The sequence below is a fragment of the Haliotis rubra genome, unplaced genomic scaffold (assembly GCF_003918875.1).
Source record: "Haliotis rubra isolate DU_JTF1 unplaced genomic scaffold, ASM391887v1 Scf372, whole genome shotgun sequence".
NCBI classification, from domain to species: Eukaryota; Metazoa; Mollusca; class Gastropoda; order Lepetellida; family Haliotidae; genus Haliotis; species Haliotis rubra.
Window position 1 is genome coordinate 354,064 of NW_025767049.1, and position 120,386 is coordinate 474,449.

Here is a 120,386-nt window from a genome sequence, read left to right on the forward strand (position 1 = left end):
ATTTGTTTTGGATCTTTTTTTGTGTGTGTGTGTTTTGTTTTTTGGTTTGTTTCAAGTGTGTGGTTTTGTTTGTTGTTTAACGCCGCTTTCAGCAATATACCTGCCATATGACTGTAAATATCGTGTCCAGACAAGACACTCCATTGGTGGACATAATGACAGAGCATATGTTTATGAATCACTAGATAACATGTGTTCTCGAAAAGCGTATCCTGTCCCACCATATGGACATCCTAGGGAATTGTTCACCTAGGAACGATTACGTCACGTATGGTACAAGTCTAAATAGGAAACTGCACAACGTGTACCATTTGTCACTGATGCAACACATTTTGAGAATGTTGCTATCTTCTGTGTTGCATGTATCTTACCTTCACCGACTGCTTAGTGGTGGCAGATAAAGCAGCTGTCAGTTGGGACAGGAAAGACTGACTGACTGAGTTTGGTTTTACGCCGCTTTTAGCAATATTCCAGCAATATCACGGCAGGGGACAACAGAAATGGGCTTCACACATTGTACCCATGTGGGGATTCGAACCCGGGTCTTCGGCGTGACGAGCCAACGCTTTAACCACTAGACTACCCCACCGCCCCGGGGACAGGAAAGAAGAAAATATGGTTTTAAGAACAAATCAACATCTCGCAGGGGAAATGGGGGTATTTCAGAGACTAGCCACTTTTGATTGACTCTATGTTGGGAATGGAGAGTGAAATGGGCTTCATTTTAACGGATCAATCATCTTTACATGTGGCATTTTGTAACAATACAAACGGATATTTAGGCAGATGCAATACCATTCTATAGATATAAATACAATGCTGGATACATGTGTGAGGTTTAAGGTGCTTTTGGGAGCCCGGGCAAGACCGAACACATATAATATAGCAACTGTTTTGAGGATATAGAAAAGAGGGCATCACTTTACGCAGCGTGTTTGCTTCAATCACTACGCAGGAACTCTAGAAAATTAACATAGCTGTAAGAGCTTTAACCTATATTTAAACATGTCACCTTTACCCGCTGACATTAGCCAATATCCACTTCGCATGAACATAAACGGCCTGTGCTGATTCAGCATGAGGTAATAAAGGTTAATTAGGGAACCTCAATATTTTAATTAAGTAAAGAAATGAAGTCAAAACACTGTCCCTTCCTGCCCAGGGCGTCACACGCTAAGAGAAGTAAGTAACCTTCTCACATAGACATATCAAGGAAAACACATAACAACAAGACGGTGTCTTTTCTACGTGACTCTCAGTATGTAGTCATAGTTTTCTTTTTATTTCATTGTTAAACATACATTTTCAATCAAAGTATACATTTGTGATGGCAGGAAATGTTTCTCCCCAAATGTGTAGGTTTCGTTTTAATATTCTGCAATCCATTTTTAGTAGTACCCGGTGGCCCGGCCCAACTTGTCTTGGCCCGAGCTTTACGAGAAGTTAATCGAAGCAAAGAAAATATAATTGAAGTAACGAGTAAATACTCGAAATTTCAAGTTTTTGACAGAAACTTGAAGCAACGAGAAAATATTCAAAGCAACGAGAAATTAATCGAAGCAACGAGAAAATACTCGAAGTAACGAGAAAATACTCGAAGCAACGAGGAAATACTCGAAATTTCAAGTTTTTTAAAGAAACTTGAAGCAACGAGAAATTAATCGAAGTAACGAAAAAATAAATGAAGTTACGAGAACATACTCGAAGCAACGAGAAAAAACTCGAAGTAACGAGAACATTATTGAAATAACGAGTAAATAATCGAAGCAACAAGAATTGTAGCAGGAAAAAGTATTTGTGCTACAAACGTGGCAGCATTAGGCTTCCGTAGTTATCATCGTGGAACATTATTTCGAATTCCCAAATTTTCTTCATATTGTGTTCGGGCTGTTGGAAGGAGGTTATCATTTAAGTAGCTAAGATACATAGCGTTCACTGACGTTCATGTCAGTCAGTGAACGCTATGTATCTTAGCTAGGTTATAATGCCCCTGGTTGTAGTGCCTCCCTTGATATAATGCCATGTGTTTGGCAGAACGGATTCCCTACCATTATAATACCCTGGTTATAATGCCAATCTGGATATTAAGCTATTTGCTGGCTTTATCCATTCATTTAAGGCTCATCACTGGAGACATCAGCTCAACCACCTTGTTGATTGCAAAGGGCCTCTAACCGTCCTACCTGGTTATAATGCCACCCTGGATATAATGCCATATTTTCTCCTGGACAAACGGTGGCATTATAACCAGGGTACACCGTATGTCATTTCTAAATATTTATCTTTACATAAAATTGGCTATGTAGTGTATTTGTAGATGTAAAATCAGCGTTTAGAAATGTAATGTTCTACAAGCTAAGGACTGGAAGTGTTGAGGGAAGAACGTTTTTCATTATTGCGAAATATGTACAAAAATGTTAAGGCAAATGTCTACAAGCTTGCAATACTGTCTTTTTTTCATTGCAAGTTTGGTGTCGGGCCAGGATGCCAGTTATCGCCATTTTTGTTTTCCTTTTTCATTCATTGAAAAATTATATTGCTTAGCTGCTGATAACCAGCGTTGTATTGCCATTGATTTACTTGATGTATCCATCTTGCTGTTTGCTGACGATATTGTTATGTTTCATAGTGTGGTGAATGGTTTGCAAAAAATAATGAATAAGTTAACATATTATTGTGACAAGTAGTAACTAAAAATTGATATTGATAAAATTAAAGTTAATGTGTTTTGGAAAAGTGTGAGATTAATTAAAGTTGTGTGAACATGTTCTCGAAATTGTCTCTTCATATAAATGCTTAGATGTACATTTTAAGAGTTCTGGATCTTGGTAACAAAACGTTGTATCGCAATAAGCTAAGCAAACAAAGTGTTATGTATGTTTCATAAATTGCTGCTAAATGTTTGATTCCATATTTTTGATGGAATTATTGTCCATGTATTAGTATATATACGTTGGCACTTAAGGTTAAGAGTTTACTGCATCAGTTTCCGCGGTCCCGGAAATTAAATGAATTGTATACTCTGCAAAAAAAGAAACGCACAGGTGAAAACTCAGGAATGTAAACACTTTATTTTGTTTCCAAATAAAACTTTAACTAATGATCGCACGAACGTAAAATTTCACATGGATGTTGTCAAGAGTCAGCTTTACAACATGCAGCTATCATTTGTCTCTGAAACCATTGCACCGGGCGTACAGATGGCGTGGAGGTCAGTACCTGTTGTGACCACCTCGAGCTTGCAACACAGCTTGGCACCTCCTGTCCATGGACATGATCAGTCTTTGAATCCGTGCTTGGGGGATCCTCCTCCATTCCTCCTGCAAGGCTTGAGACAGTTGTTGCAACGTTTGGGGTTGAGGCTGACGACGTCGAACGCGTTTCCCAAGCTGGTCCCACAAATGCTCTATTGGGTTCAAATCGGGGGATTTTGAAGGCCAGGGAAGAACTGTGATGTTCTGATTCGTCAGGTAGTCCATCGTGATGCGAGCCACGTGCGGTCTGGCGTTGTCCTGTTGGAAAACGTGACGTTGAGGGTTGATGACAGGTAAAAGATGACGTTGCAGAATTTCATCCCTGTAACGAATTGCAGTCAGGTTACCACGGACGTGCACCAAGTCACTTCTCCCGTTGTAAGAAATGGCCCCCCCCATACCATCACACTTCCCCCTCCAAATCTGTCCGCTTCAACTACACAATTACGGGCGTAACGTTCGTTTCTCCGTCTATAGACCCTCGTCCTACCATCGTGTCTTTGAAGTTGGAAACGAGATTCGTCGCTGAACCAAATTCGCTGCCAATGTCTCCAATTCCATCTCTGGACGTTCCTGCACCATCGAACACGTGCCAGGCGATGATGAGGTCGTAGTGTGCATCCTACGTGAGGTCGTCGAGGGCGTATCCCGTGCTGTCTGAGGCGATTTCTGATGGTCTGGGCGGAGACGCGGCGAAGACCTGGGACGTTCTCTGCTGTTTGTGTTGCTGGGACGGCCCGGTTACGTAAATGGAACACCCGGATGTAGCGGTCCTGTGCAGCATTGGTTACCCGTGGTCTACCACTCCGAGGTCGGTCGCGGGTCGAGCCCAGTTGATTGTAGCGCCTCCATAAACGGGAAATTGTTGTGTGATGCACGTTGAAGTGTCTTGCAACTGATGACTGAGATTCGCCAGCCTCAAGACGTCCGATGGCGATGTTCCGGTCAGCTTCGCTAAGTCGTGGCATGTTGAATTCGTCAGTAAACTGGCGTTGAAAGTGAATTGAACACGTTAAACTGCCTTCCTCATATACCCTACACACTGGTGCATAGGTGAAGCAACTTTCACGTGCATATCGTTCGAAGTGTCATTTACACGTGAAAATTTCATGATATTTTCAAAAACCATCATCAAACAACAATATTTCATGAAATGGATATGAACAAGTATACATTATGTTTGGTTAAAGTAACCGGGTTTTGTTTGCATAGAAATAAAATAAAGTTAATTTTAAATTTCATTATCACCTGTGCGTTTCTTTTTTTTGCAGAGTATATATCCACAGACTTCAGTATTAGGTTCTGCTGCACCTTGTTTAAGGAGTAACCCGAGCTGGAGTGAGTGAGTGAGTTTAGTTTTACCCCCGCACTCAACAATATTCCAGCTAGCGGTCTGTAACTAATCGAGTATGGACCAGACAATGCAGTGATTAACAGCATGAGCATCGAACTACGCAACTGTGATGACATGTGTCAACCAAGTCAGCGAGCCTGTCCACCTGACCCCGTTAGCCGCTTCCTACGACAAGCATGGGTTACTGATTCAGAAGATCAATTCTAACCCGGGCCTTGACGGGTAGACTATCTGGTGTGACTGTATGTAGACTGTTAACTGTTTATTTGCAAAATTGAATCTTATTTGCAAAATTGGATTAAGATATAAGAACGCGCACGTTGGAAATAGCCGATGAGCCAAACAAAACACAAAGAAACGCTTTTTTATCATTTTCGTCGAATTGACATGACAAGCATGGGCCACTGATGTTCAATTCCAACCCGGATCTTCACGGTCAACGCCAACTTGAGGTAACACAGATCAGGTGTAACACAAATCAGGTGTAACACAGAACACGTGTAACGCAGATATGGTGTAGTGCAGATCAGGTGTAACGCAGATCAGGTGTAACGCAGATCAGGTGTAACACATTTCAGGTCTAATGCAGAACAGGTGTAGCACATATTTGGTGTAACACAGATCAGATGTAACACAGATCAGGTATAAGGCAGATCAGGTGTAACAGATCAAGTGTAACATAGATCAGGTATAACACAGACCAAGTGTAACAGAGATCAAATGTAACACAGATCAGGTATAACGCAGTTCAGGTGTAACGCAGATCAGGTGTAACGTAGACCAAGTATAACACAGACCAGGTGTGACACAGATGAGGTGTAACACAGGACAGGTTAACGTAGATCAGGTGTAATGCAGATCAGGGGTAACGCAGATCAGATGTAACATAGACCAGGTATAACGCAAACCAGGTGTAACGCAAACCAGGTGTAACGCAGACCAGGTGTGACACAGATCAATAGTGAAACACATGAAGAAAAAAATGTAATGTTGATCATTAATAGAGGTAACACGGATAAGGTGTGATGCAGATCAGGTTGGAAACAGATCGTGCAATACGTATCCGTGTCCGTAACATTACGACAAGGCCCAACTGTGCTGTCTTGTGTCAGGGTTCGTTCATCATTGCACAAATTCACCTGCGTGCTCAAAATGGACAATCAGCTGTATGAACGGATGTCTGATTCAAGTGACTGATATGTGTAAAACCACGCTTTGGTGCAACACAGCGCGGTTATTGTACAAATAGTCTCTTGTTTGACAATGACAGGTTTGTGTATGGACGGAGCTCATTCAACTTGGTCCATGTTCATTGTTCGATGCGAAACGTCGGTGATGGTGAGTCAAGCAAGAAGGTAATTTCTGTTTCTTCTTCGGCATTTTCAACTGCATGAATTCTTTGCCTACTAATATTCGGTTTGTGTGTTTCAAAGGATCAGTCTGCAACTGTTGTGTAAGTTTTTAATAATTAGTAATAATTTCTGTTGTTCTGTTGTAGTTTTGTACCTGCTTGCTGAATGGTTTATTTATTCTTTGAATCGGAATTTAGTTTTGAATTGGTAATATAGATCGTGTTATTTGGCCAAAAATCATAACTTTGCTTCAGTTATAGCAGTATTCTGAAGTCTTTGAATATTTTTCAGATAGTAATTTCCCTTCCACTGGCTTACCCACCTGAAAGAGAGACCAGCAAAATCGTTTCATCTGTTTTGTGGTTTGATATATACACATGAGCATTAATCAAGCAACATCTACTCTTTCTATATGTACGAAAACAATACATGCTGTTGTATATGTTTTGAAAACCAGGTATTTATTGGAAACTAGTGTTCCTCGTAATGGCTATCTAGCGTCGGACTCCCACTCTCCAGCGCAGACCCAATTCTTCTGCATAGGTCATGCGTTGCGTTTTTCAGACGAATTATTCATCACAGACTTGGTCATCACAGTCATTGGTGTTCCTCGGTGATACAGTACCATCAAGGACCATCCTTTACTTCACCGGTTTTAGCACCGATGTTGTGACAGGTAGTCCCTGCGTCAAGTATGACAATAACTTGCCATCGTGTATTTTCGGAAAGTCTCCGTCTGGACGACAATGGACAGTAAAATAACTTGACTATTGTCACGCATTTCTCGTGTACCATTTTTCTACCCTTGTTATAGAAATTAGTGGGCTTGTTTTCTGCGCAGCATCGCTACCGGTCAGTCTTGTGTCTTTGCCACAACTTACTAATTGTACAAATTATTCTCGGTTTAATAAGTGTATTTGCATTCACCAGCGTGGTGATAATTTATTGATATTTTCAACATCCCGTAAGTGATTTGCAATTAGACCCTAATTGCACCAACAATGATTGTCCTTGGCCTGATAATTGTCCATCTGTGTGTTTCTGTAGAGCCGACAGTGTTTCTATCTTTCGTTATGGGCGTAACGACAATTTAATTATGTACGATGCAGTTTCCCACTGTTTTTCCATGTGAACAACTGATTAGCCTTCGCATGTTTTTTTAAGGATGCCATTAATGAGGTCGTATACGCTCACCTGGTTGGTTTGTTGTTCAACGCCGCACTCAGCAACAATCTAGCAATATGGCAGCGGTCTGTAAATATCGAGTGTGGACCAGACAATCCAGTGATCATCATCACGAACATCAATCTAGGCAATTGGGATACGTTATCACACATTCTCAAATATTGTTTGCTGTGGTGTATGAACCACCACAACAATCGGCCACCATTCGCAGGGATATCTGCCAGTTACCTCCTCATAATGGCAATCAAAAGTTAAATTCTCATCATCAGAATCGCCTGCCACCAGTGAAGGTCCGGGTTAGAATGAGCCTTCTGTAACTCATGCTTGTCGTAAGAGGCGACTAACGGGATCGGGTGGTCAGGCTCGCTGGATTGGTTGATTCATGTCATCGGTTCCCAATTGCACGGATCGATGTTCATGTTGTTGGTCACTGGATTGTCTGGTCCAGACTCGATTATTTACAGACCGCCGCCATATAGCTGGAATATTGCTGAGTGCGGCGTAAAACTAAACTCACTCACTCACTCACTCACACCTGCCATTACTCCTGCAATGTATGCGTCAATAAATGGAGATATCAAACAGGAGCAGCTCTATTGGCGTCCAAGATATTTTCAAAGATGTTCGATGGGGTTCATATCAGGGCCTCCTTGCGGGCTTTTGGTAATGTTTCGATAACTCTGTTCTGCAAATGGGCGATGGTAGCTCGAGAAGGGTGAGGCCTAGTATTGTTATCCATGAATATCTGACGACTGACAAGGGGATGCATATCATATTGTGGCACGACGGGTACTGTAATGAGAGAACCTGCAGTCATATGAAAAGCAACCTGTCACGACGTAAATTGTAATACTTGCAGCAAATTGCATGTTACTACGTAATTAGTAATCAAAACGTAAATTGTAATACTTGCAGCAAATTGTAATAACCCTTGACGTAAATTGTAACAAAAACGTAAATTGTAATAGAAATTGACGTAAATTGTAATAATTTTAGTTATGTTCATTTTTCGTTGCATTTCATACATAATATAAGCTTGCTAGGGCGATAAATCGAGAAAGAAATGATGGATTTTGTTCAAATTTGGTACCAAGGTGTATTGGCAAAATTCACCGACACCAGTTAAATTTAATGAATTTGCAAGGTCACCTCAAATATCTGTGGGTTTTGGCAATATAAAGATTGTTAGCGCGATGACAGGATTGACAATTTTTCCTTAAAAGTATAACCCAGGTGCGTTGGGAGGATGTGAAGACACCAATTGAATTGGGCGATGTTCAGATTGATAAATACTTATGGAAAATATAACAACCGTAGTATCAAGGATGCTCTTACCTAAATGACGAAACATGATATTCGTCCTGATATATAATGTCCTCTGTATAATGTTTTTTTGCAAATATCTGTTGAGGTTTTGATATGTATACATATACAGAGGGGGGATTTTAACACTTCTATCAACACATGTAAATGCATTTATAAACCTAAGGCAAATGTTGTCTATTGTTCTTGCAGTTGCTTCGCATTATAGAATAACCTCGGTAGAGGTTTTACGATTGCAGGAGGTTTTACAATGATCATTGTTATACCTCGCAAGAGGTTTTACAATGACCATTGTAAAACCTCATACGAGGTACGAAGTTTTACAATGGTCGTTGTAAAACCTCATACCCTGATGAGGTTTTGAAATGACCATTATTTATGACTGATACAACTTTGTCTTGCTATGACTGATCGTAAAATAACGCGCCCTCGGGATTTCCTTCACCTGAGGTTTTACATTCACAACCAAAACCTCGGAGTCGTGTTTTATCCTACACGTAGACCAGGGGGCGGGGCCGGTTCTACCGGGTATATCTTCGAGAGGCGTTCCAAAAATTGTTGTCAGCCTCACCTAGAATATGATACAAATGCAGCTGTTTTTATGTTTTATTTTTCTGCAAATTATTTGTTCGCCTCAAGCAAATCGGTTTTGCTATGTTCCAGCCTCACGATCCCCATTTTGTGTGCCTTTTTATCTTGGTACTCCCCATTAAAGCAAAATCTGCAATAAATGCATCACAATCTCCAGAAAACAAAATATGCAAGAAACATTTTGTATGTTTCAGATTGGTAGAAGTCCGCCAGAATCAAACTTAGATATTAAAGTGCACAAAAAAGCAATTTGAAACTACAATCGCTTGTTCAAATGACCCCCACCTTCAAGAGCTTGTTTTAGAGACACTAACCACCACCCTTTCATATGACGTAATCATAAGGACATAACTCATTCTAATGTTTCTCTTATTCATACATGATGCCGAGGGTTCAAACTAAACACTGAATGGTCACACAAGTGTCAGTTCTCAGTATATTGTATATCTGGACACAATGTTTTTGAAAGATTAATATCGGGGTGTCCCCGTCTAAATATAAATCAAGCAATCCAAATATTTGAATGTTAATTATGACGGGAAGTCATCCAGTACTTCATTTTATATGATATTATCTGAGGGCATACCATTATCCAAGAAATACCAAAGGCAGATCGTTTTCCATTTTCTGCAAATGTGAAAGAAATATTATACCCCAATGTGTTGTGGTGACTACTATCTCGTAAACCACATTACCCACATATGTGAAATTTTGGACATGACTTCTGACCTATTTAAATACAAACAGCAAAGGTATAAAGTAAATAATCTAATTTTGATGACTGTTTACCACCTCAGTCTACTCAATCAGGTGGCATGGTTACTGGATAATCTTTAAGTTTTTGTTGAAAGGTACCTCTTCATAGGGACTCATTCCCGCTCTTGTAACTGATTTTTCTGGGATACCTTCAGTTTTTACAGATTTGGATAAAACTCAAACATTAAATGAATGGCGGCAAGACTTTGCCACCTGTTAGCCATTGCTGTGTTAACAGTATAACAAATGTCATTGTAACCGAAAAGGAGGTATCTGATATGATTAAAACCTTACCAGCAAACAAATCTAGTGGACCTGATGGCATTAACATGAGAGTGTTAAAACGAATTTGTACTTCTATACATGTAGCTGAACATCTTTGTTTGTTGCATAATATATCTATGAGTGACTGTATTTCCTACAATGTTGAAAACGGGTAATGTTACTCCTATTTTGAAAAAAGGAGATACATCCCTCCCAACTAATTACATACCTATTAATGTATCTATATTTGGGAACATTCTTGAAAGAATAATGGTAAAACATGTGCACAACCATTTCCATGAACATAGCATGTTAAGTAAATTCCAATCAGGTTTTACTGCTAGTCATTCTACTACATCTCAACTCATAGACATTTATCATAATATATGCTCAGTCCAGATAATCGCCGCCTTTACTGTATGGTATTTTGTGACATTTAAAAAGCTTTTGACAGGGCTTGGCATTAAGGTTTATTGCACAAATTAGAAAATTATGGTGTTCGTTGAAACGTAGTTAGTTGATTAACTAACTATCTATCTGAAAGACGACAGTGTGTCTCATTTAGTGGCTGATAAAAGGTTCGAAAATGTGGGTAATAAATACATGATAGTTTTTATTGTTGTATGTTAGATATACCCATTAGACCTCCTCCATCTACGTGTATTTGAGATATATACGTTAGAACCACCACCACCCCTCTATGTCTAAGTATGTTAGATATAACCGTTAGAACACACCACCCACCCCACCACCACCATTTGAAGGTAGGTCTAGCATACATTTCATACATGCTTGATAGAATGTTTCTTGGTAGGACGTACTTTTTGAGGAAACTATTTTAGTGGCCTTTTCTAGTACAGCAGTTACATGATGAGACCACTTTGAATTGTCCGATAAGATGACACTAAGATGTTTATGTTTATTCATTACTGAAGATCAAGTCAGACACTTGTGACCAATGTCCATGGTTGAAAAGCATAAACTTAGTCGTCTTAGGGTTAAACTTAACTAACCACGTTTCTGCCCATTTATTAAATTGGGCTAAATCATAGTTGAGAGTTGCTTCTATGGATTTTACACATTTTCCCGCAACACCGATTGATGTGTCATCGGCAAAAATTCTTGTGATATTTTGTAAATTTCCAGGTAAATCATTGATATATACAAGAAACACAAATTACCCAAGGACAGATCCTTGAGGAACCCCAGTAACATTTTGTTCTGTTGAAAATGAGAAAATAATACAAACCCGGTTAAACCGTGACAACGCAATATATGAATGTATCATCGAAACGTAAATCATAATAAATCACATATGTCAAAACATCAAATTAACTTCAAATTTGTCCTTGCGTCAACATTGAAAATAATTCCAAAATGAAGAATAATAAACGTACTTTTCAAAGCGTAAACAAACAATATCCTGTTATTTTTGGATATGCTTAAGAACTTCAAGATGCATTAGAATTAACATTTAATTATTGAAAGCTATTCCTCTTCAAATGTGTCCTTGCGTCAACATTGAAAATAACTCCATAATGAAAAACAATTAACTTTAATATTCAAAAACATACACAAATAATCTGTGGTATTTTCATGACGTATCACGAATAATTTTACAGCTGGTAGAATTAACACCAGTTGTTAACAAAATTTTGAAAATCCGTAATTAAAAGGTGTTTGTCACAAACATAGCTATGCGTGACCAAGAAAATTATCTAAACGTTACCGAAACTGTCATCGGATGCCTTGATACAAAATGCAAACAAATCCCATCCATTAGTTTTGGAGATATCGCAAGAATACTCGCTGTGACCTTGAAAATTCACCAAAAGTCGCTGAATTCGACTCATGTTGGTACTACGTTTAAGCAAAATATTAATTCTTTCTTGTATTCGCACTAAAAAGTTAGACATAACGTTCGCTGTGAGCTTAAAATGAACACAAGTTCCCCAATCAACTAGTGTAGGCGGAATCACCTTGACGTAAATTTGGATCAAAATCTACTCATTCTTTCTTGAGTTCTCGGCTACCAAGCTTGGCATGTGCAAAACCGTGACATCTTCGCTGTGATCTTTAAAATGACCTCAAGGTCACTAATTCAACTGGTGTCGGCAAATCTTGCCAATACCAAATTTGAACAAAATCCATCATTTCTTTCTCAAGTTATCGCCCTGACAAGCTTATATGATGTATGAAATGCAACGAAAAACGAACACAGGAATTATTAAAACTGTTATTACAATTTACCACAACTAACATTATTACAATTTACGTCAAAGTTTATTACAATTTACGTTTTTATTACAATTTACGTCAAGGGTTATTACAATTTGCTGCAAGTATTACAATTTACCTTTTTGTTACAATTTACGTCGTAACACAACCCCACACTATGACTGGGCCACAACCAAAGGGCTCAGCTACAATGATCTTCTCCGGGTCATCTGTCTCGTTACGACGTAACATGCAGGAGAAAGCGACTTTCATCAGTCCAATGAACCCTACGCCATGTCCTCGCGTTGCGATGATTTTTCGTGAGCCAGCATCACTCCAGACGTTCCTGCTTGTGCCTAATTGTGAGGAAGGGACATCTGGTAGGAGTGAGTGAGTGAGCTAATATGTATCGTCACATCGGCAATATTTCAGCCATATCGCGACGAGAACAATTATTGTTATTATACAATTAGAAATTAAAAGTCTGTTGTCGAAAAACAGTAAAACTACTAGTATATCACAGAAATTAAAGTAAACACTAGCATGCTATTATAAAACGATATTATCAATTAGAACAATACAATATAAAAATGGGCTATAGGTTGCCATGCTAGAGTGAGTGAATGAGTTAATATTTAACGTCACATCGGCAATATCTCAGCCATATCGTGACGAAAACAATTTATACAATATAGAGAGAAAACGTTTTGAAGATTAAAACCTGTCGACTATGGACAATAAAAATACCAGAGAATCACAGATGTGAATAAAACTGGCGGGAAAAGCTAAAATAGTTCAATTAAAGAGGACAATACAGTATAAAAAACGGGCTATAGATCGCCAACAACTGAAGGTAGATCACCATACTAGGAACCATGGGGACTTACATTACTTTTGCTACCTGCATGGACCCAAGCTGGATTTACATCGTACCTTCAGGTGGTGGCGATTGTTTAGCAAAATAGCCATACGTGAAACGAAAAAATATGCTACTATTAAAATTCAGAGAAAGAAAAATACTTTGAATGAAAAGGGACCTACGTACCCTCTCAAGGGGAGGTTTAATTTTACGCTCCTTCAACCCCCCTTTGAAGGTACAGCCACTGACAATCATAGTTATTTATTCATTCTACCAAATTAAAATCACCGACTAATTACAACACATTTAAAAAATTATCAGTTAATTCAATTTCTTTTAAAAACTCAATAATTAAATGAGAACGTACATTAAAAAGATCCTTGAGGGATGAAACCGTAAAATATCGATCCCTTGTAATGAAAAATTCAATACAGTCAAGCAGGACATGCTTGACCGTGAACATCTGGTAGGACGGCGTGCTCCCAAGCCAGCAGCCCGAAGTTTCTTTCTAATGGTACTGGTGGAAAGTTCCCTGTTGCGTCTTCCCAAAGAAATTAAGACTGGTCATCCGGGCCATTGTTCTGCCTCTGTCTTCCAGGTCTTGGACTATCCTTTATTGCACTGGTGGCCACGGGTCTCCTCACAATGCGACTAATGAACCGCTGGGCCATGCCAGTAACTTTGTGCATTTTCTGAAGATGTCAATGTCAAGGAAAATTCAGCTTTAGTACTGTCGTCGTTTACAGTCCGTTTGAGTCAGAAATGGACCGATGAATTGCAAATTTTATCATTGTACAAAATTGCCACATAAATATAAATAGTACACATGTTTATCATTTACTAATACCCAACAGCTTTCTGATATTTGAAAATTTTCCGGACTCCACCAAAAAAGTTGTTTAAGAAACTATCATCATTGAAAACGCAAAAGTTGTTATCTGTCTGGGGTGAAACCGCAGAAACGGAACAGCCAGTCATGGCGGGGGACATCTCAAAATCTATTCCGGGAGACCTGTCGGTTCCTCGTCCGTCGTAGTGTCATAGTCACGAATTAAAGGGATGACAAGTGGTGCCACAGTTGCCTGTTGTAAGCCATCCCGAGACCAGTAACCTTGTTCAATGACGTTAGCTACCTTGTTGACACAGTTGTGCCAAGTTTCAGTCGTGATTTTGTTAAGGGATTCCTTAACCAAAACCTCAACGTCACGTAATCTAAAAGTTGTGTTTGATCTGGCAACATCTCCTTTGACAATACCCCATATCATTTCAATGGGGTTAAGGTCACAGTGATAGGGTGGAAGTCGCAGAATATCGTGACCCTTACTTTTTATATAACTGTCAACTTTGTAGAAAGGTTCACCTTTGTGGGTTTTTTATGATCTCATATAGCTGAGGCCTTTGAAGGCCGTGCGATCTGAAATTTGTCGAGCCATGATATCATATCACCTTTTCGACTGTTCGATGTCGGGGCTTTACTGTCGGGGTCCTGCACGCTGTGGTATGGGGCATTGCCCATTACGATAAAAGACTTCTCTGGTAGAGCTGGTACCAACTTGTTTTTAACCTAATAGAGGAAAACCGCTGGCTGCTGGCAGTGTGCGAGGCATTGACCCAGGTCTCGTCCAAGTACACTGGCTCGAACCCTTCCTCGCGCTTCTTCTTCATAACCCTGAGAAACTTATTTCTCAAGCGAACGATATCAGGGCGTTCACCGAGTACTGACCTATTCTCCCCCGAAATTTTCTTATAGCGATACCCGAAAGAGTGTAAGAGTCGCCAGAGTGTGTAGTTTGATACTCTGAGGTTGTGTTCTTGCTTCAAATGCTTTTTAAAAAATTTCAGCGACATGTATTTGTTTTCAGAATAGAGCTTGTTGATAGACTGCCTTACACGGTTCTTGTGAAAGTTGTCCAAATGTTTTAATTTGTGTGATTTTGACACGACCCCTTCCTGCTTCGCATCACCCTCACAATGTTTGTGTTCCAGAACATTTGTCAGTACCCTAGCTGATACTCCTAAAGCTTTTGCTGCCCGCTTACGGAATTTATTCATGGCATATAATGGTTTGCCCCTTTCGGCTTCAGCACGGAAAAAATCGTCCACTTTCATCATCAACCGTTTCACGTCAGCATTCCCGTGCACGACGAGATAGTGGCTGTTCCGTTTCGGCGGTTTCACCCCGCCACGACAGATCACAACTTTTGCGTTTTCAATGATGATAGTTTCTCAAACAACTTTTTTGGTTGACTCCTGAAAATTTTCAAATATAAGAAAGCTGTTGGGTATTAGTAAATGATAAACATGTGTACTATTTATATTTATGTGGCAATTTTGTACAATGATAAAATATGCAATTCATCGGTCCGTTTCTGACTCAAACGGACTGTAAATGAGTGTTGAAAACTGTAGTGCATATACTGCACATATTAGGGTCGTCCTTGGATTCAGGTGGTGCTAAATTAATGCACATGTGTATATACACATTAAGACTTTGATTCTAGAAACGTATATGACAAATGAAATTCGGAAATTAGAACGACGCTTTTACATGTTTATGTTCAGTATGTGATTGTTATATATGTTTTCATATTTTAAAATATAATAATTGTGAGAGCGCAGTTTGCTTAGGGACCGTTCATAATTTATGGCTTGAGGGTGATGATGGTTCTAAGGAGGGTCACCTATTTTGTTCTGTGGGGTTAGCAAGTTTGTACATAAAAGTATAAAAACAATTATGCTTAAACATTACGGGCATTTTGTCATTGATTTTGTACATGACATCATTTACTAGGACATAAAGTTTATGGGGGTCTTCACAATGTACATGCTTCTCCATAAAAATCATCATCATGGATCATTATCAAAACAGTGTTCCTGATAAACTCTATTCAATGGAAGGCACTGCATCTGATCTAAGGCCTCGTACAAAATCTGATAGAACAAGAATGAAAGTCGCTATTGGAAGATGGAGCCATAAGAGGAATAGGGTCGTTGATCAGAGTAGGTTCTTCAGTGAAGGTGATTTGCATGGTCATGGGCAGCAGCAATATATTCAGTGTGATTCGCAAAATTACTCCTCACTATCTTTGCATGACAATATGTCATACTGACCTTCCGGAAGGAATGAACATCCTTCACAGCACATTGCCAGTCAGAATGAGACGAACAATATTAAATCTCCTGGGTATACGTTCCGATAAATCTCCATTAGCACCCAGGATGCATCTGCGGCTCTGTTTGGCTGCCCGATAATTCTATTACCTTCCTTTGGTGGCTTCGCCTTCTAACAGTAGCCAATCAGATAAGCCGTTACAACTGAGCTTGCCAGTGTCAACAAAGAGGCGGAGGTTTGCTCGCTGTGAGACTCAGATTTAGGGGGAAAATCATACAGACAAATTGACAGGTCAAATATATATGCAAGAACCCCTTCTACCGCTTTCGGGATACCTCAGCAACAACTGTGTGGCCAAAGTCAACAGACTCCAAATTGCAAGGCAAGAAATGATAGAAGTGGTGTGATTGGTACGCTTTACTTCCCCGCGTAGACACCTGACTGGATAAATAGCCAGCAATAGGAGGTAATAGAATTATCGGGCCGAGCCGTAGATGCGGTACTAGTGGAGATTTATCGGAACATATACCCTGGAGATTATCGAAAATGTGCTGGGAGCAGAGTCGTTAAGATTACCAAAAACCTATAGATACTCTTCGGGAAGAGTGCGGTTGTAGTTTCCCTGATACTAAGCAGGAAGAATTACTCAACTGATGTTACAGACTTTGGAACCACTCACAGATCTGTGAGAGCCACTGTATAGCCACAAACTGCAGAGAGGAAGTATATTTTGAGTCACCGAAGAAACTGTCAAGGATAACTCAATGGGTGTTTTTCTATACAGCCTCGGCAGATTGTCTCATATGCAAGGAATGGTGGATGAAAGTTGTAGCCCATAAAACAAAACAATTCAATGAGCCAAACTCCCTATGGCAGTCAAGGGCGTACCCAAAACAGGGCATCTAGACCAGAGTCCATCTAGACTTGACAAGAGAGTAAATTCATTTTGTTCAAACCTGAACATTGGATATGGGGCATGGTGGGCGATGTGTCTAAGGCGCCAGGCTAGTTATCCAGCGAGCTTGAGGTGTCTGGATCAAGCCCACCTGTAACGTGTGGAAAAAAACTTGGAGTTAACTTTGTGTGCAGACTGTTTCAGTGTTGTCACAACCCCTAGTGTACAGTACACAACCCAGTGCACTTAAAAGAACCCACGAATCCGTTGGTATATGACCAGATGGTGGCCACATGAATACGTGCAAACACCTAGTTGCAGGTACAGCAACGTGCAGTAAACTTGTACAAAGTACTGTTGACTATGTGTCCCAGTCCACCCAGCTGTGAATGGGTACATTGTAAGGTTGAGAAAACCGCAATAACTCGTTGCGCCTAGTGGCTGCAAGAGTTGTATGGTCCCCAGGGAGTTTAGATTGATAATATGATGTGACGTTGAGATTGACATCCAATGATCGAGGGGGAAAATACCAGCGCCTTGAGCATGTACTAGTTGCCTGGATATGTGCGCTACGTAAAAATCCTATAATCACAGTGTGTGAGTCATTCAGCTGGTAGAGCAGCCCTGCAGCACGCACACCGAAGCACCAAGCCGCCATCTCGGATTTGGGTCAGGATGTGTCGGATGACAATGTTATAATGGATTAGTCAAGTAGTCAGCTGGAAAAGGGGAGTAGAGCAGCAGAGGCGCATTGCAATGTTTCTCTTACAGTTGATTCAGAGTGAGCTGTTGCAATGATGAGTGAGTGAGTGAATATTGCTTAAGGCCGCATCAGCAATGTTGCAGCTATTCGCGGCGATGCAATGATGAGACCTTGTTTTAAAAGAGGTGAAACTTACTTTACAATTTTACTTGACACTGGTAGCCAGGTGCACGTCTTTAATATCTCCTAGATAATACAAGCATCTTCCTCGTTCTATTACGATATCATTGGGAACCGGAATTCCTCGTTCTATTACGATATCATTGGGAACCGGAATTCCTCGTTCTATTACGATATCATTGGGAACCGGAATTCCTCGTTCTATTACGATATCATTGGGAACCGGAATTCCTCGTTCTATTACGATATCATTGGGAACCGGAATTCCTCGTTCTATTACGATATCATTGGGAACCGGAATTCCTCGTTCTATTACGATATCATTGGGAACCGGAATTCCTCGTTCTATTACGATATCATTGGGAACCGGAATATTCAAGGCACTGCTGACTATAATTGAACACATGGAACCTACTTGGGAACAATGTCTTGTAGCGGAGAGACTCATGGGGCTGCAGGTGATCTTGCAGATCACAGGGTCAAGTTACAGAGTGAGTGAGTTAAGATGTATCGTCACATCGGCAATATTTCAGCCATATCGTGACGAGAACAATTACTTTTATACATAGTAAGTAAATTGTACAAACCTGTCAACGAAGGACAGTAAAATAACCAAATTATCACAGATTCGAATATAAAACTAGTAATTAAATCTAAAACAGTTTAACTATAGATGACAATACAAAGTAAAAAAAGGCTATATATTGCCAACAACTGAAGGTAGATCACCATACTAGGGACCATGGGGACTTACAGTACATTTGCTTCCTGCATTAACCCTAGCTGGATTTACACCCTCCCTTCAGCTATTAGCAATGTTAGATAATCTAGCCACAAATTAAACGAACATATGTTCAACGATTAAAATGGTAGTAGGTTTAAGTTGACTTTGAATGTTTTGGGGACTTACGTACCGTCAAGTTACAGAGAGTTTGGTTCCCTTCCTGACAGAACTGCAGTGGTAAATGATAATACCTTGCTTCCACTACAGTCAGTGTCTTATGATAAAACTGTTACCCAATAATCAGCCGAACAATAAGACTGTTTATGTCGAGCCATGTAAGGAGACAAAGTGATCTTCTCATGGAAAATGGCGGTGTCAATATGGCCAATGCATCGTATGTTAATGTCATTAATATGAAAGACACCTTAGCAGATGGTATTCATAAAAATTCATAAAACACTTAAGCTGTGAAAGATATATCTATTCAGAGCATAACAGTTTTTAATTCAAAAATGCATTCTGCTGTTAACTAAATATATTGAATTCTGCGCATGTTATTTCAATCGTTTATCGATGTTAATTGTAATCATATAAGTATTTCATGCGTGTTGGTTTGATTAATTGTGATAACTGAATATATTTATGCAGCACAAAATGCAATCTGAAGTAAGAAACACCCAGAGCTTATTTTTTACGACCTTAAGTGATTTGGGAGGAATAGTCGATGGACAGGACATAGTTGTGCTTAAACGTGAGAAACCATGCAACCATTGGACGTAAACGTCAAACGTATATATACTCATGCCAATAATGGTTGTCACCCCCTTCAATTTTTTTTAAATGGAAAGGGGTTGTGGGGTGGGTTGTGGAGGTGTGGGGTGGGGTTGGGTGGGGGGGTGACAACCATTATTGGCATGAGTATATATTAGCCTTGTTTAAATACGTCTGCCATCGCAGCATTGAGGGGACTTGAGCTAGTCGAGTGGTTACGCCAACTGAAAGACATCTATATGCAAAGGATCGAATCTATATTATTATCAAATAAGTGTTTTTATTATATCCTTTGTCAAGAAGACCACTTAACTAATATTATGAATAATTGAATCAATAACTACTGAAGATATGAAATAATGTAAATCTGTATATACTCTATGAATTGTCTATATTGTATTAATATTGGATTGTACTACAGACCCGTGGCCTTGTGAGTACTGGAACAAAGAGTTGGTCTGATGTTGTGATTATGATCAGCGTTTCATTGAGTATTATTTGTTTATTAGTTTTCGAGTTAGATGGCAAATCATCGGTCGGTTTTTGAGCCAAACGGACTTTAACTGCAGCCGAGATCGGTAGCTCTGGCTTTACCTTCTGTTTATACACGGGTGAATTTTAGGTAGATGTTTTACACAGCAGCATAAGAACCACGAATAGCAACACAGACGTTCCTTTCTTAGTTTATTGTGTGTGACAATTGTCTTGCACGACATATATATCAAGTGGACAATTTCGCGTTGTTCTTGTCACTGTTTGGTTTGTCGCACCAGCTGTTCCAGGTATTCAAATCTGATAATGCAAATCAAATGCATGGGTTACAGTTAATAGACTACATAGAGGAAACACCAGATCCGTCACTCCACGATTGTACCACCCTGAGCTGCAATAGGATTAATGATCTATAACAATAATCAGAAACCTCGTGGTTCTGATGATTACCTCGGTATTTTACCTTTGTATTTTCAATAGGAAATAACTGCAGTCACAGTGAACTCTCACGGCGACACATCGTATCACGTAAGCTGCAATCGCCTGTCCAAGGTATCATGTACTGCAACACGATACGCGCTCTACTTTGATGAGAAAAGCGCTTTCCGTTACTGCAGTCAGTTCACAGTGGAGTAGGAGACACAAGTGCCGACTGTTAGGAAAGAACCCCATCTTCAGTTCAATAGCCAGTGAACGACATAATACTGCTTGTGATTGTGGGCAATCACAACTGAAGGTGAGCGAAATGTCATTTATTTAACCCTATTTAACAACCTAATTCATTAGTGTTTGATTATGTTGAAACCGTATTTGTCTGACACAGGCATGTAGGTTGGAATTTCATTTTTCGGCATTGCTAATTAAGAATTTGATTGTCTAAAAGGTAAATGTTAGTCAAGTAATATAGGTGCGCTACTCCCTTGTGCTATGATTATAATTGTTGCACTATGCTCTGTAGCACTACGTGTACACATGGTAGTATAGCAAACTTTGTTTCGTAGATGTGTTACCAATATTTGTGATATCTGGCAATAAGGCTCCGGTCGTGTGTACAATGAATATTGCTGTGGATTTTCAATGTCATCCCTGTTAGGTTTACAGTGCATCCCGAGTGTAGGGTCTGGACATTATTTCGCTTTGAGGCAGTAGACAGGAAAGGTCTTGTAGTTTGGAGATCGCACTATGAAGTTTGAACTCTGAATAATGTCATCTTGGGCTTCGAAATCTGCATGGCGTTACCTTCTACAGATGATGTCAGACTCTGATGTAACTGATAATGGCCCCAAAGATACTTCACCATCCACCATCGCTGTAGGACTGGTGGAGATGAATGAGGACACTTCCAGCGGTGATGCGAGACACAAGAGAGAACACTGGTCATCTCAGTGGGATTACATCATGTCCATGATAGGCTACTGTGTGGGATTTGGTAATCTGTGGAGATTCCCTTACCTCTGCAACAGGAATGGTGGAGGTAAGACCTCATGTCAGTCGTCCTACAGTGAAACCCACTTGATACAGCTGCAGTGAATGGGTGAGTTCAAGTATATGGTCACATCTGAAATACTTCAGCCATATAGTGACTAAATACAAGTTACAATTTCATAATAAATCAAAGTAAAACATAAAACCCTGCCAACGAAAGACAGTAAAACAATTAGACTATCACAGATTTCAATTTAAAACTAGTAACTAAATCTAAAACATATAACTATAGATGACAATACAATATAAAAACAGGCTATAGATTGCCAACAACCGAAGATAGATCATCATACCAAATACCATGGGGACTTACAGTGCATTTGCCTCCTGAATGGACCCTAGCTGGATTTATGCCATTCCTTCAGATGTTAGCACTTTTTACAATCTAGCCATAAATTAAAACAACATATATACTGCGATTAAAAAGTAGTGGTAAGACTGAATTTACTTTAATTGTTTTGGGACTTACGTACCCTCTCAATAGGGGAATAATTTGACAGTAACCCCCTTGGAGGAGCTATAGCTGCAGGGAACAATGATGTTGTCCTTTGCTTAAAGACATGGCATTAGTTGAATTCGTAACGAGATTCACTAAAACATTAAATTTAGGTTTGCTCGTGATACATGTATTTCAAATAACCTTTTATTATAAATAACATTCTTATTACAAATTAGATCTTCATGCATATTCTTCACCATTAAGCCAACGTGCCAGATTAGACTGAAATAATGTCCATAGTGACCTCCAACCCAGACCATTTACGATACTATGGACCAGTTAAGATTCCAACTGACAGCCTTTTCAAATTCTTCCGAAAGGCATAACAATTAACCAATTACCTTCGGAAATATACACCAATGGGAACAAAACGCTATGCTATTAAAATGAATTATTTTGAAATCACGAAAAACTGTCAATCCCTGAAAATATATTTGCTAAGTTGACACGTCCAAAGTAGTTGATTTTCTAACTTGTGCCATAGGTTCGAGTATTTGTTCAAATGAACATTTGACTTGCCTTTTCATGTCCTTTTGACGTCAGACTTCGCCACCTTCCCTTGTAGTCTCTGTCGGGCTCTATAATGCCTGGCCAGAAACTGAGTGATTTTCTGCAGGGTTTGGCAGGGCTGATTATTGAGCAGAGGGCAAAATTGTCATCCCCTCTAGGAGACCAGAGTACAGCGTAAATTATTAGTAAGTGAGTAATGTTTTATGCCGCTTTTAGCAATATTCTAGGAATCTCACGGCGTGGGACACCAGAAATGGGCTTCACACATTGTACCAATGAGGGGAATGGAACCCAGGTCTTCAGTGTGACGAGCAAACACTTTAACCACTAGGCTACCCAGCTACAATGAACAGTGATTTTCAGTGTCATCACTGTTAGGTTTACAGTGCGTCCCGAGTGTAGGGTCTGGACATTATTTCGCTTTGAGGCAGTAGACATGAACGGTCTTGTAGTTTGGAGATCGCACGATGAAGTTTGAACTCTGAATAATGTCATCTTGGGCTTCGAAATCTGCATGACGTTACCTTCTACAGATGATGTCAGACTCTGATGTAACTGATAATGGCCCCAAAGATACTTCACCATCCACCATCGCTGTAGGACTGGTGGAGATGGCTGATTATTGAGCAGTGGGCAAAATTGTCATCCCCTTTAGGAGACCAGAGTACAGCGTAAATTATTAGTAAGTGAGTAATGTTTTATGCCGCTTTTAGCAATATTCTAGGAATCTCACGGCGTGGGACACCAGAAATGGGCTTCACACATTGTACCAATGAGGGGAATGGAACCCAGGTCTTCAGTGTGACGAGCAAACACTTTAACCACTAGGCTACCCCACCGCCCCCCCTATGACTTAAATGCGTGAATGCAAGGGGTCCAGTTGTCAGTAATATGTATTATTTTTGCGGATAGTGACAGGATCGAACAGGTGGATAGACAGACTATCAGATAGAAACAATCATGACACTGAGGAAGACATTGTTGGTTGAATGTGACGACAGTGTAGGGGAACCACCAAACACGATCACAGCAACAACGGCGACAACGTTAGGTTATGTTGGACGCAGTAACCGACTTATTGTAAGGTTTCTAGTGAGTATTGTATATAGTTGTACATACTGGTAAAGAAAATAATGATTGTATGTATACTATCCCAAAAAAGAAACGCATATGCCTTTTGTATTTTAAAACTCTGTTAATTACCAATTGTGTTCAAACAATCGTCAAAATATGTAGCAAAAGTGTTGATAACATGATTTTACACTATTGCACAAGGGAAAAATCGACTTTACCTGAAAATGTTGATTTTGATGAGATTTCTTACAAGCATTAAAAAGGCATCGCCACAACGCAACAGAAATCACCTTCCAGTTGAAATTGTGCAGCAAAGAGCATGCACTGTCTGGCTCTACAATTCAAGATTACTTTCGGAAATCGGCATTCGTTTTGAAGGAGTTTCAAGGTCAAATCACTATGCCACGTCTTGACGCTGCAACACGGAACATCGCCATTGAAAGAATGCACGCTGTAAATTACCAATTTTCTGTTGCCAGGCGTCTGAATGTTAGTCTGAGCACGATATCACTGCTTGCAACTCGTTGCAACCAAACAGGTATAACAAATGACCGCCCCCCGCACAAGCAAACCTCGAGGCACCACTGCAGCCCAAGATCGCTACATCCGGGTACTACATTTGCGTGATCATACTGCCACGGGGAAGAGCACAGCAGCACTTCGGAGGATATCCGGTCAAACTGTACGGAACAGGTTGAGAGAGATTGGACTGAGAGCCAGGAGACCCGACGTCGGGACCATGCTACGTGGTCACCATCGCGTTCAACGTCTCCGTTATCTAGAATTATCCACTCGGTTGTATAGACATGTCCTTCTTCGAAACTGAAGTAAAATTCATGTATTAAAGTGTTTTTGTGGACGAGTTATACATGTTTGAAAATACAACATTTTCGCAACAGATTTCTGGGTTACGCGTTTCTTTTTTTGGAATAGTATATTATAGTTTGTTTCGGAGAAACTTTTACGTTTCCTATCTGGGTTGGCCAGATGTGCTTTGTCAAGTTAGTGGTGTCACAACATTGAACAACCAAGTCAAAGTAGTTAGTATAGAATTTGTCCCACCATGTCACGGGTTAAAATGACATGGAACAAATGATATGGAGTGTTCATAAATTACTGGATCGCATTCCGACAGGCTGACAGGCATGATAAGCATGTTTTCTAAACTACATGATGAAACAATGGGATTACATTCAACATTTAGCAGGGTCAATTTAAACCTCAAATAATTTAGCCGACTGCACATCAGGCAGAAACAATCATTATTACCGTTTATCGGGAGATAGTAACCGTAGTAACCGATTTATCGTAGTAACCGATGCTGAGTTGAATACGATCAGACAAAATATTAAGAAATTAGCAGACAATCAGATGGGATTAGCTCACATTCTTCAGGAAGTATACGTATGACCGTACAAATACGTACAAATTTCAGCAAAAAGACATGCCATTAATGAAGTCATTAACAGCCTGGGCATAATTAAGGGAACCATTTCTTATGTTACACAAGAAGTGGTTAAGCGCATCTCGATATTAGAATGGGGAACAAAAACATATTTGCAAACTGAATAGGTAACTGTAAAATTACACAAATGTTGTTGATGAGACAAATAAGTATTTCGTGGGATTAAGTGTTGTTGTTATGGTAATCATACTTTGCATCATTATATATAAGAGATTATTTAAACCCTGGTGGCAAACGGAAAAGGGATCCGACCATTTCATGTTGTTTCTCTCAATGCCGAGTGCGAGGCAGGGTGACTTTTTATGACTCGGCCAGGGGATAGAACCATCTAGCCACCCGGGACGGTCTATAATTCATTGTTACTCTAGTAAGTGGCTCACTGTAATATTAATATCTCTGTCCTAAATCACCATTTGAAACTCAACATCCAGTTGCATTTCATTACCAGTCTTTGAATAAAAATTAGTAGTAAAAAACTTAAAGGAGAAGATATATGAAGGTCAGTATTATATCACAAGAAAACCTTTCTCATCACCATTCCCCTGATGATCAACTCCGAACCGCTCTGATAGACAAGCTGACATACATTCGCCCCCTTAGATGCCACATTGACTACAAATTATGAAACAGCGATGCAATTTAGAAAACATTTCACTTCATCACATATTTTGTGAAAATATTTATGGCGGAAACCTCTAGGAATCTACTTTTGGCATTTACATCCTTCATGAGGCTGATGGTGGGAAGAGCATTATTATGAAAACAAGTGGACTTCTCAGTCCTTGAAATCAACAGAATGTTTATTTCTTGAACTTTAAGTGCGACATCTCATCTCATATTGCCATATGGCACACTTCATATGCCACATACTGATTATGACTATGTCATCGAATATATTCCTGTAAACATTCATGATAGTCATTTTTCCTGTTTTCTCAACCTAAGCTTGCGATTATTTTTCTATACAGGTGCATTCGTGATCCCTTTCCTGGTATTCATCATTATCGCCGCCTTGCCTGTGTTTTATCTTGAGGCCTCTCTGGCTCAGTTCTCGGGCAAAGGTGCTGTACAGACGTGGCATTTCTGCCCCCTCCTCAAAGGTATGTCAACTTTATTGAGATCAGTAGAGTCTCTCACAGTATTGTACAACCACGTTCAACACACTGCATTTCATAAATATCCCCATAAGTACGCATGTATTTGCAGCGTTTTAGGGATATCCAAAGTAAATCGGATTAGACTATTATGTCGATCAATGTCATATGGATGTAATGACAAAATACAGGACTGTCGCTCTGTCAACAAACTGCCAACGTCAGTGTTCTAAGTCTGTCTGGCATCCCAAAGATGTCAAGAAGTGGCGAAGGTCAATTGATTTGGAAGATTTGTTCCTTCTCAGCCATGAACCCTCGGGATTGGACAACGTCAGAACAAGAAGGTTGCAAACAAAGGAAAAATTTATCCAAAAATCTTAAACAACGATCTGACACGAAATTACTTTCCCAAAAATATATTAAAAATCACTAACTTCCAACAGATTCAATTTACTACATTATAGAGAGAGTATATTATATAACATTCTCCTACCAACATACTTGTTACAATATTACTTGCCTCTCTACTGTTGAGAATGGCAACATTCGTCAGATATTCAAATATAGTCAAAAGTCTCATGAGTACCCTCCAACGTACTGGGACCGCAATTCTAATTGTTTAAGCTTCACGATGATAGATGACGAACAAGTTGATGAAGTCGGTGCTCAATAAATATATATAAAATGAGAGATGCGTTGCTGAGTCCGGCAAATGTACCCCCGCATCCTATCTCGACAATACATCGCAACCATTATAACACTCAAAGAAAGACTTTCTGCATGTGCTCAGAATATTTGGGACATATGAATTCTGAATAACGTCAATGCCTAAGAACTTTTCTGTCAAAAGTTTTTGCAAGACTACCGCAAAAGACGTCACTGATAAAATCTGGAAACAAACTGTCATTTCCTTGCTGATCTGTTTCTCGGATTGGCAAAAGTAAAGTAATCTGACATATTTCAGAAACGAACAAACAACCAAGTCCGGATCCATCCACTAACCTACCTGTCTGACTAAGTGAGTGAGTGAGTGAATGAGTTAAGATTTATAGTCACATCGGCAATATTTCAGCCATATCGTGACTTCAAAACGTTTTAGTGAGTGAGTGAGTTAATATGTAACGTCACATCGGCAATATCTCAGCCATATCGTGACGAAAACAATTTATACGATAAAAAGTGAAAACATTTTGAAGATTACAATCTGTCGACGATGGACAGTAAAAATACTAGAGAATCAAAGCTATCAATATAAAACTAGCGAGCAAAGCTAAAACATTCCATTTTAAGAAGACGATACAGTATAAAACACGGGCTATAGATCGCCATCAACTCAAAAGGTTTTAGATTGATAATAAAAGAAATACGTTTAGATTATCACACATAGAAACGTAAAACCAGTAAATCTAATCAAACATTTAACTACAGAGGTCAACACAATATAAAACCAGGCTGCAGATCGCCAACAACAGAAGGTTTATCACCACACTAAGGACTGTCTGACTAAGAAATAGAACAGATATTTGCAACCGCCTCCCCTGTTTCATACTTAGATCTATGCATAAAAGATCAGAGAATGACTGTCTACACGACTGAAAAGAACAGAAGGATTACTTCACTTTTCCAAATACTAATACCTTCTGTCATGTCGAGCAACACTCTATCGGCTCCTGCCTTCGGTGTCTCCTTTGTATAAATTTGTTGAGCATCGCACATCTCGAGTAAAAGATGTTTGAACAGGGTAACAATAATCAGTAAACGCTATCAAAAACATGTGTGGTCGACATTCTCAAATATGACATAGCAGTGGCAAAAATTGTGTGCGATGCAATGCCATTTCACTTTCTCTTACATGTACTATTGATGGGTGCCACCGGTGTGGTAAGATACGATTCACAAACACATACTATCAATACCATATTATAGTGATTCATGAGTATATCACAGTGAGAAAGTCGAAATTGTACATTCGAATGTTGTTTTAGAATAGATTGTACATGACTATTGAAGAAAGGATTTTGACGCTATTACTAATATACGTGCGATCTTTCAGAAGTATCTTTTCCACGTATCTCAGACCTAACTCATGGCAATGCAGTCACTAAACTGTTCATCGATCAATACTTGTTTTGCAACATTCTCACATCTAGATTATTCACCTTTGTAGGTATCGGTATCGGAACGGTTATCGTAGTTGCACTTTGTCAACCCTATTTTCAAATCCTTCTGGCCTGGCCAATCTACTACATGGTGAAGTCCTGCTCCAGTGTCCTGCCCTGGACAACATGTGGTAACTGGTGGAACACAGACCTGTGTGTGGAGGACATCTCCACTTTGAAAGGACATTCAATGAACTCTACACATATCCTGAACTATACGGACGCTGCAGGCACCAACATTGCAGAACTGTGGAGGAACAAGACTTTATCACACACCGCTGTGGAGGAGTTCTACCAGTGAATTTGTTTAGAATTTGTGTAATCATCTAGTGTCCATATAGGTATCACTGCCAAAAAGTCTACATTTACAAGCTTGTAAATGTCTACGATTTTGTAAAGATGAAATTTACAAACATTCACAATTTTGTAAATATTGAGAAGGGAGATAATTGGTTTGTATTGTAATTTCTGTGTGAGCTGCAGTGGCATGTAACATAACTGAAATTTGCCCATAATAATAATAACAATAAATGCATATTTATAATGCGCCCCTTCCACACCCTAAGGCATGCTCAAAGCGCTACAGAATATTTACACTGGAGTATTTACAGATGAAGTTATACATAATATACTGAGAAAAGGTGGGTTTTAAGTCTGGACTTAAAAATGTCAATTGTGGCAGAGCTTTTAAGGGCACATGGGAGAGAGTTCCAGAGCACAGGCGTTGAGTAAGAGAATGATCGGTGTCCGAAGGATTTCAGTTTGTAGGATGGGATGACCAGTCGGTTTTGTGTGTTTGAGCGCAAGTTGCGTGCGGGGACATACGGATGTAGGAGTTCAGACAAGTAGGAGGGAGCCAAACCATGGAGGCACTTGTATGTCAGACAGAGGATCTTAAAGTCAATTCTGGCCCTAACTGGTAGCCAATGCAGTTCTTTCAACACTGGTGTTATGTGGGAACGTTTAGAAGTCTTGCTGATGATGCGGGCGGAAGTATTTTGGATCTTCTGAAGCTTATCAAGGAGTTTAGAACTGAGGCCTGAAAGGATGCTGTTACAGTAATCAAGCCTAGATGTAACAAAAGCTCGAACAAGGGTTCGAGTTGCAGCAGTTGTCAGGTATTGCCGAATGTTACCAATGGATCTTAGGTGAAAGTAGCAGGTCCTGCTCAAACGGTTAACATGAGCATCCAGAGTCAAGGAAGAGTCGATGTGGACACCCAAGTCCTTAACCACATCAGAGAATCTGACGTCAGAGTCTGCGACTGTAAGGGTGTCGGTTTTGACCTTGCTGAGTTGTTGCTTTGTACCAATGAGAACTGCTTCTGTTTTTGTGTCATTAAGTTTAAGCATGTTTCCTGTCATCCAGCACTTGATGTCCTGCGTACATTCAGCGATGCACTGAAGAGACGTGGAGAGATCTGACAGATGAAACGCTTTCAGGAGCTGGGTGTCATCAGCGTAGGCATGATGAGAAACTGTGTGGTCTGTAGTAATCCTTCCGACATATCCGGTATACAACACAAATAGGACTGGTCCAAGGACTGATCCCTGTGGCACCCCACATGTGATTACAGTGCCTTTTGATCTCTCAGTGCCAACAACAACAGATTGCTTTCGGTCAGACAGATAAGACGTCACCCATTGAAGGGCATGACCTTCAAGTCCGTACTGTTGTGTGAGCCTGGACAAGAGTCTATAGTGATCGAGTACTACATTGTGTTAGCGGGATGACATACACTCCTTGCAATGTATTGACAGGAGGGATGGGGTGTCTGGTACTTTTCTGGCATATGACTGGTGCGTGAGTAGACATGTATGGCCTGATGCACTTAGCAGATTGCAGAAAGAGTTAAGTTATACTAATTTATAGAACTCGTTAAAAGTTGATCACAGTGGACTGCGAGGGAGAAAAACATTTACATTACATATCATCTCAAATTTACTGAGGGATAATATTCATGTTATGTGTTCACGCGTCAAGTGCAGTTAAATTCATATACTGTATACGTGGCCTGTTCCTTTCTTCTCACGTTTAAATTTCTCATATGCAAGAAGCAATATGTATTTCGACAATATGATATGAACTAGGAATTCGTGTGGTCACTCAGCAAGAACAAGAGACACTCGTTATGAATTTGAATTCGGAGAGATATTCAAACAAGGGATCCATGGGGAAAATAAAACCTGAAAGAGGTACTGGTAAAATCCTTCTGAATATACCAAAACCAAGCTCTGAATATATACTACCAATCAAAGGTTTCGACCCACTAGTGTAAATGGAGCCACTTATTTCAGTCAACCGTTCTAAACTTAATTTTGCGAAATATTCCATACTGTTTAAAGGTACTGTTTACACATGAACTGATGTATTGTAAAACAACTTTATAATGTTGATAAGATTATTGACATGAGTTCAATAAGTGATGAAACTCAGTGAAAATTGGTGAATTCTTAACAAAACTTTACACCAAAACGCAGCTGTTCACATGCACGATATTTGCACATGTTTTTCAGCAATTTGATGCATGATCCTCGTGCAATTCATCTGCATAAGGTTTGCAGTTAGTTCCCCTAAGTTAGTGGAGAAATGTATCTTCGATGTAACCACATATATATACATAACATATAGTGAGTGCTTTAAGTAAGTCTAAACTTTTGATGGGTAGTATATAAACCCTAAAACACTTGAAATCTTGTGTAAATACGAACTTTCCAACATGTAAATTTGGTAAATCTTCGAATTTGTTCTTGTTATGGTGTCAATTAACCTTTGCAGTAAACCAATCTGCATTTAGTCCATTGTTTTGCTATGTGATGAGTATCTGTGTTCTTGCCTGACTGTGGTTATATACTCTACTGTTCTTTTGGTTGAAGCATACATTGTGTCCTCATGTTCAGTGGAATGCCTTTATGTTACGCCGTAGATGCTCTGTGTTTCTAACCCACTTGAGCAGAGTGGCTTATAGTTTTTGTTACAATATTAGCAAAACTGGCAATGTGTGCATTGAATTATGCTCATATTCAAAACTCAGGTTTCATTAATACTAAACACATCTTTCATAATGAAGCAAACACAAAATGGATACATTTATATAACTTAACTGGAACGGTTGAATGACAATAACACTGTATCTTATTTCAAAGCATATAGAACTTGTTCTTTCAGACGTTGCTGTGGTAATTAACGTTGAGTGTTTAACGTATCTCGGATAAGCCCTGAGAGTAAAGAAACAACTCTTTTCTACGAGACATCTTAGATTTTCCTTTAAACCAAGATATGCATGTGTGAAATATAGAAAAGTGGTTGCTCAAAATCGAAACGATGTTAGAGTCGCACATACCATAAAGTATAATTTATCTTAAAACAAACTTACTCTTTTTCAGGTACCACGTCCTTAATATATCAAGCGGAATACATGAAATCGGTTCCATTCAGTGGCATATCGTGGGATGTTTATTTGCGTCGTATGTGTTGATTTTTCTGTGTCTGTTTCGTGGAATCAAAGCTAGTGGGAAGGTAAGACTAAAACACTATTCTTACCTTGTTGTTACCAGTTGTGTTGTTGTTTTTTCTTAACTGTATACAGTTCATAAGAAAACGACATATGGGTGTTGCGAGTAAGCATGTAGGTATCCGGCAACCTGTGCTCATCGCAAAAAGCGACTGCGTGTGAGTGAGTGAGTGAGTATGCTTTTAGCAATATTCAAGCAATATCACGGCGGGGTACACCAGAAATGGGCTTCACACTTTGTGCCCATGCGGGGAATCGACCCCGGGTCTTCTGCGTGACGAGCCAACGCTTTAACCACTAGGGTACCCCACCGCCCCCGACTGCGTGTGAGTGAGTGAGTGAGTTTGGGTTTACGCCGCCTTTTGCAATATTCCGGCAATATCACAGCAAAGAACATCAGGAATGGACTTTACATAATGTACCTATGTGGAGAATCGAAAGCTTTAACCACTAGGAAACCCCACCGTCCCAATAAGTGACTGCATGATCTCATAACAGTAACCTGTTCTCTAAAACATATATTAACCTGAACAATCTCTGAATGGCACCACGTTCTCACAAGCAAGACATTTCAAACAGAATGACATTATTGTGGCAATGTATTCTCTAACACAAGACCTCTCAAACTATAGGATCTCATTATGGCAATGTATTCCCGCACACAAGACACATCAAACTGTATGATCTCAATATATAACAAGTTTTATGGATAACAACTTCTTTATTTTGGTGAGTGCGACGTTTCGATACAGATTCTTGTACCGTTGTCAAGCAAGAGTGATACATGAAGTGTAGGAGCTGCATATATATACTGTATATAACAATGAAACAACATAATAGACAAAGGAAACAACATAATTGCCATGATTGGCTAAGCAGTAAGCTGATGAAGCCAGTAAGTACATAAAGGATAGTGAATGGAAGCCAGAGATGTAGTTACAATGAGGTGTTTATACAATGGATGCGATGTTTATACAATAGACTGGGCTTGGTGGAGGAGTGGATCATAAGCAGATGGAATGAAGTATCCTTGGTCACGGTTGATGGTAGGCTTGTGGCGTTTGATGTGAATGGCTTCTGTGAGCTTGCGTTTAGTGAAGTCCGTTTGGTTGTTGGCGAGAATGGTGATGTCGGACCACTCTATTTGATGATTGGGGTTGGCTTTGATGTGGTCAGAGATAGCTGATTTGGTGTCGGAATTAGCAACAGAGGTGCGATGTTCTTTGACTCGGGTGTTGATGGGTCGGGATGTTTCACCTATGTAGCATTGTCCACAATCACATTGTGGCAATGTTTTCCGCACACAAGACACCTCAAACTGTATGATCTCATTGTGACAATATATTCCCGCACACAAGACAACTTAAAATGTATGATTTCATTGTGGTAATATATTCCCTCACACAAGACACCTCAAACTGTATGATCTCATTGTGGTAATGTATTCCCGCACACAAGACACCTCAAACTGTATGATATCATTGTGACAATGTATTCCCGCACACAAGACACATCAAACTGTATGATATCATTGTGGCAATGTATTCCCGCACACAAGACAACTCAAACTGTATGATCTCATTGTGACAATATATTCCCGCACACAAGACAACTCAAACTGTATGATTTCATTGCGGTAATATATTCCCTCACACAAGACACCTCGAACTGTATGATCTCATTGTAGTAATGTATTCCCGTACACAAGACACCTCAAACTGTATGATATCATTGTGGCAATGTATTCCCGCACACAAGACACCTCAATTGTATGATTTCATTGTGGTAATATATTCCCGCACACAAGACAACTCGAACTGTATGATCTCATTATGGCAATGTATTCCCGCACACAAGACACATCAAACTGTATGATCTCATTTTGGCAATGTATTCCCGCACACAAGACAACTCGAACTGTATGATCTCATTATGGCAATGTATTCCCGCACACAAGACACATCAAACTGTATGATCTCATTTTGGCAATGTTTTCCGCACACAAGACACCTCAAACTGTATGATCTCATTGTGACAATATATTCCCGCACACAAGACAACTTAAAATGTATGATTTCATTGTGGTAATATATTCCCTCACACAAGACACCTCAAACTGTATGATCTCATTGTGACAATATATTCCCGCACACAAGACAACTTAAAATGTATGATTTCATTGTGGTAATATATTCCCTCACACAAGACATCTCAAACTGTATGATCTCATTGTGACAATGTATTCCCGCACACAAGACATCTCAAACTGTATGATCTCATTGTGGCAATGTATTCCCGCACACAAGACACCTCAAACTGTATGATCTCATTGTGACAATGTATTCCCGCACACAAGACACCTCAAACTGTATGATCTCACTGTGACAATGTATTCCCGCACACAAGACATCTCAAACTGTATGATCTCATTGTGGCAATGTATTCCCGCACACAAGACACCTCAAACTGTATGATCTCATTGTGGCAATGTATTCTCGCACACAAGACACCTCAAACTGTATGATCTCACTGTGACAATGTATTCCCGCACACAAGACATCTCAAACTGTATGATCTCATTGTGGCAATGTATTCCCGCACACAAGACACCTCAAACTGAATGACATCATTGAGGTAATGTATTCCCGCACACAAGACCCCTCAAATTCTATGATCTCATTGTGGCAATGTATTCCCTCTAACAGGACATCTGAAACTGTATGATCTCATTGTAGCAATTGTGATCTTCACATGAGAAATGAAAATTAAATGTATCTCAAACACATTCAAACTTGCATGATCTTAATTTCTATTTAAACAGTACCTATCACACTGCATGAGCTTCACATGGTGACATTTCCCTTTCAAATACTTCATATCACCTTGCATGCTCTTCACACGGCGACATTTACATTCATTCATTACATATAACCCTGCATGCTCTTCACACGGCGACATTTACATTCATTCATTACATGTCACCCTGCATGCTCTTCACACGGCGACATTTACATTCATTCATTACATGATATCACCCTGCATGCTCTTCACATGGCGACATTTACATTCATTCATTACATGATATCACCCTGCATGATCTTCACACGGCGACATTTACATTCATACATTACATGATATCACCCTGCGTGCTCTTCACACGGCGACATTTACATTCATTCATTACATGTCACTTCTCTCATTTCCCTGGTCAGACAACACTCATAACGTAGAGATAACACGCAATGTCACCACTTTTCAAGTTACGTCATTGCAACAGTTTCAAGTTTGGAAAGGGTGTTTGGTTAGTTGAATAATTAGTCTTGTTATAATTAACTGGTCATACTTCTCCATATTTGCCTTCCAAGTGTCACTATGTGAAGACATGAACATTTACTCTGTTTTTTTATAGGTTGTATATGTAACGGCATTGCTTCCCTACATACTGCTTGTGGCGATCTTCATTAGAACTTGTTCGCTGCCAGGAGCTGTTGACGGGATTATGTACTACCTTAAACCTGAATTTGGCAAACTCCTCACAGGGCAGGTATGAATTGTTACACCGTCAGTCACGTAATATCATCCATACATGATGAGACATTCAGGGCTTGGCTTCCATGTATTACCTGACATTCTACAATGGGATTAGCTAACATGTGTAGTGTATATACAGTGTATACACTGTTAAATAATCTTTTGTTGTGATAACGGTGCCTCACCGATTGAACCCATTCCGAATATTTGCAAAGTCTGCTGAAAGTCTGAAAATGAACACAAGAAGAAATGGTTCGGGTCAAAATAGAGAAATGAACTTGAATCAGCGTTTACCAATGATGAATCCATTTTTTACATGCACACATTACATCTTACAAATATTTGAGTAATGAATTCTAATGAAACGTTTGATCTCATATCTTTATTTGTCTGTAGGTACTGTCTCGGAACATAGCTTTATGCTTCAAATAAGTCATTTTCGAATGTTCCAAAGCGACTGGTGTATTTACACAGGTGTGGTCGGAGGCGTGTATCCAGGTGTTTTACAGTCTTGGTCCAGGCTGGGGGATTATCATGACAGCATCCAGTTATAACAAGTTTCGTGAGCCCACTTTAAGGTGATCGAGTCTCGAGTCTCGAAAAGGTTTGCTTAAGACATGTATACCTTTGAAGGCATGTAACATCAGATAAAAGTACACGAGTACCCGAGTCGCCCCTGTTCACAGTGTCTTCAAACAAACTCATTCGCTCATCTACCATAGATAAATATGTCATGTTTAGAATCATAATGCCTGACCTTTTATGTTCATGCATTTGCTACCGTATTCATATGAACTTAACAACTGTTCTTGCTATTCAGGGATTCCATTATTCTATGTACTGTATCAGAAGGAACGAGCATATTCGCTGGGTTCGTCACATTTGCCATCCTGGGTGTTATGGCTGAAAGAGTCGGGGTCCCAATATTTGAAGTCGTATCATCAGGTGAGAGTATTAAGAAGTGTTTCATGTGAATCCCAATCTGCATTTCCTTACAATGTTGACAATAGGTAAACGGGCTTTAATGGAGGTAATTACTAATCTCAGTAAAATTGGAATTATAGATCCGAGTGTATTTTTAAAAATATTTGATACGCTGATACAACGAACCAATATTACTTTTCGGGCTGAAATATGGGAATGCACAAATTTGATGAAATAGAAAAGGTCCATTTGATAGCCTGTAAAAGATTTTTAATTGTCACTCCACAAACTCCTACCGCTATTGTCTATGGTGAGTGTGGAAGGTACCCTTTTTTATAAATGCAATGTATAAAACCTTTAAATATTGGTGAAAAATCACTGGTATGAATGAAGACAGAATTCCTTTAAAAGTCTATAAATGCAAATGTACTATGATAACTTGGGATACAATACATATGCTTCCTATATAAGAAATATTCTTTTTTCACATGGGTTTGGTTATGTCTGGATTTCGCAGACGGTTGGTGATAAAATTTCTTTTAGAAATGAATGCAAATCATTTGCAATCAATATGTTTTTTCCAGTCATGGACGTGTATATTAAATAACAGCTCACGATATTGTATGTATAGAGAATTTAAATATCTTTTAGCTCCCGAAAAATATTTATCATGTATTGTCGATAGAAAACTCCGTAAAATATTGATTAAATTTAGATGTGGATTGCTGAGATTTAAGTATAATGAAGGTAGATTGCAAAATATTAATGTAACGGAACGCAACTGTCCATTGTGTAATTTAGGAGTAGAAGATGAGTACCACTTTTTATTTGTTTGTAATGTCTATAATGCTCTTAGATCAAAATATTTACCATCTGTATATTGTCAAAAACCTAATTATCATAATTTGAAATCCCTATTAACTACTAATAAAGAAACTATTTTAAGAAAATTATGCACATATTTATGCCATGCATATGAACTAACAGAATTAAAATACCTGTCAATTCAGTGAGATAATATTATATATTTTTGTATGATTTCTCCATGTACTATGTTATCATATATGTGTTGTTAACTGAACCTTTGTTATTGTTTACATGTGTAAATGTATGTATAATTTGTGTATATGTTGTATACGGGCCTGTGGCCTATAGACAATAAAAAAGACTTTGACTTTGATATGCTTTTAGGGACTGCACAATGAGTATTGCAATGTTCTCATTGTGCTAACTGAGGATACTAAAAGTTTGAATGTGGCAATATGTGTACCCTTGAAATGACGATACTCTCATTGTGCTAACTGATGATAATGAAAGGTTGAATATGGCTATATATACAGTGTACATGAAAATGACGAGTATAACATCCTCTTTTTCCAGGACCAGGATTAGGATTCGTTGCCTACCCAGAAGCCCTGTCACATCTTCCACTTCCACAGCTGTGGTCCTTCCTGTTTTTCCTGATGTTACTGACTGTAGGACTAGACGGTCAGGTGAGACAATATGGTTGTAAAATACACATGGCAACATAACCATGCCATTAATGCCTGTATCCAAAATATAACTCCAAATACAAGAGGCATCAACTGGTTCGCCTGTTCCTGGAGTGAGTGCGTGAGTGAGTTAAAAGTTTACGTCACTCTGTTCCTGGACAGTAGACGAAGGACTAATGAGAATTGCGTCTGTAATGCCTCAACTGAAGACTGAATGAGTAATCTATATATTTGACTTGCAGTTTATGTTTGTTGAGCTCCTGACAACAACGGTCATAGATCAGTTCCCCACAACACTCAGACACAGACGAGGCTGGGTCACAGGGGTGACATGTGTCATCGCCTTTGCTGCTGGTATCATCATATGTACACAGGTAAGTCAGCAAAGCTTAGATGTTCCATTTGTCCGAACCACAACATACGGGGACAGAACATTTAGCAGACGGGGTGCTGTACACTGGAATGGATTACCTGAAAATGTGAGAAAATCATAAACCATCCTGTTCAAACGAGCATTCGACTAAGCGCACATGAGCAGGACTCTGGATATGTAGCGCTATACAAATGTCTAATTTGATTTGATTGACTTGAAGATATGCCCAGCTGATACATTGACCATAGAGTTTGCGGTGTAACACGGTTGATGTTTCATGTGAATCATGTGACTTAATGACCATCAAAGGAAAGACAGGAGGGAAATGTTTCATAGTGAGACGAAAAAAATTGCCAGGACCTACAAGTATATTTCCAGCTACTCAAAGTATATGTTCAAGCCAAAGTGATTCATATGTATTTATATTGAATTTATTTGTTCTAATAAGTTTGTCAGAACATTATCATAGTTAACGCATGCGCATAAACTGAGGTTTTTCCTGAAACATTTTAGCGGATTGCACTTGGTTTCAAAGGGGATAACTGCTGTATGCCACCTGCTTGCAATGTCAGCAGCACTGCCATAGAGAAAATCGTCTACAAACGGTATGAAAAACTTTGACATATTTGGCTGTCAATCTATAGCGAGAAAAAAGTATCGAATTGACTGTCGACTCGAATCTGTGCTGAAAAAAGCAACATGTTTTCCCGAGTCAGTTGCACTAATGTGTCTTCCACATCTATACCATACATCCTTGTCAAGGCTTTGCTAAGGTCTCCAATGCTGTTACCCTGATCAAGCAGCATTTAAGCAACAAATGTATGACGTGATTTTAACATTTCTGTAGAGAAGGGGTGCTCGATTGTTCTTCAAAACATGTGAAATGTAGGCATCAAAGGACACAATTACAGTTCGAAAGCTAAGTCATCATTCTGTTCACTTTGATAAGTTTGAGGAACACTCCTGTACAACTTACTCTTGTTAACATTTTCAGGGTGGCCCATACATCATGCAACTGATCGACTGGTACCTGGTGGCACTGTCGCTGTTCCTCTTCTGTACCCTGGAGTGTGTGGCTGCTGTCTGGTTCTACGGTAACGCTACGTACATCTGCATGCGTGCAGTTATATTTAGCACATCGAAATTGTTACTTGAAGAAGATAGTGTCATATCAGCAATATTTCAGCCATAGTGTGACGAGACCAATTTATACATTAAAAACATGTCTTCAATGGACATAACACACTAACAGATTACCGTAGATTTTAAACTTAAAAGTAGCAGGTTATTATTAAACGACATCACTATAAAGACAAATACAATTTTCAAACGAGCTGTCGAATCAAGCAGCTGGAGGTAGATCACGATACTAGTTGCCATAGGGTCTTTTGCTATCTGCATGGACCCATAGCTGGATACATACCATTCCTTCAGTTGTTGGTGATGTCGGTGCAAATTAGCAATACATTAAATTCACATATTCTATAATTTAAATACCGAATGTAATGGGACCATTATTTTACGCTACTTAAATTCCCGTTACAGGTACTGCGACTAACACAATTATTTATTTATTCTTCCAAATGATGTTTTTACTTGTATGTACAATATATATTCTTTTCAAAATATAGCAATTAAACTACAATTATTAAATAAGAACTTATATATTATGTATAGATGATGATTTGAAATAGTTATGCCTTGTGATTTAGAAATCAATACAGTCAAGCAGGATATGCTTGACTATGATTCTTTCTTCACAAGGGAAACAAAATGGAGGCTTATCTTAGTCACCTTTCAATAAATATTTATGAGTATATCGGCGGTGGCTAATATGGCATCATCTTAAGTAGGTGTAAAAGATAGCTGTTTATATTTCATGTCATTCAATGATACCTACTTGGGTGTCCCACTTCATTTGCTTTAGATCCCGGATGTAACTTCTAATAAAAGATTTGTAGTCACTGAAAGGTATCAGAAAGTTTGTTGAGTGCTGCCGTGGCAGCTATTTATATGAGCAGCTTGGACGCCTTTGAGATAAACAATCTACCATCACCTGACAATTGTATTATCTGGTTACTGTTTACACATCTATAGTCAACCTCAGGTAACCTTCTGGGCGATTTTATGTTTCGGAACATCCATGCCCGATCCATCTATCGGGGATTGGGTCATCTGAATCCACTGGGGAGGAAAGCACACGGTGTTTCACTGTATACCGTTTATTTAAGGTATCGAGCAGCTGAGTGAGGACATTGATATGATGAGTGGACGTCCTCTTCCTGTTCTGATCAAAGTCCTGTGGGGCATCGTCACCCCAGCCATACTGATCGTAAGTAAACATTTTACCCAACTAACATACCACCCAATGTCGGTGTGATGTTCCTACACCACATATTCTTTGTATATACATTATAAAAAAGGGCTATGGATCGCCAGCAACCGATGGTAGATCACCATACTAAGGTGCATGGAGACTTACATTACTTTTGCTACCTGCCTGCATATAGGAAAAGTCTATTGAGCAAGAACACATTGCGTTGATGTGGACTCAGCTTCTCATTTATCGATAGTCTGGACTGAGTGAGTAGGTGAGCTGAGTTTTACGGCACACTCAGCAATATTCCGGCTATATGGCGGTGGTCTGTAAATAATCGAGTCTGGATCAGACAATCCGGTGATCAACAGCATGAGCTTCGATCTACGAATTTGGGATACGATGACATGTGTGAGCGAGCCTGACCACCCAATCCTGTTAGTCGCATCTTACGACAAACATGGGTTACTGAAGATCTATTGTAACCCGGATCTTCACGGATATAGTCTGGACTGGTTAATTACAACTTTATATCACTTAAGATGGACGAAGCTGGGGGGAAATCTTACTACAATATTTGTGTTGCTTGACGATTGTCACTTTGCTCTGAAACAGGTAAACAAAGCCAGGTCTGTTTTGCAGACTGCTTTTGAAATTTAGATGTTGGAGAACGTACATGGTGTGGATACATGTTAGCTCAGTGATTGTGCTGTATCTTCAACACCACTGCTACTACTTGCGGTGGTGACACCGATTAGTGGCTTTTGGGTGACATCAGTAATTGACGTTTTCTAATCTTGAAGATCTACATGAAACTGAGTCATTATACCCCGTATATTCCAAACACATTCATATTATGTATAGAGTTGTTTGAACTTATCTGGATGTCCATGCTGTGTACGAAGACACATAAACATATATCATGAGATTTAGTTTGTAGTCACCTTTGTGGTTGACATAATGAGGGCGTTTCAAATTTATTCTTTTGCTGTAAGGTCCAAGGTTTGTTCGGGCTACAATTGACTTGCCTTTGCATGTATCTCTGAAGGGTGACACTTTTCGTCACTAAGCACTCTTGGCAGTGTTACTATTTATAGTGCTCAATGAACACATACGCGGAATCGTACATTATATACGTAATTACTTTTAAAAAGGCTTTATCAACAGGAAACATAATCGGATTTCACTGGCATGACACAGATTTGTTGTACCTCGAATCGAGTACCGCTTAAAGTGTTTTTAGTTAACACAATTTGTAACAACATTTTGAGCATGGTACCGAAAACAGGATAATATATTCCACTTTTGCTTTTATTCTACAACCCACAGGTTGTGTTCATCGTGACGATTTCGCAGTACGATTCTCCCACCTACGGGAAGTATACCTACCCTGTGGAGGCCACTGTGATTGGATGGATGATTGCCCTACTTTCAATTATTCCAGTGGTCATTGTTATTCTAAAGACTTTGCTGAAACAACGTGGGTCACTACAACAGGTACGATTTCCTGAGTTTACAAGAACGGCAGCCTAAGGGCGACTTGATGGGGTAATTGTTCTTGAATATATTTGGAAAAATGTATTAAAAACCACATGTCCTTCTTGTCTTATACATTTCAAACTGATCATCTCGTACATATTAGGTGATATCATGTTATTCAAGGGTTTTCAAACTATATTCGATAGTCATGTTTCATTCATGTATTATACTGTTCCAGAGACTGATGTTGTCCCTTCGACCAAACTCTCAGTGGCGTCCAGCGGAAGACTCGCTTACAACAAGACACAAGGAATCGCTTCTTCGCAATAGACGAACCTTCTCAGAAAACCTCCGATATATTTTCAAACCTCAAACTCAATCTAAGCGATGGAACATTGGCTTCAGTTAATAATCAGTATACGCGCTCAAATTTTGATATCCTAAGTTCTGTGAAATCACTGTACTGGTTTATCTAAGAAGAAAAATACAATAAAATACGAAAGGTGACGACAGATCTGTTCAGTAGTTTTAATTTTGATAATGAATTTGAATGTCGTTTGAATGTTTATATGCAATATCTAATACAATATTTATACAGTTGACTCCCTCTAAACCGTTATCGCTCGGGACCGGTGAAAAATGTCTGTGAGTGTGTGAGTTACTATTTAACGTCACATCGGCAATATCTCAGCCATATCGTGACGAAAACAATTTATACAATATAAAGAGAAAACGTTTTGAAGATTAAAACCTGTCGACGATGGACAGTAAAAATACTAGAGAATCATAGATATGAATAAAACTAGCGAGCAAAGCTAAAATATTTCAATTAAAGAGGACAATACAGTATAAAACACGGGCTATAGATCGCCAACAACTGAAGGTAGATCACCATACTAGGAACCATGGGAAAAATGTCTGATTGACTCCCTTTGATAGACAGGGCAGGACTTGGATGATGCAGAATGTGGACCGTTAGAGTTGACACATTTATAATCCTTCTGACAGTCGGTGGTATTCTCATGGTTGTCACCACAACGGTGACACACGACAGAGTTTCGACATGACTGAGATCCATGACCGAAATGTTGACATTTGTAACATCGGAGCGGATTGGGGACATACACATCCACTCCGATGTTAAAATAACCTGCTTTAATTGGGGTTTGGAAGGGAAGATCGAGAAAAGGTCACCAGATAGGTGTTCGTTTTAGTGATGATGCCCTCTTTCTTAAAAGTGAAACGTTTTACCGCCGTGACACCTTGATTTTCAAGCTCTGCAGCTATGTCCTCTTCTGACATATCATAGAGACAACGAGCCCTGTCTCGTATGATACCTCGGCAAGAGTTTAACGTTCTGTGCACGGACACAGCAACCTCGATATTGGCAAAATCTTGACTGACAACAAATTGAGAGATTGCTGTCTCCGTGCACACTCCACGAGAAGCGATCCACTACGGAGACGGGTAACATTTTGTACCTCTCCACAAATTCCGGAAATAGCCTTGAAAATGGCAAACGGGTTTAATTTGATCGGCAGAAACTCTGTAGCTTCAATCACAAGAAACCGAGGCCATGAATCAACATTTGAAGTATTTGTTTCATTTGAACGATCTAGTTCGTCTAGTCGTCTCTTTTTTTCATTGCGATTTGAACCAGTTTGTTGGGTTGACATGATGAAAGGAATAAAGATTCAGCACCCCTGTTCCCCACCCACCATGGAGTGTCAACAAGGACGATGTCAAATAGCACCGGATCTCCAAGATGCCGACACCAGGGATACAGGGATGTTATACTCCAGCGAGTATGACACAAATAGCAATATTTGTATACCAATTAAATATCAGGCTGGTTCTTGCACATGACAAGAAATTGGACACATACTGAATTTGGAGGTCAAAATCACCAGATTGGCCCATGAGCCACCGCCTTCTGGCACAGGACTCTAGGCATTGTAATATATTGATAACTTGTAAATTGGAAATTGAAAAAGCCAACACCCTAATATGACTAAAATGTGCAAAAAATATTCACCATGCACAGGGCTTGGCGTGACCAGCCGATTGATAGAACCGGGCCAGTTCTACCACCCGTCTAGGTGAAGTAAGGGCCAAAGTGGTGTGTTGGGCAAAAGGAACACGGTTCCAGGAACCTATTGCCCTCAACCATCAGAATCCCGTCCTCCACCGACACAGGGGCGCAACCCACAGCAAACGGGTTGGTGGACCAAATATCCCCCCGGGTCCACAACGGGGGATTGAAGAGCGCTAAGCGTTACCCAGCACCCACCACGAGGAGGTGGCTCTTCACGGGTGCCTTGTGTCTATAGATATCTTGGATAACTTTCAAACTGGAATGCAAGACATTACACTATAGTTTGGCATGAAATGCATGTGGACCCGGTTTTTTGTAAATATCTCTTCATCCAATGACCCAATCGATCTCAAACTGTGCAAGTGGATGTTTTGTCAGACAACCTAATCACATTGTAAATCACCTATTTTATGCATTTGTATTAAAGAATCTGTCTATGTAACTGTCAACAAAATAAACAGCAGAACGCAGAAGTCTTGCAGAGGGAGGGAGCCAATGACCTGTAACAGCGGTAGTGTTGGGTTTTAAAGGTAAATGCACGTGCAGTTCATGATAGTTACCTGTGCACTGCACAGTGATAGACCGTTTGGATCATTCACATTGACTACTTCTAGCTGTCATCATGAAAGCTTATTCAGATGATGCTAAACGTTTAATTAGCAATGTGTTTAAACAATTGTAAAAGAGAGCAAACGTAGCAAACCGATTTATAAGGTGTCGGATTACATGAAACGTACAACTTTTGCTCTTGGCATGAAAAAGAACATCGTGCTAAAAACTGTGAAAAATAAACCAACAACCAATCAACAAAACCTTGTACAAAAAGGTAGGCATCCAAAGTTAGATTCTTTTGACATCAGGGTCATCAGCATAGCTGACCTACATTGACGAACGTTGACCTTCATGACCCAACACTGCCGCTGTTACAGGTCATTGGCTCCCTCCCTCTGCAAGCCTTCTGCGTTCTGCTGTTTATTTTGTTGACAGTTACATAGACAGATTCTTTAATACAAATGTATAAAATCGGTGATTTACAATGTGATTAGGTTGTCTGATAAAACATCCACTTGCACAGTTTGAGATCGATTGGGTCATTGGATGAAGAGATATTTACAAAAAACCGGGTCCACATGCATTTCATGCCAAACTATAATCATTGGTTGAGTCAGTAAGGTTAGGCAGATCAGAAACGGCTTTTCCACGCAGCCGTTGTGAGACGTATGGGGTTATGATGATATGATTGAGAGAATTAGAATAATAAAAAGCCAAAGAATATGGGTATGGCACACTTATACCCCCAACCGTGACTCCCACCTGTTTCGCTTGAAGTGTTCTTATCATGTGATATTCAAGATTCTTCAGTCTGTTGGATCTTCCTTTCGCAGGCTTTGGCGAGCATTTGCTTCGTGAAAAGTATTTTGTAAATTGTGAAAGACGTCTTTCTCTGAAGATTCCTTTCAGTTATAACGCTCCACATTTCATTAGAAGTTGAAATACAGTTTTTTAGAGTTTTTTTCTTTTCCAAAATTCAAATATTTTCTCCTCATTTCGATTATATTTATATAATTTTGATAATTTGTCCCATCAGTTGAAGATTCTCAGATTTTGAAGATTGTTCACGTTATTCCGAGAAAATAATTGAATTATAGAATTATAGAGAATATACTCTTCGTGCATCTTTAAAATTCTTGAACGAGCATGATAAGTATGAAATAATGTTTCACCATTGACTTTCAAAGACTTGTAAACTTGCCAGGGATGACTTGAAAGAATCCCAGAAGTTGGAAGTACGTAATGACAAAACTGTGAAGAGAGAAATTTTAGTTCCGGCGGTAAAGTGATAGTGGTTGATCAGGAATTAAAAAATAAAACACTATCTGCTTAGTACCATGAGCCATATGTTAATGCAGGTCAGTGATAGTGACTATGGTATGCTAACACCAGTGAATGTGATCAGAAATTATCATGAATGCACTGACAATGCAGTGTGTTTCCACTGTTGTTGTTTGTAGATATTGTAGTACAACCAGAAATTATTGAGAATTTAAAGATTGTAATTTTTTAATTTTTTTCACTCATTACTCACGTATCAAATGTGAATATTAGCAGAACATTACTCCAGATTCAAAGACAGGTGAACAGTTAGTATTTTGTCAAGTCACCATGGGCAGCAATGCAGGCTTCAATGCGGCGGGGCATACTACTGATCACAGAAGTTAGAAAGTCGTGGTCCATGCTGTCCCAATATGGGACCACCTCTTCTTTCATTTTCAGCAATATTTGTCAGATTTTTCTTATTGACACTTTCCTTCATAAGTCCCCAAACGTTTTCTATTGGATTTAGGTCAGGGCTATAGCTTGGCCAATCTAATAATGTCATATTTTGGGTCCGAAACCAGGCCTGTGAATGCTTTGAACGATGTTTTGGGTCATTGTCCTGCTGGAAAATCCAAACATTTCCATAGAACACGTGGGCAGATGGAAGTAAATGTCCCTCGAGAATATCTGTGTACCGCTCACTGTTCATATTCCCTTCATATACACAGAGGGGCGTTGCCCCTAACACAGATATGCCACCCCACACGTTAAATTTCGGACTGTACTTTGGGCGCTGATACAAAGGTTTTTCAGTTTGTTTGGTCCAGAATTTCAGTGTATTAGGAAACAGCCACACAGAACTTTCATCTGAGAAAATCACATTGTCCCAGTGAAAATTTCTATGCCGTAAGCACCAGTTCAACCTTCGCTCCTTTTGTTCAGGTTTCATGATCGGTGATGGAATTCCTCGACTGTTCTGCCAACCCATTGCATGCAGCTCAGTTCTAATTGTCTCCTTACAGACAGCCACAGTTCCTCTATCAATCATATCCAGCCTTCAGTTTGTTTGTTTGTTTGTTTTTAGAAACAAAAATACCAAGCCGCCTCCTGTCACCGACAGACAATTTTCTGGACCTACCTGCGCCGCCCTGGTGCTCAATGCCATATCCATTTGCAATATTTTTCAAAACACGATAAACAGTTGACAAAGGGATGACTGTTCTACTTGAAATCACTTTAGCTGATCTGATGTCCTTGTTTTAATACTCTAAAACCAAATTCCTCTTCTCTTAATCATCCATACTGAGGATCACTGAAAATGTCGTCTGCTAGCAAGTAAACAAAGGGGGATAACTCTTCACAAACTAATGAAAAACGATTAACGGAGTTGTCTCTCTTGAATGAAACCAAGCACTTGATAGCTGGTCAAGGTTGTTTATACTAGAAATCCAATTAAACATAATGCTAAAATTATCAATAATTTCTGGTCATACTATATCATATTGTGAGTGAGTGAGTTATTATTTAACGTCACATCAGCAATATCTCAGCCATATCGTGACGAAAACAATTTATACAATATAAAGAGAAAACATTTTGAAGATTAAAACCTGTCGACGATGGACAGTAAACATACGAGAGAATCACAGACAGAATAAAACTAGCGAGCAAAGCTAAAACATTTCAATTAAAGAGGACAATACAGTATAAAACACGGGCTATAGATCGCCAACAACTGAAGGTAGATCACCATACTAGGAACCATGGGGACTTACATTACTTTTGCTACCTGCATGGACCCTAGCTGGATTTCCACCATCCCTTCAGCCGCTGGCGAATGTAGGAAAATTAGCTGACAGTTAAAATCGTTTAAAATATGGTAAATTTACATTTTACTTTAAAAGTTTTGGGACTGACGTACCCTCTCAGGAGGACAATAATTTTACAGTACTTTAACCCCCTTTGAGGGTACAGCCACTAACAATCTAAGTTACTAATCTAAATTACCAATCTTTAAAATAAATCTATTTACAAAACACATTAATCAGAATTCATCAAACAAATCAATTTCTTTTAAAAAAACAATAATTAAATGATAATTAACATTTGTAAAAAGATCCGTCATTGTTTTTACATTGAAATGTTTATCCCTTATGATGGAGAATTCAACACAGTCAAGCAGGATATGCTTGACTGTGACTCTCTCATCACAAGAGATACAAAACGGAGGATCTTCACCTTTTAACAGGTATTTGTGAGTATAACGCGTATGGCCAATGTGACATTGTCGCATAATGACCTCTTCAAATCTGGACTGACAACCCAAGTAGGTGTAACCAATATAAGGTTTTATTTCATGTAATTTATTTATATATCACATTGTGTTACTGATGAGATGTGCCTTAGTAAAGCTTGATGTATTACAATATATGCTAGCCCTAAGTTTTCCAATTCTGAAATTTTAGCTTTCTTGGATGCTAGACAATTTCCCAACCGAGCGAAAAGGACAAGTGTCAGAGTTAATTGAAGTGTCTACTTGTTTCAAAAATTTATCTGGCTGCGCAGATGTATTGTGTTGTGATGTAAATATAGGTGACGATGTGCCTGTGAAACAACATCCCTACTGGTTGAGTCCAATCAAGCTTGAAGTCTTGAAGAAGAGTGTTGAATACCTGCTTGACAATGCCATCACTGAACCAAGTTCATCTTGTGCTGCAGCCTGCAAGAAGGAATAGATGTTATACCGACATGAAACGTGTGAACTCTTACCCAATACCAGCCATAGATGACTGCATTGACAAAACCGTTCAAGCTAAGTACGTCCGCAAGTTTGACTTAATGATGGGGGTATTGGCAGATTCCACGGACAGAGCGTGCCTCTAGATGGACTTTAGCAAAACAAATATGGATGCAACAACACAAAACTAATAGTTGCATCAACAGGGTTTATTTGTGTTATGGCTTTGGGCATTACAGTTAATAGTATAATGGCTTTTGATGAAGTTGGTGAAGAGTTCATGAGCTGCTGAGCTTAGTTGATGAGGTTCAGATAATTACAACAAACAACATATCAGAAAATGTTCAACATTATGTATTGTACTTAGTACATTCCATATCACATTCAAATAATGGATGAATATATTGAATACATTGGAATTATGCAAAATTAGTAACCACAAGTTTTCAAATATATAACAATTGTTGAGAAATGTTTAAACACTTCACAATCACCAATTGATATTTTGGCATACATACAAGTTATCAGGGTAATTTGGGAATAATTATGCAACAGAGAAATGCAACAAACACACATTTCAATCAACTGTTTGAAAAGAAACGTAAATCAAGACTGTGATCATGTTTTCGTAGTTCAGAGTCTTTTGTTTTTAAGGTCACACTCCTGACATGTCCACTTCCATCAGGCTCAATTCCAGTAGCATCACCCATTGACTAAACACGTCGGGGAAGTGTATCATTTTATTTTTATTTTTATTTATCATCTTTTACAAGAATTAAGTCATAGCTTGCACTTTGGAGTGTTCCATTTTTTGACATGGCATCACGAGATACATTATTTTCGAACGTGACCAGAAGACATTTGCTAAATGTTGAGTGCCTTTCCAGAGATTGACAAACATAAACATCATTTGGATTAAATTCACAAGGTGGGGGAATGAAAACATGATTTCTTCATGAGAAAGTGATTTGGTGTAGGTTGTTCAAGATCGTTGCGATCACTAGAAACTGGAGTAAGGGGTCTTGAAAGAACAGTTCTGTGCTTTCTTCATCTTGTTGCTAACTAGATGTAGTAGATTATTCAAGACAATGCTGACATATCTACTCAGTCTTTCCCACAGAGTGGACTGTAGGCTTCAGCTCAGCATAAATGAATATCTGTTCTCTTGCACGAGTGATCACAATATCAAGCCCAAGCTCTTTCAACTTCAACTGCGTTTCATTCATGGGTGCATGTGCATGGAATAGAGCAGGGCTTCTTCTGCACAAAGATCAGCAAGTTTAGCTTCCTCAAACATATGAGAAGACCAGGTAGAGCCAATGGACTTTTTAAAATTACCTGTACGCTTAGAGAGCTCACCGATTACATATTTTTGGTTACAAGTGGATTCTCAGTTAACTTGATTAGACAATTCACGTTCGACACGTTGGATCCAACTCGCACCCAATTTTCTGAAACCATTAGCTTTTTATTCAACCTATTTTCTTCTCTGGAATGTCAGAAAGAGCAGCAATGCTCTTGTTCCTAAGAAGAGGTAGATGTTTACGTTTGCCTTCTTCTGTCAGAAGTCTTTGTCACACTGGGAACTGTGTGGTCTCATTATGTTCTAATTTGTTAAAGGATTTTTAAAAAGGTTAAACACTATGCATTTTTATTACATAATGCCATTCAAACATGAATATATACCACATCTGCACCATCCATTTACGAATAAATATGCACCAAAACTAAAACCACTTTAGCCCCGCCCACTCGTATGCATATTTTTACTTTTAGCGGTCTGCCGTCTGTGGGTGTGACGTCATACCCGAGAGTCCGCTCAGTGTGTTGACATTTCAGTAGTGTATACGCCATCGAGTTGAAAGTGACACGAAGCGCAATATTTTGAATGAAGCGTTGTTGTGATTATGTATTGGAAACTGACAACTGCACTTCGAGTTTTGATGATCATCCAACTGCGTAAACAACAGGGATGTATCGATACATTTCCTGAGAAATTCGATTTGACAAGAGGAAGGGCATAGATTGTTTACTGTCGTCGTGCGGATTTTGTGAACCCCTCCACGCACGGTCATCTGTGTTCGTTACACTTTTCGAAGAAGTGCTATGAAAGAGACCTATAATCTCTGGCGAAATATGGATACGAATAGGCAAAACGTAAACTTTAATAAGGATGCTATATATCGGGCATTCCTTTCGACATTCCAAACAAACACAGAGGCGGAAATGTCAACTTGGGACTGAGACCGAGAGAGTTGCATTCCAGGAGCGACGTTGGTTGCAGGTGAGTTTTAAGATGTAGTTGTTTGGAGCAGCATAAACACTCCAGTGGTTAGCTATATAAAGCAATAGTTAATGAAAAGTACGTCATAATTTCCGCTCATGTCCTATTTTCGATCAGAGATATATTTTCACAGCCACTGTCACTGTTACTCAGTAGGGCCAAGTCACCTATTTCCCGAGACGGGTGTGTTGCGGTGTGAGTGTGTGTGGAGGGATTAGGATGGGGGTGTGCATGGACAAATGAGAACTTGCAACATATGGGTGCGGTGGTGAGAGAGAGCACATAATTATTAAAACATAATTAAAAATGAGTCATATCAGATAATTATCCACCAGGGACTGGTCCCCTACCATGTTAAAATGGTATGTGAATTTTGTGTGTGTGTGTGTGTGTGTGTGTGCGTGTGTGCGCGCGCGTGCGCATGTGCGTGTGTGTGTTAGGGCATGATTAAAATGTTGACTCTCACTTTTTCTCTCTTTAAGGCAATGTACAATAAATAAAATGAAAATGACTGCTCTGCACTGGCATAAAACTTAGGTTTTTATGGACCCCTTGTAAAAACATCATGGCAGCTGTATTTATAGGTAACTTTTAACCCACTTTCAAAAATGGGAAATCGGGGAAATATGTTCATTCAGATAATGTATTTCTTTGTGAGTTTTGTTTTTGGCAAATGTAAAAATGCTACTTTAATGCTATTTTTTAGAATGTATATGGCAGCATTTCTCATCAATGAAAACAGCCTAAATACCCAAGAAGTGACGAAGACTGGAGAACCCAACTGGGCAATCTGCTACCCCTAAGCCTAAACCAAGAGGCCAAGCCAGTGAACAAGAAACCAACACGTGGTAAATATAAGTCAGACAATCAATAATCTTTTGTTGAACTGGTGCACTGTTCCTATTACTGCATATTTTTCCCTAACTAATGAGTCAACACTAAGTCTTGTTTGCAAAGACACTGGTTTTTAATCCTCATATCTATTTTCCCTCTCAGCATTTGTTAAGACAAAAGTACTTACTTTTTAAGTGCAGATTTCAAAGAAAATTATTATTATGGCTGCCAAAACAAAATATACTGAAATTGTGTTACAAAATGTCTTTAATTCAATGTAAAATTTATTCACAGGGTATGTGGAATTCCTACTCAGGGCCATTCTCTAGAGAAGAAACATGTTTCCTCCCTACAGACTTGCAGGACACAACAGCCTATTTTTCCAGGATATTCTGCCAGACACTTTCATTTATAACTAGTAAACAGGAACTGGTGAATTCACTGACATTAAGATAGAAAATGAAGTCATGTTATGTGTCTAGGGTGTGAACTGAAACCAGTTGTGCCTGATGTCCTAAGGTCTATTGTATTCGTCTGTTTGATATCTGGGACTTGTTCAGATGGTAAATGTTTCCAAATTGCAGTCACCACTGTGTCACATGGTCTTATTGGAGAGCAATCTTGGTTTTTTAGGCCTTTACCAGTCCATCCAGTTCATTAACACGCAAGCCTTTGCCTTCATGATGTTGGTGTACACATTGTATTCATTATTTTGTCATGAACAGTTTGTATGCAAATAAATTATTTGCTTTAATTTTTGTGTGCTGGTTTCTGGATTTGATTGATGATCTTTCTTTGGGACTGATCACACTTTTCACATTACTACTAGAACACAATGAAGAATTTTCTTTTTCACTAGCTGACAGTTAAAGAGAAAGATAAGGATTTGTCAGTTCTATTTTTTGCATCTATATATATTTATTATATCTATTATCAGCTGTTAAGGAGGTTACAGGTCTTTATCATTTTACATTTTATGTATGTTTTGCAGATTTATAGGACTAAGTATCACGACATATAACCTATGCTTTACACGTGTATGGAAATGAAAAATGTAATAAAACTGATGTTTGATGCACCATATCAGAGACGATACCAGGGGCGGCTAAAGCGTTTTGAGAAGTGTGTGTGTGTGTGTGTGTGTGTGTGTGTGTGTGTGTGTGTGTGTGTGTGTGTGTGTGTGTGTGTGTGTGTGTGTGTGTGTGTGTGTGTGTGTTGCACACTATTGAGAAAAGGAGGGGTGCACACTTCATTTCCAACCGAGTTTCAAAGGTCATTTAACCTTCAGCACAAGGGTGTGTGTGTGTGGGTGTGTGTGTGTGGAACACTCCCCCCCCCCCCTCTCTGGATCCGCCTATGGATACACCGACTTCTCCGAAAACATACACTAACGAATTTAGGGTACTTCTCTACAATACAGTAGTGAGATCGAACTTATCGACTTCCGTAACGGTACGTATTTCATAGGACAGATTTTCACCATACTAAAACGTTACGGATAAAATTTAGCAGAAGACGCATTTTTTATGAAATAAAGCTGAAAGTTCCTGAATACCTTCATAAAATCATGAAGTGTTTACATTCCCATACCGATACCGGAAGACAGGTTCAACACATTGATCGAACATTGCCGTTATCACGACTGCAAATTTTACCGTGAAAAATGAATTCAGTATCTAATAAGTTTTCCATGAACATGTGATAGGCAAGTGACTTGCATACCAGTCTGCAGTAGGTCCATTCAAAACATAGTCGGGATCGTCCCAGGGCTGTATGTTGTCAACTGGTGGAATCGTCGTCAATATTCCTGTCTTGCCGCTAGAAATACTTTCAAATTGAAAACGTGGTATGTATGTGATACTATTTGTATCTAGTATGCCATCCAAATCCAGGTTTGACTTCGTGGATTGATTTATTTGCTAAACTAAAAGCAGACCTCAGTAAGCGAACAGGCTCGGTACCACTGTATTTTCCGTGTGTTCATGTAGCGACTCTCGGGTATGACGTCACGCGACGACGTGACCATCTACCTCATTATCTTGCGTAATCGCGAAATACTTTCAAGGGAGGTGCGTTTTAGATTCCTAATACAAGCTGTATATAGAGAATACTACACGAGGTCTCATTACATACGAATTATACGAAACGAGTGTCCTTCCTATGGTATCTGACCGAGCGAAAGCGAGGTCAGATAACATAGGAAGGTCACGAGTTTCGTATAATTCGTATGTAATGAGACCGAGTGTGGTATTTTATTTATTACCCACGTCTTACATGCATTAAACTGACAAAATAGCGTATTTTTGTTAATATTTTGGTTTCAAACCGAAACCGGTTTCATAAAGGGGTTGCGGAAAAGTTTTGTACTGTAGTACAGTATTTGCATGACGTCACACAAAATGACGTCACTGCCTTGGTAACCGACGTCACGATGCATGTCAGTTGTCATCGCCTCGAACAGCCTCCTATAGTAAACTACTCGGTAGCACCCCGTTTCTTGGTTTGCAGTTGCTTCTTTCGGCTAACATCACTGGTGGAAACATTGCGTTTATGTTTTTCGACGGATATAATGTCTCAGTTCGACTCACAATTAAACAGCGACACGGCAACGTTCTCGATTCTTACATTCCCACAATGCATTTAAGTTGTAGAATGAATGAATTCACGTGTTTGTTATGAATGAAAATATAGTTACGTAAGAATGTGACCTAATTGAGAGGTCATCGGTTATCCAATCAAATCGTTGGAATCTCAGGTCAAGGCGTTACGACACAGGTCAACGCGATACGACACACGTGTGACGTACGAGATTAATGCAACTACCCATACGTTGACCACGTGGGTAATAAAATGAAATATTACCGTTTTTAATTGTATTTTGTGGATATTATATATACCCAGGTGTTCATTAAGAGCGAAACTAAACTATGTGAAGTGACCTTTTTAAAGATCCTTTAATTGAACCGAACATGAGAAAATAAAAACGCAACATGATCTTATTTGGGGGTACCCGCGGCAACTTAAACAAAGTAAAGAACGGCAAAATTATGTGCAACCTTCAGAAAACGGTTAATCAGATCAGTTCAAACATGAAAATGACGGATGTTCTGTTAAATAAACAGCAACATAGCAACACTCAAATCTACAAATCAAAGCGCCAAGTTCTAATATACATGTAACCATCTTTACATGGTAAAAGTCCTTCTTCCATGGCTCTTAAACATTCTATCCGGTACACCAGCGCCTGCCGCTTGTGATGCACACCCTGCTCACAACCTGTGTGACCCAAACGATGGCTGTCCAAACTAATATTCATGATCATATCCAAAATGTGTTTTCTCATTCACGTGTAAGCGATGGTTTCAAATTATATAACCCCTGTTATTATCATCAGACTCAAGGGAAACAAATTTTGATTTTGACCAGACACGTATTCGACCCCATTGCTGAAATAACTAATTCTTGGCGATCTCTGTTTGTAAATCATACCTTTTCTATAAAAAAAATCCTGACACGTAAAATCGTAACATTTTAAACTTACAACATAAGAAAAACAGCATCAGAAACACGACGGAATGCAAGATTCCTCAAGTAAAAATATTTGCTTGAATGATGCATACTTAACTGCTCCAGAAACGCATCACTAATAATATGTCAAATGAATCGCGGAGACTATGAGGTACATATGCAATAAAAGTACTGCTAGCAATTGTTATCAAACACGATCAAGTTAAATCTTTGAATCGCGTTTAGGTGTATAATGCATAAGAACAGCAAGATTTATGGATGTCAACTTCTTTATTGTGAGTGACACGACGTTTCGGAGTGTATGCTTGCTCATTCATCGGGTGAATGGTGGGGAGTATATACACACACACACACACACACACACACACACACACACACGAAGCACTACATACATGAAGCACTACAAAGAAGACATGTATAACGATATTTAACAATGTTGAGGAATGAATATGTAATACAAACATGAAGCCAGTGATACACTAAAACAAGTGTCGACCAGACGTCTGCCATATCGGAACATATCCTCAAGAGTGAGTGAGTTATTATTTAACGTCACATCGGCAATAGTGCAGCCATATCGTGACGAGAACATTTGAAATAGAATATTTATAGATATTATAAAAACCTGCCGAGGAAGGACAGTAAAACAACTAAAATATCACAATTTGAAGTAAAACTAGCGTAGAAAGTTAAAACAAATAGCAGTATTTGGACAATACAATATAAAAAAGTGGCTAGAGATCGCCATCAACTGAAGGGAGATCACCATACTAGGGACCATGGGGACTGACATTACTTTTGCTACCTGCATGGACCCTAGCTGGATTTACACCATCCCTTCAGACAATGGCGTTGATGCTGACATTAAGCCATACATTAAAAACACAACAATACTACGATTAAAAACCTGGTACACTTAAATTGACTTCAAATGTTTTGGGACTTACATACCCTCGCAGGAGGACAATAATTTTACGCTACGTCAACCCCCTTTGAGGGTACAGCCACTAACAATCTCAGTTAATATCCTCAAGAACAAGGACCACGCCATCAAACGGGAAGCCACCAAAGTCCTGTCCACCAACAACAACAACTGGCGCCAAAGGATGCTTCAGGAAGCCATAGTCATACGGAGACAACAGCCAGTCATCAACCTTGATCATATGTTGACACTGGTTATGTACACGCTTTAGAGCTGGTAATATGGCATTAGTCTCTGCTGTATAAATGGACCCGTCATCTGGCAATCGTGAAGATATTGTACTGGACCCAATGACAGTAGCACACGTGGAGGCGAATATACTTCTTATACACATTATGCAACATTTTAGTCTCTGCTGTATAAATGGACCCGTCATCTGGCAATCGTGAAGATATTGTACTGGACCCAATGACAGTAGCACAGGTGGAGGCGAATATACTTCGTATACACATATGGAACTTTTCTGCAATCGCCGATTCAACACTATACGAATATGGAGACGTGGTGTTTTTGCATTATATATATTTGGATATAAAGGTAATGTATAATGTGACTGGATTCAATAGTATTCAGAAGTTCTGGGCCCCGATTTTTTGTATATTCTTCCTTTTATAAACGTACCGGGAAATGCTGGAGTCGTACTGTACTTTGCCGAGGCGATCGTGTTTTCTGTCGGTGTCCACAAAAGTGTGACATTGATGAACCCAAAAGATGTTGTTTACTTGGTGAAACGTGACGTGGATTTGGATGCATTATCAGAATCTTTGCCCATTGTATCCGATGCCCTAGCAACATGAACAAAGTCTTTCATTAAAATGGAATCGTTTTCACTATTGCAAGTACCAACTGTATCTGAGCAACCATAAAGAAGTTCTGTAAATCTAATCTTTACCACTGCCGGATGCCCCTTGAAACACTGTCGACAACCGTGAGGATGACACATGTACCGACTCTACTCCACTTCCTGTCTTCGTCTCGGTCGGCTTGACATAATGCCCTCTGGTACTTTGACGACCTGCAGTAACGGTCTACTCTCATTTGTGAGAACTCCCATTTGTGAGACTCACAGTTATGAGACAATGGAGTAGGTAAATAACAACGAAAACACACTATACTCCCCTGTTTGATAGAATTAATTCACCCTAGCTAATTACTGATTTACTATGTAACTGAATCTTGTGGAGGTAACTTAATGAAACTTCATAAGATAAATTGATTAACATTCTCAGGTAAATGTCTTTAATAATGAAACACTTTGTGTAGGTAACTTCGTGATCAAAGAGAAATTAATTTACCTACTCAGATTTACTCCGTCTCCGAAACTATTAGCTATAGTTTAAGAAATAACTCTGAAATAATCGTGATTGATTTATATTCCTACAATAGCTTGTTAGACACACGCAACTGTAAGTCTCTAATTATGACTACACTTAGAGAATAGTTGTATTTGATGTAATCTGTATATATTTATATGTACTTAAAAATATATTTATGCATTTTCATAAAATAATAATAAAAAATGTTTAAACCAAAATGACTTTCAAACTTCATAATAGGCAATAAAAATGTGTTATCATAATTACATATTCTTCTGAATAAATAAAATATTCAATGAACTATTTCTTCTGTGTAAATATAATCTTTGATAATCTATTTCATGAATCAACTCATCAATGAACTATGCCTCCTGTGGGTACTGGGCTGAGCTGATCCCACTTTCATTGTAGGGATGTGGAAACACCACCTATGTGCACTGAACCATTAATTAATGTGTCTCACAACTGGGAGTTCTCATAAAAGGGAGGACACCGCAGTAAATGAACATGACGAAAGCTAGTTTCCTTATCCCCCACAGGCATAAATTCCTGTTGAAAATTGACCGATTTGTCAGCTTATCGAATTCTTTCCCTCTAGAGAATCCAAACAATCGCAGTTGAATTTATACTGGGCAGCATTACCTGTGAACATGTATTCAGGAACTGTATTTTTCCTCATCTTATTTTCACTTCAGGAAGCGACAAGTCCTCAGACTCTCTAACAAAATTCACTATCAGAGAATGAGGATTCACGTCAACATAATCACTAAACAGCTGAAAGGAATGGAATTCATCACCTCCTTTCCGAATCCCAGACCATAAGTCTTCTTATCTTAATTTTCGAGAATGAATTCACGAGAATATATTATTGCCAAATCATGGAATCTTATTTATTTCATTATATGCATTTCAACATCATACTATTTATTCAAATATTGCCGTGTCAGCAACGACCCTAGTAAACAATACAAATCCGAAATAATTACATCTCCACCCCGAGTCAAGCTGTCAGCAGACTGTGAACATAAAGCTTAGTTTACATTCAACCAGTACATAAATATTTTCCACACTCATTTTCCTCTAACATTGCGAGAACTGGAGCCTTTGTAGAGCGACGCACCGTCCCGTGTCGCCACCTACAGAGGTATATATGTAGGTCGCTTTTGACATTACAGAACATAGTATGTTATGTGAATGCCCGTCTCGGTGACAAAGAATTGATATCAGTGAACAGGCACACTTCAGGGAAGGACAAACTACACTTGTTTGGAGGTTTAGGTAAGTTTTCATTCATTATTACATTCGAATTTCAAAAGAGGAGCATTTCAATGTGGGAACCAGCGACATATTTCTTGTGGCTTACTTGTCGGTCCTGTGGCGAAATGTCCTTATTCAAAAGAATGAAGATACTTTTAAAGGCGAGAGTTTATGGACGGACATATCCCGTCTCTATTTTGAGGAACAGGACGTTTCGGAGTATATTCTTAAAATTAGGAAACATATGGCTATATAAATACATGTATAACAGTGATAAGATAACAACAAGGGAAGCCAGTAGGTTATTGCCAACGGCACTGGACAAATAGAAGCTGGGGATTAATACAGGCATCAATGATGAGATAACAGTAGTGGAACTTAACAAGGGACGCCAATGGTTAAGCACAATGCCATGAAAGCCGGCACAGTTAAAACAATTAAATGTCCCAAGCGCTAGGCAGGTGTATTATTACTTGCGCTGGCTTTCATGTCATCGAGGTTATCGACTACAGGACTATTTATGTCTGGATTAATTCCTGGCAAATGTCAAATTAAATTAAATCCCCTAAAAGCTCCATGCCTCACCCACCTCCGTAAACTACTACAGGCACAACAGCTAAACGACATACAACATACACCTCCCATTACAAGCTACATTCACGACATACCCCCACCCACCACAGACACCATCCTAGACAACATTCTCCAGCAGTTACCAAAAACACCAACAAACCCACCATAACAAACATCACAAACAACTATATGAACAATAACTACCCAACACACACCCATATATATACAGACGCTTCAATCAACCCAAACAAGACAACTGGTATAGGCATACATGTCCAACACACACACACACACACACCCACCCCCATTACAACCAACCTGCACTATACAAACCACACCTCAATACATACAGCAGAACTAACAGCTATCCTCACTGCACTCCACCTAATACCTACCCTCCCACAAACTAACTTCCTAATTCTCACCGACTTACTAAACTCCATTAGGCAAATACATACCAAGTACTCCAAATCTAGCCCTGATCTCATTCATAATATCACAATCCAAACTGACTCACTTAAACGAGCAAATAAAAACATAACTTTCACCTGGATACCAGGCCATTCAAACATATTAGGAAACGACACAGCAGATACAGCAGCCAAATTAGCAACAACACACAAATCACCAAATATAAACTTTCACACATCCAAAACAGAAACTAAACAACTCATTAAATCAAATATTCTTCATACTGACTTTCAACACAACATAAACAACAACAAATCAACATGGGTTACTTCCATTATAAAATCACCCTTAAGGAAAATCCCTACATTCTCAAACATTAAAAATATTGACACGGCCATAAACAGACTTATCACAGGCATCACAAACCTCAACCACACACTTTACAAACAAAATAGACATGCAGATGGACTATGCACACACTGTAATACCCAAGAAGACATAAATCACATACTCATACACTGCCAGCTACAAAAGACAAACATTAAGCAACTACAAAACAGCATTCCCTCTAAATTTCACAATAACATCCCACTACTCCTCAACCCACACAACCCAACAAGTATCTTCAACGCCCTAACATTATTTCTACAAAACTCAAACCTTCTAAAAAGAATCTAGAACTCATTAATAAGCTACAGCCACCTCTCTCACCTCCCACTTACTGCAACATTCAGGCCAGCTTTAAACCTCAGTTATCCATTCTGCCCCCTACAACTTTAAACACGGCGCTCAATTTCATTTATCCATACTCTGCACACGCCACGCTCGCTCTCCCCTCCCGCTAATGTAAACAACCCGTCACAAGCCCATACTGCCAAGGTCAAGGTCACTCGCCAGCCAGCTCACTACCACTGCTCGTCTCTCAACCCGGCGTATGCTTCACCGCGCTTCCTTTGCTCCCCTCAGCCCCCCCCTCTCCCCGTCCAACTTAACCCACTTTTTTCATTCTTTATATAGCCCCTTATAAAACTTATGCAGCCTAACCACATTTAAATATCTGCCCCCTATGCTATACATGTTCAGTATTCACACACACCCGTCCCCCCACCCCCTTTTATGTCACCTATCGTTTATTTCAACTCTATCTCTTGCTTACCAACAATCACTATTCCTATTTATCCCTCCGTTCTCCTTTTTGAACTTGGCTTTTTATTATTTTTATCTCTATTTATGTTTATAAACGTTTTTTATTCCAAATTCAACTTAGGTTTAACGCCCCAGCATTTATATTTTTTGGGTAAGGTGGTTTATCCCTTATTAACATTTATTATTTATTATATTAGCTCCCACCTACCACGTCGGCGAAATTGGCTTACGCCAGAAGCCGACGTTAAACTTTTACTTTCGTCGTCGTGGCAAATGTCGGAAACACCCAATGACCACTATCAGCTTACTTACTATCAGTTTTACTGTGCATATACATATACACATATGTCATATCGCCTGTGCGACAATCGGTGAATTTCGGTTACTTTATCTACTTTAACATTTGCTACCCATATAATATTATCAAGTCATTCCCCTTAATCTTTCAATCATGATTTGTATGTGTGCAGACTATCTGTGTGTAACACTAATGTTGTGCACCCTTGTCGGACATATGTCAAAATAGGCAGAGTATGTCCATGAGAACTGCCGACCTATGCAGATTATGTCCGTGAGAACTACACACCGATGCAGATTGTTAGTCGCTCACTTCTAAAAGCAGACAAGACAGGCAAACAGGGAAGAGCCGACAGACATCGAGAAGAAAGCGGGCAAACCAGAAGAAAGACAAGCCAGGGGAGTTGAAGGAGGAACTGACCAGTCTACACAGCTATCTACTGCCAGCATCACTTCGCCTCCTTCCCCTGGTAGCCTCTGCCTGACTTGTGTGCAGGTCGTTCTCCGTGCCCAACAAGCCGTACCTTAAGCAAGAAAGGCTACCATTCTTTGTTGACACTACGTGTCGTGTTGTCCCAAGTGCTAAGGGGGTGTTACACGTGGTAAACGCTTCGATGTTTCAGCATTCCCCCCTGACACCTGGGTGCTTTGAATCAACGATGTTTCTTAAACATACCTGCACAATTTTTATCTCATAAACACCCTTCTAACAGCGTTATGGGACTAACTGGGTCTATTTCTAAGCATTTTCTGAAATATCATATCTAAGCATGTGAGTTTGTGTATTTCCGCACATCAACAAACGCGTTTTCCATAAAATTAAAGGTACTGTTTGTGTCGCCTTTTCTTCTTGTTCCTGAGGATGAACCATAATAAACAGGATCGCAACAATAGTCTCGGTTAGAAGAGTAATCGTATTTTCTAAATGTTCCTGAGCTCGCCAGTCTGTGTCTACTGCCTCTTTCATCATAAAATGGTAATGTACCAGATACAGTGAACAGCCATAGAAAATCATGTAGCGTGACTTTACAGTTGGTCCACTATATGTTCATTGGTTGGTTGAACATGGTTACATTATGATAAGGCAATGAACCATTAACATGGATTGGGTGTCTAATGACTATAATTATAATGAAATTATCTCTAATGCTTATCGGTTAACAAAAGCGACAAATTCTTGTCTATCTCCTAGACTGCACGCTGTTAACCTCTTAGGAATGAATGGCAGCATACAGTTATGACACGAATGCTCGAGGAAAGTCGAGGATACACCGTCCCACCGGGTGGACACTCAACAAACTCACTCAGTGGCAAGCCAATTGTGTACCCGATGAAATATCCAAGTGGCACTTGGTTCAACCCACAAGGGGGCATTGCATGTGGCAACATGTTTGTAACTGGAACGTCAAATCTGGAAATGCCGACTTCACCTCCCAAACATTTTGAAATCCCAATCCTAACCCCTGCCCCCGAATGCTCACAAAGCATAGGCGGATCCAGAGAGGGGTGGGGGTATTGTAGGGGTGTGCACACACACCTTTTGTCCTGAAAGTTTATTAAATGAAGTGTGTGCGCGCACGCACACACGCACACGCACACACACACACACACACACACACACACACACACACACACACCCTTTCTCAAAAGGCTGTATCCGCCCCTGCAACCTGACGATATAATCCCCGAGAGCAGATACAGTGTATGTATCTACAGTATTTAATCGCAAAATGCGTACAGTCGCAAGCAGCTGATCATTAAGGGATTGTAAGTTCCCCACGGTCCCTGTTATGGTGGTCTAACTTGGCCGCTAGTGATCTCTTGCCCCTCTTTGTCTTGTGCTGTTATTTCATATGCTACCATGGCTACGTGAAATGCTCGATTTTGATTGGTCAATCAATACAATTAGACGCTATCAATTTTGGATTAAAAATTCGTCTGATTTCATGACCGCTTCACTGCGCACGTATACAACACTGCCGCATCAGCTTGACCACCAACATGGCTAATATCAACACAACAGACGTGATGGAAATGCTGATAAAACATTTATTTCAACTCGAAAAATACAATTATTATATGATTTTTCCTCCACAATTATTAGGGAACCTCACTATCATATAACCTTCTATAATAAAAATATTCAAACACAATTACAATACACAGCCCCAAACATATACAAACAATATCTAACATGTAAATCAGAAAGCCTTGTAAATTTCATCCCTATCTATACAAAATGTGCAGCAAATCCTTACTAAACATTTACCTACCTGGTAAATGGTATATTTGTTTCCGTTTAGAATCATAAGAATGGGAAATTCGCACGATAACGGTCAGGCAAAACACAAAATTTATGCGACTCACACTCCATCATGTCCCGTTGCATCGTTCAAAAAATACATGTAAAAAATTGAACCACCAGAATTCTGCTCTCTGCCAGCTTCCCCACAAGGCTGTCACTGCTGGTGATCTATGTTCGTACACTTTGAAAAAAGTTTGGCCACAATCCAGTCCCAAATGATGAAAACAATGTTCCAAGGAATCCCAAGTTAGTCGCATGTACACAAATCAGCACTGTCACTCTTTTCGTCGCATGCCAGGGTGGAGGCACCTACAGCCTATGTAAATGAAATCATGATCCACACTCGCTGGTCATACAAATCTTTGAATAGTTACAGGTCGTTGGTCGATCAGAAAAAGGATCTATTCTTCGATTCTGCAGGGTTCAGATTCGACAGTCAGTCAAGTATTTTCCACTGTCACTCAAAATGTAAACACTGGCTGTCCACCATTTCAAACTGTTGCGTAACTGTCAACAACTACAGACTGCGCTTCCAAGAAATATAAGTAGGTCAGACGATTCCATTATAGTGTGGCAAGGGGGTTAGAGTAACGCGGCACGCAAAACAATAGGCTGGTTTCGGTCGTGTGGAGTTGGGTTTATATAAACCAAGCTCTTAGGTATTACATTATTGCATTGAATAAACAGTAGTTAGTTTTCTTTGGACAGAATATTATATATGTTGCAATGTTTAAATAAATACGAACGGCACCTTCCACTCCCTTCACAGACGAGTTCAATTCGCCTCTCGCACCATGCCGGATTTCGCAGTGTCTTCCGCAGAAGGAAGGAGTTCGATTTTAAATCGGTTATGATAGAATTGAGATAAACGCATTGTGTTGGAAAATTAGATGAATGCTAGGCAGAATTGATAGCCTCTAAATTAATCATTTGAAACCTCACCTTACGCGTTCGGTTCCAAATGAAATTTAGAGACTATCAATTCTGCCTAACATTCATCTAATTTCCCAACACAGTACGTTTATCTCCTAATTTATCATTTTAAAATGTTTAATGTTTCAACACATATTTGGTAATCTGATTACTTTACTGTTTGTCTCGCAACTATATGGCTGAGTGAGTGAGTGAGTTAATATTTAACGTCACATCGGCAATGTCTCAGCCATATCGTGACGAGAACAACTTTGACGTTTATATAGAATATGTATTTATTATAAACCCTGTCGTCAAAGGACTGTAAAACAACTAGACTATCACAGTTCGAATCAAAACTAGCATGTGAAGTTAAAACTAATAGCACTATCTGGACAATACATAATATAAAACAGCTTATAGATCGCCAACAATTGAAGGTAACTAAGGACTATGGGAACTTACATAAATGGCTGAAATATTGCCGATGTGACGTTAGATTTGGCCTTTTAGGTCGGATTTTCGTACACTAATATCCGAGTGCAAAACGGTTTTATCCTGTTCGTTACTGGCTTAGTATGAGTGTTGCGCTGGCTGGCTGCACCTCAACTGAGCTCCACACACATTGGTGAATAATAACTTTGTGCAGAAGAAACACGCAAGTATGAATTTTGACATGGAATAGCATAATATGACAGTGAACTTGTTTGTGGATTCAGATTTTGCAAACATTGACATCTTACAGTTTAATGACTGAAAAAGCTATATGTTTTGTTGAAGATTGCTGATAAAGTTGAATCAAGGATCATGAACTCTCAGCCAAGCCAGGCCAAGAACAATAGAGCGTGACAGTGTATGGTGACAGTCCTTTGTTCTGCCGAGTGTTCATGGTTACATCATTGCTGACTCACTGATTGATCTAGTACATTTCACCACAACTGAAGCATGGAGTTTTCAATCAGGCTGTTTATTTTGATTTTTTTTTTTATCTCTTCTGACATATTGTTCGTCATTTCTTAAGAATGAAAACAAAGTTTCCAGAGCTAAAATTCCACTTGAAACACTTTATACCTTGAAAAGTCTGGGTATTTGTAGAGTTAAGAAAACACGCCGTGGTTCCAGAGGAGCACAAAATAAATGGAATTCTTCAATTTCTACGGATATTCTCTCGACATACAAGAATTACAATCTTAACATTGGACTGTTAAATGCCAGATCTATAAAGACATGTGAACCTTTAAATGACAAAGCACGAACAATTCATGATCTTATTGTGGATAGTAAATTAAATGTTTTGGCAATTACAGAAACCTGGTTAAAAAGTGATGAAACTGATGCCTTGCCAATTTACAAACTTGTTCCAGATGGAAACAAACTTACTCACGTACCCCGATCTAACAGGCGAGGTGGCGGCGTGGGTGCTGTATATAATGATAGATTAAAAATGCTTCGTCTGACTGATGTTAGACTCTTTGATTCATTCGAGTTTCTACCGATTCAGTTCGTAACTGAAAATCAGTGTGTAAATGTTTTAGTTCTTTACAGGCCACCGAAACATATTCTTTGATGATTTCTCGGCACTTTTGGATACACTGAACACAGTTAATGGAAAACTGTTAGTGTGTGGGGATTTCAATTTTCACATTGACAATCCAAAAGATGCTAACGCAAAACGTCTGCTCTATATGCTGGATACCCATGGTCTCATACAAGGGGTCATATTCTGGATCTGGGGATCGTCCGTGAGCAGGAACTGGACATAAAACACATGACCTTTGATCACTCAGTCAAGTCGGACCACACATGTATTATCTTTACTGTTAACATCAGAGTCAAGAAAAGATCGAGGAATGTTGTCACGTACCGGAAATGGAAAAACGTTGACATTAAGTCTCTCGGTCAAGATATATCAACAGCATGTGTCAGTTACCAAGGCATGTCTGTTTTTGACGCTGTGGACATGTACGATTCACTGCTCCCACAGCTAGCGGACCAACATGCACCTGTCAAAACTTGTACCATCACAACCCATCCTGAGTCTCCATGGTATAATGATAACATCCGTGCTGCAAAGAGACAGAGGCGGAAGCTGGAACGTCAGTATAGGAGAACTAAATTGACCATCCACAAACAGATGCATAGTGAACAGTGTAATGCATTAGCATCACTGATTGAGGCTGCAAAAATCAGACTTCTATAAACATGCCATTAATACAGCTACTGGACAGAAGGAAGTGTTCAGAATTGCCAACAGCTTGTTGTTTAAACGGAACTCTCTTGTTCTCCCATCTCACACATCTATTGATGAACTGGCTAATCGGTTTTCGGGCTTCTTCACTGACAAGATCAACATCATACGCCAATCCTTCAAATATCACCATGATGCCGCGAAAGTTCCAGTAATCACGAACTCACTTCCTTTGTCCTCGTTTAGATCTGTGACGGAAGATGAAATGTCCAAACTTGTCTCCAAATGTCCAGCGAAATCATGTTTGCTTGACCCATTACCAACGTGGCTCTTGAAACAAACCATTCAATCTCTTCTTCCTATCTGGACATATGTCACCAACAGTTCGCTAAGCCAAGGTGTAATGCCTGATCAACTGAAGACAGCAATTATCACTCCCCTCATAAAGAAGAAGAATCTCGATCACGAATTGTTAAAACACTACAGACCAATATCCAATTTGACATTCATTTCTAAGCTGATTGAGCGCATTGTTGCTTCTCAATTCAGAAACCATATGAGCAGAAACAGCTTCTATGAAGAGTGCCAATCTGCCTACCGATCCTTCCACAGCACGGAAACTGCGTTGCTGAAGGTTCAGAACGACACCCTAAGAGGCATAGACACCGATGGATCTCTCAGCTGCTTTTGACACTGTTGACCATTCTGTGCTACTCTCTACACTTGAAAACTGGTTCAATGTCAAAGATCTTGCATTAAGGTGGTTTGTCTCCTACTTAACAGACCTAGGCCCCCTACTTTTCACATGCTACACATCTTCCCTCTGTGATATTGTAAGGTCCTACAACTTAAGTATGCACCTCTATGCTGATGACACGCAAGTCTACTTATCCTTCAAGCCATCTGACGCATCTTCAACCAAGTTCTCCTTTTCAAGAGTAGAAGAATGTGTTGATTGTATCAAGAGTTGGATGTCATCGAACTATCTTAAATTAAATGATGATAAAACTGAGCTCATTGTGTTCCACCCTCTTCGACTTCAGAAAAAGCTTCTGCTTCCACAGTTTTGCATTGGTGAATCTGCAATAAAAATGAGGCCACATGTTCGCAATCTTGGTGTAATCTTTGACTATGCCCTCAGCATGGAACCCCATGTTCGCAATGTCTGTCGCCAATGTTATTTCCATCTGTGCAACATTGATCCGTCGATGCCTGGATGTGAAATCGACTACAAAATCCTGCTCCTTTTTTTCAAGTTTCTAAACGGTCTAGCTCCAAAATACCTCTCGGATCTCCTTACACCATATCACCCAACTAGATCACTCCGCTCAATGGACCAGTCTCTCCTTGAAATACCACAAACTAGAACTAAGTCATATGGGGACAGGTCTTTCTCTAGAGCAGGACCCTTCCTCTGGAACAATTTACCATCCATCCTTCGTTCCGAAACAGAACTGTCAAATTTTAAAAGTGGACTCAAGACGCACCTATTCACCTCTGCACATGGATAAAGTGGACTCAGATAGCGCTTTTGAGCAATTACATTGATAAAAAGCACTTTACAAATATTTGTATGTATGTATGTATGTATGTGTGTGTGTGTGTGTGTGTGTGTGTGTGTGTGTGTGTGTGTGTGTGTGTGTGTGTGTGTGTGTGTGTGTATGTATGTATGTATGTATGTTACATAAAATGCTTGTACCAATAAAAACACACGCCGAGCATCTTATTATGATTCTTCGTGTCCGTGCAAGTTTTGTAGTACATGTATACCGTTAGGTCGAACCCACATGGCCTGCCGTTTTAAATGTAGTAATTCATATAATAATGAATAATTATTGAATTGATTGTGACAGAGAGTTAGATAGTATTTTAAAATAGCTGTTCTGAATTATAACCCATTCTATTTTTTCGTCCTGTGCTAATGACACATTATCACACATTAAATTGCTTTACCGCCTATAGAAATGGGGTCGATATTAGTGTCCTGCTGTCACTTATGAATAACATATTATATGGTATGAACAACTATTACAGTTTCATGATTATATACATGCTGATGAATGTATTCATCAGTAATAGAAGTCGAGTAAATTGTAAGGGAAGTCGAGTAAATGTTAATCAACAAGAAGACACAGTCATCAAAGTCCCCCGCAATGGCAAAATACTGTTCATAAATATGTGAACTAGTTATGACTATGTCAAATGTTTTGGCGTGTATATAGCAAACTAGAAAGAGAATATTGAAAGGTTTTCAAGTTCTGCTCCAGAAAGGTCAAAGTCAAAGTTGTTGCCAAGGAAATTAAAAAATACTTTATTCAGAAATACAAAGCTACCAAAAGGCTTCAGTACACCAGCATGCCTATCTATGTGAGAAGTTTGGTGACGAAAATTTTATATTGAACGGTCCGGAAAAGACGAATTTACACATACACACACACAGGCACGCACACACGCGCGCGTTGCGGGGGATGATGACCCTTGCACCTGATTAAGGTGACGTACACACAACGTAGGTGTACATGACTAGACTTGGCAGTTGTCATTTCACGGATGTAGTAAACAAGTCACGTTTGTGATAAGGTATTCCATACGCCTACTTGAGCTGTCAGTCCAGATTTAAAGAGGTCACCATGCGACGATGGCGCATTGTCCACAAAGAATACACTTGTGAAAATTAATGAAATGGTGAGGGCCCTCCGTTTTGCCTTCCTGTGATGAGAGAATCACGGTAAAGCAAGTCCTGCTTGACTGTATTGATTTTGCCAACGGAAGTGATAAATATGTCAGTGTAACAACGGTTAGAGATCTTTTTAACAATGTTAATGGTCGTTAAATTGTTGATTTTGTAAAAGACATAGAACTCATTGATATATTCCGATTGATATGTTTTGTAAGTTGAAGTATTTTTGGAATTAGAAACTGAGGTTGTTAGTTGCTGTGTCCTCAAAGGGGGGTTAAAGTAGTGTAAAATTAGTGTCCTCCTGAGAGGGTACGTATGTCATGAAACATTCAAAGTAAATTTAGATCTGCCACTATCTTTAATTGTAGCATATATGTTAATTTATTGTAATGTATGGCTAGACTTGTCTATAATTGGTAACATCTGAAGGGATGGTGTAACTCCAGCTGTGGTCCATGCAGGCAGCAAATGTACTGTAAATCGTTATGGTCCCTAGTATAGTGATCTGCCTTCAGTTGTTGATAGCCTGTTTACATTGTTTTGTCGACCATAGTTAAAATTTTATTGATTTTCATACTAGTTATAAATCTTGCCCTGTGATCATCTGGATATTGTATTGTCCTTTCTTCACAGCTTTCAGTTTGAAATGTATTGTTTAATATTATGGTAGAAATGTACAGCTTGATCAAGTCACAATATAGCTTGTGTACTGCCGACGTGACTTAAATTCCGCTCACTTTCTCATTGATCGAGGTCAGTGGTGAGTAGTGTAATTCTCAAACCTGATCCCTTTCCCATTAATCATTAGGTACGTTATATCACAAAGAACACATGCGTAGAATAATAATGAGTGAGTGAGTTTAGTTTTACGGCACACTCCGCAATATTCGAGCTATATGGCGGCCTTCTGTAAATAATCGAGTCTGGACCAGACAATCCAGTGATCAACACCATGAGCATTTATCTGCTTAATTGGGATACGATGACATGTGTCAACCAAGTCAGCGAGTTTGACCACCCGATCCCGTTTGTCGCCTCTTACGACAAGCATGGGTTACTGAAGAACAATATTCTAACCCGGACCTTCACGGGTGCATAGAATAATAATATAGACCTGGTGGTAACCTTGCTACTGTCACATTGAGGGGTATTCCTGATGGAATCTTATCATTTCTCTTCGCTGTAGAAAACACACCAATATTTGTATGAGTGAATACTCAATAGTGAAAACTATGAGAAAATGAACCACTTATTCATTTGTCATGACGAGAATCATCCCCAGAAACATGTAGTAACGTAAGTCCCTTTGATCCCTAGGAAGGTGGTCTAATTTTGGTCGTTCGTGGTCTATGGCCCCAGTTTTATTTCATACTAAATAAATATTATTCTAATAATATTCTAATAGTGAGTGAGTGAGTGAGTTGAGTTTTACGCCGCACTCAGCAATATGGCGGTGGTCTGTAAATCGAGTCTGAACCAGACAATCCAGTGATAAACAGCATGAGCATCGATCTGCGCAATTGGGAACCGATGTCATGTGCCAACCAAGTCAGCGAGCCTGACCATCCGATCCCGTTAGTCGCCTCTTACGACAAGAATAGTCGCCTTTCGTAGCAAGCATGTGTTGCGGAAGAAGTATTCTACCCCGGATCTTTACGTGTCTAATATTCTAATAAAAATGGGTTTGTTTTATACCTAAACCGATACACGATAAACCAATAAATGACATTGAACATTCTATTTTCCCGTCCTTTATAGACCGACTCATCGCTATAAGGCCGATGCCGATGCAGTGTAACAATTTAACTCACTCACCTACTCCCATCAGGAAACTGGAGCAATACGTGGACTCAGTGGATGATCCCATCTATACTGGAACTAGTATGTACATGTGTGAAGTATATTGGGGTAGGGAAACAGTTTTGAATCATGATCACAAGGCAGCATTGGTTCGTCCTTTACTTTACTGTAGATTTCCATTGTCATCACTGTAAGATTTACAGTTTGAATTCTGTATTATGCCACATTTTTGCAGATGATGTCAGACTCTGATGTAACTGCTAATGGCCCCAAAGATGCTTCACCATCCACCATCGCTGTAGGATTGGTGGAGATGAATGGGGACACTTCCGGCGGTGATGCGGGACACAAGAGAGAGCACTGGTCATCTCAGTGGGATTACATCATGTCTATGATAGGCTACTGTGTGGGATTTGGTAATCTGTGGAGATTCCCTTACCTCTGCAACAGAAATGGTGGAGGTAAGACCTAATGACAGCTGGAGTGAACCATAAAGATGCATTTCGTGACAAACGGATTTCCGATATTAGCCAACATCAAAAGACAGATTTCACAGGCTTCTCTTTTGGCTCGTGTAACAACCACTATTAAAAGATCTCATTTAAAATTACATTTGTATTCAATCCTAAACCTTTACCGATCTTCAGGCATTTTCTCCTGCCATGTTTGAAATACCCATTATGTCGTAAAGCGCACGAAAAATCTATAAATTATCATTACATTGAGCTTATCATTACTTTGAGGTACCAGATGAGACTGAAATACTGACCATAGCGCCCGACATCGAAGGCAATTTACATCACTGTAATACAAAGCGTTAACCCAGAGAACCTCCGAATCACCGTCATCATCACCTTACCACACTAAGCTTAAGTGCCAGATAAGACTGAAACATATTTTAACCCAACTGACAGCAAAGTAACATTCGACTGAAAGGCATAATAATAACAGAACGCATTCTGGTCATAGTGTAATGTCGCTGAACTACAGGCTGATACGTAAATATAAGAACCAGCAAACGAAGAGGAATGGAACTGTAGAAGTTCCTTGATTAACTTTGTGACAAAGGTTGCAGTGTAATTTAAAATCTACAATTCTAAAATTACAATATTTTGATACACATAAGGGAAATGAATTGTGGATGTCAATTCCTTTATCAAAAGGTGCAGCGTTACGGATTTCCGAAATAAGCTATAAAAGTACTTCAAAACGATGTGTTCCTCATAATAGACATTGCCTTCAATGTCACAAATGCCACATTGCCTTCAATGTACCAAACGGCAATGTCCAATTAAATATTCTAGATGCAGTGAGTGAGTGAGTTTGGTTTTACACCGCTTTTGGCATTATTCCAGCAATATCGCAAAACCAGGCAATAGCAACATATTGCAGATATCATCAGAGGCCAGCCAACAGCTACAAATTCCAGATATATATCATCAGAGTCGAGCCAACAGCAACATTTATCAGCAAACACAAAAGCAACAGATAATTCCTTTCTACTTTCTCAATTCTCGCCAAAATCTACATACCAAATCAATTCTAACGAGATGAATAGCACTAATATCGATGGCATATCAGATGGCAATTCTGTCAACATAAGTGATACTCAAAATATAACATTTTTAGCAACCTTAACTTGGGGTTAATGTTCTGTGCAGGTGCTTTCCTGATCCCGTTCCTGGTATTCATCGTTATCGCCGCCTTGCCCGTGTTTTACCTTGAGGCGTCTCTGGCTCAGTTCTCTGGCAAAGGTGCTGTACAGATATGGAATTTCTGTCCCTCTCCTCAAAGGTAGGTCTGTTTGTCCCATTTATTCCTACAACGTTAGTACCCCTGTATTCATAATTTTTCACAGGTGTCCGAAAGAAGCATTAAAACCCTTTGAACAAATCGAGTCTTCGTATTTGACAATTATATAGATCAATGCCATATGGTTTTAATCATAAAATGCGGGGTGCTGACTACATCTCTCTAACTAAAGAAATACCAACGTCAATGTATTCAGTTTGTTTCGGGCATCCCAAAGATGTAAGTAAGAGTAAGATATTTGAAAACTATGGAATGGTGCCAAACTCAATCCCAGAGACAAATCAGTGTACAGACATCATTTCACCTCAGTTCATCTATCATGGGAACAGGTTACAGAAAGTGGACATGGCAGCTCATGTCAACAGACTGGTGGTCATTTACTGTTGGTAATAGCAACACTGAGATATCGTCCAAAATATGAGTCGAGGAATAATCTATCAACTATAGACTTTGGTGTTTACATTGAGGTAGAACCAGCAGGCAATAAAGATGCCAAAGAGCATCACACAACTCTTTGGATATAGTTGTTGTTTTTTTAATCAGGGTTACAATATTCAGTTATGTCAACCTAAATGCTCAAAAATTGTATGGTCTACATGTTGAAACATTCGTTAATTTGACGCAACAGTTACAAATATTATGTTTGCTGCAGTTCAGTATTTTGTCTTACCCACGTGTATTTTCTGGTTCATAGCTGACTTTCTCCTGCGTCCATTTGTGACGGGTGCCACCAGTGGGCTAATATACCCCTCACTGATTCAAGAACAGTTAGCATCATTACCATTCGAGAGTTATTTATAAGCATATACAAATGATAAGCTCTGTTCAATACTTGTTTTGCAACACTTGTTCATCTTGATTATTCACCTTTGTAGGTATAGGTATTGGAACGGTCATCCAAGTTGCACTTTGTCAACCCTATTATCAAATCCTTCTGGCCTGGCCAATCTACTACATGGTGAAGTCCTGCTCCAGTGTCCTGCCCTGGACAACATGTGGTAACTGGTGGAACACAGACCTCTGTGTTGAGGACATCTCCACTTTGAAAGGACATTCTATGAACTCTACACACGTCCTGAACTACACGGACGCTGCAGGGTTCAATGGCACTGGCACCAGCATTGCAGAACTATGGAGAAACAAGACCTTATCACACACAGCTGTGGAGGAGTTCTACCAGTGGGTTATGCAATGTAAAAGTGTTGCATGATAAACCATGTAAAATAAGTACAGTCCCCGTAGGTATCTTGTCAGTCTGCTCAGTAAACTAGTTTGAGAACACCCCATTTCATGAACGTCTGTGTTCTCAACCGACTGTGTAAACCAAGGCGGGTGTCTTTATGTTCTGTGAAATGGCATTCCGTTGAAGCATGCAATATGTCCTCGTTGTCAGGGACCTCATATTTGTCCTCAAGCGGCGTGTTTCTCTATCTAACGTAAATGGGAGTGAGTAGAGTGGAATATAGAGTTCGTTGTAATATTTACAAAACTTGCGATATGTGTGTATTGATTCGACGTAACATGGACACATTTTAGTACTGCTAAATTATGCTCCATATTTAAGTGAATACGAAATGGTAAATTCAGATTACTGGAACTGTTCAGTGCCTATAACATTGTATCATATTCCAAGAGCATATAGACCATTGCTGTGATCAATGAAGTTGGCAATGTACGTTTAATGAAAGAACGCCAACCTATATTCAACTCAACGTCAAGAGATTCATGTGCGAAATGGAGAAATAACTCAATTCCGAATTATTCAAAATCGAAATAATATCACACAGTCTCACATACCACTTAAGTTGAAATCAATATTTTGAAACTGAAATACCCTCTTTCAGGTACAACGTCCTCAATATATCAAGTGGAATACACGAAATCGGATCTATTCAGTGGCACATAGTGGGGTGCTTATTTGCGTCGTATGTGTTGATTTTTCTAAGTCTGTTTCGAGGAATCAAGGCTAGTGGGAAGGTAAGACTAAAGCACCATAATCAGGTTGTTTTTGGTCCGTATGTTCACATGACTACAACACATTGGTATAACGAGTGAGATGTGACTGGCAACCTATGCTTGTTGTGGGAAGCGACTAAATGCATCGGCTGGTTGACAGCATGTCAACGATTCTCTGTTGTGTTGAGTGCTGCACATTATATCCATTGCCATTATATCCATTGCCATTATATTTGCTTTAGGCTCGACTGTATATATACTGCAAGCTGTAATAGAGTGAACAGCATGATATTCAAATGGCAACCTTGTCTCTCAGACAATACATCTCAATCTCCAAAACGTTCTTGCAGTCCAGACATTTGGACCACATAGTAAATGCATCTCACACTTATCTTAAACTGTATGATCCTGGAGCTACATTTCTCAGTATTTAATATGAAATACAGCAAAAATGAAATACAGATGGCTGCACATATGAGATCATTATTACCATGTTGGTGTATTCACATATGTAAAAAGTATAAAGGTCGATTTTTAAAAATAGTTTTCATGCAGTTAACTGCTCATATTTCTGCATAGATATCTTGCTGGTGTAACGACAGAAGACATAAACATTTCATTTGTTTTTTGTAGATTGTATATGTGACGGCATTGCTTCCCTACATACTGCTGGTGGCGATCTTCATTAGAACCTGTTCGCTGCCAGGAGCTGTTGATGGTATCCTGTACTACCTTAAACCTGATTTCAGCAAACTCCTCACAGGGCAGGTATGAATTGTTTGTATCATCAAACTACATAACGTCGTACAGGATGGAAACGTTTGGAACTTCAAGACGTCCTGTACATTTTGTAGGTATCCTGTAACAATTTGATGTCAGGTACATACAATGTCTATACAAATGCAAATAATCATCTTGAATTGTGGTTTGACAAAATGTTATATTTAGCAGTTACAATAGGGAGACGTTTTTACTACATTATTCAACATCTTTAACGAAGACTCATTATATACGCATGTAACCTAATTAAGCACCCCTGATATATTTCATTATAGTGATGTAGGTCACATTTCAGTTTGAAAGCGTTTGGCAGAATGCCGACCATGTGCATGTAAAGCATGCTACCCACTCGTATCATTAAAAGCTGTATCTTTGCATGTCCGTTCAAGGGTATGAAACTTGTGAATGTGCCATCCGTTTCATCCATGCACTTTAACTTGGCAAGGAGAAGACTTGCATTGGGACTGAGGTAGCAGATAGTGGGTATGCATGCAGCTGGCATGACATTCACGGCCATGGGCTGTCAGCTTCGTTACTGCCATTTGTTACTGTCGCCTGTATATTTATCCGTCATAATAATTACGTGCGGTGTGAAACTAAACCATTCACGTTTTGCATCGTTGTCTTTAGAAGCCAAGGTACTTATAAACACACATATGAAAAGTCTCATGAACTCATTCTTACTGGCCTGCCGCTACTGTAGGAAACCATAGTTTCTTGTCATAAAGATAATTCTACATGATTCAAACCATTTGCTGTATTGACACAGGTGTGGGTGGAGGCGTGTATCCAGGTGTTTTACAGTCTTGGTCCAGGCTGGGGGATTATCATGACAGCATCCAGCTACAACAAGTTCCGGGAGCCCACTTTAAGGTGATGAGGCTCGAGTCTCGAAAATTAATCTATCACATGAGCATATGTCAAGGACTGTTCTAACTTGACATCGTACACGAGTACCCAAGTCGTCAATGTTCACAGTGCCATTAAACAAACACCAACACATATACGTCCTACTTCGATAATACACCGAATCATACTGCCTAAACTACCATGTACACGTGTGTTACCGTATTCCTCTGATCTAAACAATTGCTCTTGTTATTCAGGGATTCCATTATTCTATGTACTGTATCAGAAGGAACGAGCATATTCGCTGGATTTGTCACGTTTGCCATCCTGGGTGTTATGGCTGAAAGAGTCGGGGTCCCAATATCTGAAGTCGTATCATCAGGTGAGAGTATTAAAAGTGTTACAGGTGAATCCCAATCTCCGTTTCCTAACAATGTAAATATGGTTTTAGAGACTGCACAAAGAATATAGCAGTATTATCATTTTGCTAACTGAGGATACTAAAACATTGAATATGGGTATACAATGTACCATGAATGACGAGTATAACATGATTTTTTCAAAGGACCAGGATTAGGATTCGTTGCCTACCCAGAAGCCCTCTCACATCTTCCACTTCCACAGCTCTGGTCCTTCCTGTTTTTCCTGATGTTACTGGCTGTAGGATTAGACTCTCTGGTGAGGCAATTTGTTATCTAACAAAATAACCATGATTTTAGAGTCTGTTTCCAGAATATAACCCCAAATACAAGAGAAATGACGTGGCCCATCTCGTCCTGGAGAGTGTTGTTGACGAATGATGCCTCAACCACGCTGACGATTGAAGAAGTAATCCATTTTATTTAATTGCAGTTTCTGTTTGTTGAGATCCTCTCTACGACGATCATAGATCAGTTCCCCACAACACTCAGACATAGACATGGCTGGGTCACAGGGGTGATATGTGTCATCGCCTTTGCTGCTGGTATCATCATATGTACACAGGTAAGATGTACTCAGTGCCAATATGAGTTCGGCATACGGATGCAAGAAAATAGAGTTTGCATTGACACTGTTCATGTTTCATGTGAATAAGTCTTAATGATAATCAAAAGGAGACGAAGGGAAGAAACACTTTTGTAGTGAGAAAAAACAAGTTGCCAGTGGCTGCAATTCTGTTTCTGGTTACTCACAGCCTGTGTTCTTTCACTGCTGAATAAAAGCAACAAAAGATTCCTTCAATTGCTCATATGTGCAGAGTTCCACATCTCTGCAGTAACTCTTTGTCAAGTCTTTGCTCTGGTCTTGAGAGTTGTAACCCTGATCAAACTAGGCGTGAGACGTATGACATGCTTTGAAAATCTTTGTCGAAGGTGCATGTTTGAATGTATTCAACAGAATATTGATCAACACAAATGACAAAATGACAATTGTAAAATTGAAGTCATCAGTCTGTGCATACAATCGTATCGTAGGGGCATTTGAAACTTTGATAAGGTTGAGTGAGTGAGTTAAACTATTACGTCACGTCAGCAATATTTCAAAAAGTTATGTACTAAGAATAAGTATATTTATACTTTTTAAAAAAACTGTCAGTGAAGGACAGTGTAACTACTAGATTATCACAAATTAATTAAAACTAGTTTAAGTTTAGTGTAAAATGCTAAATCATTTCAAAACAACACAATATGAAATCGGGCTATAGATTGCCAGCAAATGAAGGTAGATCACCATGCTAGGGATCACGGGGACTTACATTACTTTTGCTACCTGCATGGACCCAAGCTGGATTTACATCATCCCTTCAGCTGTTGGCGAATGTTGAGCAATTTAGCCATAAATTAAAACTACAAACATTCTACGATTAAAATTCTGGCAATGATCAACATTGATAAGGTTGATGAACTAATAAGCACAATCTACTCCTGTCAACACTTCAGGGCGGTCCGTACATCATGCAGTTGCTGGACTGGTACCTGTCAGCACTGTCGGTGTTCCTCTTCTGTACCCTGGGTGTGTGGCTGCTGTCTGGCTCTACGGTAATATTAAGTACATTGTGCAGTTATGTGTTTTGTGAATCGGCCTTGGTTACTGGAAGAAGGAAATATCTGTGTGTTGCCAATGGGATAATCAGGAGGGATGTCCTCGCATAAGAACATCTAGTTTAGATGTTTAGATATATCTTGTTTTACACCACTCTAAACGCTTAAGCAATATAACAGTAACATTATATCAACTCTATGCCATACAAATCACTGATTGAGGTCATGAACAGCTTCCATTTCATGTAAGTATATTAAAACACAAATAGCCTCGTGTTACCTGCTGATAACGTTTTACTTCAAACACTCATTTTGTTAATACATGTACATGTAGAAGGGTTCAACTTCAGTTCGTATAAAGTTAAAACTTCTGGACGTTCTGTTTGGGAACATCAATGGTTATCAAGAGTGCATTATCTCTGCAATCCGTTGTTGGCGAAAGCATCTGGTGCTCCAATGTTTTGAGATATGACATGGCATTGTCACTGAAGGTATCAAGCAGCTGAATGAGGACATTGATATGATGAGTGGACGTCCTCTTCCTATGCTGGTCAAAGTCCTGTGGGGCATCATCACCCCAGCAATACTGGTTGTAAGTTGCATCATTACCCAACTAACACACCACCCAGTGTTGATGTGATGTTCCTACTGATTATAGATACCGGAGTAAAGGGTTTGTTGGACATCGCCAGTCCGACAATACTCGTTGTAGCAGAATTATTACCAAACTAACACATCCCCAAGTGTCGGTGTGATGTTCCTACCGATTATAGATATCGGGGTCAAGGGTTTGTGGGGCATCGTCAGTCCGGCAATACCCGTTGTAAGCAGAATCATTACCCATTATTGGTTTTACAGCTACCACAAACGAACCCGCAAAAACGCCAACACGTTTCCAAGTAATACAGCCAAAATATTCAAAACCACATTTTCTTTGTTATTGTATGAGTCCACTTCTGACATTTATTAAATGCTTATTAATTCCATACTAAGGTCGCTCGATATCGAATTCGGTGTCGTGCACACATCCAAATTCCTTTTTACATTAATGGGGCCAACAGGGAGCAGTTTATTGAACAAGTGTATATTGCATGAACACACGATGCTGACTCTGCTCGGGTGTCTCAGTTGCATATTTATTGGTTGCCTGGATGTGTTAATGGCAAGTAGCACACTTTATTGGACACCACATTGGACATCTACTTTAAGCCGACAAAAATGTTTCCGATGTATCTGTTGATTTGAGACTTTGTCACATTGTTCTGAAGGAGCTAAACAGCTTCAAAATTTATCATGCATACAACTAGAGTGATGTTGAAAATTTGGGTAAAAGAGAACAATCATTGCTTCACAATATCTGATGTTGACAGGTGGTGTGTTTGACTTAATGTTGGGGTGTATCGTCTTCACCATTGCTACTATTGTAGCCAAATTTAAGGATGATGTCACCAATTATAATTCACGATGGTCTCTCTCGAAGCTATGCTAAAGTCCAGGCACATTCGTATTCAAATATACTGTTAAATCAGAACTAGGCGAGATCCTGTGTGAGTAAGTTTGCCAGTACTATTTTTTGTGTGTGTCGTGAGATTCAGTTAGTAGTTATTAAAGGATTCCAAACTTTTTGTGGTTGGCATGTGGTGGACATGTCCAGTTTTTCATTTGCTGTATGCTCAATTGTTGAATTGCCTTTGCATGGATATGTGGAGGTTGCCATGGTCAGGGCGAAGCACGTTTAACTTTTCTCCTGGTATTGACACTAAGCACTACTGGCATCGTTACTAAGTTATTCAAATATGTTTCAGCAGAAAAATCTTATTACTTTAGAAAAAGTTTAATGGTTAAATCTTCAGAGCAACATAATGGCAACAGGCCCGAATCTAGTCCCTTTAAGTGAAAGTTGAGGTTTCAGTTTAAAACATTGGTAACATCATTAAGAGCCAAGTACAAAAGAGGATATTTTTTTTTTCACTTTTTTTTCATTCCTGCAGGCCGTGTTCATCGCAACGATTTCACAGTACGATTCTCCCACCTACGGGAAGTACACCTACCCTGCCGAGGTTGAAACGATTGGATGGATGATTGCCCTCATTCCAGTTGTTCCAGTGATCATTGTCATGATAAAATCATTGCTAAAACGGCAGGGGTCATTACAACGGGTGAGATTTACACTCTTGATGAACATGTAACTTTAACACGTATGGCAGACCAAAGACTGGGTAATATTTCTTGATTAGATTCCTGTAATGGACTGTTTTGTAGGTCTCAACAAAGCCCAACTTTAGAAACTGCAAAAAGCGCAGAATACAACTGTATGCAATGTTTCAGATCACTCCTCCAACTCCTATTCTCAAATCCCTACTGACTTCCTATTGCATCTCGTATTCTCTGCATTGTCTACCCCACTGATCTCATCAGAAAATACACCCCAACCAGATTTCACCGATCACAGGGCCAACTGTTGTTAACAGCCATTAGCGTCATTCGGCTAATGATCATACAGCTTTGTGTCTGCGAAATTCTGTAACTTTTCAGCATAAACTTCCTGATTCTCTTTCAATCTTCTATTCTCGCTTGGAAACCTGTCTTTTCAAGAGCACTTATTACTAACTCTTCAAACCCATCATGTATATTTTGTGTATTATCCTTTGATTTCATTGTTCCAGAGACTGATGTTGTCCCTTCGACCAAACTCTCAGTGGCGTCCAGCGGACGATTCGCTTACAACAAGACACACGGAAGCCCTTGTTCACAATAGACGAACCTTCTCTGAAAATCTCCGATGTATCTTCAAAACTCACACACAATCTAAGAGATGAAACATTGGATTCAGTGAATAATCAGTTGTGATCAAATCCTGAAATCCTAAGTTATGTGAAATCACTATAATAGTTTAGCTAAGAGGAAAACTACGATGAAATAGTAAAGGTAACAACAAATATATATTCGGGTTTTATTTTTGTTTTTTCTCTTGAAGGTGCTATTTCCAGGGTGAGAATATACTCTGAAACGTGGTGTTCCGCAAAATACAGAAGTTGACATTCCCGATAATTACATGGATCTTTGAGAATAGATCAAAACAAAACCAATTCCATGTACAGAGTGGTTTATTTCACATACCTTCTATTAAGCTGCAGGGGATTATATTTTATACTTTCAGAGTTACTTGTAATCTGTCATCTTATTACTACTATTCTATTCTGCACTGCCATTGCAAGTATTTTGCAAATCTAGATTGTTTCATATCACAGTGGTTAATTATATATTACATTTCTTCCTTAATTGATTTCACGCTGAATTCTTTTGTGCATAGACATTGTGAATTCAACACATGACACTAGTTAGTGGTTAGATCATTAAAGTTAGCCTTTCAAGAAGTCATTTAAAATGGGAGCCGTGTCGCTCTAAGTGATAAAAGAGTATTTGACTACAGAAGATTGTTAACTAATATGTTTGGAACAACCGATTGGTTGGGCAAAATGTGTAAATTCATTTAATTCTGTGGATACCAATGTGTATCTTCATTTTGCATTTTCTGCCTAGGGCATCTTGTTCCTGAAAAGGGTATTGTAAATTTGAGAAGTCTTTCTATTAACACGGAAAAACTAGACAACGTTTTACCAATATTTTATAACGATATGCGTTATTGAAAACTGGAAATATTACAGACTAACTGACTACGTTCCTCAATCTTAACCCTGCCAAGGGTCACATTGATAACCAGCATCGGACTTAATCCGGCACCAGTATCTCTAAAGCTAACAGAACCAAGGTGCATTACGTTTATCTGTCTTTGCGGCTGTTTGTATTCCACGTTGGTCAAATTACGTGCGTGCCACATATACCTTCGTGGCATCCTCGCGACTGGCCATCGATACTTCGGTCCAACTAAATGACATAATCTCACGTTCACAATAACAACGTTAGCATAAGTTTTATCTGTAAACGCGATTATTTGCGATAGCTAGAATAGATATATATTACGGATGACAGTCACAAATGAGGGGGTGGCTATCTAGTAAATTCACTTAAGTATGTAACTTTACTTTCTTCAAGTTCGATAAATCTTTACCATTGCTTTTCTATGTTAACTTTAATCTATTGTAAATACCTTAATTATATGTTACCACCCTTTGCAGTACCTTCAGGTTTATGTGGAACGAGGCATCCCTTAGTATGTGTCTCATAAATTCTATATTACAGTTTAGGACTGTTTATTTAATACTGATTGATACTACACTGTTTTGTGACTATTATAGAATGTATAGAGTGTGTCGGATATTTTAACTATTGTATTACGTTGTGAGTACTGTGCTGTTTGTGACCATTACAGAATGTAGATTGTATGAACGCCCACTGGGGTGATGTGTAGAATATTGAAATATTGTTGTGTACATTGGAATATGTATCGTGATTAATGTGGTATGTGTCGTGTGTAACGAATCTACATGTGATGTTTATGTACTTTGATATCTGATTGCATTGTGAACATGTACTAATAATTAATTGTAAACCATTCTATTATTGACCGATTACACAAGTCATACTGTGACTGCTGTGTAATAAACTCCTTGTTTATTTTACTCAGGTGTTGTGTTGTGTGTGGGTTGGTATAGTCATACCTCTTGCCAAGCGAGCTAATTCCCCAACACTCGCGTTTTAACATTTCTATGAAGATACATTTCGGTTTGAACATTACCATAGGCGGATCTAGAAGGGGGTGCAGGAGTGCGCACCCAACCCCCAACCCCCAAAACACACACACACACACACCTTTTTTTATGTCCTGAAAATTTATTAAATGACCCGTGAAAGCGGTACAACTGAAGAGTTTACACACACCCCTCCTTTTTTAAGAGTGCGCACACACCCACCCCATTTTCTCAAAAAGCTGTATCCGCCCCTGATTACTCAGTATTCAAGTTATTGTCAAAGTACCACGTTCCTTTTCTGAACATACGTGTCCTCTGGGTAAATATTTTGGATATCGATGAGGACTTTCTACCTTTTGACTTGGCCACACATACCCCCAAACGTGGTCATTAACATGTTCCTGAAAACCCAGTTCTCGTACATCACCATCCTATCGTACACTTGTTGTTCATAACTGTGGGAAGGCAATTGTGTTAAATGGAAATTCCAAGACATTTCACAGTAGAAATATATACTTGTATTTTTAGAACTTACCACATACAATTTCTCCAATATTGGTATTTACATACATTTTTAAAAACAAAACTTCTTGTTTTTTTCCATGTTGACATTTTCCATGAAAGACCTTAAATACATTAATTTGAAGCTGCAAACTATTTGTAGTATTAGAAATCATTAAACTGCCATCACCAAAACGAAATTGTTTAATAATATCAGGATGTAGTTGTATATCTATCTTGGCACTTCTATTGTACGTGTAGAGTATCTGGTTTCTACAGTTATACAGTGGGGATGTACCAACTCATTACAGGAGGATATCAGTGACGGGGTACTATCTAACCGTGGAAAACGTGAAGTGAAGACCATGATATATACTATTTCATTCTTAACGCGACAAGTATATGTGTGTGTGTTCCGGAACGGCTGAAATCGAGTGACATATGGGAAACTGTTGTTTGAAATTGAAAAGCACCTCCCACGTCTCGTAGAAAAGTTATGTAACAAGTAGAAAATAAACAAATTGTAAAATGTTCTGGAAAAGTAATCTATTTTAATATATCTTGTCTTATTCACCTTTTTGGGATCAATTCTAAACACCCTAAACAATAATACAATTGTCAGTGAAAAGGTTTTTTATAGTGAAAAAGTCCATGATTTACTTATTGTCACCACTGGGTCATGGGTCGAAAGTAGTTCCTATGCAAAGTAGCCAAATCTTAACGAGGTCAGGTTTGCTGTCTTATCCTTAGTTGTCATTGGCTGAAGGTGTGCAACATTTTGATAGGATATTGAAGGTATATGCATTTGGAAAGTGTAAATCTATGTTCACTTGTTGTCTTTCTCCCAACCTGGCAAGGAGTTAGAAGGTCATGGAAGGAGGATTGTGAATTGGTGAATTACAGGTCTTTGGTTGGCGCACGGTGGTGCCTCACAACATGTGGCCAGTTTGATACAAGTTCCCTTATAGATGATTTGTACACACTCATCAGTGGAAATCAAACTACAGTTAATAAAACCAAACTACAGCCTCAACGGAGTTGTGTTGTGAACCTAGAGCCATCCCCGTTACAGTTACAATATGAACATGTTCTTTTGATTTGTCATATAAGATATAATAATAACAGATTAACCATACAAGTGTCACAGTGGCAGTTTTCTCTCCTTAGTAGAATAAATAGCCCTCGCTGTCATAGTAGTCGAATGGGAGGGATAACATTGTCAGTGTAAAAACGGCACAGGGCCTTTTCCGTCTCATTTTGCTTTTAAAAGAAACAGATCTCATTCATAAATGTTGTACTACTCTATAGTATATGATTAATAACTGTGATCGACGGGGGTTGAAGAAGCGTAAAATCAATGTCGCCCTGAAAGAGTACCAAAGGCCAACTCATTCAAACTATACTTGCGCATGGTATAGATAGCAACCGCCGTTAAACTTTCCAAACATGCCCTTGCAGGTTACGCTGCTTTGACGTGTAAGAGAGTTTTACACCGTAGTTTTACACCGAGAGACCCGTGAAGGTCCAGGTTAGAATGAATCTTCAGTAACCCATGCTTGTTGTAAGAGGCGACTAACGGGATCGGGTGGTCAGGCTCGCTGGCTTGGTTGACACATTTCATCGGTACCCAAATGCGCAGATCGATGCTCATGCTGCTGATCACTGGATTGTCTGGTCCAGACTCGAATATTTACAGATCGCCGCCATATAGCTGGAATATTGCTGAGTGTGGCGTAAAACTAAACTCACTCACTCATTTACGCCGAGATTTTACACCAAACCCGAGCTGTCGGCGTTTAAACGGCTGCTTGGTTGACACCACTGTCAACAGTCCCGTCAATGCGATGATGGCATTGCAACATCGCTTACACACTCTTGACGCTCATGTCCAATGGTTACATTTCCTCCAAACTTACTTCAAGTGGATTTGGGGATTTTTCTAACATGTAACTGAAGTATAATTTTGTGTAGCAACAGATGTCCAATAATCAAAACCCATGCATGAGGTATTTATATGATTGTAATTATTAATTCAATCATTCTAGTAAGTTTTTTTTTCACAAAATGACTTTTTCTAATTATGAATGTTCTGAAAATAGACATACAATTGCAGTTGTCGCTGTTTGATACAACGGAACTAGTCCGTCTCCATCTCGAAGATGTATTTTGGTTTGTACTCTCCCCCTTTTTTATTTCCCTTTGTATTTTCTCTAAGATATGATCAGAGATGCGTGTTGGTGACATCCTTGTAGTGAGTGAGTATGAGCTTTTATCAACATTCCTGCATAATGGCACCAGCAAAATTGGTTTCATTCATCATACCCATCCTGGGAATCGTCACCGTGACGACCGAATGCTTTAATTACAGGGCTCCCCATCACATTGCTTTTCTATCCCACATATAAAATTGAACTATCATTGTTCACCTATTTGCATAGATTCTCCGTAGATACAAATCAACAGAGAATAACCGGTTCATTCGCGTTAAGGCGAGTTATTTACCCTTGTATAAACATTGAGCGAAATTCGTTTTCGCCTTCCCAATTAACATAAACAATGGGCGAGCGAATGATTGTTCAAGTCCCTTTCATGCATGAACAGGCGATGTGGACAACAAAACAACTACATTCAGATATTTTATGTGCCTTTTTCTGGCAAACAATAACAAATTTGTTTACATGTTGTGACGCATCTTCACACATGAAACAGTCATTAAGCAAGTTTCAGAGCGAACGATGCCCTTTCAGCATACTCGATGACAGAGACGTGCCCGGTGTCAAGTCTGGTTTTCAAGTCATCCAGTTTTCGCTGAAGGTCTTGGTACTTCTTTTTAGGAGGGAGGCGTTGCCCAGCGGTGTATTGTACCAAATGCATTTTTTTCTGCTAAAAGCAGAGTCGATTGTACAATTGTGACTTTATCATGAGTATGTTTCAGCAGCATTACAGCTGTACGATGTTGTTTGTAAACAAAACGAATCTGGACCAGACAATCCAGTGATTGCCAGACCATGGGTTTATGAATCATAAACAAAGGGCTGGGTTAATCGTAATGAAACCTAAAAAGTGACTTCAATATTTTCTCGACAGTGACAATCGATCGTTTTGAACTCCCATTATCCCTTCCATCTGCACTAAAACCGGCACCCAATGGCTTCCGAGATATTCAAAACATATTATTTTATATTTTAGTCTATAATGAAGAAAGTCAATTAAATATCTTTAATTATAACGTTCTGATATGTAAAACAAATCTCTTACGGTATATCTTGAGTCATACACAAACGTCAGTAGATGCGCAGTGAATCGTCTTTGTGATGGTTCGATGCTCCTTTCATCTATATTCAAGTGCTTCTTCCTGACATGAGTGAATGAGTCTGGGAGTTTAGTTTTACCCCGCTTTTCTCAATATTCCAGCAATATGACGGCGGAGGACACCAGAAAATGGGCTTCACACATTGTACTCATGTCGGGAATCCAACCCTGGTCCCGAAAGAGCGAACGCTTTAACCACTAGGCTACCCAACCGCCCCTTTCGTGACGTGAGATTCTCATACCAATGAAACACACGTCCAACATGACCCAACCAACCTGATTCTGACTCTTTATGTACAAGTGCAAGTTTGATAGTGCTAGCACACGTGCATGTATATTGACTCTGAGACGATCAGTCCTTGTTTTATTCTCCTAATGCCGACTGCCAAGAAAGGTAACAACAAATACCATCGGGTAACGTCTTTCCTAATGTCGCGTTCGGGGATTGACCCCACAATGCCTACCGTTGTCATGAAGACCACTGAGGCAGTCCCGCTCTGTGCATAGTTTCTCAGGTTTATTTTGTACGTGCTGATGTCTTGGAAATATATCATGACATATCTTGTCATAACCATGGCCTGTTTACACTCATGAAACAATAACCACTTAGCCAGTCTACGCACGTATCACCATATTCTATGGGGCAGCACATATTGATTAGTCTGTTTAATGTTATGCTAATGTCATTTAGAAGCTTACCGTTGATCAGTAATACGAAATATTAAAGGCGGAAATAACAGTGCTGAATATCATTTCGATCATACGTCTTTTTTCTGTGATGAAGAAAATAATGATTGATTGTTACTGACAGTGATGCCAGATATTAGATGAACTATTGTTCTAAGTGACCGCTTCGTACATTATCTCATACTGACTCATAGTGAATATAGTTATGTTTCATGTTGATATACATTCAACAGCAATGGAAGTCGAGTAAATTGTGAGGGAAGTCAAGCAATTGTATATCAATGTCAGTACAAAAATAAAAGCGACAACATTGTTTCGATATTCACTCGGAATCTCTCGATTTATGATTCCGTTTATATCACCAGCGTGTTTTTTTCTATTTTCAGTGATGATACCGGGTGTTAGCGAAAGGAAATATTCTCAGAGGCAAACTTTCGTTTGATTTGAATGTTTCATTTGTAATTTTGTGAATGACTTTTTTGGATTTGAACCGGAGAAAGGGTGTGCTCATCCAAGCAGATGTTAATCGAATTGCACGAAATTTGCAATAATTTGTCGTTTAACACCACACTCTGCAGCAGCACCTGCAAGGGACATAGACTGAAAGGTCAATAGTGGCTCTTCCGAAGCTATGTTTTCTTCGATTGTGAAAGTTCTAGGTGTCTGGATTTATGAAGCAATTTTAATTTCATCTGCGCATGATTGGAAACATCCGAAACTACGTTACTACAGAATGTGATCAGGTGTCTTGCCTCGTCGCGTTTAGATTACTGTAATGGACTGTCTTGTAGGTCAAAACCGCAAGAAGTTCTGAATACAACTGCTCCCATTGTTGCTTTGAAAAGCAAGTCGATAACTCCTTTTCTCAAATCCAAACATTGGTTTCTTATTGCATCTAGTATTGACTTTAAGCTCCTCTGCTTTGTCTACACAATCTTTCGCCAACTTATCTCACTGATCTCATCCCAGAACACTTTGATCAACCCAGAACCAGCTCCTGTTAACAGTCCCTAAGATCCGCTTAGCTTCATTCGGCAAGCGATCATTCCGACATGCAGCTTCATGTCTGTGGAATTATGTACCTTTCAACATTAAACTTTATGATTCCCTCACAAGTTTCAAATCTCGCCTGAAAACCTATCCTATCAACAGCATTTATTACTGATAAGGGCACATTATAAACGTCCATTATTATTTATTATTATTATATCATTCGAACCCTCATTCTCAGTGTTAGGCACCCAATCGCCAGCTATAAAAGTATCTAAGTAGGTATGGAGTGTGGCTTCGAACCCCCGAGGCTATTCAATCCCCCAATACCACTAGAATCTGCACTTTACTAATACAGTCCAATCCAAAGAAATGCATATGTTGTATCCACAAATAATGAGTTAAATGCAACATACTGTTGCAGAGAGTGATGGCGTACCTTCGACCAAACTCTCAGTGGCGTCCACCGTAAGATTCGCTTACAAGAAGACACAAGGGATCCCTTCTTCACAATAGACGAACCCTCTCAGAAAACCTCCGATATATTTTAGTAACTCAAACACAATCTAAGCGATGAAACATTGGTTTCATTTAATATTCAATTGACGTAATCAAATCTTGAAATCCCACGTTTAGGAAAGATAAAAAACAAACTGAAATACGAAAGGTAACAACAGATATATTCAGGTTTGGGGTTTTTTTTCTTTTGAGTGCTGTGGGAATCCCAAACCATCTGCCTGCTCAGAAGTTGTAATCTTGATAATGCAATTCAATATCTGCTTGAAAGGTTTTGATACAAGAATACAAGATGGAAATATATTTCTGTACTGAAATAGTTATGTCTGTTTGAAAGCAGTCTTTGTTTGATATTAACATTCTCGGTACATCTGAGGCAATGTAAACACTTACTCCCTCATGGTGGAGTAAGAATATACTCAGAAACGTCGTGCTGCACAAAGAATTGATACATTAGAAATAAAACCATTGCTTTTCTCCTGAAGGAGGAACTTTTGTTATGGAGAGGCAGGTTGTTGCAGTAGGTGTGAGACTGAACATTGTTTTTTACTTTGTGTTTTTATACGTCCCACCAGCGTATTTTCTGTCTGATCTTTGGGCACTTTATGACCTGCTCCTAAACCGTGTCAGTATTGGAGATTTGAATTGTCAAAACCCACTTTGGGGTAACATTTGGGGTTACAGAAGGAAATTTACTTGAGGATGTTTTCTTAAGTAACGATTTTGGTATGTTTAAAGATGCGCATCCCCCCATCCTGCAACTGGATCTTATTCCTGTCTGGACTTATCAGTTGTAGAATTTAATTTACTAAGTGAATATGAATTGATTCATTTTCCCGAAGTAATAAATCCGTTCCATCCTCTGATGTCCCTCCGTCACCAAGTTGGTAATTTATCAAAGCTGACAGAGCTTGCTATGAAACCTTTGGTTTTAAAAACCTAAAATCTGATGTTTTATTGATGTTCTCAAACTTATGAAACGCTAATAAATAGCTGATGAGTGTATTCCGAAGTCCTCTTCAGATTCTCACACAAGTAAACCATGGGTTGCTTGGAAGGCGCGGAAGAAGGCTGAACAGTATTTTCGTCGCTATGAAATGGTCTATACTTTAAATGAATATAACAACTCTACATGCTAATGCCCACCGTTATTTTAAGCAAAATATACTCCAGACTTGTAAAAATTGTGTTTCAAAGATCAATTCACGTTCGTCGATGTGAAAGATATGGAACATGATCCAGAAACTTAAACGTGAGAGTACCGAAACATGCATCTCAGTACTGGGGATCAATAGATTACTGATAAATCTCATATCGCTAATACACTGGGTGAAACACTTGCAAAACATTCTTCTTTCTTTTAAAAATACCAAAAGACAGCAGGAAAAGGAATATGTTATTTTTCCTTTGGATAATGGGGACGGTTTTCAGTCTAAGTAAATTTAGACTCAGAATTATTCGTTTCACTGCTATTCTGAGTCTATCAAATCCTAGTAAAAGGTCACGTCAGCTAACCTAAGAGCGACCTATGATCGTCCAATCAAACGCGAGACGGCTGAACAGATTTACTATTTAGGGTTCGGCGGGACTTTTTCAAACTTTTCTCTTCCTCGGTCGCTGACACTGATCTCTCAACAAACAAAAATCCACATAAAACACAGATATTTGACCTATATTCGCTTAGTTTCTTTTGATGACATGGTACTATTAGCTTATATTTCTACATGATGACATCATGGAATATTGACAAAAACGCTATTTTCAGCGACTGTTTACCCACTGTTCTCTAATGACGTTCTCCATGTGTATCACTCGGATGCGATCGTGCGGAAAATAGAATTCGGAATCGTTCGAGTACAAACGTTTTCGAGGTAAAAGTTCCAGCGGAATGTGCGAATGGTAACGTTCGCGATTTGGTAAGTTGTGATCTGATTGGTCAATTCAAAAGGTTAGCTGACGCTACCATCTAATTGGGTTTATTAGACTAAGTATAGTGATAGTACACTGTTACAGGAGATAATGGTATGCACTATCAACTCCTGAAACACTTACCTGAATCATGTTTAGAGACATTGTTAAATATTTTATGGCATTGGGACATTCCTAATCCTGGCGTGATACCATAGTTCCCAAACCTGGACGCAATCATAATGATCCCTCTAATTATAGACCGGTTTCACTGAAAAGCTGCGTTTGCAAAATCGTGGAACGCATGGTCAATAACAGATGGTACTTGGAATCAAATATTTTAATCACAAACATTTAATGTGGTTTTCGTAAAAACAGGAGTAACATTGACCAATTAGTTCGATCCGAATGTCATTATAAACAAGCAGCATGCAGTGTCTATCCTTTTGTGAATAAACACCACATGGTGTTTTAAAAGATTAACATGATAACGGGGACGTTTTCTCAATTTATATGCGCGTTTTTAACTGACATGCAGCTTCAAGTCTGCGTTCCACCCTGTCTCATCATTGTAATCAGGATCGGGTATTCCACAGAGTAGTATTTTGCCTGTCACTATATTTGGTACAGTAAAACAGTTAATATATATGCTTTTATTCCTCCATAGGAGAGTACACCGGACATATTTTGGCTTCATGTTCAGTTGATGGAATCACAGAGCTCCGGCAGTCCTTTGGCTATGTAACTGGCATATTCCAAGTGTTTTCTTCCTCATCTAGCTGAGTTGTGGATGTGCATGACAGCAAGCAGCATACGAGGTCACAGTCATCTTTCTCCAGGAGATCCATTGTTGTTTCAATGGGGCCATAACTTTTGATGTCACATCACAGTTTGTATCTCTGCACAGTTGCCAGTGGGCACACACACACGTTGTTGATCAGGTGATCTAGATAGTTCTGCTCACACATAGATTCAAATTACTTGAAAACGACTGGCAGTACTGTAATTATTCTGTGAGAGTCGACTGAAGCTCTAGGTTTATCGCCTCCTTTGTGGATAAGAATAATATCCCCTTCTTTCCATGACTTCGGTATACACCCAGACTGAAAAATGGCATTGAATGGATGTGCAAGACAACTGTAAAGATAAGTCTTCATAACCTGTTCCACCTATTTCAGGAGCCTTGTTCTTCTTAAGAGTTCTGCACAGAGCTGCAATTTCATCTGCAGAAGTAAGGATACAATCAGTCTCGATATCACTGTTGGAGACAAGATCTTTAAGATTGGCAACTTGTGTTTCTATGGAGTGATATTTTTTTTCAGGTGATCCGCCACAGCATTGCACATGCCTTTTGCACCTCTTATGTATTCTCCATCCAAAAGAAGTGGTGTAAGAGTCTTCATCTTATTGGTTCCCCTTATGAGTGACCAGAACTGCTTCTGGTCGACGTCGCGCATGGTATCGAGTTCTTGGAAGAAGTTGTTCTCATATCTGGTGGCTGACTCTCTCATAGCTTATATGAAGGCATCCTTTGCTTATTTATACTTTTTGAAACTATTGCGTTCCATTCCCTTTGGTTTATTTGTTAAGATCCATCCAATGATGACGGGCTTCTTTCATGGTGTCGTGGAATAGCTCGATTTCCTTATTCCAGAAGGGCTTCCAAAAGGGTTTAAAGACCTTCATTAGCAGGCAATCAGCAGAAGCTTGTTTCAGAACATTTGCAATGGCATTGTAGAAGGGTATGTTAAGTTTCTTCTCACAGAGCATATGTGACAATCTGATTAAAAACTGGGTGATGATCAGATATGTTAAGGGGTCTATCGTCTATAACTTCAGCCATCACTAAGTAGGCGCCTAGTTCTTCTGGAAAAAGGATATGGTCTATTGGCGACTGAGGGCCACCATCATACGCCTTGAATCTGCATACGGGTCCTTTACAAAGTGTTTGAATATTAACTGACATCAGGGTGTTATGCTGTACAAAGTCATCGAGTATTCCATCATGATTGTCTGTACAGTTACCGTATCTGGGGCCAACTACTTTGGCATTTACATCGCCTAACACAATAGGGTGTCCTTTGAAAACGAACGCAGAGACCATCTCATCCAATGTCTGTACATAATAGACCCGTAAAGGTCCGGGTTAGAATGAACCTTCAGTAACCCATGTTAGAGGCGACTAACGGTATCGGGTGGTCAGGCTTGCTGACTTGGTTGACACATGTCATCGGTTTCCAATTGCGAAGATCGATGTTCATGCTGTTGATCACTTGGTTGCTCGATTATTTACAGACCGCCGCCATATAGCTGGAATATTGCTGAGTGCGGCGTAAACCTAAACTCACTCACTCACTGTACATAATAGTTATAAAGTTCAACAGATCTGTTTGAAGGGGATAAATAGACTGCAAGGAGGAACAAAGTAAAATTGTCTCCTACTGACAGCTCAATACAGGTCATTCGATCAACATCAACGTTCACTTCACTTGCGTAGGCCCTCCATCTTTTATGAACATTGCAGTTCCGCCTGACCGAATAACTCGGTGCTTAACTTGACACGTTTTTGCTATAGCATAGTAGTCGTGGTTCACAGAGTCAAGAAAGCAGAGGTTATAATCACTAAGTTGGTGATCTGTAAGTGCACAGGAGTCAACTTTGTTCTCAGAGAGACACTTATTTAAGGATGGAACGTTTGGCATCACCCCTCGGAAGTTCACGCACATCAGGTTCATCAGATTTCGTAACATTGTCAACATTGTTTGTCTATGTCGTTAGTTTGAGTCTCACCTTGTCCACCCACTGAGTTCCTTTGTCTGATGTTTTCCCAGAATAGCTTTCTACTCAACCAGGGTTTGACGACGATATTCCGGGGCCAAAAATCAACATTTTCAACATGCATTTTATCTCCAAGCAGTACATTTAGTTGAGCTGACTGGAAGTATTTTTCTTGTCTGTTGAAAGTTCTTCAGTGAGTGACAGTAACCCCTCTCTCACTCATGTAATTCCGTATTTTTGTTTAGAGCACTTCTTGTTTATTCGTCCACTCTAGTATCTTGCTGTCTTATATCTACGAGAGGCTGCTGTGAAGTTCTTTGACATATTTCTGGCTGCTGCACAGTTGTCTTTTCCAAAGAGGACTTTAATGTTTGAGCTTGCTCTGTCGAGTGTTCGCTGATGATTCTCCTGATGCAGTGCTTAATGGAGATATAGGCACTGTGCCATCTGTAGACGGAATGCGAGAATCTATGTCTGGTGTTGGCTGTTCCACTTTAACATCGTCACGATATGGCTGCAATATTGCCGATGTGACGTTAAACAATAACTCACTCACTCACTCCACTTTAACAGGGGAGGTAACTGCTGGATGTTCCATTTGAACAGAGGAGGTAACCGCTAGATGTTCCACTTGCACATGGGATGCAACTGTTGACTGGACCTCAAAATGTGCAGGTGTTTGAATGGGAGGATGTCCGTTTTCAGTTTCCGACTTTTCGATTTGGACTGCTGTTCTGGTTACACCTGCATACGAGGTGGCTTCATGCGATTTACGTTCTTCCCTTTCCAGGCTATTAATTCTTTTCCGCAGGTTCCCAATTGTAGAGGTTGACTTTTGGATTTGACTGTCAAGGGATTTAAAGTCACTTTCACGATTTGAGTCCCAATAAAGGAGGGGCAATTTTGATTTCAGTGACGCCAAGCCTAGAGAACATTTGTCTGAAATCTTGGATATGCCTAGGCAGCCATCGTCAATCTTTTCATTGAAATTAGTCACAGTATTCTTCATATTAAGATGCCGTTTCCTTGACTTTTCTTCTGATTTCTGGTATTGTTCCCTATGTCTATCTATATTCTGATGTACCTCTTGAATACTCTCTTTAATTTCTTTCATACTTGACAAAACAGTTGAAACATCTACACATAGGTTACTTGTTTCTGCCTGAGCGTCTTTTGTCTTGTTTTCGATCATGGTTTCTGTGTTATGTAATATCTCTTTACACTTGTCAAGGCCCTGCTTAAGTATAGCTGTTTTGTCACGTGCAGAACACAATTCAGACTTTAATTCACAGATATTCTTCTCCAATTTAGTTACCTGTCCATACAAGCATCTAATGTCTTGCGTGTATTCACCCTGCATTGTAGCCATGTTTCTATGCAGTGTAGCTATTGAAGGCATGGTCTGCCCAAGCGGACCATCGCTCACAGATTCAAAGTGACCCAAGCGTTTGTTTTCAACACTTAATATATCATAAAGTTCATCATCAAGGTCACCCAAAGTTCCTCTATACAAATAAAAACAATCTTTAGCAAGTTCTCTCTCTAGTTTTTCACCCTGTTTGGAACGTTTTCTTCGTTCTTAAATCACTGTGTTTCGGAATTGTTTGCTTTGTTCACCTATCGACAACAAAGTAAGCCGTATATTTTCAAGTTGTTCAATGAGGCCTCTTGATGTTTCAAATAACTTGTCAATGAACACATCTCGGGGGATACTGTAAAGTTCAGCATTGATATAACACAGAAGATCCGAGCGTATCATTCCTTCAGAGTTTGTTGTGGTTGAATATCTACGGATGTGTTGTGTTGAGTTCACTCCACTTTCTACCCGTGAAGGTCCTGGTTAGAATTGATCTTCAGTAACCCATGCTTGTCGTAAGAGGCGACTAACGGGATCGGGTGGTCAGGCTCGATGAATGGGTTGACACATGTCATCGGTTACCAATTGCGCAGATCGATTCTCATGCTGTTGATCACTGGATTGCCTGGTCCAGACTCGATTATTTACAGACATCCGCCATATAGCTGGACTATTGCTGAGTGTGGCGTAAAAGTAAACTAACTCACTCACTCACTCACTCCACTTGCACAGTCAAACTGTTGATTTCTACTATTCAGTTATAATACACTGCAGTCAAACACATTCAGGGTACAATCCTGATCTTGGGCATAATTTGCAGCATCTTCTTAGGTATATACATAACCACTATCGTTCAGAACTTGATTTTTCTCGGAGAGCAGTGACGGGGACGTCCACTCCCTCCGCCATCTTGAATCAGTTAATAGTGTTAAAGGATACAGTTATTATTTAAAGGCAACTGCAATTATGTTTAGATTGAATTGATGTATGGCGTACATAAAACTGATACACATTTTCAAAATTAAAAACATAATTGTATCCACTTTTGTCGAAAAGAATCAGAACTAATTTTAGATGGCACTTCTATTAGAGTTGTCAAGGAAACCAAGTTCCTAGATATTATTTTCGATCATCATTTGACTTTTCGGTCTCATATACAATATTCAAAAGATAAATGCATGAAGGCAGGGGCTATATTAAAATGGTTTCTAACTCAAAATGGTGATCCGTCCAAAAAGGTAATTTAATAATAATATTCAGTTCAAAGACTAAAGCACCTGTCACACTTTTGCGTATATCAAGTGCTTATGAATTCCTTACAAAAAATGGCAATACGCAGCCCGTACTCTCAAAATTGCGAATTGTTTCGATTACTGTGACTTTGACTTATCTTGCCGCAAATAGCTGCATATGCAGTGCGCTTGCCGAGCGTATTCCGGACGCACCCAACTTACGCCGACCGCATGCCTGACGCACTTTCGACGTATGCCAAACGTTTTCCGAACGTATACCCGATTTATAATATATGTTTTCGTTACCCGGGCCATCATAGTTAGATCTCGAGTGTACCCTGGATGTTCGGCAAGTACGCTATCTGTGCGTTTGTCACAGGAACACTTAGCAGACTCGTACCGCGCTTGACCGATGCGGGACCGATGCACTGCGTATTTATAACTTATGCCCTGCGTAGCAGCGTACGCAGCATAGTTTTGTGCATGCCTAAAACTATAACGCGTACTTGGCCTTACTGCCGGCGTACATAAAACTCACAAAGAACGATTGAGATGCGTATTGTGTGTACGACTACGTATGAAAGAAATTTCAATGCACAACTCATAAGGACTAAGGAGTCGCAAAAGTGTGACAGGGTCCTGAGACTTTGCCTTGGCGCTTTTAGAAGTTGAGGCCGAAACAACGTCGAATTAAATTATCTCTGCGGTATGTTTCTAAATTACATTCGAAAAAATCTCATCCAACAAATGGCTGTATTTTTAATCTCTTTTAATCTCTAGTGTAAAAATACGTCTCTTTTTGACCCACTCGGAATACGAATACAGTCTGACATTTCTGCTGCTAAATTAAATCTTGAAAATATAGCCCCCACCCCACCATGGTGAGTGAGTGAGTATGGTTTTACGCCGCTTTTAGCAATAATTACAGGAATATTACGGCGGGGACACCTGAAATAGTCACGTCAGAAAAATTTCAGCCATATTGTGACTTAAAATATTATTAATTAACAATAACTGCAATTTAATTATAAAACAAACTGTCGACGAAGATAACTAGATTATCACAGATTCGAGTCTCTATACGACGGTGCCGTATTGGCCAATCACATACAACCATGAATATATATTAATGGGTGTAGATCCTCCATTCTGTATCCCTGGTGATGACAGAATTACATTCAAGCATGTCCTGCTTAATTGTGTGGATATTCCTATCACCTATTTCAACGTTTAACCACGAAAGATCATGTTAGTATACATTCTCATATAATTTTTTTATGTTTTTTTAAAAAATGAAATTGCGTTCTTTCACAAATTCTGATCAATATGTTGTGTATATAAGGGCTACTTTTTATGATTGATCGACAATGCAATCTCTCTCTGCATTATAATATCTTCCATGCATTCAATCAATTTGCAAAATCTCATTGAAGTTGTCTGTGGATTGTATTATTCCCCTTTCCGCAGGTCTTTCCAGTATCCATTTCTGGTGTCCCCCGCCGTGATATTGCCGGAATATTGCCAAAAGCGCGTAAACCTAAACTCACTCACTCACTCCTTACATTATTAATTTTCAAGAATACATTATTGGCATATAGTGAAATATTATTAATTTGATTCTCTGCATTTGAGCATCTATATTTATCTAAAGTGTCTTATTGTCTTGTAAGCAACGACCCAAGTAAATTTTACAAATTCGAAGTATATACATCTCCAACCCGAGTTAAGCTGTCAGCAGTTTGAACGTCAAGTTTAGTATACATTCAAACATTATATAGTATGACCAGAAATTATTGAGAATTTTAGGAATATGTTTAATTGGATTTCTAGTGTAAACAACCTTGACCAGCTATCAAGTGCTTGGTTTCATTCAAAAGAGACAATTCCGTTAATCCTTTTTCATTAGTTTGTGAAGAGTTATCCCCCTTTGTTTACTTGCTAGCAGACGACATTTTCAGTGATTCTCAGTATGGATGATTTGGAGAAGAGGAAGTTGATTTTAGAGTATTATAACAAGGACATCAGATCAGCTAAAGTGATTTCAAGTAGAACAGGCATCCCTTTGTCCACTGTTTTATCGTGTTTTGAAAAATATTGCAAATGGATATGGCATTGAGCACCAGGGAGGCGCAGGTAGGCCCAGACAAATGACTGTCGGTGACAGGAGGCGGCTTGGTATTCTTGTTTCTAAAAACAAACGAAGGAGTTTAGAAAACTTAAGGCTGGATATGATTGACAGATGAACTGTGGCTGTCCGTAAGGAGACAATTAGAACTGAGCTGCATGCAATGGGTTGACAGAAAAGTCGAGGAATTCCATCACCGATCATGAAACTTGAACAAAAGGAGCGAAGGTTGAACTGGTGCTTACAGCATAGAAATTTTAACTGGGACAATGTGATTTTCTCAGATGGAAGTTCTGTGTGGCTGTTTCCTAATGCACTGAAATTCTGGACCAAACAAACTGAAAAACCTTTGTATCAGCGCCCAAAGTACAGTCCGAAATGTAACGTGTGGGGTGGCATATCTGTGTTAGGGGCAACGCCCCTCTGTGTATTTGAAGGGAATATGAACAGTGAGCGGTACTGAGAGATTCTCGAGGGACATTTACTTCCATCTGCTCACGTGTTTTATGGAAATGTTTGGATTTTCCAGCAGGACAACGACCTAAAACATCGTTCAAAGCATTCACAGGCCTGGTTTCGGACCCAAAATATGACATTATTAGATTGGCCAAGCTATAGCCCTGAACTAAATCCAATACAAAATGTTTGGGGACTTATGAAGGAAAGCGTCAATAAGAAAAATTGCTGAAATGAAAGAATAGGTGGTCCGATATTTGGACAGGATGGACCACGACTTTCTAACTTCTTTGATCAGTAGTATGCCCCGCCGCATTGAAGCCAGCATTGCTGCCCATGGTGACTTGACAAAATACTGACTGTTCACCTGTCTTTGAATCTGGAGTTATGTTCTGCTAATATTCACATTTAATACGTGAGTAATGAGTGAAAAAAACAAATTACAATCTTTAAATTCTCAATTATTTCTGGTTGTACTGTATCAGTGTTCTCCACATGTATTTTCTCTAACATCGCGAGAACAAGTGGAGCCTTTACAACCACTTGACGACTTCAAGGTATTCATGTGTGTTGAATTACCGACCCGTGACGTCACCTACACAGGTATATATCTGGGCCTCTTTTGACATTACAGAACAGCTTGTTGTGTCATTGTGACAAAGAACGGATATCAGTGAGCAGGGACATTACAGGGAAGGAAAACCTGTACCTGTTTGGAGGTTTTGGTAAGTTGTCAGTTTAATGGAATAAAGAGATTTGATCATACGTCTGTCAATGTTTGAATAAGAGACACATTTGTTGTTATCTGTTGTCCTATGGCACAGTTTCGTTTATTCCCCAAAAATGAATATGCTTTTTATAAGACAGGAATTTATGGATGTCAACTTCTTTATTTTCAACATATTTTTACACCCTCATCCGGTGAATTGATACGTTGAGGATGACGATTTAATGTTTTACCTCGACTTCAGACTGACGCCAGTGTCGCCGACTGGGCAGATGTGGCAACATAATGTAAAGTGATGGGGCTTTAACCTACCATGAATTTGGAAGAGAAAAGATAAGAAAGAGGGAAAAGAAAAAAAAGAAAAATAATGCCCCGAGCAGCGATGTCGGGCTCCTTAGCTTTATTTAAATCAAGCCATTTGTACCTGTGATGTAGATGTTGAAAGTAGTAATGGCTACAGTTAATAGGAATCATATTACTGTCAGTAATGAGAAATGCTTCAGTAGTGAACTTTGAATTCTTATGGCCGAGGGTTAGATACAAAGGATTGTGTGGTATGGTTTGAATAATGGCAGTTATGGCTTTGGAAACAGTTGTTGGCTTGATTAAGAAATAAGAATAATGGTTGCACGTTCAATTGCTTATTATTTATATGTTTTAACTGAATTGATGACATTCCCACCAGTTCTGAGAAGCTTATGGTGCTGGCTGAAAACATTTTAACTGGAAGTACTGGACGTTCTGATAAATTAGATCAGTTTATTGCAAAGCTTGAATTGCATTCCTGGATCTGGATCTATGAATATCATTTGGTGTCTCGGGTAAAACAGGAATCTCAAGGCAGAAAAACCCGTTGATCAAATTGACAAGAAAACAATGATTTGGCAACCTTAACTGAAAAAGGTGCAAAGTTCACTGTGATTCACAATATATGACTTAAGGAGTAATTCTATCTCAAACAACAAAACAAACGTTCCCAGTGATCTAATACAAAACTTACGATGGACCCAGTCGAATTAGATACATGTATAGAACGTTAGTGCACGTAATATTCATTTACTGCATTCACTTTGGTGGTTCAACTGGTGTAAAACCAACGTAAAATACTCATACAAGTTCCAGCTAAAATTCATTACCGTAACACTACAGTCCAAATGTATATTTTTGTTAAAGGTCACATAAACCCTAGGGGGTACAAATACATGTCACTAACTGGCATCGTTATAAATGAAACCCCGTCCTTAAAACTACTCATTTCGACCTTTAATTGACTTAAATCGACCTTTTTGACAACAGTGCACAATTCTCACCCGCGAACGAAATTTCAACCAATCAGAGCGGCGCGCCTCTGTGACGTCATATGAGGAATAGCTTTGAGAGCCGATGCAGAATTCATCTACATTTTAGGGGGTAAATTATCGTGTTTACAGGCTTGTATAAACCTGAAATCGTGACAATTGTTGTGGAAAATGAAAGCTATATGTTCTCACAATCTACTGTCATTTAATTTTGTCTCCTGCTTTGCCTAGTTTCTGAGTTACAACTTGTTTTCATAGACGATTCTGTCAAAATCGATTGGTGTCGTTAGGCCCTATTTGTATAATGACTGATCCAAATTGATCCCATTTCTGTGTTGTTTTACCTCGATATTTAATCATGTCATGTAAAAATCTGTTTGTATTCTCAAAACAGTGTCGGCCCATAAGTTTTCACATGCAATACAGCAATTAATACTCCCTCGTTGTAACCCGTGTTAGGTGGTATAAACCTACACATGTTATTTGTCATCATTCACTTGATGGTCAGTTAATGAATTTATAACAGGTATAATTAGTGGTAACACACTTAGATTACCCGACAAAGGTTCCCATTTGGCATTTCTTGTGTCTGGAGTAAATATTCAACATTATAAACATCGATCAAAGGATTAACCGATAACACGCTGATTGATTAATTACTTTTATCTTACACAGCGGAATTGTCAAAAGGTAGTGTTTATGTATGTAGATTTACTAATCTATACTGAATACACTCTGTCGTGTCGGTGTCTGCGTAAAACAACGTCCTTCTTTCAAAGGATTAACCGGCAATACATTGATTGATTGCCCATTATTGGCTAACTAAATTACTGTTTTTAAAGAAAGGCGGACATTATGCAATTAGTTGCCAGGTGTGCTATCTTGGGTGACCAATGAGACTATACACCAATACCTGAAAAGATTTATCACTTTTTCGTATATTAAACTGTTAAAAGACACATCATTTGGAACAGTTTTGTGGATATTGATGGATACATTCCTCGAACAAGGTAATGGCCTGATATTGTTCCTATAACTTTAATCTGTTTTAATTTTAATATTTGCATTTTGTTTTTATTCATTTGTCGTAGCATTCAACAGAATCATTGTTTTCGCCGTGAAGTGTAATGAGACAGACAACATATGCATGCACTAGGGTGTGTGTGCGAATTATGATTCACATTGGCAAACTATAAAATGTCTAGATATTACAGTTCTGTTATAAATTCACTATAAGTATCGGCAGATCGTCTGCTTTTTATTTAGTTTCAAAATGCATACAAGTGTGATAATAAACTAATTAGGATTATAAGACCAAATATAAAGACGCACATTGACTAGTATCTACATACTGGTGAGTGGACATTAACCATGGGAATGTAGCAAGAAATTTAACGCGCAGTATTGTGACTTCGACCCCCACCTCGCTTCCGTGGAAGAAATCGTTATGTTATAAGTTGTGTCATGCAAAATCCGTTTTGTTATGATTCCAATACATATTTAACTACGAGTAGAAAGTAGTCTTGATTTTCTAACTTGATGAAAACAAACTATAATCTCAATAATTCTAACAGATTTTTTTATTTTTAAAAATGGCGGCGCCCTGTCGGGAACATCCGCCAGTCTGAGGATAAATGGTATTTAGGTTTGTTTTCACTGACTTACAAAATCAAAACTACTTTCTACTGGTAGTAAAATATGTATTTTATTGATGGCCAATAGGATTTTGCATGACATAGCGTATATCATAACAATTTCTCTCGTGGCAGCGAGGTGGGTGTCAATATAATACTACTTACAATATTATTGTTACTTCGACCACAACCTCACTTCCGAGGAAGAAATCGTTACGTTACAAGTTGTGTCATAGAAAATCTTTATGGTCATCAATCATATGCATATTTTACTACAACTAGTAAGTAGTTTTGATTCTTTAACTTCCGTGAAGCGATCTGAACACAAGTAAGATATCGTTTCAGGCTTCCACAACGCTCGGTTCGCACTCACAAACATAACCCATTTAGCACGAACTGCGGGGTCCTGTGGAAATCTGTGCATGGGGACACCATCGCCCGACCCCTAGGAGTAATTGACGACAAAGCAACGATTCGGCATGTCGTCGTTGATGTCGAGAAATCATCAAAATGATGAGCGTGCTACACATTTTCTATACAACTAACTGAAAATCGTTCCTCATATGACGTCACTGCAGTGCTCTGGCGACAGAGTTACGTAACCTGTCTGTGGTTTCGTTGGCGGGCGAGAGTGAAGCAGGCGACTTTTTGGCCACTTTTAATCGCTCGGTATTAATTAACCACAAGTTTTTATAGAATAAATTTGGTGTTCCGCATAAGACTAACCACAAATCTTTCATATGTAATGGTTAAAAGAGTAACAAAAAAACAAAGTTTAGTGGTTCTTTAAAGTGAGTCGGTTTGGAGTGTGATATTATGAATTATGTCTGAACGTGATTTGGAGTGCATATAGTGTATTTGTCTAATAGAACTGAGTTGGATAGTATAAGGAAGTGTGTGTGCTGTAGAGAGGGTATTAAGTGGAGTGCAGTGAGGATTGCTGTTAGTTCTGCAGTGTTGATGGTAGTATGGTTAGTATAGCGTAAGTTTATTGTTATTGAGTTTGTTGTACATGTATGCCTATGCCAGTGTTTTGGTTTGTATTAATGGATGCGTCTGTGTAGATGTGGATGTGGGAAAGGTAGTTAGTGTTTATGTGGTTGTTTATGGTGTTTATTTTGGTGTGAGTGTAGATATCATTTCCATTTAAATATCAACAACAGCCAAGTTGAAATGTGACACGAAGCGCCCGTATTCTGTATTTGTGTAGCATGTACCAATATCCACAACGCTGTTTCTCTCACGCTGAGCTTGGTCGACACATGCCATCGGTTCCCAATTGCGCAGATCAATGTTCATGCTGATAATCACTGGATTGTCTGGTCCAGACTCGATTATTTACAAACCGCCGCCATACAGCTTGAATATTGCTGAGTACGGCGTAAAACTAAACTCACTCACTCACTCTCACGCAAGTGAAGTTGTGATTTCACAGCAGTTAAGGTACTTCAGTAGTTTGTATCAGTATCCATTACACTGTTACACTCGGGCTGTTTCAACTGAATATGTGAATCGAGAGCAGGTATATATACTGGATATACACGTAACACCTGGATACAGGTCACCTATGAAGTTTTAAGATCCATGCAAACTGCAGAAAACCCAAATGTTACCGAAAGCGCATTACTCTTTGGGCATTGCAAAACCGGCGAGTGGGTGTTGTTGAAAGATTTTACTGGCGCTTCCTTCAGCTAGCATAGCGCAACTACCGCAACACTGACAAATACATAATTTTATGTATCTAACCCACAAACGGTAATGCTTTTAACATGCACCTTAGCATAACAATGGTCAGCTTTTGAGATACATATTGCCAGCTTTCATTGTGCTCTAAAGAGAACCAATGAAGACAGCAACTATAGTGAGCAAAATAGATCTTGATGTCCTACCGTTGTCTTTGGTGCTGTAATGCTACAATTCATAGGTATATTGGGGCCTGGCAGCATACGTGCATACACATATTTCAATCGAAATCGGAGTTAAGGGTGCTTGAAGCGTATTTGGGGGCTTGAAATCGTCCAAAAGAGAGAGCCCGAACACGTTTTTGACACGCGAGCGGCTCGCTGAAACGCAGTCTGAGAACAGAGCTACCCCCCTTAGACCACAGTTACTCCCTTAACTATTACCATGACCCGGAACGCTCAATCATTGACAATCTTTAAAAGCTGCCTAAAGACATATCTCTTCCAAAAGATTGAATTACAATGAAGATATAACACCACTACTGCACTGTATTTTAATTTTGCGTAGCGCTATTCCAGATCTCCAATATGCCAAATATAGGGTGCTTAGACAAATTATTGGTTCTTCAGTATCGTCCAGCTTGTGTTTTAACCCGCTGACGTTCCAGCTCAGAATTGACAGCTCCTCGTCATTGTCAAATACATCTGTCGTTGAAATTCACATCGTCTCCCATATCTGCACGTGGACCACGCTTTGCAGTGGAAGGTATCTTGAGAGGAGATATCATGAGGGGGGAATTAAGCAGGCAAACTGGCGCCAAGGCATCCCACACGCACCCGTTGAGATGTAGATACAGCATGCGCTTGGTATAGATCCAACATGCCTTGGGTATTAGTTATGAACATGTGACTGCATACTTACCTATTAGTTTTCCAGTGCTACCCATGCTGTCACGGTGAATAAACGTGTACAACTTGCCTGTGTCTGTGGGGAGTCGATAAGAAACAGCGCGAGTGCGTGTGTGAAGGAGCGGCCATAATCGTCCTCGCGCTTTCCTTCAGACTGTCGCATGTTTTGCACGGGTAATCTGCCGTATAGTAAATGTCGGAGAAACTTTTGACCCTTTTGTTATGTATCCCTGGGCCGTCGGTGTGATATAAAGTAGTGCCCATTTTTTGTTTTGCGGCAAGGAGCCCTAATTACAAAAATCGATATTGATGAGTTTTTCGGGGTTTTGACCCCGGAACTTGATAGTTAGTCAAAAATGCTTTCTAATGGTCAAGGTCACGGGGTCAAGGTCATTTGACCGGTCCGTCACAAGAAAAAACACTTTTTTTGGCGAGCTAAGACGCCGTTGTTATTGCATCTAGGGTGAAAGGAATTAGTGTTTCTGCTTTGCCCAGACCCGATGTATCATATGCGCAGGCCAGATTTGGTGACAAATATGTCCGCCGTCTGTCCGCCAAAGTACGGTCTATCCATTTTCTCCGGAACTATGAAACGTACAGAGTTGAGATTTTGTACACCGCATCCCCTTGAGAGTGTCTTATGATGCCGTAAACATCAAGTCATTTGGATATCCACTTTTGTTGCTATCGCTACCTGGAAAATGAAAAACTTCATTCCAAGATGGCGGCCAAACGGCATCTCATGACCAAGCCACATACTAAATATGGAAGCGATTGGGTTAATAGTAGTGGAGATATATGCTGTTTTATGCCGTTTTGGGTCAATGTTGCATTTGTGCAGTTTTCAATCCAATATGGCCGCTAAACGACGCATTTTTTTATGAGCATCTAAGAACACAAACTGTCAAGCGTATCATGTTGATGCATAGTACCGATTTTCACGTCTTTCTGTGCAGACCCTGAGCAGCTACGTTGTATGTAAAGTAGTGTCATCAGAATCTGCAGAAATCCAATATGGCCGCCAAACGATTCACATTTTGACATGCAGCAAAGACAAAAAATGTTCAGCACAACAAGTTACTGCATGCTGACAGATTCTAGCTGCGTAGTTGATATAGTAATGACGCTGCGATTCTTTAAAGATACATTTTAGTTAAAAAGTAAACAACAAAAGCAACAATCTAGATATCCGTCACTAATTAAGATATCGCATCATAGCTCGAGGATATTCATATTTGAGGTATATAATCTACATGTGCAAAGTTCTAAACATCATACATTCAGAGTTATGGATTGCTGAAAAGCCTACCCGTCAAAAACGTGAAATTTCCTTAAATCCAATATGGCGGCCAAACGGTGCCTCCTAGCCCCATGGGTCTTGCAGTTGAAATTGAAGGTAATCAAATTCCAGAGCTGCTCCAGAAATTTGGTAGTCATTGGACTTGTAGTTTCGGAGATGATTGCTTTGGAAATTGAATTTTTGAATTACATGTAATTTTGAATTATCTCACCTTTCCTTTTGGGCCTAGAGCCTTGAGATGTTTGCAGAAACAACTTCAGCACGATCGGCACCTTGGTGATTTTTTTTCAAGCGTTTCTGTCCAGTGGTGCTTTGTGTACGAGTGGTACAAAATACGGCGGAATAATAAATAAGAAAAACATTAACGATTACAATAGGTCTCCTGATTTGCAGCAAGGAGCCCTAATGAAAAACAACTACAGTTACTAAATTATAAAGGTTAATAACTGAGGGTAGATAATTGAACGATAAACAGAATAGTAAGTGAGTATAAATAAAGTGTTTTGCATTGAATGAGATGGCGGGGTTGGGGGAGAGTAGTTTAGTGTGTAATAGAAGTATAAAGTGAGTAGTATCGTATGATGTGGTCTAATATGTTTAAGGGACAGTTACGCTGTTGCCAATAAGTATAAATGGGCTTAAACAACGAAAACGGGTGTAACCATTTTATTAATATTAAAAACGTTGAGCTGACAGACTTGAGGCGAAGGGAGGTGGGGTATAGCGCCCTGCGTGTCTGTGTATGTTGTGGGCAGTGGGGCGTGGGTTGAGTGGGTGGCCTTGGCGATACTTGTCTGTATGGATAAAAGAGTTTACAGATGGATGTGTGGCTGGTTAGTTCAGTGTTCTTTTTGCGAGTGGACGACGTAGAACAGATCAGAACAGAACGGAACTTTATTGCTTTCCAGGCCGTAAGAAAATGGCATGTGAAGATCACAATGATTAAAATAGTTAGAAAATACATTTTGGTGACAGGGCTTCTTTACACAGAGGACTTACATCTAAATTTTCACATTAATCTTACAGAAAAATTTACTTTATATATCACTTTCCTAGTGACTTGTACTCATAATGGATCGAGTCTTGTAGACTACATACTGGCTTCAACAAACTGTTTTAGTGCTATTCTAGACATGTTTGTGCATTCTCGACCAGACTCGGATCACCTACCATTATCATGCACTATAAACCTTGGTGTTGTTGCAGGAATAGAAGCCGATAGCAACGATAATGAAAGAAGCATAGAGTGTTATCAAATTGACAAATTCAAGGCATGTAAGAGCAAGGACTATCAATTTGATCTCAACATAACGTCTGATGTAGCATCTAATATTGTTGATGACTTTCAACAATTGGTAAACGTAAATATTAATGCTGCAGCGGACAAGCTGGTAGAACTAATGCAGCATGTAGGAAGCCATTTACGTGTAACTGACGTGCCTAAAGTAGCCAAACAAAAGCCTGTACAACCTAAGTGGTTTGACCAAGACTGTGAGCGTGCTAAGAGAAAAAAATTCTTTCACTTAAACACGTTTCGGAGGTATCGGTCCAGAGAAACTCTCAATTGCTATATTGATGCAAAGAGGAATTTCAAAAGTGTATGCCGGGATAAATCTCGAAGATTAAATAACATGGCTGCTGATGAAATATGTGCAGCAGCCGCAGATGGTGATTGTAAGAAGTTTTAGTCTAAGGTACAATCCCTTACAACTGGTTCGGGAGGGAACAACTGTATTCCCATTTGTAAATGGGTTACATATTTCAAGGAATTACTTAATCCTGCAACCAATCTAAATGACGAAGGTTTTGATCAAACCGCTCGTGAATATATATCAAGTCATGACCGTTCAGACTGTACAAATGAAGACTTCTTATCAGACCCAATAACTGAAAATGAAATAGAACAGGCTATCAAATCCCTTAAGACCAGAACATCCCCGGGCACTGACGGAATACCACCTGAGTTTTAAAAAAATGCAAATTTCATTATTCCATACTTAGAATTACTGTTTAAAGCTGTATTAGATACCGGTGTATTTCGAGAAAATTGGAACATCGGTATGATTATACCATTGTATAAGAAAGGTAATAAGCATGACCCGAATAATTATCGTGGCATATCATTGTTGAATGTGATGGGTAAAATTTTCACTTCTATCCTTGACTCCAGAATTCGTATCTGGATGGAATTGCATGTGATTTTACATGAGTGTCAAGCAGGATTTAGAGCTGACTATTCAACAGTCGATAACATATTTGTCCTTCAATCTCTATGCCAAAAATATTTAAGAAAACCCAAATATCGATTTTATGCAGCTTTTATTGACTTTAGAAAAGCCTTTGATTTTGTAAATAGAAATAAGCTTTTATATGTACTCCTCACCAATGTGTCCATGGTAAAATGTTCAAGTTGCTGAAAGATATGTATGACAAGGTATCAGCTTGTGTTAAAGCTGGAAATAAGAGATCTGAAATCTTTAACACGTCATCTGGGGTAAAGCAAGGTTGCATGCTTAGCCCAGCTCTGTTTATAATTTTTATCAACGAGCTTGTGGATGAAATGAAAAACTGTGGATTAAGAGGAATATTTGTCAAAGATGGTTTAAATGATATTCTATTACTGCTTTTTGCAGATGATGTTACCTTACTTGATGACACTGTTATTGGTTTACAAAGTAAACTTGATACATTGTATCGTTTTTGCTCAAAATGGGGTTTAGAAGTTAATCTTGACAAATCTTGTATAGTAGTATTTAGAAATGGTGGATACCTTAAGAAATCAGAAAAATGGTTCAATAATGGAAAGCAAATGAATGTTGTATCACACTATAAATATCTAGGTGTTGTTTTTACTACAAAATTGATATGGTCGAAGACATGTGAAACACTAAATCTTCAAGCCAAACAAGCCTCTTTCCCTATATTTAAAATGTTTAAAGATCTTCCACATATATCTTTGAAAGTTGCTTCAGCAATATTTGATAGTAAGATATCCCCAATATTATTGTACGGTAGTGAAATTTTTGGGGCATTCATATCGTCCTCACATTGAGAAAATCCAGTGTTTCTTTTTCAAACGTTTTCTGTGTGTTAATAAAAATGTTTCTTCCAATGCTGTACTTGGTGAAATTGGCAGGACCCAATTATGCGTTAAATATTACGGCAGATGTATCAAATATTGGTGCAGAATATTACATATGGACAATAATCGACATCCCAAATCATGTTATAAAATGTTAAAGTTGCAAGACGATAGTGGCAGCTGCAACTGGGTTACGCATGTGCGTCTACTTTTATTCCGAGCTGGATTTTCTTACATTTGGATTACACAGGAATGTGGGAATATAGAAACGTTTATAAGTGAATTTAGACAAAGGTGTCAAGATATTGAAATTCAAAATTGGCACTCTAGGATAACATCATCTTTTCTAAAAGACTATGGAGCAATCAAGTCTGCCCTCGAACCTGAAAAATACATATTGGAACTTTGTCACAACAAGGACCTTATACGCATTTTATTCAAATTCCGCTGTTTAAGCCATAAGTTAAATGTTCAACAACAACGTTATAATAATAATATAAATTCCAATGTACTGATATGTGACAAATGTGATTTTAATGTTACACAGGATGAATTTCATTTTTTACTTGTGTGTCCATTCTATTCTGTACAAAGAAAACTGTACTTACCTAGTTATTACCATACGTTCCCGTCAAGATTAAAATTTAAACAACTTTTAACAAGAACAAATGCACATCTATTGAAGTCAATAGCATTATTTCTAAAGCGTAACTTGCCTGTATGAAAATGAACTAATTACATTGTTTTTGTCTGTCCATCCGCACAATATTGTTCTTATATGTTTGTACTCTTGGCCATGTGGCCTCAAATACTGAATAAACTTCTTCTTCTTCTTGTACCTGATCAAGACAGTTGTACAAAAAATACAAAGTTTTCGTAATCGACCAACTGACTAACTTTAACGGAGTTTGGTCCTTTGTGAAAGTAATGTTTACTAAATTGGTTTCTAGAATCAACAAAATAGGGACATTGTAAAATTGCATGATATTCATCACCGATAGAGGTATTACAGAGAGTACATATACGCTCGTGTAAAGCTTAAGGTACACCATTCCAACTGGTAGACGGTGATTAGATGTACGAAATAGAAGCAATTGAATTCAGCGGTTTTGTGGTAAAATGCTTAAATGATTTTCGGATCCAAATTGTGTCTTAAAAATCCGGTAATGTTTGGCCTTAGAGGAATTAAACATATCTGAGAACCAAGTCTATATACTGATCCTCTAGCCTTACTCTAATAATGTTTGTAAGAAATGACGATGAAACATAATGCATGGTCCTGGTTACACCATATGTACAAGAAACCTGTCTGTGTGAAAATAGAGTCCATACATTTTATCCATTTATGTGGACGATTTCCCAAGTAATGATCAGCATACATGATTTGAAAAAACGCAACAGATAATTTGTTTTCTTTACCAGTGACAGGACGTTCCCAAAACTTAACCATTCGTGTATATACAGATATGTACAGCGGTTTTCGTCCCAACTCATATATTATGGTGTGGATTTCTTTTAAAGGTAGACGTTTTCAGAGAAAGAGTAAATGTACATTTTCTATACCATTAAGGTTTTCATGACCCCATATTTTACAACCATACAATAGAACTGGTCATACCCTAACATCGAAAACATATAATTGGCATTATAAAGTTATTTTCTCGCGCTTTTTTTTAACACGATGCACATGGCTTTGCTGGCTTGTTCAATAAGAGATTTGCGTGCTGTTGTAAACCTATTTGTTTTATGAAATATTACTCCCAAACATTTATGAAAACTACAAATTCTAGACTTGACGAACTCAATATAAATAATTGTTGAGTATCTCGCTTAGTTCCACTAATAACCATCACTTTAGTTTTATCAATATTAACTTTAAGTTTCCATGTTTTACAATAATTTATAAAGCTATCTAACATAAGCTTCATATCTTTATGCGTTTTGCTAACTAAAATTGTATTATCAGCGTGTAACATCAAAAATAGAACAATGGCAACGTCTGTATATATACTAGGCACATAAAAAACTGTGCATACAAAAATTTAAAATCGAAATTTATAAAACCTGTGTAGACACATAAGGATTTCAACTCAGAGATAAGTGACATGTATCCAACATGCATGCACGTGCCACGTTCCGTGACGTCAGTGGGTTCGTCCTTGAGACGTGCAATACGTGGTTGCACGTGCATTCCGGGAAAGAGAAACAGAGCAAATGAATGCCACACAATACTGTCACTTTGGAAAGCTCAACCCCTGCCCTTGCTATAGTTCAAAACATTAAACGGATATTGAAACGCATAGCATGCCAAGGCTCACGTCTGCACAACGTCATGAAACCATTGGGATTGTGCGTGGGGGAATGTCTCAACGACAAGTGGCTGCACATTTCCACTGCCACCGAAACACCATTTCTGCACTGGTGAGACGCTACCAGAACACAAATGACGTCATCGATCGGCCACGTTCTGGACGTCCACGTGTAACAACGCCAAGACAGGACAGATGGATAAGGGTGACCCATCTTCGCCACAGGTTTCAGACTGCAGTGATGACTGCCCGAACCATCCCAGGACTTCGCCGTATCCACCCCAACACAGTTCGACAACGTTTACGTATCACGGGATCAGAACACGACGTCCCGCCATACGGCCTATCCTGGCACAACGTCATCGACAAGCTCGCCGAATGTGGTTCCCAAATCATGTCCGCAGACCTTTGTTTTGGTGGAGAAATGTTTTTAGAGATGAGTCCAGGTTTAACATTTCCCATAGTGATGGACGCGTGGGAGAACTTTATGCACAGGCCTGTGACTTGGAGAGGAATCGCTTTGGCGGTTGTTCCGTGATGATTTGGTTTCGAATAACAGCGCGCCAAAGAACTCCTTTGGTGATTGTTCAGGGCAACTTAACTGGTGTGGGCTACAGGGATCAGATTCTTCGACCTGTGGCAATTCCTTTTCTGCAACGTCATGGCCCTGGGTTAACCTTCCAACAGGACAATGCCCGCCCTCATACGGCAAGGGTTGCTTTGGATTTCTTGCAACACCACAACGTTGACTTACTGCCTTGGCCTGAAAATTCACCGGATCCCTCCCCGATAGAGCATGTTTGGGACGAGATGGATCGACGTCTACGCCGTCTTCCTCATCCGCCAGATAACGTCCTTGACCTTGCAACAGAACTTGAGAGCATCTGGCGTGACATCCCACAAGCCTTCCTTTCACGTTTGATAGGCTCTATGCGTCGTCGATGCACTGCTGTTCTCACTGCCGAAGGTGGACATACCCGTTATTGAGCTTGTGACATGGTCGTTTGACCTCTGTCCCGCTTGTGGACTCGTGACGTCATTGTCATTGACTTTTCAATTGAAATTCTCCCGACTTGTTATGGTCTCATGATCCCTCCATTAAAGTTTATATGTACCTTTGACATTGTTATCGTACTTATCAACTGGGATAATATTTTGACAATGCACAGTTTCTTTATGTGGCTAGTATATGTCAAGTGACAATGAGTCTTATGGAATACCAGTACAACTATTTTGCTCTAAGTGGTCTTCAAGGTCGTTCATGTATAAACTAAAAAGAATTGGAGACAAGTTTCCCCCTTGTCTGACACCTGAATTACAAGAAAAGAATTCTGACAGTTGACCACTAACATTCACACATGACTTAATATCTTTGGACATATTAAAAATTAAACGAAAACATTTGCCACCTACATCATGTTTTGTTATCTTTTGCCATAACCCAATTCTCCATATACAATGAAAGGCTTTTTCAAAGTCAATAAATGTACAAGATAAGAAGACAGTACGCGCTGTGAATTTCGATTCCGATCCTGACGGTAAAAAGTGGTGTCTATCCTGCAGTTTTTATGTGTAGATATTGTGGGAAGATCTAACATGTGCACGAAGCATTACATATTCGAGAAAAATGGCCAGACAACCAGACGCTTATCATTTCCACTCAATGCAGTCTTTCGACTTAAGAAGTGTAAAGTAAAAAAATACACCTCTATTCATCGTCCTGGAACATGTTCGACATGTTCGTCAAATTGACAGATGGAGAGCTACAAGTGTTCTTCAGTCTAATATCACGCACGACTTTGCTCGCCGATGCAACATCCATAGAAAGACTTTTCGGCAAATAGGGGAACCTTTCGGCAAAACAATCAAGTTATATATCGTCCCCGGAGTGGCCACCCAAACGTAACGGACCCATGTCAAGACCGATGGATTCGACCTACTCACCTCCGACACAGGTTCCGCCCAGGAACCCTTACAGCCAGTGAGTGAGTTTAGTTTTACGCCGCCCTCAGCAATATTCCAGCGATATGGCGGCGGTCTGTAAATAATCGAGTCTGGACCAGACAGTCCAGTGATCAACAGCATGAGCATCGATCTGCGCAATTGGGAAGCAATGACATGTGTCAACCCATTCAGCGAGCCTGACCACCCGATCCCGTTAGTCGCCTCTTACGACAAGCATGGGTTATTGAAGATCAATATTCTAACCCGGACCTTTACGGAAACCTTACAGTCAGTATCATGGCTGGTAACAGGGATGTACTCTTGAGAACGGTTCGATGATGTCTATGTGTCTATGGCATCCATGCAAGACACGCCGAATGCCAGATTCTGACCCCAGAACATCAACGTCGACGTTTAAAGTGGAACAAACAACAATTGCGATAGAGAGCATTTGAAGGGAGAAGTGGTCTCATGACTCACGTTTCCTTCTTCACCGAGCTGATGACAGATACGTGTCTGCAGGTGAACGTTATAATAGGCCATGTGTTCAGGGAGGGGATCGTTTTCGAGGTGGGGGCTGTTATGATCTGGTATGGGAGAGCAGCTGCAGAAAAGAGGTCAATGAATATAATTGAGGGGAATGTGAATGCGATTTTGCAAATGGCTACTTTACCGGTTTTGCAAAAGAACGGGACGTTTCAAAGTGACGTTTAAACTCGAAAATTCCAGACCACCCTTTGCTCGAGTTGTTTATCAGTATCCTTATAAGAAAAAAACGTTTTCGTGCTACGCTTGGCCCACAAGATCCTCTGATTTGCCACCCACTGAAAACATCTGGGATGAAATGGAGTGTCGTGTATGATGTCATGAACTCCGCCAAACTCTTACTCGGATATGGAATGATCTTACCCGCGACTTTCATCGACGTTGATGGGCCTGAATCAGGCAAAGATGCAAGGCCTGCATCAAGCCGGACACACTCGCTACTGACTAAATGAAATTGCTTTCATTGCAGCTCTTGTGTTGGAGCTCATTTGCCTATGCCAAGTGCACTGTTCTTATCGACTGTAGATCTTTACCATACCATAACACTTTAGTGACAGTAATAAAATTTAACACTGATTCTGTTTGTTGTTTTGCGTCGCAATAACCTTTGGCTTTGAGTACAGTTTAATTGTTCCTACCTATGAATTTTTATTGAATTACAGATATCATAGCAAAGCGGCAAAGGACTAAGTGTTTCTTCAGCACAAAATATGCGAAAAACTAAAACAGATTTGGTACTTTTTCAATATTAGTAAAACCACATTTAGTAAAATTCTCACCCCTTACACTTTTTACCACTGATGAAGGGAAGCTTCTGCACTCTTAAGCTTGTTTTCTTTAAACAAACAAATCAAGGTATGCTGCCTCACAGAATGTAGGTATACCTGACTAGATGCTTTTGACGGTTGTCATTATACGGGTGCAGTATATTATAAGAGCATATTCATTTATGCAGTGTGCATTGATCGACCTCTGTTGTCAGTACTGTAATTCGCACACTAAATTACTTTCCGAGTAATCAGTAGGTATGTCATATCACAAATAACACAGGAATAAATTAGATCCGTGTTCTAGGTCTAGGTCTCTTATCAGCAAGCAGCTCTGGCACTGTCACCATCAGGAATATTACTATTGTCAACTTTGACACCGTCACCATCAGAGATCTTCTTGTGGAATTCAGTACTACTGCTCCACACGACAGAGGTACGTAAACAAACCACTCAATCGAGTGAGTGAGTGAGTTAATATTTATCGTCACATCCGCAATTTGTCAGCCATATCGTGACGAGAACAATTTATAATTATATTAAAGATCAATCATGTTAGATATTAAAAGGCTGTTGACGAAGCACAGTAAAACTACTAGTGTATCACAGATATCCATTTAAAACTAGTAATTAAATCTAAAATATTGCAACTATAAATGACAATACAATATACAAACAGGCTATAGATTGCCAACGACTGAAGGTAAATCACCATACTAGGGACCATGGGGACTTACAGTACATTTGCTTCCTGCATGGACCCTAGCTGGATAACAATCAAGTGACTCCTGGAAAAATAAAAACTGTATTTAATTTTGCAGGGTATATTATTCAGCAAAATACCAATAGGTTTGACTATGATAAATCAACTTTTAAGTTTCATATCAACAGACAGAGTGTGAAGCCGATTTCTGGTGTCCCCCCGCCGTGATACTGCTGGAATATTTCCAAAAAACGGCGTAAAACCCAATTCACTCACTCATTTATACAAACAGATGCAAAATCATCAGGAGCGGCATGTAGATCTTTCTTACTTCTTGTCTTAAAAGTATTGTATCATTAGCATATAATGTTGGACAACACTTTGAATGTATATATCAATCATCAGGTACCATACAGAATTCATTCAGTCCTTCGCAAAATTTTAGGTAAATTTCTTGGTCTATCATAAATACGCGAAAAAGTTATGGCGAGAGATGTACTTCCTGTCTGACCCCAATTTTTCATGGGAAATAGTCTGATAGGGAATCATTAACTCCGCCTTAGATTTTCCGCCTTACTAAAGATTGAATGTAAGTTTGCCGGCTGATGCCGCTGCAGGTCTCAAGATCTGTGTTGTCACCTTTGTTTTTACAGGGAGTGCAGATAAACGCCTTGTAACCACAAATGAAACAGACATCAACTTTTACATTATAGGTGACCTTGATGATCTCTGATTTATCAAATGATTTATCGAAAATAATCTTGACAATTGTCTGTGGATGGTAATATTCCACTTTCCGTAGGTCTTTCCAATTGTAATTGAGAATACATTATTGCCAAATCATGGAATTTTATATATTTGATTATCTGCATTTTATCATCATACTATTCATTTAAATGTCGTATTGTCTTGTTAGTAATCACCCTATAAATATTACAAATTCAACATAAACACATCTCCAGCCAGAATCAAGCTGTTAGCAGATTGAACGTCAAGTTTAGTGTAAATTCAAACAGTATATCAGTCTTCTCCACACGAAGTTTCCTATAACATTGAGAGAACTGGAGTGAGTGACTATGGTTTAACGCCGCTTTTAGCAATCTTACAGCAATATCACGGCGGGTGACACCAGAAATGGGCTTAACGCATTGTACCCATGTGGGGAATCGAACCCCCGTGACGAGGCAACGCTTTAACCACTAGGCTACCCCACCGCCCGCGTGATCTGGAGCCTTTGTTGAGTCACTTGACGACGATAAGGTATACACGTGTTTTGAATAATTACACAGGAAAATATGTAGGTGGCTTTTGACAGGGTGACAAAGAACTTATATCAGTGAACAGACACACTTCAGCGAAGGAAGACATACACTTGTTTGGAAGTTTAGGTAAGTTGTCGGTCATTACATACTTCTTTAATAAGATGGTTATTTCAATGTGGGAACTAGCAACATATTTCTTATTACAGGTTATTTGTCGGTGGCGAAATTACGTTTAGCCATGAATGTGAATACGTTTAAAGGCGAGAAGTTATGGATGTTAACTTCTACGTTTTGAGAACAGGACGTTTCGGAGTATATTCTAACTCCTTTATCGGGTGAATGAAAAATATGAAACAGTCCAGGTATACATATGTTATCACGCAAGTGTGTTTTGGAATGGTTTCTATCCTGCATTATGAATAAGCATTTAGCATTTAGTAATACTTAGTAAACATTTATTCCTAATTCCTTTTCTATTTCCTTTAACCTTGGCTCGCTAAATACTTAGTGTTTATTCCTAATGCAGGATATTAACCATCACAAAACACACTGGCGTGATAACCTATTTATTATTATTATGTCATTCTTACTTAATAATTTAAAATAATGTTATTTCAGTTGCAACAAATCATAAAACTAAACTTCCTGGAATGTGCACAGATATCTATGATGTCACAAATATGTGCGTAGTAATATGTTACATCACAAGCTAGGTAACACAATTTTCTACTGATCACTCAAATGACACCGTTAGGTCATCTAGTTCCCAGTAAGGTTTTATGTTAAAGCACGTATTGTTGTCAACAAATGTTAGCATACGTTTGTAAAATATCACCAAACTCGTGTGGAAATTTACAAACCTCCAGTTAACCTTGTGAACAACAAATACACATATACGTATATGATCCCAACGGATACCGAAAATATCCTGCTATCCATTATATGATAAATTGTAATCTGTGTTAGCTTCCATGTAATCGTGCTATTCACCTACCGGGTTATCTATGCCTGGATTAATTCTGAATTAATGCCTGGATTAATTAATGAGTGAGTTACGATTCTAGGTCACATCAGCCATATTTCAGCCATATCGTGACTAAATCAATTTATAGATTTATAATAATTAAAAGTAAATTATAAACACATGTCAACGAAGGACAGTAAAACAACTAGACTATCACATATATAAATTTAAAACTAGTAATTAAACTCTCGGTTAGAGGTGCAGTCCTATTTTCTAAAAAGATCATAAGCTCGCCAGTCTGTGCGTAACGCTACTCTCATCACAAAAGGTTTCTCTAAATGATATGATGCACATCCAAAGATAATCAGATAAATTGATCAAGTGTGCATCAAACATTGTTCATGCTACATAGTTAGTTGAAAACGGTCGCGTCACGGTGGAAAGTATATGTGTAATTATAATCACTCAGCAGTTAACAAAGGCAATAAAAGCTTTTTAATGAGCATAGTAGACATCTACCAGACTGCACGCTTTCAATCTCTTAGAAATTAATCAAAACAAAACAAAGATGGCACGAGTGCTCAACCAAAGTCGAGGTCACCTAGCCCTACAAGTGGGACACACAACAAATAATTACGAGGACACTTGGTAAAACTCAAAAAGGGGAATTGCATGGGGCAACATATGTTTGTAACTGGCACGTCAAATCTGGGAATGCCATCATCACGTTTCAAAACCAAAACTTTTGAAATCCCCACCTTTGTCTCGAATGCTCACAACACAACCAAACAACCCCAAGTGCAGAATATATATCTACCACCACATTTAATCGCAGAATACTTGCATATTTTAGATAAATGTCAAAAACTGTGTACAATCGCAGGTAGCTGAAGGAGTTGTATACATCCAGCAGGGGAACCGTGCAGGGAGCAGAAAGTGGGGAAACTGATGTTTTGAACTGTAGCAATTCATGCAATAATGAATATTGAATAGATTGTGAAAGAGTGCAATGAAGCATTTGTAATAAAACTACAGGAAAAATAATGGCAACAAAACACTTTTCTTAATTATGGCCAAGTAGTATACACAATAGTGGAACGGGACCTAAGAACAGTAACGTCTTTTGGTATGACGCGATCGGGTATCGAACCCACGACCTTCCACTCTCCGGGCGGACACTCTAACCACTACACCAAGGAGGCGGTCTAGAATATAATAGAAGAATATTAAGCAAATGAGATCTAGATCACTACCTGGAGCCAACGACAACAAGCAACTAACTTGCTACGTTAGGCAATCGTTGACTCTCGGGTAATTTCCCTTTATCGTTGCGGAATTCTGTCATTATCCAATTCTAAAAGGCACTCGTGAAGAGCAACCTTCCAGTGGTAAGTGCTGGGTAATAGCTCTTCCCCGTGTGGACCAAGGGTAAATATGTCCTCAACACTCCAGTGCTGGTCGTAAAACGCAACCGAATTGGGCAACCAGTTTGCCGTGAGTTGCACCCCCGTGTCGATGGAGGACAGGATTCTGGTGGTTGAAGGCTCTAGTTCGATTAATAGTGTTCCTTTGCTCAACACACCAAATCGCCCCTAATTTCACCCAAAGGGGGCGTAGGGCATTCCTTGGAGGAGGAGGGGTGACATGCAGAACAGTTGCACACAGATGGGTGGTATGTCACAACGTTTACTGTTTTTACATGATCCTGCACACAGATAACAATCAGATTTATTATGGCATGATTTGAACCGTGGCCTTATTTTTGGTGAGTGAGTGAGTAAAAATTTAGAGTCAATATTTCATCCATATCGTGACTATGAAATCTCAAACGCTATATATATATATATTAATAAAATAACCAGATTATCACCATAACTAGTAAGTAACCATAAACTAACGTTTTCTAAAGAAGACAATATAAAAATGGGCTATAGATCGCCAACAACTGGAGGTAGATCAGGATACTAGGGACTTTTAGTACTTTTGCGACTTCCTCGTGCTGAGTTTCAATGTCAGAACAATTAAGGATCTTTTTATAATGTTAATTTTCATTTAATAATTGTTTTTTTAAAGGAAATAGAATAACTAGATAAATTTTGAATAATATGTTTTGTAAATAGATAAGTGGCATTTTATAAAAGGTAGTTTAGATTATCAACTGAGATAGTTAGTGGCTGTATCCTCAAAGGGGGTTAAAGTATTGTAAAATTATTGT

General features: G+C 39.2%; 2 protein-coding genes across 3 annotated transcripts; both read left to right on the forward strand.

The window, feature by feature from the left end:
• The first annotated feature begins 20,447 nt into the window (after nucleotides 1-20,447).
• LOC124286007 (sodium-dependent proline transporter-like) lies at nucleotides 20,448-82,167 on the forward strand. Of its 2 annotated transcripts, none has more exons than XM_046722324.1 (14): nucleotides 20,448-20,768; nucleotides 21,281-21,506; nucleotides 26,034-26,165; nucleotides 28,327-28,615; nucleotides 31,705-31,837; nucleotides 35,242-35,376; nucleotides 35,838-35,941; nucleotides 36,184-36,308; nucleotides 37,668-37,780; nucleotides 38,023-38,154; nucleotides 39,148-39,247; nucleotides 40,385-40,485; nucleotides 41,800-41,967; nucleotides 42,188-42,457. In XM_046722324.1, exons 1-14 carry the CDS (start codon nucleotides 20,622-20,624, stop codon nucleotides 42,356-42,358), a joined length of 2,076 nt encoding a protein of 691 aa, XP_046578280.1. In that variant the 5' UTR covers nucleotides 20,448-20,621; the 3' UTR covers nucleotides 42,359-42,457. The 2 variants fall into 2 exon arrangements, with proteins under 2 accessions (XP_046578280.1, XP_046578281.1); XM_046722325.1 differs by lacking the exons at nucleotides 40,385-40,485; nucleotides 41,800-41,967; nucleotides 42,188-42,457 and adding exons at nucleotides 79,022-79,122; nucleotides 80,522-80,689; nucleotides 81,197-82,167 and having other exon boundaries at nucleotides 20,449-20,768.
• Nucleotides 58,736-78,656, forward strand: LOC124286009 (sodium- and chloride-dependent betaine transporter-like). Its single transcript, XM_046722330.1, has 11 exons — nucleotides 58,736-58,821; nucleotides 71,348-71,573; nucleotides 72,774-72,906; nucleotides 73,800-74,103; nucleotides 74,769-74,901; nucleotides 75,514-75,648; nucleotides 76,430-76,533; nucleotides 76,767-76,891; nucleotides 77,075-77,187; nucleotides 77,362-77,493; nucleotides 78,429-78,656. Exons 4-11 carry the CDS (start codon nucleotides 73,880-73,882, stop codon nucleotides 78,639-78,641), a joined length of 1,179 nt encoding a protein of 392 aa, XP_046578286.1. The 5' UTR covers nucleotides 58,736-58,821; nucleotides 71,348-71,573; nucleotides 72,774-72,906; nucleotides 73,800-73,879; the 3' UTR covers nucleotides 78,642-78,656.
• Nucleotides 82,168-120,386: the final 38,219 nt, after the last annotated feature.

What these genes read in the sequence shown, in the direction of transcription:
- LOC124286007 (XM_046722324.1), top strand. Translation starts at nt 20,622, where the DNA reads ATGAGAAAAGCGCTTTCCGTTACTGCAGTCAGTTCACAGTGGAGTAGG. An exon ending in TTTCTGCCCCCTCCTCAAAG is followed by an intron (nt 26,166 to 28,326) that starts GTATGTCAACTT and finishes TCACCTTTGTAG; the next exon opens with GTATCGGTATCGGAACGGTT. An exon ending in AACGTGGGTCACTACAACAG is followed by an intron (nt 41,968 to 42,187) that starts GTACGATTTCCT and finishes ATACTGTTCCAG; the next exon opens with AGACTGATGTTGTCCCTTCG.
- LOC124286009 (XM_046722330.1), top strand. Translation starts at nt 73,880, where the DNA reads ATGGTGAAGTCCTGCTCCAGTGTCCTGCCCTGGACAACATGTGGTAAC. An exon ending in GCTGTGGAGGAGTTCTACCA is followed by an intron (nt 74,104 to 74,768) that starts GTGGGTTATGCA and finishes ACCCTCTTTCAG; the next exon opens with GTACAACGTCCTCAATATAT. An exon ending in TTCCGGGAGCCCACTTTAAG is followed by an intron (nt 76,534 to 76,766) that starts GTGATGAGGCTC and finishes CTTGTTATTCAG; the next exon opens with GGATTCCATTATTCTATGTA.